Source organism: Eubalaena glacialis, chromosome 6 (assembly GCF_028564815.1).
Source record: "Eubalaena glacialis isolate mEubGla1 chromosome 6, mEubGla1.1.hap2.+ XY, whole genome shotgun sequence".
Taxonomy (NCBI): domain Eukaryota; kingdom Metazoa; phylum Chordata; class Mammalia; order Artiodactyla; family Balaenidae; genus Eubalaena; species Eubalaena glacialis.
Window position 1 is genome coordinate 7,127,892 of NC_083721.1, and position 144,179 is coordinate 7,272,070.

General features: G+C 41.8%; 1 protein-coding gene across 3 annotated transcripts; it reads right to left on the bottom strand.

The window, feature by feature from the left end:
- Positions 1-15,623: 15,623 nt before the first annotated feature.
- Positions 15,624-68,366, bottom strand: KCNJ15 (potassium inwardly rectifying channel subfamily J member 15). 3 transcript variants are annotated; one of them, XM_061193919.1, is made up of 5 exons: positions 68,304-68,366; positions 67,938-68,130; positions 32,277-32,409; positions 21,452-21,552; positions 15,624-19,159 (listed from the first exon to the last, which is right to left on the bottom strand). In XM_061193919.1, the coding sequence occupies exon 5, from the start codon at positions 19,138-19,140 to the stop codon at positions 18,013-18,015; it is 1,128 nt and encodes a 375-aa protein (XP_061049902.1). In that variant the 5' UTR covers positions 19,141-19,159; positions 21,452-21,552; positions 32,277-32,409; positions 67,938-68,130; positions 68,304-68,366; the 3' UTR covers positions 15,624-18,012. The 3 variants fall into 3 exon arrangements, with proteins under 3 accessions (XP_061049902.1, XP_061049900.1, XP_061049901.1); XM_061193917.1 differs by having other exon boundaries at positions 21,464-21,552; positions 67,938-68,338; XM_061193918.1 differs by having other exon boundaries at positions 32,277-32,414; positions 67,938-68,338.
- Positions 68,367-144,179: the final 75,813 nt, after the last annotated feature.

Genomic DNA, 144,179 nt, shown 5'->3' on the forward strand with positions numbered 1-144,179 from the left:
GATACAGAGAACAGATGGGTGGTGGCCGGAGGAGGGGATGAGGAGTTGAGAGAAATGGGTGAAGGGGATCGAAAGGTAAAAAGAAAAAAAAATGAAGTTAATGTAAAACAGACACAGAAAATTTGAATCATATTCAAAACATTTACTTTATATATATGTTTATATAGTAAAAAAGTGGAATTTATGAATGAATGAAGCGAAACCCTCCCTCAAAAACCTATTTAATCTCTAGCTACTCAACTCCCTCTCTGGTCTTCTTTATAGCAGAACTTCTTGAGAGTGTTGTCTATAATCATTGGTTCTATTTCCTAACCTTAATTTTCTACTCAACCCACACCACCCATCAATTGCTTCATCAAAACTGTTCTCTTGTGATCATCAGTGATTTCCATGACAGTGAATTCAAAGGAAACTTTTTAGTCCTCATTTTCTTGGCTTTTCAGCTGCATTTGAGACTGCTGACAGTGACCTTGGCTTCTGTGACATAATACTCTATTTTTTCTCCTCTTGATATTCAAGAAAATAAAAATAAAAATAAATAAAAGTCCTTTTTAAGTTAAAATAAAGCTGTAACTCAAACAGGGATGCCCTACTTCAACAGTCTGATGTCATGCCCAGATGAGAAAGAAGTTTACTCCTCCCCTGGCTCCTTATCTGTCTATTTCTAGAATGAGGAGAGCAAACTCAGCTGTGCTCCCTGAGGCTGGAGCACTTCACAGCCCAGCTATTGCAGCTCAGAGCAAGTGCTGTTGCACTGCCTGAGGTTGCCCCCCAAATATGGTGGGGGTGGGGGACCTAAATAGATACCTCTTCTCACTGCTGCTAATAGCTCCTAGGGCCTGGCAGGCTACTGTGACATGTTCAGCTTGACCACACTCTACAGCTGTCTGCAGTGGCTGCTCTCAATGGCTGCTGAAGCAACAAGTATGTTGTCTGGTTACTGAAACATCATCAGCCTAAGACTGTGTGGCTTGACTGAGTCTTCATCTCTGGCTCTTGCCCTGCCTCTTGGTGTAGATCTTACCATGGGATCAGCCAAGGGTGGGCCACACCAGAATTGGCTTGGACCCCAATATGATACATTTATAGGCATTTACACAACCATTTCCTCAGGCTGCAAGCCTATCACCAGCACAGCCCCAGGATGGAAGTTTCTGGCATCAGTAACCTAAAATCTAAATTTTAGATCTAAAATTCCCACCACTCCCACTACTTTCTTTTCTATGGTGAGTGCTATCTCATCCAATAAATTAAAGAAAAATATTCAGCAAGGTGCTTATTGTATAGGGCACATTATCATAGACACTATGGATACAGGAGAAAAGAAGGAAAATCCCAACCCTCATAGAACAAATATTTCCATTTCCAGTGTTATTGCCATTTTCTACCATTTGGGCTTAAATCAAGACCACCTTCATCTGTCCACTATGTTTTATACGAAGGGAAGAGTTTCTCTTTTTATTCTATCTTTCCTAGTCTATCCTATTTTATCCTAATCTTCTATGCAAACTCCCTGAGTGTGTAACAGCAATCAGCATGCTGTACCACACTGGGCAAACTGGGAGGTCAGCAAGAGGTGGTTACATCAGAGGAGGATGTTGAATCTTCACCTGCCTACACAACCAGGGCCTCTATTTCATGAGAATTAATTTCCTCTGCATCATGTATAATGCAGTGTGTAATTTACAGCAGTAAATGACCAGGAAGGCTTTTATGCTCACCTTGACATCTCAGTATGCAGCTTCATGTCAGCGGCCTGGCCCACTTAATTTGAATAGAATGGGTTGTGCTCCCTTCATTTGCTCATGAGACCAGGGAACATTGTAAGAAAGGAGCAGTTACATAATTACACTCCAACAGCCTGATCTATGATGGATCATTGAAGCCCCTCTTCCCGACCTTAGGTGCAACCCATCATTCTATTTCCCCTCAGCTACCAACAAACTTGTTCTGGGGTGATGGGGTGTGTGTAGTTTGAAATATGTCCACAAATTCTTTGACACTCTCTTGAAAAGCTGGAGCCTATTCTCCTCCTCTTGAGTAAGGGCTGGATTTAGTGACTTATTGCTAAAGAATAGGCGAAAAAAGCAAAAGTGACAGAGTGCAACGTCAGAGGCTAAGTCATAGAAGACATGGTGGATTCCTGTTTGATTTCTCTCTTGGATCAATGTGTCTGGAAGATGCTGGCTTCCATGTCATGAGAATGACCATGGAGAGGTCCATGTGGTGAAGACTGAAAACTCCAGCCAATAGCCAGTGAGAAATTGAGTCCTCCTATCAACAGTGGATCCTCCAGCCCCGATCAAGCCTTCAGATGACTGCAGCTCCTGGCGACACCTTGCTTGCACATCATAAAGACTTGGAGTCAGAATCACCTAACTAAGCTACTCCCGCATTCCTGACCATCAAAAGCACTGAGATAAGAAGTGCTTGTTATACACCACCACCTTTCAAGGTAATTTGTTATTCAACAGTAAGAAAGCTAATACAAGGTACCATTACATTCTCAAAAACTTCTAAGAATCTAGCCTAAAATCACCAGTTTTATTACTATCAGAGAATTACAATGACATGTTTTAAATCAGTAACTCAAAGTTTACAGCATGTGTTAGTCAGGATGCAGTTAGTTTTTTACAGTTAGCTACTGTAAAAAACAAGCTTCCCTCCACCCACAAATCCCAATGGCTGAACAGATAGAGGTTTAGTTCTTCTTTGTACTCTGTTGGCCAGAACCAATCACATGTCCCCAGCCTAGCTACAAAGGAAACTGGCTAACTTTGGGAGTCCAAGGAATATTGATCACTGCTGCGCTCACTGCCACATGGCCCTGTTTGAGTCTTCTAATTTCAAAACCAGAATAAATATAGTTTTAAAGAGATGTGTAATCTATGTTTGCTCTTTGTACAGCAGCCTGGGGATTAAAATGGGAGATATATTGACCATAATAAACCTTATTCTGTTATTGCTTCCTGCATAAAGTTGACACCACAAATTGTTTTTCTGGGAATCCCCAGGGTATGTCTCCCAGGCACCTGAGACAAACTTTATCAGACACCCACCATTTCCTTCTTTTTTCCTGCTGGGCAGCATCCATTGCTCCACTAACTGCCCATTCCACTATGAACAGAAGTGGGTCCATTAAGGTTTGACGAGTTCTGTGCTTCCTAGACAATGTTCCGTGAGGGGTGGGGGGGACAACTGTCTCTTTCCCTTTTGGGTCTTACTTTGTCCCCTGGAACCTCAAGATGACCTTTAAGTGAAAACAGCTCTTTAACAATAGCTCTTTGTTTCCATATCTCTGAAACAAAGATGGCGCTGGGGGTTCCCCCTGCCCCACCCGTGCGCACCTCCTGTGACACATTTCTTCCACCTTCTCTGGTCATCCATCCACTCCTAAGCATTCCATAGTAACTCCTTTATCACATGTCTTATGACATGTGATACATGGAGAATGGTGGGGATCCATGCTGGCGTGTGATGCCAAGATGCTGCAGTTCTGCTCCACTCTACAATGGCTACTAGGGGTACTCTGCCTGAATATTAGAGATGAGAAAATGTGGACCATTTCTTTAAAACTATATTGTATTTTCCAGACTTCCCCTGAGCCTATACTTATTGAACTTACCCATCTTTTCCTCACTTTACAAGAGATTTTCAAATACATTCCTTTAGCATATTATGACTGCACACCTCATGTGTGTGTAATTCCGGGCCCTAGAACTGCCTAAAAGTGTAAACTTTCACCCAAACCCACATTTTCTGGCATATGAATTTTCCAACCTTCCTCATTGTTTCCTTTCCCTAAATAAAAAAAGATTGATAAAAAAGTTATAAAATATTTCTCAGACTTCCAGGAAATTACATTAAACATCTTGATAAGTGAAGTGTAAAGAAGTTGAAATATGCAGATCAAATTCCCGTTAAAAAATGTGAATACTCATACAAATGAGGGGGAATGTGCTTTGCAGAACCATCGTTTTGGATTTTCTGAACCAAAAGCATTTGAAAAAAATAGTTGGAGACGTTCAGCAATTCCAAACTGTGGCTGGGCTCACCCGTCCCTAATTTCAAGGGAAATTAAACCCATGTGTTTCTCATTCATTTACACTCAGCTCACCAAAATACTATTTGGTAAGAGTGATGGGCCGACCAGGAAGCTGCCCAGCCTATTTTTCACTGTTGTCCTCAACTGGGAAGTGGGCTTGGCCAATGGCCGTCAGCTTCGCTGGCGGTTGATCCTCTACATGGAACCCACAAAGTCCTAATGGACTTGAAACTCACTGAGGTAGACTCATAGACATGTGAGGGCTTGGAGGGGTCAATCGTCCAGCTCCCTGCCTCAGGGTAGATGTACATTTAGAGCCCTTGCTACTCCAGTTTAGTTCTGCCTTCTTTGCTAATCCATCCTTTTCATCAACAACCTTGTCCTTCAGGAAGTGCCTCCTTCTAGCCTCCCTGAAAGGCTTGTATACTGTACTGGACACTGTTAATGCATCGCTCATAGATCCTTGGGCATCTTTTTTTGTAATTGAAATACAGTTCATTTACAGTACCATGTTGTGTTAGTTTCAGGTATACAGCAAAGTGATTCATATATATATATGTATATATATATACTGTAGGTCCTTGTTATTTATCTATTTTATATATAGTAGTATGTATCTGTTAATTTCAAACTCTTAATTTACCCCTTCCCCCTTTCCCCTTTGGTAACCATAAGTTTGTTTTCTATGTCTGTGAGTCTATTTCTGTTTTGTAAATAAGTTCATTTGTATCATTTTTTTAAAGATTCCACATGGAAGTGATATCATATGGTGTTCATCTTTCTTTGTCTGACTTATTTTACTTAGTATGATAATCTCTAGCTCCATTCACATTGCTGCAAATGGCATTATTTCATTCTTTTTTATGTCTGAGTAATAGTCCATTGTATATATATAGCACATCTTCTTTATCCATTCATCCGTTGATGGACATTTAGGTTGTTTCCATGTCTTGGCTATTGTAAATAGTGCTGCTGTGAACATTAGGGTGCATGTAACTTTTCAAATTAGAGTTTTTGTCTTTTCCAAATATATGCCCAGGAGCAGAATTGCCGGGTCATATGGTAACTCTATTTTTAGTGTTTTAAGGAAACTTCCATACTGTTTTCCATAGTGGCTACACCAATTTACATTCCTACCAACAGTGTAGGAGGAATACCCTCTCCAACATTTATTATTTGTAGACTTTTTACATTTCTCCATAGCCTCTCCAACATTTATTATTTGTAGACTTTTTATGATGGCCATTCTGACCAGTGTGAGATGATACCCCATTGTACTTTTGATTTGCATTTCTCTAATAATTTGTGATGCTGAGCATCTTTTCATGTGCCTGTTCATGGGACACCTTTTTCCAGCTTTCTGTCCCCACCTCCCAACTTGTGCAAGCTTTTCTGCCAGAAGCTCCCCCAGGGGTCCTGAAGCTTTCTTACCCTCAGCTTAGGGTAGGAATCATGTATTGTAAGGAATAATTATGTTACTTAAAAATTTTTTTTGATGCTCAGTCTGATATGGACACAGAATAACACAAGAGAGAAACATATGAAAACAAAAGAGATTTATTATACTTGCAGGTCCTAGAGGAGGGAGGCACAGCTTGGCATGCAGCAGCCACTGGGGCAGAGCATCCAGGGAGTGGGCTCAACCAGGCAGGTGGGAGAGAGTGAGGACCCCTGGGCCAGTGACTTTATGGGGGTCACGTGGACTATGCAAGCAAAAGGCAGGAGTGGGTTTCACTGGTGTGTTTGAAGGTCAACAGGTCACTGTCAGGGGAGGGAAAGAAGGGAAACTTGTGTCAGGGGACAGCCTGATCACTCTGGTGCACCTGGTCACCTGGGTGGTATGTTCACAGCCTGTTCGTGGGGATGTTGAGGCAACTGGAAAATAGGAAGTTTTAAAACTTTGCACTACCAATCAGAGTCTTCTTGGAGGATGGATGATGAACCCAGGTTATCAGCTGTCTCCCCACAGACCGGCTGGATGGAAATGTTTGATGGGCCAATAGGAGAGAATGTCAGAGTCACCCCTGCCTTCCACTTAGAGTCTCAATGAATTTCTGCAAGTTGCAGGGATATCTGAACAATAATCCTTCTCCTTGGGAGCCAGAGATCAAAATGGCAGCCCAAGTTCCCAGAAGCTCATAGCATTACTCTCTCATGGTGTGGACTCTCTGGTATGAGGAGACACTAGGGCAATGTGTGGGTCTGGCTCTGCTGGGACACAACACCACCACTGGGAGGACAGAGGAGGGTGGTAGGGAGCACCAGTCAGCATTCTTGGTAAACAGCTCAAAGAGTAGACACTGCTTGGATGCTGGGTTGGTTGGCAAAGGATAACACACTTTCAGGAAAACATAAGAAGAGCTGGCCCATGTTGTGGACAAAGGTTGATACAGGGCAAGTGCGGAATACATATCTGATGTTGAAACAATAACGTTCTCCATAAAGAACGGCAAAGTGGGAAGATTGTTGGACAGGGATTAGTGGTTCTGATTTTGGGGTCAGAACCTGTGACACTTGGAGCATGATAATTGCTCTGAGGAGAAGCCATAGAGCACAATGGTTAAGTGTGTGATGCTTGGGGTCTCCTCTGGGTTTCAACTGTGACCTTGGGCAAGTCCCTTAAATTTCCTGTGCTTTGGTTTTTTACATTTGTTGTTATAGGATAATAAGAGTACCTGCCTTTACACTGAGGATTAAGTGAGTAAATTCATGTGCAGCTGTGAGAACTGTGTCCAACACTCAACGTGTGCTTAATAAATGCCAGATATGATTGTTAATATCATTAACAGCCTCATGGATGGATAACACTGTAGAGGAAGTTGTGGGACATGACCCAGCTCTATACGAATGAGAGAGGTGATGCTAATCACTCATGGAAAGAGGATTTATAAAAAGCTCTTCAGCTCTATCTTATCTAAATTGGATAGTTTAGTTCAGGCTCCTTTAAGTGTGGACTCAGACCAGCAGCTTTCGTGTCACCTGGGAGCTTGTTACAAATGTGGAATCTCAGGACCCAGCCCAGATCTAATGAATCAGAATCTTCATTTTAACTAGCTCCCTGGTGATTAGAACGTACATCAGTGATCAGAGACAGACAGAGAGGACAGACGATATGAAGACCCAGGGAGAAGACCATGGGAAGATGGAGGCAGAGATTAGAGCGATGTGGCCACAAGCCAAGGAGCATCTGGGGCTACCAGAAGATGGAGGAGGCCAGGAAGGATCCTATCCTACAGGTTTCAGAGGGAGAACTGCCCTGCCTATGTTGACTTCAGACTTCTTGCCTCCAGAATTGTGAGACAATAAATTTCCTTTGTTCTAAACCACCAAATTTGTGTAATTTGTTACAGCAGCGCTAGGGAAAGAATACAAATAGCATGGCTCTTCCGGGAATCTGCTTTTATCTCCTAATACAATAAATGTTGCCAAATCGATATTAATGTGGAGACCACAACACTCTAAGGACCTGGCGTGGTAATCAGGCAATTGTTAATGTGTCTAATTTGGCTGGGTAAGAATTAAGTGAAGAAAGCAACCACTTTATCTGATGATGAACCACACACCTATGGCTGTGAGGATGGGCTTGCTTCCTGCCCTCCAACCTCTGCCTTGGAGAGCACTGAGGCTTGAGCTGTGGTTTCCAGCTCAGATTCCTACTCAGGGGAAATGAAGATGCTCTGGGCCATTGGCTCCTCACCCAATCCACCTTACCCCAGGTCCTGTTCTCCTTGAACCCTTCTTCCCAATATTTTACCCAGTTCCACTCCTGTCATGGTCAGCCTATTTATGCCTGAGTTCCAGCCTTAATTTTTTGCCCCAGAAATAAGGTTTTGTCTGTCTCACTTCTTCACTGACTTCTCTTAGGAACAGATTCTGCCCCTGATTTGGTTGCATTGGATTTGGGTCCTGAAACTTCACTCTCTTGATCTCCACTCCTTGTAGTGGGTTCATTCACCATGTCTCTCTCCTTGGCCCCTTCCTTTACCCATCTGCCCATGAAATGGGGAGATTTGCAGTCCTGTCTCCCCAAGCATCAGGACCCATCTGTCAGGACGTCCCTCTACAGTCAGCTTCCAGGGACTCCCTTGTGTGTTTGCCCTGTGTTTCTAGCTTTTCTTGGCACCTGGGTCCTGATCTTGCCTGCTTAGCCCTTGTCATTATTATAGCAGTGACTGTGTGTGCTGGGGCCACTCACTTGTCCCCACTAGGCCCCCTACACTCAGGATCAAATTCCAGCATGCTCTGTTGGTTCTGTAGTGTTTGCTCATCTCTATAAAGCTCTCTTTGTCTCTCCATTAGCCAAGATCTTAAAATGATTACCTCTCTTAGAGTTTCTCTGAAGAACCCAGTATAAATTCTTGCAAATCAGGTTTTCAGAGATCAGCAAAACAATCACTTGGAAACTTACCACTCCATCTGTATTGGCAGCACTCTGGCAAATCCCTTACTATTTGCATTGCTGCTCTTCAGTATAAATTCAGTACCCAGGGGTCAGGTCTATGGCAACATAGCAACTCAACCGTGGTTTGTTTTCACTTGACAAAAACACATGAGAGCTGAACAACAACTGCTTTGTTCCAAGAACATCAACCACCAAATCCACTAGGCTACTTTGGATGCTCTGTGGAATGGCCCATCCAGGAGTCAGGAGAGAGCTTGCGTAGGGAGACTGGCTTTCACTTTGGTCAGTCCCGGGTTTTACTCCTGGTTCTGTCACTTCCTAACTATGCGACTTTGGACAAGTTACTTAACTTTTCTGAGCCTCAGTTTTATCGTCTATAAAATAGGGATCCTGACAATGCTTACCTGTTTCAAGGAGATACAACTTGATCATAATGGATGTAAGGAATTTTGAACTAAACTGGGTACGTACACTTGGCCACCGAGACTTTCCTTTGGGATTGCTTAATTTTGGGTCACCCCTATGTCTATTTTTTGGCCAAATGTTCATCCCTACATAGATGAACAGCAGGGTTGTAGATTTTGTTTAAATCTTAGTGAGCAGCATTCATATTCCTCTGCTCTTTTCTTTCAGCTGATGGATTCATATCATTTCTACCTTCTGAATACCTATCCTGTGTGCTCAGCCCCTGAATAACAGACCCCTGGCAGCATGCAAGGCCCCCGTGTAATTCTTCTAGGCTCCCAGCCTCATCTTTTCCCTGGGTGATCTACTCTGCCATCACTTAGCTCTGATTTTGACCCATCACACGTAGAAATCAGTTCCATGCTGAGATTCCCATGTTGTAAATTTAGGGGATGGAACATTAGACCAGATGGGAGAGACCTGAACCACTGTACTTGCTTGCTGGGTCACACTGAGTGAGACACTGTACCTCAATGAGCAGTAGGGCCTTCTGTAAAGTATAGGAATTAAACATATCCTACTTCCTTTGTTGGGTATAAAATAGACCATTAACTGTTTTGAAGTTGCTTAAAGCATTAAGAACCCTACAAGTGTGTGTAGTGTTTGCTCTTTGCAAATCCAAAGTGTGACCAGAAGTCCTGGGACTTGCTTGCATGCACGCACGTGTGTGTGTGTGTTGCTTGTATGAGGAGAAAAGGCATGTTGCAACAGGACACGCTACAACATACTCCCCATGTAGCAGGTCAGCCAGATTCATGGTGGGGGTGGGAGTTAGGAAAAGCACACGTTGTTCTGTGTTGGTGTAGAACTGTGTGTCTGTTGTTTATAGCAGACTTATGGCAGATTTTTAAATCACATGCAGATCTTTAAACCATATGTAAACAGAGTTTTTGACAGACTCAATAGAGGCCAACCAAGAAAGATACAAAAAAAAAAAAGGCCCTAGGGACCAGTGAAACACATTTGGGACATTCAAATATACTACACGCTCAGCACTATAGTGGAAGTGTTAAATTCAAGTAAAGGGATAGAAAATTTTGGGAAAAAAACCTCAAACAAGCTAATAGTTTCTGGAAAGAATATGGACTTTTGCATGAAAAATTAAACCATAAAACTTGTTTATCTGACTTTTTTTTTAAACATCTTTATTGGAGTATAACTGCTTTAAAACAGTATGTTAGTTTCTGCTGTATAACAAAGTGAATCAGCTATACATATACATATATCCCCGTATCTCCTCCCTCTTGCATCTCCCTCCCACCCTCCCTATCCCACCCCTCTAGGTGGTCACAAAGCACTGAGCTGATCTCCCTGTGCTATGCAGCTGCTTCCCACTAGCTACCTATTTTACATTTGGTAGTACATATAAGTCCATGCCACTCTCTCACTTCGTCCCAGCTTACGCTTCCCCCTCCCTGTGTCCTCAAGTCCATTCTCTACATCTGCGTCTTTATTCCTGTCCTGCCCCTAGGTTCTTCAGAACCCTTTTTTTTTTTTTAAGATTTCATATATATGTGTTAGCATATGGTATTTGTTTTTCTCTTTCTGACTTACTTCACTCTGTATGACAGACTCTAGGTCCATCCACCTCACTACAAATAACTCAGTTTCGTTCCTTTTTATGGCTGAGTAACATTCCGTTGTATATATGTGCCACATCTTCTTTATCCATTCGTCTGTTGATGGACACTTAGGTTGCTTCCATGTCCTGGCTATTGTAAATAGAGCTGCAATGAACACTGTGATACATGACTCTTTACCCTGAGAAAACCATAATATCTGACTTTTTGAAGGCAGGTGAATGAAATCAAGGATTTCTGAGAAATTATGGCTGCCAGGATGCTCTGTTTCCTGCCCCAAACCAAAGCTTCCCATGCTGCTGTGACAAAGTCCCATATATTCACTGCCCCAAAGACATGGTTTGGTAGAGTCAAAGCTCTTTCATGTCTTGGACATGGACAGCTCAGTTCTCAGCCAAGGTCACCCCACAAGGGCAAGCAGATGCTGGGAGATAATGGAGTAGAAAATAATATGTGTCTGAGAAATTTCATGCAAATTAAAATTCATAAAATGTATCCCAACTGACGAGCCTCATTACTGGGTTTCAGATTACTGTGCACTTTCTGGAAAACATTTTGGCTTTTTTGCCAAAACAGCATCCTCCATTTTGACTTCCTACCATATGCACCAGCCTTTTATATTTCCACCTGTCACATTCTCAAAGAACCTAGTCTTGCCACCACTGAGAATATCGCAATGAATGAACCAAGATTCCAAAAGAGCAGGTTCCAAAAGAGACACCTGTAGAGGGTTTGGAGCTTTGGTGGCTACTTTGTTGTATGCCTGTATGTGGCATTCCCACAGGAGGACAATGACTGTTTCTTGGGTGCATATCTCTGCAGTGTGCATCTTAAATAGCTGTGTTGCTTTGCAGCCACACCCATACTGATGCCTTTAAGGCTTATATAATTATGTGTTTTATTTCTTTTCATCCATCAAAGTAAAAGAGCAATGGAATGCAAAGGACTTTGGTAAGGAATAAGCTGCTGAAAAGATGTTGTTAAACTGTTAACTTGATCTTTAATCATTGACTAAAATAAAATGAGCAAGTAGAGCATCATGGCACAAGAAAGAGAAGAAGCAGGAATTTCATTTTCTTTTCTTTGATTAGAAAAGAAACAAAATACATCCCTTTAGACATTGGTAGAAAATACCATCTCAACAAGGACCTAGTCATCCCCAGATTATTGTAGTTACCATCATTGGAAAAGGCTGTGTCAAATGAGTTTATCTCTGAGGTCTCTAAGAAAATATTAAAGCCCTGTCCATCAGAGCACAAGCTGTAGCATCATTACCTTTCCAGTAAAATGAGAAGAAACTCAAGACTGTAAAAGTAGCTTTATTGTATTTGCTATTGTTTCACAGATTAGAGTGATTCCACATATATAAAAAAAGAAAGGTGATGGAGATACATATGAAAGAAGAAATGGTTTGACAAATAGCAGAATGAATTCATAGAACATAAAAGGACCTATTTAAAGCTGATTGGTCATAGCACGATTGGGTTCAGTAGTGACCAAGTACACACACCTCAGTTAGTTTGAGATTTCTAACATGCACCAAGTAGTAGCTCAACCTTGAGAAACAGGAGTCACTACTATGCTAAGGTAAATTTAAGCCTAAGACTAGTTTAAAAATCAGAGGAAAACAAGGACACGCATCTTGCGGCATGGTGTAGTGATAAGATGGAGTGCTATATATAACAAGAGAGCAAGGCATGATGGAGATTTTGGTAAATGCACACTGCCAGTATTTACGAAAAGTAGAACTGTTTGCTTGTAAAATCTCATGTCATTTGGGATTTCCATCTTCATACCATTCCCGTGAATTTCATTAAGTGGTATTTTGGAGTGGGTCCTTTTGGAATGGAGATGACTGTTTACCAAAGCATTCTTTTTCATAACTTACAATGCTGTGATACTCTACAGAAATAATTCTTCAAAAATAGATCCAAGTTGGCTGTCATCCTGCCTTCCCCTCCTGACTGCTGTTGAATACTTTGTGTCAGCACACAAACACAGCTTCCTCTCATGATCTGGAAGTTTGTTTTTGTAAAAAGTCCCTGATACAGTCATACTTCCTGTAATGATTTGATTTAATGCAACATCCTTAGTCTTAAGATTTGATTGCAGATGAAAGAATATGGTTATATTATAGTAAATGAAAAAGAATCATTCCTTTGAATTCCTCTCCAATCACGTTCTTGGAAGTTCTTTACTTTTTCAGCAATATTAAGAGCATTTGCAATAATAACAATCATAGGAATAATAAGCTAAGAGGTCATATTTCTTAGCTCAGAATCAACAACTTCTGATTTTTTTTTGAGAATGGGTACTATGTAATCAATTGTAGTAGCTCCCTTGGAGTCTAATTTTGAGTAGGTTCTACCTCTAACTTTAATATTTTTGAGGGGTGAAATTGGATATCTTAAGTTGTTGGGAAGGCATGGATACTAGATAAGATTTGGCCTTGAGTAAAGATAAGCTCACAGTTAAGTACATCATAAGGCTGGAGCTGCTAAACAAAAAACTTGGTGATGGGCTTTTAGGTTGATGCCTTCATCTTTGGTTTTGCCCATCCCGTGCTGGTTAGGAATACAAAGCCATCAGACTGATTCTCCAACAGAGGTTGGGAGTCAGGGCTCCTGTACATCATGTGGAGGAAGAGTTAGAGCCCATTGTTGCTGGCCCTTCTGTGATAGGCTCAAAGAATGTGCATGGAATCTACCAAAGTCCCCTGTGTTTGGCTGAAATTTACTTTTATTAGTTATATGTCCTTTATCTACATATATGACATCTTTGGCATTTATACTCATATGCCAATTATGCCCTTCGACTTCCATAATCAATTCTTGTAATTTTATTAGGAATTAACCATCCACTCAAATCAACAGGTTTTTCTTGGTCTTCTATTTTTACTCACTAGCAATATACTAACTGAAAGATAAAAGTTCCTATCCTCAGTTTTTAGGCATCTAAATGTCCACAGATTACTAATTTGGATTGATTGATTATTTTTAACCCACAGGCTTATTTGACTTGCTAGAATAGATGGCAAAGATGAAGAATAATCAGCCAAGGACATGTCAAGTTGAAAAGAAAATTGAGTCTAACAGGAGAACTGACAGAAGATCAAGATGAAGTGACATGACTGGAGCTTTATTTCTGCCTCATGTTTTTTTTCCATTAAATATCTAGTAGAAAAACTTTGGGAAAAAGTGGGGCTTAATACATCAGTGTTTCTTAAAGGCTAGGAAAATTGCTACCCCTGGGAAGCCAGAAGGATATGATGACACAGTCTGTTGTAATGTGAGACTTAATGACCCATATTTCCCCTGCAATGAAGTTCTTTTCCACTGGTAGAAGTCTTTTTATGTGGAGGTCTAATTGATCAACTATTAGCTTTTATTTTTACACGTTTCTCACTGCCTTTCTTACTTTGAAGACAAAGATTTTGTTTCGGATTTCTTTAAAAACAATCAAAACAACACAACGACAATAAAAACAAAGTCTACCAACAAATAGTAATGCCTCAAGAAATTAAGCAGCTCCTTTATTCTTTAAAATTCCAGTTGAATTCTAATTATACCATTTCATTGCAAATTTATACTCTGGAGACTCAAACTCTGCTCATAAGGTACCTCACTCTGAGAGCAGAAACTGCTCATTGCTACCCAGAGACCCAAGGACTGGTTGGCAGCTCACCCTGATTACAGATAAACTGAAATTCATAAAAGGCAAAACGTGTGTAGTTAGTCAATTAGGAGTGAAATGTTAAATTTAGACCTTCAGGGGTAAGTCTTCCCAGGGGAAGAAAATTAAGGGCACCTTGGACCTATGCAGAGTCCAATGCTGGAATTCGAGTGTACACTACAGAACTTGGAAATCAAGACTTGAAATGCTAATACCTTTCATTTGAAAAAAAATCCCATCCCAGAAAATGATTATAAAATAACCTGCATTCAAAACTAGTTATTTCTAATATTTAACAGTAAAAGTCTAGCAAGAATGAAAGCCAAGATTGAGAGGCTGGAAGGCTTTGTTATGCCACATGGTTGGATGTCTGACCCTTTGACCACAGAGACCAAATACAGAACCAAGCCCGAGGATGAGGTGGTCCTTTACTCAGCTACCAATGCAAAGGCCTCGTGACTTCCTTGCTTTTCTTTTCTCTTTTCTTCTTTCTCCAGATGATGTCTGAGTACTGAGGATCCAAGCAAGGGAGAAAGAATCATATTGCAGTAGAAGTGTCCCTTTTTTAAAATTTTTAATCTGTCAATTTACATTTCGATGGGATTGAAATCAGTCAATTAAAACTGAAAATTTAATTCAAAGAAAAATCAGACAAAATAGTTTTTTAAATGCATCTAAATACCTGACCCACTCATTCATGGCATTTTTTACTTTTAACCTCTAACTTTAGGTTTCTGGAATCTCATCTCTGGGCTGTAATTTCCTGTTAAGTGGGAAAGAGAAACAAAGATGGCTTGCTGTGAGGATCAATGAGTGAATCTTTGCTATGCTGTCTGGAGCCATTGGCTACTGGGTGCCATGTCAGTACAATGTATTTTATCACTTAAATAAGACATGGCTTGCAGATTACACTGATTTGCTGCTCATTACGTTGTGGTTTCTCAAATGGAACACGACATTTTTGAATGGCTGCACTGAGAAGGTCTCATGCATTGGAAATATTTCAAAATGCAAAAAACATTTTTGGGTCAAAATCCTCTGTTAGCTTAACAATTGTTAGTTGGGTGTTGAGCATGAATCTGTTTCAGTCAGATTCATGCCCAGATGTAATCAAATAAAATTTTGCCTGAATCCTTTTGTTAGCATGTTAACACGAGAGCATTTTGTACAGAGTAATAATAAGTGTGCTTAGAAAATGCTAGAGTTTCAAACCAGAAGCAACTTTAGAGCTATTTATGGAATATTTTGTTATAATATGATTTATTGACTTGTACAAGTATTGGGTTTTAAGACACTACATATTTATTTTGTGTGTAGTGCAATAGATCAGGTGATCGAGTCTTCCAAATTTGGCTGAAATAGGCATGCGAAATGAACATACAGTAAGATTTCTCAATCTTATGCTACATCATTGTACCATATACAATAGAAGTATGCAAGATTCTTAATTTTGATCACATTCAAATTAGCACTGATGTAAATACTGTGAAAAAACGTAAGAGTGCAAGAGAAAAACTGTAAACATGCCAGGGCATTATTTTCCTGTCAATTTTACCACGTTATACAATAAAAAAAAGCTTTAATAACTAAAACGACTAATATCTAACTACATTAATGTGATTTTAAAAAATTAATTAATTAATTAATTTTTGGCTGTGTTGCGTCTTCGTTGCTGCGCGTGGGCTTTCTCTAGCTGCGGTGAGCAGGGGCTACTCTTCTCTGCAGTGCGTGGGCTTCTCATTGCGGTGGCTTCACTTTGTTGTGGAGCACGGGCTCTAGGCGTGCGGGCTTCAGTAGTTGTGGCTTAGTTGCTCCGCAGCATGTGTGATCTTCCCGGACTAGGGCTCGAACCTGTGTGCCCTGCATTGGCAGGTGGGTTCTTAACCACTGCGCCACCAAGGAAGTCCTCATGTGATTTTTTAAAAAGAGAATGAAGATCTAAAACAACCTGCCATAAAATGATCAACAGAAAAAGAAAAAGAAAAAACTTCCTGAATAATTGAAGACAATAACTTCCTGTGCACGGAGATTGTATTTTAAACTTTTAAAGCTTCAACCCCATGATTTTTACAGCTGCATTAAAGGTTCAGTTCTGGGTCAGAGGTTTTAGCCACATTTTCTGTTTAACGGAAGGAGACTTGAAATGTGGGAACATCATGATATGACACCATTTCACAGATAATCTGAATCCAGATTACTTGCCCCAGTGTTCCCATTCTTATGGAACAAAATATACATGAGCACCCTTGTCCAGGACTTGCTCTTTTAATCACAAATGTCTTCATGGATAATTTCCACAATTGTGGTGGAAGAGCCAGGACGAGCACGCCTCTGTGTGTGTGCGTGCATGTGGTGTGCGCGCTCGCAGGTCAGGTCAGTGTATCCATATATGTGGGCTCATGTGTACGTCCATGCCGTGTCTACACACTCAAAGTCACATTCTTCTTGAGTGAATGTACAAATCTGTCCTGGTTTGAATGAAATGAGAATTCACCTTTTTCACATTTAGCCAATCCTAGCCCATTTATTCTCTGCCCCAAATAAACGCTCTAAATTCTGCCAAAATCCAAACATTACCTGTGTCACACTGAGTTGTATGAGATTTATTTCATTACTGAGGGCATCCTTTACATGTTATCAGAGTATCAAATTTTGTTCATGCGTCAAGGAATCGTCTGTGTTTGAATTCCTTATCCTCAGCTCCACTAGTTCCTAGGAGTCCCATCCAACCTCACGGACTGGACTTCAATATAGGAGCACATTTCCGATTGTTATGGAGCTGAATGTTTCTTTTGTGTTCACTGTAATCAACAAGCATGTACTTAGCTTGAGAGAGACAACCATTACTCTCAACAGTGTCATTCTGTTCTTGAAATACCTGTGGCAGTTCCTTTGCTGACAAGGTATTTTAATAAGGAATGAAATCACTGAAAGGAATATTTGTCCATAATAAAGAACTGGGGACCTGGGACCCACAGAGTCCCCTGGCTTCAGAAAGTTACTTTGAAAACATTGTCCAGAGTGAAGTTTTAAAACTTTCATCTTTACATGAATGACTTGTGGGGGTCCTGTTAAGATACAGCCTCTGATTCTCTAAGTCCAGGTGGGGCTAAATTACTAATAAGCTCCTGGATGCTGTTGATACTGCTGGTCTGTGAACCCATTTTGAATAGAAAGGGGCTAGTACATTCCAACAAAAACAAATTAGTGTGAACAATCACATCAGCTCCATCTGTACATGTATTCACAACGATGCATTCCTGATGTCACTCTGTACAATTACATTCACCGAAAAAGGTAAAAACAGAATTATTATATTTTGTGAGTACAGAGTCCCTTTGCCCCTTTTTATGTATTACCAGACAGCCTTCATTATAAATACCTTTTTCTCTGCTTGAAAAAATGAGTGTGTTTTAGAGCAATGATATAAGTGGATACTGAGCCACGTTTCAGCTCTCGGCCATCTCGTCTTTGATACTTGGATTGAATAAATACATTTTATTATAGCTGACATCCTTGTATGGAAATGCATTTCCTTTCAATATCAGCATTGCGAAATATCTGTCCATCCAGATTGTTTCAAGTAGCCTCCACCAAGTTCTTGGAAATGCAGCCCCCTTTTAGAAAATTTGAATTTGGGGAGTTTGCTTCACACAAAGCATTTAAAAAAGGAACCCTCCCAGAGGTGGAATGCTTGTTTAGACACCAGATCAAAGGAACAGGTCTGTACATCTGTGCGGTTTTTCAGAGTGCGTCCACACATTTTTGTTTTCCCGGTGGCCTCTGGGTTTGAAGGGAGCTCAGCTGCGGAAGCAGCTCAGAGTTAAGTCGAGGCGACACCACTGCCGTCAGACGTTGCTCTGTTGCAACAAAAGCGTTCTCAGCTCTCTTTCCCTCTGATCTTCCTGCCTGTACTTCTCCTCAAGTTTCTGCTTCTCAGAATCCGTGCAGTAAAAGGTGCAATCTGGGCTCTTCCGGATCTGTTCGAACTGACTGAAATCAGCCACATACTTGCCGGTTTTTGAGAGAGAAACCACAGGCACAAACTCAAAACCCCAGTAGATCTCCTCTGGGATGTAAGACGTGCGGCTCTGGCAAACAGCGCTGGTGGACTCCACCGTGGCATTGAGGAGAACCACCAGCTCAAACTCCTTCTCCTTAAGGTTTTGGGGGGTGAGATCTCTCAGGGGGCTCGTCTCATCCAGCACGTGGTAGAATGTCATGGGCAAGATGAGGAAGGGGCTCTCGGAAGAGGAGTCCACGTGGAATTTGACGGTGGCCTGGTTGAGGAGGATTCGCTCCCCCTCCTTGGTGACGTGGGTCTGGAGGAGCTTTCCCGAGAGCTGGCACTGAATCAGGAGACTCTTCCTCATGTTGGCCACCTGGATCACCAAGCACAGCTTCCCATTCTGCTTGGTGATGACGGCACAGTGGCTGAACTTGATGGTCTCCGCCCGCTTTTTGGGTCTCGCGATTTTGGCCAGGAAGGTGCCCGTGATGAAGATCTCAATCAAGGTGGTGATGACCAGCTGAGCCACCAAGAGGAAGATGGCATGAGGGCATTCCTCCGTGATGGAACGGACTCCATAGCCGATGGTTGTCTGGGATTCCAGGGAAAAGAGAAATGCCCCCGTGAGGGAGTCTACTTTCATGATGCAGGGGGTGTGATTTGAAGTGTGCTCACTGGGTTCTAAGTCCCCATGAATGAAGGCAATGGCATAGTAGATCACACCAAAAAGGAACCAGGTCATCACGAACGTGGCAGCAAACAGGGTGAGCTTGTATCTCCACTTCATGTCGATGACGGTGGTCCACAAGTCTTGGAGGTAGAGCAGGTATATGCCATCCACTTTGTCGATTCTCACGTTGCTGTGTCCACTCTTGGACATGACTCGGGGTCTGCTGGTCTTGAGGCCAGCTCCAGCAGTGTGCTTCACCAGGGGAGCACTGGCCATGCTGATGTTAATCGGGTCCATGGTCAGGCTTTGGGACCACCTAAGGAAATGACAAAGAAAGACGTTCCGTTGTTGTCACATGAGGTAGAATGCCCAGAAGACAGAAACAGGATAATCATGTGAGATAAATACGAATGTACATGGACGTTTACAAGAAAGGATAATTCTGAGGGCAAGATTAATCAATGTGTACTTGAGGATGGCAGTAGGATGGAGTGAGGAGCACAGACTGGAGACAAGGAAACCTGGGTTAAATGTTGACTCTCCAACTTATTTGCTGTGAGACCTGGGGTAAGCTATTTAACCTTTCTGGACCTCAAATCTCTAATATGTAAAATATGGAAATAAAGTCTGCTTCTCAGGGTTCTTGTGATAGTTGAATGAGATAATGGCTATAAAGTGCCAAAACAGAGCTTCACACTCAAAAAAATGATGCTAATCTTCTCTTTGTGATATCACACTCGCAAGAATCCACCCCACGGAGTATTATGAATATTTATGTATATTCAGCTCTTATGGATTTCCAAGTATAGAAAATTTAAAAATAAGTTGACTGAGCATAGGGCCAGTACTGATATAATTAAAATGCACCATCCATAAGATACTTCTTGATACAGTGATGGGAAATGTTAATACAAATTTTAAAACCTTGTGTAGTATTCATAAACGTTTTTAAAAAGCTACCATTTGCATGACATTCCCTGTAGTAGCAATTCATTTTCCCCCTAGTCCAATGAATAATTGGGAATCCAAGACCTGTCCTAGTTCTTGATTACAGTGGAAAAGAGCAAGTTATCAAACAACCAAAAACAAACATAGAGTGAATAATTAAGCTTTATTAACGGCTTGATCAATATGTTGGTTATTCTTAGAAAAGTGTTATCAATATAGAATATTAGGTGTGACAGTTACGTATGGCGCAAAAATTCGGCCTTACTTCTTTTGAGCTAAGTAGAACCAGCATAGGAATCTCTTTTAAAGAGCTAATGAACAAGTAAATAAGTACAGGCATCCAACATTGTAGCAGAACAGACTTACCTAGAAGAAGCATTAGGCTCCCACACTGAGCCCTGGGCAATGCTCTGCCCTCCGTTTACAGATACGGACAAGCTGGGTGTAAGGCCACGCAGCATCTTATAGTACTTGCCTGGTGACTGAGATAAATTACCCTTACATTCCTTGAAAAACATAATGTGAGTGATTATAGGGCAATTCTACCTGGTTGGTATGTTTTTTCCACCTCATCGGCATTTTAAGAATAATAATAAAAAAATTTCTCCCCTTAAAAAGGAACTGGTATATGGTGGTCTGTGATTCATGCAATAATGTTTGCTGTTGGAGCAGTGTTATCTCAGTAGAAGTTTCTAAAGTAATCCTTTGGGCACATCCCTTCAAGGAATCTGAAACTGTATCTATTATAGGATAACACCTGTTGAGGATGCAGTAAATCTGTTGGGCTTTTTAATTTTCCTGTTATGTTATTAAGAGTGTGTCATTTACTGACTGCCCCTTGAAATGATTTTTTTTTTCTCAGAAAGGAGAGTCGCTGTTTCATTTTCTTTGCAAAGAAGGGCCCTAAGTTATTCAGAATTTATTTTACTTGTTGAAGCCTATTCCATTTATTTGGGGATCAATTTAGATGAAAAGTACAGGATATAATTTAGCGTGGGCTTTATCAGACACTTTATGCAGCACTTCTCAGTAACCAAGAGGAAAGCGACCACAATGAAAGTTTGAAAAGGTCAATGCCATGCTGGCATGCCCAAATGCGTAGTCAAGCTCAGAACGCTTTGCCAAGACAAATGTAGCTTATGGACAAGTAATTGCATGCACTTAAAAAAAAAAAAAAGAAACTGGTAGGGGAAAGTGCATGCCATTCAACCCACTGAAATAAAAACAGAAGCTTAAGTTTTCTTGTGTGAATGATGAAGAAGTGTCCTGCAGCACAAGCTAAGCTCCCAGCTCAGCCTTCCACCAGATTCTGGGAAACTTGGCCCTGTCTCTACGAAGGCAATGCCATGAAGCTTCTGTTTTAACCTCTGTTTCAAAGGGGCAATGGGCCAGGCTTGCGATGAGCTGAATCTTTCCCCTCTTTCTGCTGAAAGCTCTTGTGCTGCATTTTTGCACAACTATTGTTGGAATCAGTGACACCAATGGCTATCAGAGGATGGGGGGCATATATGGGGGAACAAAACTTAGAGTCTCTGGGTGGGGTGGGGGTCTTGGGATTAGCATCTCTCTGTGGAAAAGAGCGGCTGGTGGACAGCACTCAAAGGTTAAACACACACTCCCTCCCTCTCAACATTCCTGTGCCCTCAGAACTGGGTGCTACCTGGTCACTCACTCGGCAGGTCAAATGGCGGCTTCTTCAAAGCAGGTGTATCGTCCTCGCTCCCCTTCGCCCACCTGGCTACCATGGGATTCTTCTACTTCCTGAAAGAAAGAGGGACACATGGAGTTCACAGCTGTTTACTAAGAAACTGACCCAGTGAAACTGACCCTTACTGATTCCCCCAAGTGCTAGGGCCCCAGCATTCACCTTCCAACCCCTGGTGATCTGGCATGGTGCCCAGAATAGATCCAAGCTCAAGGAGTGTTTTAGGAATGAAATTGAAACCCCAATCACAGCCCTCACTGTAGAATTCCCACCCTCTGGAGGGAGCTCGGTAGTAAAACACCCTGGAAAGAGTGGGTTAACTCACCCCCACTGAAGCCCACTATCAACTGACCAGCAAACCGGGAGGCAGGAAGGGGAAGTGCAGAGGAAGTAAACAGTGAGAATTGGAAGGGAAGAGTCTAGAATATTTTTACCGCCTGTGGAAATGCATTATTGCTGTTGAGTCATAGAACATTAGATTCAAAAAGAATGTCCAAACCAAGGCATTTGACACACGTTTTTCAAACGAGGAGACCTGGGAGGTTGCAGTGACTTGTCTTCATCACACAGATGGCCCATAGCAGAAAGAACGAGGTCCAAAGTCTTTGGAAGCTAGACTGGAGTTCTTGTCAGTACACAAATCCCTCTTAAACCTCCAAAGTTTAATGCAATCTGTTCTAACTCCACTAGATTCTTTTGCATGCTACTTTTCTGAAATACTTCTTCCTAAACTATACATATATATCTCCCCACATTTTTATCTGTCTTATACACAGAAGCTTACGTACACTTCACACTTCTTTTCTGATCTACTAATTATTGTAAATAATTACAATAATTACTCTTTTATCATTTAGGTAGTCCCAATTATCAGTCTGTATAGCCTTTTATATACTGGATTCTCCCAGTGTGTTCACAGTATGTTTGGCAAACGACATCTACATCATTGCTCTATTAAGATCCAGCATCTCCTTCTTTGCACCCATTTCTTTTTACCTGTATGCTTTATCTTTTACACTTTATTATATGCTCTTAATTTATAGTATTTCATTCCTCAGCAGACTTCTTTAATGCAATTTACTTCCTTGCACACTCTTCTTTTATATAATTTTATGTTACTGCTTTAGATTTTTTTCCCTTAGATTCTGCAATCTACCTGGTTTCACTTCTAAAATATTAAGGGACCATAACCATTTCCCAAAAGTAAAGGATGGAAAGAATAATAAAAGATATTCTCTTCTAATTTTCCCTCTCCTAATCCCACAAAGAAACAATATTCCGTGTGAACCATTAGTAGTTTCTTATAGTCTCTGGAAATTGTATTTATTTCTCCAGTTTTCATCATATGATTCCAACATGTGGGTTGGGATTGTAATTCTTAGAATGGTGATATCTTTACTGAAGTGAAGTCCTTGGAACTACTGAATGGAGAGGTCAATATTACACTCTCCTATTTCAGGCCAGTAACATATACATGGAATGAAGTCACTTAGTGCTTAGGCTGTGTGTAGCATTTGTTTTCTGGAGATAAAGGGGGAAAAAAACACATTTTGGAAACAGAACTAAACAGTAGCCACATTGAAAAAGATACTTATCTATATGAAGAACCACACTTCTAGTGCTGGGAACAAAACAATGAGAATGGAAAAAATGGAAAGGAAGTTCCCATCACCATCGTCGGTGGAAGGGGAAGAATTCTATCCAAGAAAGGGGATCTGGTAAGAATGGAAGACCAAAGAAATTAACTACTGTGAGCTGGAGCACACTGTCCTGTCAGAGAGAAATCAACCTGTAAATGGACAGAAAGTCCCTGACCAGTTAGGAGAAATACATACGCAAATACTAAGCAAGAACAGAGTCACGATAGAGCCAGAAATGGTCCAAAGTGGGAAAGATCCAGATAATAAAATGACAATAATAAAATAAAGATTCAGATAAGTGACAATAATACTAAAGCTTCAGATCACTAATAACAATAATCATCATCATAAATAGATAACGCTAGAGCCATGTACCAGCCACTATTCTAGGTGCTTTCCATGTGTGAATGTAATTAACCCTCACAGCATCCCCATGAGGAAGAAATGGAGCCACAGAGAGGTTGTGTGACTCACCCAAGTTCTCAACAGCTGGCACCTAGCAGTGTGTGAAGCTGTTGTATCTACACTCTCAACCACTCTGACAAGGGTGCTCAGACTTTAGCTGCATCAGAACCATCTGGAAGGCTTGGAGTTTCTGACTCGGTAGGTTTAGGGTGGAGTCCAAGAATTAGCATGTCTAAAAATTCCCAGGTGATGCTGCTGTTGCAGGAACACACATTGAGAACCACCACACTGGGATATAGATGTTGAATCATATCAGCAGCTTAATGGCTTCCCCCCCACCTTGATAAATCTCCGATTCCCCACTTGCCCTTAGCATTTCTAAAATAACGCTATTGCACACAGACATGGAGAACATCCGTTTATTACTTTTCAGAATCTTCACCGTCCTTACAGATAAATGAATGCCAATGATCCAGTGGCCCAAGGCTAAGTATTAATTTTTTAAAGCAGCAATATATGGAGAATCTGATCAAAACTGTAACACATTATTTATATTTATCATATAAATATCATATAAGTATTATGTGTTATAGGATATGTACAAATTACATATTATTTAACTTATATAACATTTACAGTAAACACAGATATTATGATATATTATTCATATTATATTAAATATATAATATAAATAATGCTAGTAGATATATTAGCCAAAATTAAGCACAGATAAGTCTCTCATTTCCACAATAGACTTTCACCCACCATTCTTCTAGCCAACCTGTGTTTACAGGATATCTAATTCTCAACAATGTGATAATACAGCTAACTTTCATGTGATGCTTGGCTGGGAAAAAAATAAATATGCTTTAAGAATGATTTTTTTCCCATCCTAGTTAGTACAAAACTGAGACCTTCTAAAAACGTATAGCTCTGTTGAGTCAAATTTTGGAAGTTTTCAGTTCACCCATGCTGGGAAGAACTTCTGTGTTCCATGGTGGCCTAACAAAGTATATGAACCTGTGGAAAAATAATTTAAAAATGGGGAGGCAGTGGCTCCCTAAACCTGGAATTTCTCAACCAGGCCTCAAGTGATGTCATTCTACATACCTTCAAATGGGCAGTGAGACATGGAAGAATGAAATCCAAATCCAACCATAACTCTGGACTTCCAGACTAAAATTAGAATTTGAGGGACTTTGACTTGAAAACTCTGGCAAAACAGTTCCCTGTTTGTAAGAAAAGTTGCTTCTAAAGCTTTGTTGGATGTCAAATATTTTTGACAAAACAATCTTTTAATGGTCTCTCTTTTTGCTATGAATCTGAAATACCTGGCTGAAATTTCACTTTAAGGGTACATGGGATTAAATATTAAGTAGGAAAAAAGTGCTTGACAAGAATCTAGTTGGGGTTCACTGAACTCAAAAGGTTTAAAAATAATGGAAAATAAACTCAGTGAGGCTTAGCTATCCTTTCTTTGGATCCTGTGACTGTGGCCGCACATACACATGCACTGGGGCCTTTGGCACTGGCCTCGTGCCATCTTCTACCTGCTCTTCAAAGCAGCCTAGGACTCGCTTCAATGGCTGGGCTCCCTGTTCTGAATCCACTTCTTGACTTCATCAGTGTCAGCTGAGGACACAGATGGCTTTGCCCAGGTGGCCTCAGAACTGGACATGTTCATTAAAGAGAACAAGGTGGCCAAAGTTGACTCTCAGCAGATTCCAAAGGGTGGCCCTTTGGTTTTATCTGCTGGGGAAATTACTCTTTCCTTCTGCAAACCCATTTTTTCTCTCGGACCATTGAGGACTGAGGTTGGCTGGAAGGAGTGGCAGCTTTTGGGAGGCTGTGGAGTTGGACATTCTTCTTTGTGAGGAACAAGAGGCTCTGAGGGGAAGCACCAGTCAAGGTTATGGCAAATTCACAATCTAGTTTCCTCTATCCTAATGACCTGTATTTTGAAGACATGAACTTGGAACCTCATTGGTAGAGCCGTGGTCAGTTTTGGTTGTCGTGGCTGATTGTTGCTTCCACCTACTAACTGCCCCTCTCTGTGGGGTCCATCCATGAGATTCCTTCCCTGGGTTTGTCCCTGCAGGGAAGTATATTCTCACCCTTTTGTGTCAGATGTGGTCATGTGACTGCTTCGGCCAATGGCCTGTGAGCTGCAGTGACTCAAGCCTCACCTGAACAGAGGCATAAGAATGACACGGTTCTGTCACTGCTCTCCAGTGAGGCTCACATTGGGCTGCTCCTTCCTCTGGATGGCAGTGGGAGATAGGGGGGAGGTGGGGGACACTTGAAGCTGAGCTACAGCTGAACCAAAGGTGACTTGCAACCCAGGTGAGAAAAAAAACTCTTGTTGCCTGGTTGAATTCTTGGACTTGTTTGTTACTAAGGCAAAACCTAGTGAAAGTCTGACCGCAGTGATGCTCTTACTACACATTTTTGTATCTTAGGATTAAATATCTGACCTAAAAGGTACTGTATTTAAAGAGAACCTGTAAAGTCTTGAAATATCCCTCAAGGTAAACTTCAAATGTTAGTTTATGGCTAAACACTGAATAGAAAAATAAATACAAATCTCACAGGATTTCAGTGGGAAGAAAGACTTGCCTGATCCCTAAGGACAGCATAGAAAAAGTGAATAATTCTTCTCATTCAATTACTTCTAAATCAGTACTTAAATTTATCATGGCAAGACAACTTTTCAGGGCAAGATATAAGGGACTCAGATTCTGTCACTCTTATTTCTGTGGAGCAAGAAGCCCTTGGTTAAGGTTCTGGTGGCCTCATAATCTGTGTTGATAAACACATAGGGGATTATGTCATTAATTAAACATTATGTCATTAAAAAGGACTAGGCCCTTTTCAGTGCAATTACAGACAGTATTTTATTGAATCCTTCTCTTTACCTTGTGAAGAAAGAGTTTTCTTGATTTTCTAAATGAGGAAACTAAGCTTAGAGAGATTAGATAATTTACACATGTTCATAAAGTTAATACACAGAGGACCTCGTTGGCAAAGCAAATCTGTCTCCTATCTAACCACTTGGCACCTCTGTCCTCACAACTAACTCAAGAACATCAGTCCTAATGATGCAGTGCAACGCATCGTAAAATAAGTTCCTGCTCATTACATGCTAGTAGCCCTTATAGAATAAACAGCTTTGATTTATTGCTTATCCTGTTCCAGATCTTACATAAGGTGCCGTATATTAATTTAACTCTCACTTAGATCCTGAGAGAGTTAATATGATTATTCCTGTCTTCCAGGTAAGGAAACTGATATAGCACAAGGTCTGTTTGAGTCTGTAATCCTCGCTTCTCGTCTCTATAACATGAATTCACCAACTTCAGCGAGTGTCAGAATCATGTGGAGGTCTTGAAATACAGATGGCTGGGCTCCAGAGTCTCTGATTCAGTAGCTCTAGAGTAGAGCCTGGGAACCTGCATTTCTAATGAGTTCCCAGGTGATGCTGAGGCTACCGGTCTTGAGACCACACCTTGAGATCATGATCTACACTCTTCACCACTTAGAGTTATATAGAATCTGTGGGAAATTCACCAACAGGTAAACTGGGTTGCCTAAAAGTTCAGCCTCATTACTTTCAAGCCAAGGAGTGGGCCCTTCGGTGTGAGAAGGAAGAGAAAATCAATGGGGCTGAATGTACAAATATGGTAGCTGTCGGGTGGAGTTTTCAGTTAGCCAGGAAAGGTGTCCCAGGGGATAAAAGTTCAGGTGAATTGTCTTGAAGGGAAAAATGAGAATTTGGGAGAAAAGGAAAGCAATTGGTTTAAAATTGCTCTAAGTTTTCTTCCTTGGATGATGGGTATCATCCTACAGTTGCTTTCGGGGTTCACTGGCTAAGAACATCAGAGGCCGGAAGAAAGATCCTGGATTTTAGGGCTGAGGGAGCTGAAGCTAATAGAAGAACCTTAGCAGTTCTCTTGCTCAGGCTTCCCCTAAGTGTGTGGTATAGGTATTCCACAAATAAAGCAATTTGTGGTCAGGTAATTTGGGGAAGCTTTGCCTACAGAACCTCCAAGCACCCCACTGTCCCCACCCACTGGAGACTCACACAGCACATTTGTATATTACAGGGTCTGAGAAGTTCTACAGCAAAGAAACATGCTTAACTCTGTAAATCTGGCCTTTATCTGACATGTGGGAACACTCCAAGGAGTGCTGATCTGGTTTAAACTTTGCACTTTATATCTGGGGAAAAAGAGGATCACAAAGGTTGAGTGATTTATTCAAAGTCACTGAGCCAGTGGCAGGAGTAGGGATGGAAACAAGGCTTTATGAGTCCATTTGATGGGCAGATATCTTTCTCTGTGGTCATGAAATAACCTTGAGATGAACTATCCATCTCCCTGGACCCTGAAGACAGGACAGCATATAATAAAAGGCTTGCAGCTCCAGCATCACTTAATAATGTTAATCAGAAAGTGAGAGAGTGGCATGGACACATATACACTACCAAACGTAAAATAGATAGCTAGTGGGAAGCAGCCACATAGCACAGGGAGATCAGCTCGGTGCTTTGTGACCACCTAGAGGGGTGGGATAGGGAGGGTGGGAGGGAGGGAGACGCAAGAGGGAAGAGATATGGGAACATATGTATATGTATAACTGATTCACTTTGTTATAAAGCAGAAACTAACACACCATTGTAAAGCAATTATACTCCAATAAAGATGTTAAAAAAAAAAAAAAAAGAAAAGAAATCCCAGCTCTTGGGTCCCACACTCGAGCCACTGAATCAGAACCAGTGTCTTAAAAACACCCAACTTCCTAAAGGATTATGTGGCTGGAGGTTGTAAGTGATGGCTTGGAGAACTGGCAAAGTCTTTCTTTTGCCTTATTATACATTGGAAAAGCAACAAGTACTGCTTTAAAGACAAATCCCACATTTTACATTGCATGTGAGCATCTAATGATCCAATTTGCCTCTGTGGTCAAATATTTAGCCTTTTTCCTATGTTTCCATTTCATTATTATTGTTTCAAATTCCATAAGTAACTAAAAAAATCCTTTGGTTTGCATAGTTATACCCTTTACTCCTCAATGTAGATTCATTAAAAAATTTTTTCATTCCATAGAACATCAAGTTTTCTCTGGGCAAAGACAAGTTTAAACAGATACTGGGTTCACTAGGAGACTCATTTCCCATTTTCCATGGCAAAGAATCCGAGCACTGGAATAAGGTATCATTTGCTGAATATTTTTGTAAAGACAGTTCAATTTCAGGCCCTTTATTTGGGAGAGAGTTGGCTAACCCAAATAAAACATTTTACATCTGTCTGTTGTTACGAGTGACCAACTTCAGCTGAACATCATTACTTAATAACAGCTAACTTTCCTATAGAGTAAGAATGCACAGCAGCTAAAAAGCAAATGGAAATTTCCTTTGGTTTACCACCCTTGGTCTCTCCGTGCTCCAACATGTGAAGAACTTGGGTAATAAGCATATACTCCCCTCTAATCACAGCATGGCTTGGACATGCATTGTTGTAAGATGACTGGTAAAACAGGAAAATTTATGTCTGAGTGGAGAAAAAAAACAGGGCGGATTGGACTGAGTTAGCCTCCCTAATGCACTGTCCCCAATTTTCTCTTTAGGGAAGAGATTTAACTAGCTCATGGAATCTTACTTACTATTCTAGTCTGGATTAGTTCAGATGTAACACAGAGAAGATGGCTCCACATTGTTCCCTTTAGATAAGGAGATGAAAATGTAGAGCATTTGGGTTTGTCTGATCATAACCCGGAAGCTGGAAATAATTCAGAACGGAAGGGATCTATTTTTGCAGATGGTACTTGTAGAGAAACAAGTATTTTATTTAGTATATCCTATTTAATGAAACTTCAAACTGGGCAGAGAGCACTAAAAGGCGAAGAAAAAAACGGAAAGCAAGCAAGCAAGTTTGTGTTCTCAAACCCGCATCTCTGTCCTTCAAAAGTTGCTTGAGGCTAGATCACTGCATTTTTACATTGCATCATTATATAATTTGCAACACTCAGATTGATTTTTCCCTAAATAAGTCTCTCATTCACTAAGACATTGAACCCACCGCCTTTAACCACTCACATCTATCTTTCTTTGTCTCACATTTATAATATTTTTTACTATGATGAAGGCATAGAAACACAGAAAGCATATCACATTATAAATATACATACCGACTTCAGGCCGGTTTGTTTTCTGGCTTCATGCTGACTACTTTTTCTTCTGCTAAAAATAAATTTGGAATTGTTGGTCTCGATCAATTGATGATTAATGGGCTTTGGTGTGATTCACCTGGATGCGAGGGTGAAATTCTCCTCCTTGGTGATTTCTATGCTCCTTATTTTCATGATTGGAATCTCATCCCAGACAAAGGAAATTATGACTTTTGCTTGATTTGGAACCAAAATATTTAACAACGGGATGAGTGTCAAAAGTTTTGAAATTCAGTTTCACTGTCAGTCTAAACTTTGACCACATTTCTCTGATACAGAAACTGGATTATCACAGGATCTCGGGGGACACAGTTAACACCAAAATTCTTGGATGGTGGTAAATGTACTTTAAGGACTGGTAATATTTCTTTGTTGTCTGCTTGTCCCAAAGTTGAAAACACAGGTGTTTGTGATCACTGGGTGATAATAAGAAAATTTCAACTTCAAAATACCTTCACATTTAATCAAAGTCTGAGACCTTTGGCAGCTAACTAATCTCCATCAGTAAACAGTGTAAGAAAACACTTTCTAACAATCTGTAGTTAATTCGTTGGGGGATACTGGCCCAATTTTGGTGTTTTTAGGGTTGCCAGGTAAAATACAAGATGTTGAGTTAAAACTGAATTTCAGGTGGACAACAAATAATTTTTAGTTGAAGTATGTCCCATGCAATACTTGATCTATACTTATTCTCAAAATCAGTCACTGTTTATTTGAAATCCATATATATGTACCATATAGATATAGTACAAAGGAGTCCTATATTTTTATTTGCTAAATCTGGCATCCCTAGGGAAGAGCAGATCAATGCTCAACAGTAGCTCAGAAGGTCAAAAAACTCAAAGACAAGGTTCAATATACAGACAACTTTCTTAGAAGAACAACAACCCAGATTTTCCTAGTACTAGGACTCCTGGAAACAATTCTAACCATTATGGGATGAAAGCTTTTTCACGCATGGTACATCAGAGGGTGTCAGGAAGTCTAGTAAGTCTAGTAAGCTGGTCTCATTTTTAATATTTTAGCTCAGGGATTCTTTTTTTAAATTTATTTTATTAAAGTATAGTTGATTTACAATGTTATGGTAATTTCTGCTGTTCAGCAAAGTGATTCACACACGCGTATATATATACATTGTATACGTGTATATATATACACGTGTATATATATATATACATTCTTTTTCATATTCTTTTCAATTATGGTTTATTACAGGATACTGAATGCAGTTTACTGCACTATACAGTAGGACCTCACTGTTTATATATTCTATATATAATAGTTTGCATCCGCTAATCCCAAACTCCCACTCCATCCCTCCCCCACCCCCTTCCCACTTGGCAACCACAAGTCTGTTCTCTGTGTAGCTCAGGGATTTTTAACCATCTTTGTGTTACAGCTCTTTATGGCAGACAGGTAAGACCTAGGATTGCTTTCTCAGAATGTGTTTAAATAGATTAAAAATAAAATAAATATGACTACAAAAGACAACAATAATATTAAAATGCACTCATTAAAATATTTTAAAAACAAAATAGTGCTCTGTTTTCAAGTATTAATTAAGAAGAGCTAGCATCTTGAAAGGGTGGTGAGCAGAAATGGTATTTCAAGATCTCTGAAGCAACTACATGTTGAAATACTGTGACTTCTACTATGACAAAGTCACAGTTGGGGCTAAAATGATGGTGGTGTGTTACACATTCATAGAAAAAAAAAAAAGTCTAAGAGGTGATTGAGAATAAACAATTCTTCTTCCCCCACCCCTGCCCACCATCCTAGGACATGGACACTCCTGAATCTACCCTGAATCTCTCCAGGCTCCGTGCACCTGGGTGTAAACCCTGCTGTGAGTGAGGCTTCTACATACAGTAATTCTGATAACGTCACAGAAGTCGGGCCAACCTACTGAATCCTTCTTGATTGATTTCCCTACAAACACTCCCTTGCCATTGATAACAAAGATGCTGTTACTTCTGGAAGAATAGTTGAGATATTTCACAGAATTGCAGTTAACTCCCTTTCCACTAGGACATCACTGGGGGCACTAGTGTTGGCAGTGATCATTCCGTTGGTGTTCACGTCATTGGAGCAACGATACCCATGGGGAGACAGTCCAACACGCCCTCCTCTGGACATGATGGTACAGTTTCTTACATGGAAACAAAGGAGGAAAGAGCAGCTCAGGTACACACGTAATTCTCTGTCTTCACAGCCTCAAGGGCTGCATTTCTCAGAACTGTGAAGCTGGATTTTTACAGTTAATACACTATTCGGTTGCATGCAACTTTGTATTACTATGATTTCATCATATCTCTTACCAGGAAAAAAGGAAGCATACTCATCTACAGAGTAATGCAGACAATAGTTCCCTTTATAAGTCCTCCAGCAGCCTCTACTGCTGACAGGACAAATCCTCATCCCCTTTGCAAAGCAAAAGGCCCTTCTGAGCCCTGGCTCTCGTACCCTCTTCAGCTTTGTCGCCTCCAGGAGTTAGCCTGGTGTGTACTTACCTTTTCCCGACTGCTCAATGTGTTCATGGCTCCATGACCAGCAGCTGCTCCTTCCTGAGGGTGCTCGTCCTGCTCTTTCCTTCTCCGTCAAATTCCACCTGTTCTTCAAAGGGCAGGTTGAATATTACCTCCTCTGTACTTAAAAAAAAAAAAAAAAAATTAAACACTTCTTCAGAGGCAGCGTAGTGTAAAGGTTAAGAGTACAGTGTTCTGCTTCTGTTACTAGTTGCTGTGTGACTTTCAACAACTTACTTAACCCCTCTGAGATTCAGTTTCATCCTCTGCAAACTAGTGCTAATAATCATGCCCATGCATAGGGTGGTGTGAGGTTAAAACATATAAAGCACCGTAAAACTCTGCCTGTTCACACTAATAATTATATAAGAGTTAGCTGTTACCGTTATGTGTTTACAATAAACAAAACACACAAAATATGACTTACCCAAAGGAAATTTACCACAGATGACAGAAAGTTCTTAGAAGTCAATACATTATTGTTTTCCCCCCAAACAGTGACATTTGTAAGTAAACAATTCAAAAAGAAATTAAAAGGTAAAAAAACTTGAAGATATTTCAACAATTATTCATTCATTTGTACACCAAGAGTTTACTGAGCACCTACTATGTGCTGCAGTGTGCAGGGGCCTGCAGATCCAGCAGGGAGAAAGACTGGCTTGGTCCTCACTTTCATGTAGTTTACAGTAGAGCAGGGAAGAGAGGTATTTAATAAATCATTAGAATAGAACATGGGGTGTACAACATGTCCTAGCCTGGGGTTCCAGGAAGACTTCCTTGGGGAGGTGGCCCTAAGGTGGAGACATAAAGAAGGATGAGCACTTGGCAGGTAAGGAGGCAGCCTGGGAGAGGGATGAGTGTTCTGGGCACAGGGCTACATGGCATTTGCAAAGGCCTGGAGCTTGCCTTCCAGGAAGTGAGGAAGGGTGTTGAGTTGGGGAGCGTGGAGGGGGTGGAACAGGAGCTTAGGGCCGAGCCACACCATGCAGGGCTCTGTGGGGCCCTTGAGGACCATCAGCACCATCTTAGCTGAACGAGCAGCATCTTGGGGTTTCAATCAAGGAAGAGGTAGGATCAGACTTGCCTTTTAAAGTCATCTTCTGTGACATGACACGGGGAATGGATTGGAAAGAGGCAAACGTAGATGCTGGAAGTCGGGTTATCAGGTGCTTTCAGTAATCCAAGCTAAAATTAGGGATGCACGGACAAGGACTGAGGCTGAGGCTGGAGGTGGCTACGCTTTGGATTGCAATCAGAGGAGAGGAGCCAGGGGCTCTGAGTTTCACGTTCCAGATGGAGTCAGTAGGCGGCTCTGACAGGTGGGTGGGGCGTGGGTGGAGAGGCAGACGGGGTCTCAGAGATGACTCCTGACTTTCTGGCATGAAAAAGAGATGGATTGGAGGTGGGTATGTTACTGATTCCAAGGACACTGGAACTTCCTCTGTAGCTAAAAACCACTCATCCGTTATCAGACACCCACGTTGTTAGAATGTCTTAATGTTATATCAGTGTGGAGCTCGCTCTGGTACATAATCCCAATACTGAAACAGGATCCAGCCTTGGGGGTGAGATTCGAGGGAATGCACTAGGGCTGCCTCAGACGTGATCTGGGGTCTGTCCTGGTGGGTCTGACGTTCAAAAGAGAGGGCTGGGCAGGAGGGATGCCTTTACTGTTCAAGTCTACAAATAGAAAGTGAAATATGTAAGTGAATGAGATTCTCCTAGACGTAGGGTGTGGGAGAAGCGGTCCCAGACTGAGTCGTGGGCAGCCCCAGAGCCAGGCAGAGCAGGAGACACTGGCAAATGAGAGCAAGAAGAAGCCAGGGGTCCAAGAAACACAGCTTTTCACTGATCAGATAATCAGAGGTTTTAAAAGACACGTCAACATTCTGTATCCACAAGCATGCAGAGACGAATGGCTTCATACATGGCCTCAGATAGAGTAATTTGGCCAAGCTGTTTTGGAGGCAATTTGACAATGTATAACGAAAGTTTAAAACTATTTATTATTCATAATCTTTGACCCAGTAAATGTACGTCTAAGAACCAATAAGAATATGCATCAGGATTATGTGTAAGAGGGTTCTCTGCGTTAGTTATAATATTAAAACCTCCAAACCAACCTGGATCATCAATAATATAGAAATGATTTAAAATGTACAAAATATTTATAAGCTGAAATATTTATGTGGTCTTTAAGTCATGGCAAAGTGCTAAAATGTTAAATCTTAAAAAGGCATTATGGGGGGCTTCCCTGGCGGTCCAGTGTTTTAAGACTCCGCGCTTCCACTGCAGGGGGCGCGGGTTCGATCCCTGGTCAGGGAACTAAGATCCCACATGCTGCGTGGCATGGCCAACCCCCCAAAAAAAGGCATTATGTAAAGCTGAAAAGACAGGATAAGTGCTCTGCTTTTCTCTTACTAGATAAGATTAAAATGAAATGTCCCTAAAATGTTAATAGCAGTTATCTCTTCAAAGGAAAACAAAATTAGTAAGGTTTTTTAAAACCAGACTTTCCATTTTTATGCAGTTAATCTGAAAATTCAATTTCTCTAGCACAGACCTTTCCCAAACATTCCAGATTTTACTGTAAATGAGAAGTACTTACTGTGCTCTGCTGAGAAACTTTCCACACACTGTCGTGGCCAAACCATATGAAATAACTTACTATCAGAGTCGTTTCGATTGTACAAACCCAAGAGCCTACTGTTCAGTAAGTGTTCAGGGTTATTATTTCATGTCAATTTAAATTATTTCATTTAACTGACTGAGTTAGAAGAGTTTGCACTTCACCCAAGAGGAACGCTGATAAAGCAGGTTTCCTGCCCAATGCCTTTGCTCAGGGAGGTCCCTTTACCCCAAATTCCTTCTCTGTGCCCTGTGCCTGGCAAACTCCTATTCATCCCTTAAGGCCCAACTCAAATGTCACCTCCTTCATCTTCCAGAGGAATCTCCTCTTACTCCTCTCTTCTGCCTTTTGCAAGTTGTCCACACTGCTTGCACTGTAAGACTTATGTATTGCTGTAATGATTTGTTGTGAAGCTTCTTTTTCTCCTTAAACCAGGCTCTGTGGGGTGATCAATTTGTCTTTTAACCCCAATGCCAACACAAGGCCTGCTACATGGTAAGAAAGAAACAGGGCGGTCAGAGATGCTGTTCACATGAACTCAGAGCCATCCAGATTTAGTAACTAATGTAACTCATTTAAATGATGTTCTAGGTCAGAGGGGAAGTTGGTCCAAAGCTAGGTGCGTCAGAGAGGATACCAAATACGTTACTGACTTGAATGACTAAACTAAAAAACAAAGATTTAGACTTCCTATTTTGATTCATAGCCCAAAGAACATCCTACAACATCTTACTTTGAAGAGAAAAATGGGTTTTACATTTCTCAACCTGATGAAATCGATAAACACTAAATATAAATGCATATGCTGGGGATATGGCTTTACCTATGGGTGGCATACATATATTCAATTTAGCCCAACAAATTACTTTCTATGTGTGTTTTGTGTTCCCTTAGGCCTTAAGAACCCTGACCATCATATATAACGTGTTGTAAGATTCCTTTCAGCTTTCTATTTGCTTCCTTAGAGCAGGGGTCTCCAAAGTATTGTACCCCAATAACCTAAGAGGGTACAATAAGAAAGTAATAGAATTATTCACATTTAGCTTCTGCTTCATCCTTTTAAATGTTTGTATTTTGTGCATATTTTTAAATGTACATCATATATTAGTAAAGGACAAAAAATTTATATATGATGCACTTATGTCCCAAAGTGTTCTTGTGTGTGTGTGTGTGTGTGTGTGTGTGTTTGTGCACGTGCAGAGAGGGACTGTACATTTTTTAATCCACTGCTCTAGACCAGTGTTTATTAAACTTTAATGTGCAGACAGGTTCCCTGGGGATTGTGTTAAAATGCAGATTCTGATTTAGAAGATCTGGACTGAGGTCTGAGAATCTGCATTTCTAGCAAACTCCCAGGTGATGTGATGCTGAGGCTGGAGGTGGCTACACTTTGGATTGCAATCAGCCTTTTGCAGCCCTGGTTCTTCATCTGAACCACACAGCATGGAACACAGAAGATGGTTCCAATAACTGTTTATTGGTGACTCCCACAGATAGCCGTAACTAGCACTGCTCGAGAGCAGAGGAGAGAAGGTAACTCATTCCAAGCAAAGGAAGCTGTGGGGACATGAAGCCTGACTTCTCTCACAGAGAAAGGGGCCTCCAAGGAGCGTGCTGGCACGTGGCTTTACCTGTGCAAGAAAGTTCAAGGGCACTAGACGACTTCATTAAAAAAAAAAAAAAAGCAAAAAAAACCCCACTGTTTATAAATCACCGTACAGTCTTACAAAACAGTCCTGGAGTCAGCAATTCTTTTCCAGTGTTTGGCTTCTATCTGGGAACTTCCTTTACGAGAAGCATAGCTGGAAACCAAGGTCTTGACCACTTCTAATGGTCAAAGATCTTGGGGTGCTAACGTTAAGTGGCAGAGCGCTAAGTCAGGAGTTTCTGACTAATAATGGCAAAATCCATACACCCTCACCCTAATGGGACCCTGATGTTGGGAGTCAGTGGGTTACAAATGCTCTCCGTCCAAAAGAAGAGAAGAAAAAAAACACATACATATAGCCCCCAATGAATATTTGTGAGTGAATACACACACACACACACACACACATTTTTGACAAATAAAATGATTCTCTTAATTTGCAAAGTCTACCCAACAATTCATGTTTGTGTGTCCCATAGAACTTTCGAAAGACAACTTTGGTCTAATTTGAACCATATGCCTTAGCTTAATTTCTGAGCTGGTTTAGTATGCAATAGTGGTTACAAATGCGTTTTTGAATATCTAACAGCTTTTCCACTGTGTAACTGGTGTCAACAAAAAGTGACATATAGTTGAATTAGAAAGACGCTTCTTCTGACTCTAGGTCCACTCTCCACACAAACGTAGCGCAGCCCAACAGGACTCAGCCTCTAACCACCTCAACACCTAAGGGCACATGTTCAAGATTAACAAAGAAAATGGAGACAAAAGGACGGAAGAGGAAATTCCAAGAGGCCTTTAAGTTGTCCGCTTGAGATGAGCTGGCCCCTGAATTTAGACTTCTTGGCCGATTCTTAATGTTTTATCCTGGATCTGTCTTCAGCGCTATTTTCAGGTGAGAGATCCAATTTTTGGGGGGTGAAATTGGGAACGGGACCATGGTTGAAAGACCTGGGCACGACCCTCTTGTTTGTTCTGTGTGCCACCTTTTGTTTCCTCTTGATCATTGGTGATAAAGGTCATGAAATGAAAAAGGCCAAAACACCCCTCTTTGGGTTGTGGGGAGAGACAAGGTGTATATCTTGTATCACAAAGCCAGACTTCGGGGAACAGAATGGATGGCTATGGAGAAGAGCTTTAAGAAGGAAGGAAATGATGCTTTGCCTCCATGCCTTTGGTGGCTGTGTGATGACTCTTCAACCCAGGGGAATAGTTCTCGGCCACCACTCTGCTCCATCAGCGCAGCCCGTGGGCAGGTGGGCACATTCTTCACCCACTTGACACTTCCATAGCATTTCAGACTGTTGCTACAGTCTTCTCCCAACTTCTCCCCACTTTTCTGGCCCTTTTTCAGTTTTATTTTAGACTCCTCCTCTCCCATCAGCTCCTTAAAATGGTATTTTTCCCGTGGCCCCATACTCCAAATCATTTTCTTCTCACTAAACACACTCCCGTATCCACTCCCATGGCTTGAGATGCCACCTTTATTGTTCAGGAAGCCCAGACCTTGCAACTCCATCCCAGGTCTCCCTCTCCCCTGCAAGAACGTCACTGCAAGTCAAGGAATGATTCTGTTGTCTCATTTGATTGACCACAGCTTAGCTTCATTATCCACTGTCTAGGTCAGCTCCCCTCCTCCTGTAGACCCTCAGGCACTGAAGGATACTGAATTACCCCTAGTTTATCTCGATATCCCTTGAAGCTGTCTCCTCTCCCTTCCCACTTCTACTTCCTTGGTTTAGATGCACATCCTTCCTTCAGTGACTCCAGCAAGTTGTCCTCCCTCTAAAGCATCCCCCATAGGGCAGCCTCTGTGATCTCCCTAAATACTCCTCAGCTGCCCAGCCCAGTGACGCCCCCATTATCTACAAACCAAAGCCTCAGCTCCTGACCTTGTGAACATGGTATGTGAGACCTTCAGGAACTGGTCCCGCCTACATTTTAGCCTTGACACCAGCCATTCTGCAGCCTGCTCCGTGATGAATGACTTTCAGTGGCCCAAATGGGTTGGTCCTCTATTGATTGATTCAATGCATTGAAATATACCAAGCCATCTGCTGGAAGCCCTCTTCCTTTCTTTCCCTGCTTTCTCATATCTATTTTTTGAGACATGGCCCATTCTAGGTAGGTGCTTTCTCTGCTTGTTCTCATGGGTTCGGTGCTTTCCCTGTGGTTCTATCTCCCAGAATATTTATCTCAGTCTAGTGGAATTGTTTACTTGTATATATCTAATTGCAATAATAATTATCAAACTAACAGCTACCAGTAGTGGAGAACATAGGTGATCAGCATCGTGTTGGTAGTTCATATACTTGAACTCCAAACTTCAGAGGAACACTGGTCAAAACAAGTAAATGGAGGCTCAGATAAGTTAGAGAGTGTGCCTAAGGTCACACACCTAGTCAGCAGTGGTGACAACATTTAGATCCTAGTATGTCTGACTCAAAAGCCAGCTCTCTATCCATCATACCCCACTGCCTCTCATTGGAATGTGAGCTACCATATATTATCTGGTTTATGCTGGTGCCTAGGTTCTAGCAGGGGCTTCATGTTTGTGAATGTATGAATAAGTGAATGCATGAATGGAAGCAAAGGGAGCTTGGACTCTTCCAGTTTTGGAAAAGCAGTCTGGGGTCTCCAAAGAAAATCTCCTACATACTGGTTGTATTGATGAGCTAAGTTGAGGGAAAATCACTTTGACTCAGTCTCCTGTAGCACACGCAGCTGCTTACCAATGGAAGACATGGATGGTATCATGCCTACAAACTCAGTGTTCCCTGGGGGTACATTGTGCTGCGCTGCCTACAACCCTCACTCCAAACTGCTCCTGGTCCTATGTCATTTATTTCTGTGAGTGTCTCCACTGTCACTCAACCCAGATGCTGGAGTCTGCTTCCCCTCCCCCTTCCTTCATGACCACAGCCACATGTCATCCAGATTTATCTCCCGAATAACTTTTGTTTCCACCCCCTGCTCCCCTGCCCTTTTATGGCTTCACCCTGCTCACTGCATCCCTGGCCCCTCCTTACCCCTCTCCACTCTGACCCCTTTTCAGAGCCAATCTCTCTAACCACAAATATAACCTTTCAAAAATTAGAACTTGTCCGTGTCGGTTCCCTGTGCCAACCCTCAAATCGTTCTTCAGTTCTCACATGATAAAGTCTATACACTGTTTACCCAACGTCCAAGACTTCTGGCTACCATGTTGGTCACATCTCTGGATGTTCTCTCCACCATCCACGCTTCAACAATGCCAAGCAGCTTCCACTTCTCCACACACTACATGCTGCCTCACACTTTTCTACCTGCTTTTGCCCCCAATGTCTCCCCTGCCTGAAAACCCCATCCTAGAACCAGATCCCTCAATTGTCCCCGTGGTTCTTCCCCTGGCTCACTCCTCCCCTGCATCTTCATTTAAGATCCTGCCTCTCCTTTACCATTATAAACGGTAATATCAATACACTCACCACAGTATGATTTTCTCTTCATGTTTCTTCTTCCCTTATAGATGGCTAGTTCTCTGAGGGCAGGGATTAGGCCATGTTCATCTTTGTACCCACAGTAACACAGCCCCTGGCATATAGTAGATGCTCAAACAAAAAAATAATAACTCATACTCATGACTCTATAAATGAGTCATCGAATAAATGAATAAATGGATTAATATTCAATCCATAAATTAAAGAATGAATAAATGTCAAAGACATGGCCAAAAACATGTGAGCAGTTTCAACGCATTTATCATGACATGTGAAGTTTTCTAAACGGCTTTTTTTGAAATGATTTATATTTGCACGTTGTTGTATTTTTGTGGGAAATGAGTTTCCGTGGTGTTGAAATCCTCTGGATTAGGAAACACTTCCTTTTATCTCTCTTGACTCAGACTCTCCCGGAAGCTGGGCTAACCCTTTCAGCTCACTCAGCTGATGACTCTTACGCTATGGTTCACCAGTGTCCTCAAAGTACGTGGATGTTCAGAGATGGCTTTCTCCCCGAGAACGGTTTACTTCTTAGGGTATGATTAATTGCTTCAAGGATTAGAGGTTTCCCCTGGAGAAGCACAATTACTTTCACATGTGCATTTGTTCTTCACTTGTTAGCCCCACCCCAATCAGCCTGGAAATTATTGCAGGGCCCTATTCGTCTTCATTTATTTGGTGGCCATTTTAGCAGCTTTCTCAGCAATATCTTTAAGAGGCCCAAAGACAACTTGAAGACCATGGCAAGTTCAAGAGGGAAGGAGGAAGTCTCATGGATCTGAAGGGTGGGCAGGTGTTTCTTCTAATCCCCCCACCCCCAGTTCTTCCCATCAGCCATCAAACCATCCCATCTGATCTCTAGGATTTGCTTATTAAAATCAAAGGTGCTAAGTATTATTTTGGACAGACCATTACCACCTTCTAGTCATGAGAGAATGGACCTAGTTTCTAATAAGTTCTTCTTATGACCATTTAAAATAAACTATGGAATGGATGGTTGAGGGAAATTGTAGAACTCACACATAGCTCAGGACTGAAAACGATGACATGAGTCTTTGAACTCCAGTGGGACACCCTCCACCGTGGGCAGGCACTGAACTATGGCACTACTCCTTTGAAGCTGACACTATTTCCCAATGACTCCTAATCACCAACATATTACTCATTCACTCATTCACTCACTCACTCATTCATTGATTCAGCAAACATTTAACACTATTGTAAGAGAAATGTGGTCTTTGCAATACATAAAGGTGAATGATGCATGGTCCTTGCCCTCAAACATACACCGATGACATGTACATAAATTGTTATTGCACCAGGAAGAATAGAGCCTTTTATGCCTAAACACTCTCTCATGGACACTTCCATATTGCTATCATAAAACTTATGATATTTGTTGGTTCATCTGTTTCTCTTATCCCGCAAGATGGGCAGCTATGTAAAGACAGGGACCTTATCTTATTCTAACACTCTGTATTGTCCTTATCTAACACAGAGTCTTCCCTGCTGATATGAATGAATGTAATATATGAAAATGTACTAACAATTTCCAGGAAAAGGATTGATTCTTTCCAGTGGGAAGAATCACAGAAGTCTTCATGCATTTTCTGTAGGAAGAAGAATAGAGCAAAGAGAGCTGCTTTCAAGGGGAATTGCTCAGGCAAAAGTATGGGGTGGTGGTAAAGTACTTTGCTAAGTACACTCATTTGATTGGATCAAAGGGTATATCACTGATTCTCAACTATGGCTGCATGTAAGAAGCACCTGGGGAAATTTTAAAATGCCCTAATACCTTGGCTCCACTATAGGTCAGTTGAATCAGAATCTCTCAAGGAGGTGGCTGAGGGGGAGACATATGAGTAGGAGACTGAGTTTGGGTACTTTTTCCAAGCTCCCCATTTGCTTCTAATGTGTATCCATGGTTGACCATCACTGTAGTACCTGTAGAAAGGTAGTACGAGGCCAGATTGGAAGCTATACTAGCAAGAGATTTGAAAAGGCCATGGAGAGATAGCTTCAAGACGGCAGAGGAGTAAGACATGGAGATCACCTTCCTCCCCACAGATACATCAGAAATACATCTACATGAGGAACACCTCCTACAGAACACCTACTGAACGCTGGCAGAAGACGTCAGACCTCCCCAAAGGCAAGAAACTCTCCACGTACCTGGGTAGGGCAAAAGAAAAAAGAAAAAACAGAGACAAAAGAATAGGGACGGGACCTGCACCAGTGGGAGGGAGTCGTGAAGAAGGAAAGGTTTCCACACACTAGGAAGCCCCTTCGCGGGTGGAGACTGCGGGTGGCGGAGGGGGAAGCTTCGGAGCCACGGAGGAGAGCGCAGCCACAGGGGTGCGGAGGGCAAAGCGGAGAGATTCCCGCACGGAGGATCAGTGCCGACCAGCGCTCACCAGCCCGAGAGGCTTGTCTGCTCAGCCGCCGGGGCGGGCGGGGGCTGGGAGCTGAGGCGCGGGCTTCGGTCGGATCGCAGGGAGAGGACTGGGGTTGGCGGCGTGAACACAGCCTGAAGGGGGCTAGTGCGCCACAGCTAGCCGGGAGGGAGTCCGGGAAAAAGTCTGCAGCTGCCGAACAGGCAAGAGACTTTTTCTTGCCTCTCTGTTTCCTGGTGCGCGAGCAGAGGGGATTCAGAGCGCCGCCTAAACGAGCTCCAGAGACGGGCGCGAGCCGCGGCTATCATCGCGGACCCCAGAGAAGGGCATGGGACACTAAGGCTGCTGCCACCGCCACCAAGAAGCCTGTGTGCGAGCACAGGTCACTCTCCACACCGCCCCTCCCGGGAGCCGGTGCAGCCCGCCACTGCCAGGCTCCCGTGATCCAGGGACAACTTCCCCGGGAGAGCGCACGGCGCGCCTCGGGCTGGTGCAACGTCATGACGCCTCTGCCGCCGCAGGCTCGCCCCGCCTCCTCCGTACCGCTCCCTCCCCCCGGCCTGAGGGAGCCAGAGCCCCCGAATCAGCTGCTCCTTTAACCCCGTTCTGTCTGGGCGGGGAACAGACGCCCTCAGGCGACCTACACGCAGAGGCGGGTCCAAATCCAAAGCTGAACCCCAGGAGCTGTGTGAACAAAGAAGAGAAAGGGAAATCTCTCCCAGCAGCCTCAGAAGCAGCGGATTAAAGCTCCACAATCAACTTGATGTACCTGAATCTCTGGAATACCTGAATAGACAAAGAATCATCCCAAAATTGAGGCAGTGGACTTTGGGAGCAACTGTAGACTTGGGGTTTGCTTTCTGCATCTAATTTGTTTCTGGTTTTATGTTTATCTTAGTTTAATATTGACAGGTTATTATCATTGGTAGATTTGTTTACTGATTTCGTTGCTCTCTTCCTTATATATATATATATATATATATTTTTTTTTTTCCTTTTTCTCCTTTTGTGACTGTGTATGTGCATGCTCCTTTGTGTGATTTTGTCTGTATAGCTTTCCTTTACCATTTGTCCTAGGGTTCTGTCTGTCCGTTTTTTTTTTTTTTAATATAGTTTTTACTGCTTGTTATCATTGGTGGATTTGTTTTTTGGTTTCGTTGCTCTCTTCTTTCTTTCTTTCTTTTTTTTATTACTTTTTTATTTTTTAAAATTTTAATAACATTTTTTATTTTAATAACTTTATTTTATATTATTTTATTTTTCTTTCTTGCTTTCTTTTTTTCCCTCCTTTTCTTCTGAACCATGTGGCTGACAGGGTCTTGGTGCTCCGGCTGGGGGGCAGCCCTGAGCCTCTGCGGTGGGAGAGCCGAGTTCAGGACATTGGTCCACCAGAGACCTCCCAGCTCCATGTAATATCAAATGGCAAACTCTCTCAGAGATCTCCATCACAACGTGAAGACCAAGCTCCACTCAACAACCAGCAAGGTACAGTGCTGGACACCCTACGCCAAACAACTAGCAAGACAGGAACACAACCCCACCCATTAGCAGAGAGGCTGCCTAAAATCATAATAAAGTCACGGACACCCCAAAACACACCACCAGATGCAGTCCTGCCCACCAGAAAGACAAGATCCAGCCTCATCCACCAGAACACAGGCACCAGTCCCCTCCATCAGGAACCCTACAGAAACCACTGAACCAACCTTACCAATGGGGGCAGACACCAAAAACAATGGGAACTACGAACCTGCAGCCTGTAAAAAGGAGACCCCAAACACAGTAAGGTAAGCAAAGTGAGAAGACAGAGAAATACACAGCAGATGAAGGAGCAAGGTAAAAACCCACCAGACCAAACAAATGAGGAGGAAATAGGCAGTCTACTTGAAAAAGAATTCAGAGTAATGATAGTAAAGATGATCCAATATCTTGCAAATAGAATGGAAAAAATACAAGAAACGTTTAACAAGCACCTAGAAGAGCTAACAAACGATGAACAACACAATAAATGAACTTAAAAATTGTCTAGAAGGAATCAATAGCAGAATAAGTGAGGCAGAAGAACTGATAAGTGACCTGGAAGATAAAATAGTGGAAAAAACTACGACAGAGCAGAATAAAGAAAAAAGAAAGAAAAGAATTGAGGACAGTCTCAGAGACCTCTGGGACAACATTATATGCACCAACATTCGAATTATGGGGGTCCCAGAAGAAGAAGAGGAAAAAAAAGGGACTGAGAAAATATTTGAAGAGATTATAGTTGAAAACTTCCCTAATATGGGAAAGGAAAGAGTCAATCAAGTCCAGGAAGCACAGAGAGTCCCATACAGGATAAATCCAAGGAGAAACATGCCAAAACACATGTTAATCAAACTATCAAAAATTAAATACAAAGAAACAATATTAAAAGCAGCAAGGGAAAAGCAACAAATAACATACAGGGGAATCTCCATAAGGTTAACAGCTGATCTTTCAGCAGAAACTCTGCAAGCCAGAAGGGAGTGGCAGGACATATTTAAAGTGATGAAAGGGAAAAAACTACAACCAAGATTACTCTACCCAGCAAGGATCTCATTCAGATTTGATGGAGAAATTAAAACCTTTACAGACAAGCAAAAGCTAAGAGAATTCAGCACCACCAAACTGGCTTTACAACAAATGCTAAAGGAACTTCTCTAGGCAGGAAACACAAGAGAAGGAAAACACCTACAATAACAAACCCAAAACAATTAAGAAAATGGTAATAGGAACACATATATCGATAACTACCTTAAATGTAAATGGATTAAATGCTCCAACCAAAAGACATAGACTGACTGAATGGATACAAAAACAAGACCCATATATATGCTGTCTACAAGAGAACCACTTCAGACCTAGGGACACCTACAGACTGAAAGTGAGGGGATGGAAAAATATATTCCATGCAAATGGAAATCAAAAGAAAGCTGGAGTAGCAATTCTCATATCAGAAAAAATAGACTTTAAAATAAAGACTATTACAAGAGACAGAGAAGGACACTACATAATGATCAAGGGATCAATCCAAGAAGAATATATAACAATTGAAAATATTTATGCACCCAACATAGGAGCACCTCAATACATAAGGCAAATGATAACAGCCATAAAAGGGGAAATCAACAGTAACACAATCATAGTAAGGGACTTTAATACCCCGCTATCAACAATGGACAGATCATCCAAAATGAAAATAAATAAGGAAAGACAAGCTTTAAATGATACATTGAACAAGATGGACTTAATTGATATTTATAGGACATTCCATCCAAAAACAACAGAATACACTTTCTTCTCAAGTGCTCATGGAACGTTCTCCAGGATAGATCATATCTTGGGTCACAAATCAAGCCTTGGTAAATTTAAGAAAATTGAAATCATACCAAGTATCTTTCCAACCAAAATGCTATGAGACTAGATATCAATTACAGGAGAAAAAATCTGTGAAAAATACAAACACCTGGAGGTTAAACAGTATACTACTAAATAACCAAGAGGTCACTGAAGAAATCAGAGAGGAAATCAAAAAATACCTAGAAACAAATGACAGTGAAAACACGACGACCCAAAACCTATGGGATGCAGCAAAAGCAATTCTAAGAGGGAAGTTTATAGCAATACAATCTTACCTCAAGAAACAAGAAACATCTCAAATAAACAATGTAACCTTACACCTAAAGCCATTAGAGAAAGAAGAACAAAGGAACCCCCAAAGTTAGCAGAAGGAAAGAAATCATAAAGATTGGATCAGAAATAAATGAAAAAGAAATGAAGGAAACAGTAGCAAAGATCAATAAAACTAAAAGCTGATTCTTTGAGAAGATAACCAAAATTGATAAACCACTAGCCAGACTCATCAAGAAAAAAAAGGGAGAAGACTCAAATCAATAGAATTAGAAATGAAAAGGAAGTAACAGCTGACACTGCAGAAATACAAAGGATCATGAGACATTACTACAAGCAACTATATGCCAATAAAATGGACAACTTGGAAGAACTGGACAAATTCTTAGAAAAGCACACCTCCCAAGACTGAACCAGGAAGAAACACAAAATATAAACAGACCAATCACATGCACTGAAATTGAAACTGTGATTAAAAATCTTCCAACAAACAAAAGCCCAGGACCAGATGGCTCCACACGCAAATTCTGTCAAACATTTAGCGAAGAACTAACAGTTATCCTTCTCAAACTCTTCCAAAATATAGCAGAGGGAGTGATACTCCCAAACTCATTCTATGAGGCCACCATCACCCTGATACCAAAACCAGACAAAGATGTCACAAAAAAAGAAAACTACAGACCAATATCACTGATGAATATAGATGCAAAAATCCTCAACAAAATACTAGCAAACAGAATCCAATAGCACATTAAAAGGATCATACACCATGATCAAGTGGAGTTTATCCCAGGAATGAAAGGATTCTTCAATATATGCAAATCAATCAATGTGATACACCATAGTAACAAATTGAAGGATAAAAACCATATGATAATCTCAATAGATGCAGAAAAAGCTTTTGACAAAATTCAACACCCATGTATGATGAAAACTCTCCAGAAAGTAGGCATAGAGGGAGCTTACCTCAACATAATAAAGGCTATATATGACAAACCCACAGCCAACATCGTTTTCAATGGTGAAAAACTGAAACCATTTCCTCTAAGATCAGGAACAAGACAAGGTTGCCCACTCTCACCACTATTATTCAACATAGTTTTGGAAGTTTTAGCCACAGCAATCAGAGACAAAAAAGAAATAAAAGGAATCCAAATCAGAAAAGAAGAAGTAAAACTGTTACTGTTTGCAGATGACATGATACTATACATAGAGAATCCTAAAGATGCTACCAGAAAACTACCAGAGCTAATCAATGAATTTGGTAAAGCAGCAGGATACAAAATTAATGCACAGAAATCTCTTGCATTCCTATACACTAATGATGAAAAATCTGAAAGAGAAATTATGGAAACACTCCATTTACCATTGCAACAAAAAGAATAAAATACCTAGGAATAAACCTACCTAAGGAGACAAAAGACCTGTATGCAGAAAACTATAAGACACTGATGAAAGAAATTAAAGATGATACAAAGAGATGGAGAGATATACCATGTTCTTGGATTGGAAGAATCAACATTGTGAAAATGACTCTGCTACCCAAAGCAATCTACAGATTCAGTGCAATCCCTATCAAACTACCAATGGCATTTTCCACAGAACTAGAACAAAAAAATTTCACAATTTGTATGGAAACACAAAAGACCCCGAATAGCCAAAGCAATCTTGAGAAAGAAAAACGGAGCTGGAGGAATCAGGCTCCCTGATTTCAGATTATACTACAAAGCTACAGTAATCAAGACAGTATGGTACTGGCACAAAAACAGAAATATACATCAATGGAACAGGATAGAAAGCTCAGAGATAAACCCACACACAGATGGTCACCTTATCTTTGATAAAGGAGGCAAGAATATACAATGGAGAAAAGACAGGCTTTTCAATAAGTGGTGCTGGGAAAAATGAACAGCTACATGTAAAAGAATGAAATTAGAACACTCTCTGACACCATACATAAAAATAAACCCAAAATTGGTTAAAGACCTAAATGTAAAGCCAGACACTATAAAACTCTCAGAGGAAAACATAGGCAGAACACTCTATGACATACATCACAGCAAGATCCTTTTTGACCCACCTCCTAGAGAAATGGAAATAAAAACAAAAATAAACAAATGGGACCTAATGAAATTTAAAACTTTTGCACAGCAATGGAAACCATAAACAAGATGAAAAGACAACCCTCAGAATGGGAGAAAATATTTGCAAACAAAGCAACTGACAAAGGACTAGTCTCCAAAATATACAGGCAGCTCATGCAGCTCAATATCAAAAAAACAAACAACCCAATCCAAAAATGGGCAGAACACCTAAATAGGCATTTCTCCAAAGAAGATATACAGATTGCCAACAAACACATGAAAGGATGCTTAACATCACTGATCATTAGAGAAACGCAAATCAAAACTACAATGAGGTATCACCTCACACCGGTCAGAATGGCCATCATCAAAAAATCTACAAACAATAAATGCTGGAGAGGGTGTGCACTGTTGGTGGGAATGTAAATTGATACAGCCACTATGGAGAACAGTATGGAGGTTCCTTAGAAAACTAAAAATGGAACTACCATATGACCCAGCAATCCCATTACTGCGCATATACTCTGAGAAAACCATAATTCAAAAAGAGTCATGTACCACAATGTTCATTGCAGCACTATTTACAATAGCCAGGACATGGAAGCAACCTAAGTGTCCATCGACAGATGAATGGATAAAGAAGATGTGGCACATATATACAATGGAATATTACTTAGCCATAAAAAGAAACAAAATTGAGTTATTTGGAGTGAGGTGGATGGACCTAGAGTCTGTCATACAGAGTGAAGTAAGTCAGAAAGAGAAAAACAAATACTGTATGCTAACACATATATATGGAATCTAAAAGTAAAATGGTTCTGAAGAACCTAGGGGCAGGATGCAGACGTAGAGATGCAGACATAGAGAATGGACTTGAGGACACAGGGAAGGGGAAAGGTAAGCTGGGATGAAGTGAGAGAGTGGCATGGACACATATACACTACCAAATGTAAAATAGATAGCTAGTGGGAAGCAGCCACATAGCACAGGGAGATCAGCTCGGTGCTTTGTGTCCACCTAGAGGGGTGGGATTGGGAGGGTGGGAGAGAGACGCAAGAGGGAGGAGATAGGGGGATATATGCTTATGGATAGCTGATTCACTTTGTTATACATCAGAAACTAACACACCATTGTAAAGCAATTATACTCCAATAAAGATGTTTAAAAAATAAAATAAAATAAAAGGCTATGGAGATCAAACTGGAAAGTTTGGTCTTTCAACAGGCCAAAAGAAGCCAGGCTCATCTGGCTAGATAGATTGAGAAGGAGGGAACAGCTGTAAAGAGATTATTTAGGAGGCTGCTGTATTCATTAAGCAACACATGAACTTAAGGACATCAACACCTACGTTCACCAACAGGTAAACCTCACACACCTCTTAGATGTGAAGTGGGGGGTGGAGAGCAAGAGCTGAAATGACTCTGGGCTTTGGTGCCTGGATGAAGAGGACGCCTTGCCTGAAAAGCAGAGGGCATTGACCGTAACACGATGAGGTTGGCTCCGGCTCTGACGGTAGGAGTCCATCTCTATGAAATAAATTGGGGGCTGGCAATGGAGATTTGGGGATCACTGCCCAAGAAGTAGAAGTTGACCACCTATGAGTCAATGAGATTTGCAAGAAAGAAAAAATACAGAGAGAAGAAGGCAGCTGAGGGCAGAGTCTTGGGGACTGCCTGTACTGAAGAGAGAGAGAACTTTCTAGCAAAGCAGCTTGAGGAGGAGCAGCCAGCAGAAGGCACAGCTCTGTAGACTCACCAGAGTGGACAACTAAGGAGGCACGATTTCGAGAGCAAGGACATGATCCAGAGGTCAGAGATTTGAGGGTGAACAAGGGGACACTGTTGCTCCCAGGGGCATAAGTCTTAGACTGGAGGGAGACAAATGATTCCCTAAGAGAGCAAAGGTTACATTCATCACACATGTATGTGTCAAGCACCTACTATTTTCCAGACTCTTCTAGACACTGGGATTCAAGAGTACAGGCAAGATGCTTGTTCCATGAAGCTTCTGCTCCAGTTGTGGGGCAGAGGAAAAAAGATAAGTTATAAAAAATTTTTGAGCAGTTGAGGATGAAACTTGAGGAACTCTGTCCTTGGTCTGGGAACTGATGTCTCGGTCCTTTGGTGTAAGAGGAACAAGGCTGAAAAATGTCAAACAAACCTATGCTGGCTCCTGAGAAGCACAGAGGCGAAGTGATAAGAGTTGAAGAAAGAAGTTCAACCACTCATTGAGGAGGGAAGAGGTGGGCTGTTCTGAGTTAGGTATTGGCAAGACTGCCCACAGTAAAAGGTGTCGGGGACTCGGGATGACAAATACCACATTAGAAACGTAAACATTTGAAAACCACAGAATGGAAATGCTCAAGGTCACAGCAGCCTCATCAGCTTATGGAATCCAGATAGTAATTGAGCACATTAAGAAGCCTACTAACTCTGCTATCTTGTTTCAGGAGAGCTGTAATTTGGTATAACTAGCTATCAATTAGTCCTGTTTTCCTCATCTGTAAAATGAGAGGGTTGGACAAAATGACCTCAAAGTTCTCTCCCAGCATGGTCAGTGCTGAACCTGAGGGCACACGTGAAATTCTGAGTTAATTTGCTTCCTTAACATCTACATCTAATGTCTAACTATTAGCGTTCAGAAATGCAGCTGCAGAACAATCAGGACTCTGTGCATGCAAAACTCTTAGTTTTATGGATCATCTTGATTTTAAAATAAATTGCCCTGTGAAAATGTACAACTTAATACTGGTGGGAGAAATCTCAAGTGTCGTGGGTTACTGAGCAGAGTAATTGGTAAGTCATTGATATGACATTGATAAGACAGACTAGAAAATGATTAGAGATGAGTGGGTTCTAATATTTGCAACCTGGGAAATTGCTTTGTGAATGATGGGAGAAAAGGGAGAGATATTGGTCAAAGGGTTTCAGGGGATGGGGGGAAGGGAAGGAGCTTTTCAAATATTAGGATAAGAGTAGGTAGGGATATTAGATACAGTTATGCAAACGTGACTTCTCTCACAGAGCTAAGATTAATTTAGAGTAATATCTGTAGGACCTTTTAAAAATTTTTTTATTTTATTGATGTATAGTTGATTTACAATGTTGTGTTAATTTCTGCTGTACAGTAAAGTGATTCGGTTATACATATATATATACATATATACATTCTTTTTCATAGTCTTTTCCATTATGGTTTATCACAGGATAATAAATATAGTTCCTTGTGCTATATGTAAGACCTTTTTTTATCCCTCTCAAAATATGTGAATAAGAGTTAACCAGGCCTTGGGTAGATTCTGAAAACCTAAGATAAAATGTGATCACTGGGGTGCTAGCGAGCTACCATCATTTAATATTTGAAAAATCGTATCACTTTCCATATGCACTGTGACTTGTGAATAATAATATACATGATCTTGAAAGAAATGAACCTAAGTATATGTGCTTTTTCAAAAAGCTGCGTTTTTATACATCTTGTCATTGAAATGAAGGTCTTTAAGGGTCAAAACTCAGCACTAACTCTTCAAGATATTTGCTTGTAAATTTCATCTGGATTAATAGCTAATTGCTATTTACAGAAGCATGTTCAATATATTACTATTGAAAGGAGGTTTTGGCCTAACGAACTGCATTTTAGTTTTTTGGTTTTTTTAAAAAATTATTTATTTATTTATGGCTGTGTTGGGTCTTTGTTTCTGTGCGAGGGCTTTCTCTAGTTGCGGCAAGTGGGGGCCACTCTTCATCGCGGTGCGCGGGCCTCTCACTATCGCGGCCTCTCTTGTTGCGGAGCACAGGCTCCAGACGCGCAGGCTCAGTAGTTGTGGCTCACAGGCCTAGTTGCTCCGCGGCATGTGGGATCCTCCCAGACCAGGGCTCGAACCCGTGTCCCCTGCATTGGCAGGCAGATTCTCAACCACTGCGCCACCAGGGAAGCCCCTGCATTTTAGTTTTATACCAAGCCCTTTGTTTATGCAAATAAATTCGGGTTTCAGTCTTACAGTATAAGGTACAAGTCTTAATTGCTTGTTTTTCTGACCAAGTGAATATTCTATTTTATTTACAATGTCATTGAGCAGTGCTTAGTCGTTTTTAAGCACTGGAGTTTTCTTCAAATCAATAAGATATATAGGAGTTGAAATGGAAAAGAGTGGAGAGTAGACAAGAAAATCATGCCTGAGGTCAAGATGAATCACTTTGGTTGGACCTTCCAGAAATTCCCTGGGCCTTTGAGGTTTGGGTGTTTTATTTTCCCCCTCCTTCTCTACCACCCAGGGTGAACAGCAGGAAGCGCTCTGGGGGTCTTACCTGGAGTCCAGGGGCTGGGGCCCAGCTCAGCTGAAGATCCCAGCCAACTGGGGAAGTGATGAAGGAGGCTGGCTCTGCAGGGAGGAGGCTCGAGGTGCTGGGAGACTGGTTTGCAACCCGCACCTATAGGCTCTGTGCTCACGTGACAGCCGAGAGAGTGGGCCAGATGTGCCCTCCACCCGGAGGTGGAAACTGGGCATCGAGCAGGAGCCTCTGTCCCTACCCCAGCAGCCCTCACACACCTCCAAGGATAGAGCCCTTGGGCCACGAGTGCTTTCTAGCACAAGACTTGGTTTTTATGCATGAAAGACCGTCCCCTTGCATCATAAGATAATTATATCTGATATAGCTCCAGATTTTTCTTAAAGCTATTTGACAAAAAAAACCTGCCAAGCAGAATTACCACAGAAGCCTGGGAGGCAGCACAGTGTTTTCTTATTCTTCAGAGGTCCTAGGGGACACTGGAAGGTCTTTCTCTCTCCTGAATTCTATCCAAAGGGCACTGGGACCTTGGGAAATTATCTGGGGAAGCCTCACATTTTAGAAACTCTCAATGCCATCCTGGGGCTTCACACTTTCCCTCGTGGGTCTGATCGTGGCACTAAGTCACAGGTTTTGTGATTTGTTTTTAAAATGTCAGGTAATTAAGCAGCCCCTTGTGGTGGATAATTATCACAAACAAATGGGAACCCACTAGAAACTTCCCGTAACTTTGGCTGGATCTCGTGCACCTTCGTTTGCGATGACCTCTCCATTCATTTCTACAGACGTTTCTTCCCTGCACAATCTGTTCCCATAATGACCTCAGGACAAGATGTGGACAATCTGCACATCGTAACAATGACCAGGTCCGGCAGCCAGGGCCTGGGTGATTCTATAGTGTAAGCAGCATAGTACATGGGCTCACCACATTCTGATTAGAAAAATACTAACATGCCACTCAGCCCAGTTCCCAGAGATTTTCCTTATAGGACCGACCTTAGGAATGAGAGTTCGGAGAAGGAACTATTGACAAATGTCAATGGTTTAGGAAAAGTAGGAGTCTGCTATTTTTCTTTTCTTATTTTTTTTGGCCACACTGCATGGCATGCAGGATCTTAGTTCCCCGACCAGGGATTGAACCCTTGGCCCCTGCAGTGGTAGCGCAGAGTCTTAGCCACTGGACCGCCAGGGAAGTCCCAGGAATCCTCTATCTTTTTAAAACATGCAAATGTTTAACTGATTTTCTATTTCTTTCCATTCACTCCTCTCATCAGTTTCCAAACTATAAGACAGTTCAGTTATTTGGCATCCCCCTGAGTTGGGGTTCATCTTTTCCTCTTGGGTTCCTCCTGGGATAAGAGGAGCCCTGGTGAGGGGTCTCAAGCACCGTCAGAAGAACCAGCTTCTCTATGTGCTGCAAAACCCCAGGCAAGTCATATGATCCCCGGGCTTCAGTGTCCTCATCTGTAATGGGAGAGAGGGTCACACTCACTTCTCTGAAACCCCTTTAAGCTTTAACTTTCTATGAAGTGTAATTTCAAGAAAAAGCACAGAGAGCCCAGACTCCAAATTTCAGCTTATTTAAGCAGATATGGCAGTTTTATAAGAACATCTGTCTTGGAAGATGCCCCGTCCAGTTTTGTCACTGAGAAGATTTAGAAAGATGGAAGTTCCTGCAGCTAAGACTCCTGTTGCTTTTGGTGATTTCTGGTACCTCGGGGGACTTGGCTCCATGAGATGAGTGATGCTGTCACTCGGAAATATCTTTGGCTCTTCAAGAAATTGTGCTAGAGACCTACCTGCTACATTTAAAATTCTTTATAAGACATGTGGCATGTATGGAAGTACTTGTGACCCAGGTGATAAAATAGTTACACACTCCCTTTAACATTAACTTGCTTATAAATCTTTTTACCCTGTTACTATAAAGCAAAGAACAAGGAGTCAAGTGTTGTCTTGGTCTTCTCATAAATATACAGGGAGAATGAGCTATCAAGTCATGAAAAGACATTAAGAAAACTTCGGTGTATATTACTAGGTGAAAGAAGCCAATCTGAAAAGGCTACTTACTGCATGATTCCAGCTACGTGCCGTTCTGGAAAAGGCAAAACTGTGGTGGCAGATAAAGATCAATGGTCACCAGGGATTAAGGAGGAAGGGAAGGATGAATAGGGAAACACTGAGGGTTTTTTGGGCAGTGAAACTACTCTGTATGGAATTATAATGATGGATACATGTCATTACATATTCGTCCAAACCCATAGAATGTTCGACACCAAGAGTGAGTCCATACGGTAAACTATGGACTTTTGATGTCAGTGTAGGTTCACTCTTGGTAAGAAAACTCTAGCATCTGGTGAGTGATGTGGCTAATGTGGGAGTCTGTGCATGTGTGGTGGCAGACGGTGTATGAGAAACCTCTGTACCTTCCTCTCAATTTTGTCGTAAACCTAAAACTGCTCTAAAAAAAGTATTGAAAAATAATACATATATACACTTTGAATATTTATATTATTTTTGACTTTATTTTTATATATTTCATATATTTATATATATTTTTATACACATATATACATATACACTCTACATATACATATACTCTCTCTCTATATATATAGAGAGAATACTGCTGCTCTGGTCGAATTTGCAGGTTTTTGTCATATTCCCTTGGTTTTGACAAAATGAGATGAATCATGTATTTATTTAATATTATTCCAGGCTCAACTTTGTCTTGAGCATTTGGGTGATAGGGAAGCAATGTGATAGAGTGTAAAAGTATAGGGTTGGAGCCACACACAGACTTGGGTTCAAATCTCAGATCTTTTGGTTATGACACTGGGGGGCAAGTTACTTAAAGTCTGAAGGCTGGTGCCAGGGCCAACCTAATGGGGTCACCCTGCTGATGAAGTAAGATGCCTTGTGAAAGGTAATTGGGCTGGTGACTTTGAACAAGACGTTTAGTCTCCTTGATTTTCAGCTTCCTTCTTTTGAAAAAGAGAGATAATAAAGCTCGCCTGGCATTAGACTGGGATTGCAAACAGTGAGCTGAATGCACCCAACTCCAGGTGCAAAGTGGGACTCTGCAGAGGGTAGCTAGCTGGTTTTCACTTGGTCAAGTGTGATGTGCCCTCCACCATCCAGGAGCTGGTAATATGATGGGGGAAATAGGCAACACCTGTACCTAACGAAGGTCCAAATTGGGACACAATATATGATTAGTTCTTAGGGGCACAGACACATTCTAGGTTTAACTCAGCCTCGAGAAAATGAAATTCAGAAAGCGCAGAAGTGGTAAGGGAAGGGAAAACCCAAGCCTAACAGGCCTTGAAGGGTCTCAAAGGATGGATAACGAGACTCTGATAGGAAAAGGAAAGAAATGAGGGCTTTTAGGGAAGAGACCTTGCAGGCAAAGGCAACAAGGTGGGATGAATCCAGAAGCAACAGAGCAGGGGGCCTGAGTGGGCAGGGACAGAGCATGGGTAACTGAGGTCAGGTGATGGAGAAACTTGACGATAAGCAGGTCCTGGTACGGGTAACTGCAGGACACCACAGTAGATGCCTACGACTACTGGGTTCCATGGAACTAGTTAAGACTGCTACTAATTGCAAACATCCCCAGCTCCCAAGGGCACCTGGTGTTCTCTTGGTGCCAAATTGATTCTGTCTCCTCTTCTCTGAATTTGGGAGACTTGTGGTTTCTTTCCACACCAGCCTGTTCAGTATGTAGTCAATTTATAGTTTACAGGGATTTCTCCCACACCCATATATGCTTTCCACTGAAGTACTTTTTCCTAGACCCACCCAAATTCCAGAGCATGGTTCAATGGTATGCCAAGTTCATAGTCTTTCTCTCTGTCACTCTTCTCTCCTTATAAGACCTAGGAGAAAGTTACCTTTTAATGCCTCTATGTATTTTTAACAGAAAAGAATGAAGGACCAAAAAAAAAAAAAAAAATTACAAGGGTAATTTCTGATTCAATTTGCATCGAGAACTACAGTCATTTCTAGAGGGAAACCCAGTAAGCTAGTCCTGCCAAAACTAAACTCTCCTTCCTCAAAGTTTGAGTAGCTACAGGGGTATAATCCCTTTTAGAAATTAAAAATATTTAAAAAGCTGCTTGCAGATTTTGTAAGGGTGGTAACCTAGACTCTGGAATTGTGAGTTTCTTTATAAAGTAATTTCTAAAAAGCAGAATTGTATAAAAAGGGAATTAGGTCCTCAGGGAAGAAAGGAGGGTTGCTTTGGGTCATATTGAGAATGTTTGTTCCCTGCTGATTCATAGAACTAGGAGTGACTTCCCCACACTTTTACAAAAATCTGCTCATCGAGCACTCCTGTTTTATTCTTGCGGGTAGGAATTTCTTCAAGTTTACAGATGAGAATCTAAAAGTTAGATAACTTTTGGAGGATCACACAGCACAGAAGTGAAGACTCCAATCCAGGGATTCCACTCCCAAGTTTAACTTTTTTTTTTCACCAGCTGCCTTAAAGAAAAGCCTTGCATTGCCCTTGGGAGTGGGGGTGATGGTGAGGAATCAGTGGGGGAGGGTGGCGACCAGGAGTGGGGAGAGAAAGAACCAACCTCTGTTGATTGCTTCTCATACACTCTACAGTACACACTTAGGCTCTGATGGTCGGTGCATCTCACCCAAGGGAGTCTGCACACCTGAAATTCACATCTAGGAATGTCAGCTCCCAAGTCCAAAGTCTTTTCCTGAGACCAACCTGCCCCTCTTCACAGACGACCCTCTGTTTGTCAAGTTTCCACTGTTACCTACCTTGAGGCTTTTCTCATTCCTCTCCCAACTATTTTTCTCTAGGGCTTCAGGAACTCTTACCAAACATATTCTGAAAAAAAAAAAATCGACATTTTCTTACGCCCCTTCCCCACATTTTATGATTTTTATGTCCTCTTTTACATCTTCATGTTTATCCTTTTGCTGTTCATTGTAGTTATCAACTATACTTCAATAATAAGTTGAAAAAAAGAACTCATCAGATATTCATATTCTCTTATACAGAAGTTTCCAAAAGACTAGTCATTTGAGTTTTGCTAAGAAATTAAGACTGTGACTTTTTTTTAAATCCACCTACATATTTTTCAAAACTACTGTAATATAGCATTTTAGGTTTTGCTGAAGTTTTGCTTAATCCCATTACAACACCGAAAAAGTAGAAGATAGTCCCAGCAAAACAAACTTGAAACTGTAGATTCAAAGCCAACAACGAATTGTTCTGAAGGAACTGGCCCAGCCTGCTCTCTCTCTCCATCGTTAAGACTATCTGTCAGATCCTGTCTGTGTTCAAAAGGTCTCCGATCTTATAAAACAATAAACTTGAAAAGTCTTGCTTTAATCATGTCAGTAACTAGCAAATTTGGACGCTGCATTATCGTTCCCTTTTTATTGGAAACACATTCAAGAATGGGCTTGTGGACTTCCCTGGTGGTGCAGTGGTTAAGAATCCGCCTGCCAATGGAGGGGACATGGGTACGAGCCCTGGTCCGGGAAGATCCCACATACTGCGGAGCAACTAAGCCCGTGCGCCACAACTACTGAGCCTGCACTCTAGAGCCCATGAGCCATAACTACTGAGCCTGTGTGCCACAGTTACTGCAGCTCGTGCGTCTAGAGTCCATCCATGCTCCGCAACAAGAGAAGCCACCGCATTGAGAAGCCTGTGCACCGCAATGAAGAGTAGCCCCCGCTCACCGCAACTAGAGAAAGCCCGCATGCAGCAACAAAGACCAAACGCAGCCAAAAATAAATAAATAAATTTATTAAAAAAAAAAAAAAAAGAATGGGCTTGTAGTTTATCTAGAGTGTCTCAGAAAACTAAAGCACATAACTTGCAAAGACCAGATATACATCCAGTTCCCAGGGGCCTGAGTTGCTGGAATCTTCCTTTGGGAATACATGTAACCACCCTCCGAGCTAAGCACAGACTGTTAAAATCATGATAGATGTTAATCTATGGAATAACTTGACTGACTTTAAAGAAGAAAGGGAGTAGATTAACCATACTTAAAACAGGCAATAGAGGAAAAGAAACTCATGCCACTAACACGATTAGAAGTAGCCATCCTCCCGGCCTCTAAGACTCTGATTGGCCAGCCAAACGATAATCTCTCAATTCCTCTGACTTTTTATCTGGAGCGTAAATTGGGACGGGGCTACCAAGCCCTCCTCCAACATCTTTTCTTGCTGGCACCTTTAGACTCTCTGCTGCTTCTCTTCTTCAGCTTCCAAACACGCTTCTCAGTTCTCTGACGTGTGAGTCAGGGCAGGTATTAGTAGCAGTGTCTTCAGAGAGTTCCTTCTGCCTTTTGCTACTGGGTCAGAAGACTCTTTGGTTATCCATCTGTTTCCCTGATTATCCATTCTCTTTCTGCTTGGTGGACTTTCCCTCTTCCTTCTCCCACCCCCAGTTATATCCCCCAGGGTCTTTTAGTCATCCTCTTTTATTTCTCTTTATTCTCTCTCAGCATCCTCTACCTTACTCCCTCGACCAGTCCTGGCCCCATTTCTTTACCTGTGGCCCCTCTTAGATTCAATCTGTGTTTCCAATGTCCCCTGGTTCACCTCCCATAGAGAACTGCTCAGAACTGACTCGTCCAAAACACAACTCACATTGTTCTCCCTACATCCAGCTACTTCTCCTGATGTTTGGTTCCAAACAATGGTGCCCTCATTCTCCCACCTGTGTGTCTTGACACTCCCTCACTCCTGCCTAATTAGAGCGAGCCCAGAGGTCCTACCTTCTTAGTGCATCTCGTGTGTGTGTCTCTCTTTCCCTCTCTGCTGCCCCTGCTCTGCTCCAACTCCCCAGTCCCTTTGCCCAGCCTCTCAAAATACCCTTCTGACAAGTCACATGATCTTCACTGCTGGGCTGATATTCAAAAATGCAGCTCAAGCTAAACCTTCAGTGACTCCTCATTGCTTATCAAACCCCAAACAGCCCTTCCCAACGAGCCTACCCTTAAGGCTCATCTCCCAGGGAGCAAAACTTCAGGGTGTGGCCTCTAGAGACCAATGGCCTCACTTCAAAGCCCAGGATCACACCGTCTGAAACCTGTGACTGTAAGCAAGTTACTGAACCTCTGCTCTCTGCTTTCCTCATCTCTAAAACAAGGCTAATAAGAAAGCCTCCCAGATAGGCAGTGGTTGTGAGGATTAAGACACAGCTGGAATGATCTGGCCTTTGGTGAGCACTCAGCAGTGTCCACCATCATCAGCATCATCTAGATTCTTGTCATCACTCCCCGACTCCTTCTCTGCAGCACACTTAACCCTCTGCCCACTGCAAGCCTCCCTGCCCTTTCCTTCAGGTGTACCTTTGTGCCTGCCATTCTCCTAACCTCTGATGGCTTCTCCTCCCCATCCTGATTTTTGAAGTCTTATTCATTCTCCAAGGTTCTCTCCAAGACCTTTCCCAACTGTCCCAAACAGATCTGATCTTTCCCTCTTTGACTCTCCTAAGACTTTTGTTAAGGTCTCATGTAATGCTCATCATATTCTGCCGGGCACCACAGCCGTTCATGTGTTTTGAGTATTTCTTACTATTTTTCCACCTGCATCCCCATCCACACCTCCTCCCAACGGTGGGATGGAGGTTCCTTGAGATTAAAGACTAAGTCTTCTCCTCCTGCATCTTCTGAGACACAGCCTTCCAGCCTCTTGCAGAGCAAGCTGCCGGCACATGTGTACCAGGTAGAGAGAACTGAGGGTCAGAGCCTAACTAGCCAAATTCCTGACGGGAGTTGATTAAGAAACTCATTAAATATACATTTTGACCAATATAGCACTAGGAAGTCACAAACCGTTTCTTCGGATATTGAATACAAAACAAAGTGCTATGCAAAAAAAGGCTAGTTAAGAGACCATTCCCAGGATATTGGACTAGACAAGTTAAAATCCATAATTGTAAAATGTATGTTTAACTATACAACCCTCGTGCAGCCTCAGACTCTGAAACACCATGTACTGGCATCCACTACTCCTAGTCGGAATGAAATGCATTTGATTGTAATCACAGAAAAGTGGCTCTTATAAGTTTTAGTCCTATAATATTTCATCTTTAAAATGGGCAAATCTTAGAAAATTCTCTTCATCTTAAAATTTAAAACACATTGTGAGCCAAATACCCTCATTGCCGCAGGTATGCTAACACAGACTGTATCTAAACATAGCATTTGAGGGAGACTGAAATGACGTGAATTCCCTTGTCTCCTGGATGGGTCACGCCATGGATCAAATCACTCTTTCCTCCTTAAGACTGCAGTGAATTCTTTCATTCCTTTCTTTCCTTTATTTTCTTCTCCAGGATCAAACATTCAGGCCACACCAAACCCTGCTGGCTCTGCATTTACTTTTTCTGTTTTATTTCCATTTCCTTCTTTCCAAAATACTCTGCGTGTTTCTTATTTTCCCTCCGTGGGGTTCACACAACTACTACATTGTAGGTACTTGGTGGCCTGTTTCTTCTCACTCATACAAATATGTCTCCCTCCTTAAGAGCCCCCTTTAAGTGATTCTAACAGCCAATCTATCACTTTGTAATGGTCATCAAGGGAGAAAATGCACTAGTCAGGAGTTTTCAGATACATGTATTTTCAAAACACTTCACATACAAAGTCCTATGCTCTATGTTTGCAGGATGGGATGGATGTAGGTCATGGTTCAACTGAAGATGTAATTACAGCAGAAATTTTGCCTCGGTGTCAATGCATGTTGATTCAACAAGCATTGCCTAAGGAATTATTTGGGCCAAGCTCTGGGAGCACAGAGGAAGAATCAGGTAAAATCTCCATTGACATTGACCTTACAACCCAGTAGGGGAGAGAGACAAGTAGACAGGCGATTGCAAAGTAGGACCAAGTGGGATGAACCAGCTACATCCTGATGGAGAAAGTTTATAACCTCACTTACAGACAATTAAATTATAGAAATAGTGAGAAAAAGAAAAAAAGAAAAAGATCTCGAGAGGCAGAATTAACATTGTCTTTTAAAAGAATTATAAAATATGGTGCACATAAAACTAGATTCAAGGAGTGCCTAATTGATTTCCAGGGTCAAATATGAAGCATATTTTAAAACATACATTGAATTCTAAAGTCACAAACAAGATTCCACTGCTGTGGGTCAGGGTACATTAATTTGTGGTTTTTAAAAATAGATTAAAACTCATATAAGTAAATGATTTCATCAAATTACTTCTTTGAGGCTTACTCTTACTTTTCTTTTCCATCTACTTTTAATTAGTATTGTATTTGTGTGAGGGTATGTGGATGTGTCTTTGTAAATTCACTTGAATCCTTTTGGGAATAAGATGTACATAAAGAAACAAAGAGGCAAAAAGGAAATAAATTATTTGCAGCTGACTGTGGGTGGCCACTTTGCAATCCCAAAGGCTGGCCAGTCACCTATAGGTCCCAAAAGTACAACTCACAGCCAAGTGGAGTATAAAACTCGTAACATGTTCTTTTCTTGGAGTATGTGAAAACTTTCCAATCAGAGCCTGCAAAAGTGTCCTCCATGGGGTTGCATGAAGTATTAGTCAGGGGAGTGAATAATAGTTACAAGGAGGCGGAAGGAGGCGGCAGACAGTTTTGTAGTCCAACATGGTTTAAACAACTTGGGATTCAAAGTTAAAGGATGTCTTTGCTGCTGGATTTCTTAGACTTTTTAATATGGTAATGATAACTGGGACATTCCAAGAGGGAATTCTAGACTATGACAGATTTCCCAAACCTATCAGAGTATAGACCTTCTTATTTCCTGTAGGGCAAGAATTACACAGAACTCTCCTCAGGACCACTTGCTGGCCAGCAGAACTTCCCAGGAGAGATGCTGCTTTACTGTCAGACTTGATTGTGTTTTGGGATGCTCCCTTCAGCCTTCTGGCTAGGGGATTGCTCCTGCCCCTAGACCCCTAAGACAAGAAGTAGAGGGCCAGCTTCCAAGGGGTCTTCCCCCAGTTCCCAAGAGATTGAGTCATGAAGGCACTGGAGTGGAGCCCTCAGTCCCCTCACCTCCCCATGCCAGTAGGGATCAGGTGGGTGGTGGTGCTAAGTGGTGAAACCCTGAGTGTTCCTTGATCAGATTATCATGACATCCGTGTGGACAATAATTGAGTCACATGAATATGATATCCACCTCCTTTGTTAAAGGGTGATGCTAAGCTCATTGTCACCATGGCAACACTGTTTGGAGGGCAATTTTTTGTACACTTAATCTTTACTATGGACCTTAAGTGTAAATTACAGATTTGAAATTTACTAAACAAGACAAGATGTTGAAAATAAGGCAGCATTGTATTGTGACATTGTTGGCATTGGAATATTTCCTCTGTACCTACACAGTTAGTGTCATTATTAACGTTATGGCTAAATACACATCCACGCTGCCTTTGTTAGTTGCATATATATGTCTGCATGTGATGTAGCTCACTATTGGTTTATACATAAATTCTTTCCATGGACTTTTGAAAATAGGACGAGGACAGGGCAGGTTCTCATTCCTTAGTATTTAGAGAATTCTTGATAAAGGAGCCAGGCGCTCCTGGGCTCATATGTAATATTTTTAACTTGTAGCAGGTATGTGGGGATAGGATTGGTAGGAAAAGTAGAGATGATGTCAAATTTCATGATATTTCAAAGCAAATGATAAGCTTCTCAAATGTATTCTTGGAAGGTAGGGCTAGACAAAGGGGTAACTCAGGAAGTAAGAAAGCCAGATTCATTCGGGGAGCCAACCTTGCATTCTTTGGCAGGAGACTAGGATGAGCAAGATACCAATCTGCAATATTTGAAGACATAAATATCACTGAGTGAGAGCATTATTTGGCCTGGTAGGCATGAGTTTAGCCAGCATTCATACTGAGAAATGACACTGATAACTGCGATTGGAACTGGAAACAGCACTCATAGAAATAGAAGAGGCTGTCCCTTGCCAGACGCATAGATATTTCGCTGGGCAAGGCCTCAAGCCTATTAAAAGAGAAGTGTGCTCTTGATGCCTTTAATATCTTTCTAGGTTCTAGGCCCACGACTAACGCGAAGTTCTTCGCTTTTTAACTTGAGGACTTTTCAAATCGAAAAAGTGTACCATGAATTTCAGTTCCCACATACTCTGCTGTAGGAGTTCTGATAGCATCTTACCATTAGCATCTTACCACTGGGTAGTTATGACCTAACGTTTTGACCACAGTACAATGAGAAATGTTCTAGGTATCACCCACATCAGTCTTCCATATATCACCAATCATTAGATGTGTATAAGCACAACTATTTGATATTTTCACTTATCAGTTTTCAGAGTTACTTAGAGGGCAGCCAACAGCTAAAATTTACATAAATTAATTCAACCATTCCTTCAGGAAACAAGTATTGGGCCTTTATTACGTAGGACACAGAGTGGATTTGTCATGAAGTTAATGAAATGCAAGCTTCAGGGCTCCTCCCTTGCACCAACCTTCTCCAAAGCTTTGTACCTAATTTTATAGTCATAATTTTGCATTCCTTTTCCTTAAAGAGGGCTCTCAAAATTGTATAATCTTCAAGCTCCATAAAATCTTGATCGGCCTCTGGTCCCGGCACTGGAGAAAACTCACAAGAAGTTCATAGTTATCAGCCCCACAGCAGGGCAACTTCGGCTGAAACAGGATGTGGATTGAAACCCAAACCCAAACCTGGGCCCTGAGAACTGGATCCTTTTCTACAGTGTTCCTCCTCTGAGCCACTTCTTTTGTATTCATTCCGATGGCCCTGACAATGACTGAGGGTTAGTGTGATTTGTAATCCCAGGGTCACAGTCAGGCCATGGATGTCATTTCCCTGAACTCGGAACCCTGAATGGGAGCCTAAGTAGCCAATGCAGCCATGTGGCTACAGATCAGCCCACCATAGAAGGAACTGCTTGCTTTGTTTAATGTGGATCAATACACTTCTAGATTGCTCTGAATCTGAGCTGTAGGGTCATGCGGAAGAACAAAACAAAACTGTGCTTATTCTATTGCTAATTCCTTTCAACGGCCCCTCTGGGTCCTCAGCCCCCAGGTAACACAGGCATGCTCTTCTACTTCACTGTTTCCTATGGATAGGTGCGTTCCTACAGACAAGTGTGTTTTGGTACCACAAATCAACACCTTGTCCTTCTCGTGTATCTTCTGATTCTGTGAGCCTGGTCAGGCAACCCTAGTTCATCTTCAGATCATGACTGAAATATCTGGAATTCTGTGTTATAGAATTTTAGGTGTGGGAGCACAGACTACTCTGGAATTAGGCCAGGTGTGAATTTCTAAAGTCCAATTGGATTACAGTGACTGTTGGCTTATGAATCCTTTCACCAGATAAGTCACGGTACCAAATGAAGGGAAGGCAGGTATACAGACCCCCTCACAAGCTCTGACCTTTGTTTATGAGAAAAGCAGAAATGTTTTTGGTTAAAAAGCCCTGGGAATACAGTGGGAATTTCTACGTGGACTCAGCTGCATTGTGAGCAGAGGTGCCCACATCACTGTCTGCATTGGCCCAAGGAGCATTTTGCAGGGAGGGCAGATTTTCAGATTCCTCTTTCTTGCTTTGTCTTTTACCAGGAACGTCTATGTGCTCATTTTGTTTTTTCCCCCTTTGATCTTAACAAAGTAATGCTTAGCAAATAAAACTTCTTTCCCAGAACCTTTGCTTTTAGACTTTAAGTTATTTTCTCTCCTCTCAATTCTCCATTTCAAGGTGGGGAAGTGGGCTGCCCTTAGTTCCTTTAGCTGTGGGAAGGTTCGGCACTTCTGGAGCTGCTCCTTCTGGCCACACAGTGCTTTCTCTGTCTGTAAAACTGGCAGCAGGAGGCCACCTGAGCGGCAGCAAAGAGCCAGGTGTTTGGGGTCAGATCTGCCCCCTTCCATGGCACTGCATCCTTGAGGGGCACAGAGCAAGCCCCCCACACACCCGCCTTGGATCGCTTTGCTCCTCTGCTCTCCCCATACCCAGCCCGGCCACTCCAGTTGCACCCAAGCCCCACTCCCAAGGTGTGTCTACAAGATGAAGGTGAAGGGCAGGAGAGAGGAGAATGAAGAATCACCTCTGTCTGACATGCGTCTTTCACTTACCCATTAATAAGCAATACACTCTTCTTTGCAAGCATGGAAGCTAACATTAACTCTGGCCATAGCTTTCTGACTATTTTTGGAGCAGAATTCTTTTTACTTGAAAGAAGAATTGAAACAGCACAATTGGAGATACCTGATTTACTCTGGCGTGAAGTGCTTGAATGGTTGCAGGGGAGAAGACGGTAGCTGAATTCCTTACAGAGTAAAGGCTGAAGGGCATGACTAGGGAGCTTTATATGCCTTAAACAAGCCTTCCCAGGGGCTGGTCATCAGCAGCTCTAGCACGCTTACGGTTCATTCTGCGGACTCCTGTGCTGGTCCTAAGATTCTGATGCGTCCACCAGGCAAATACTCTCCACAAACATCTCTGGACTCTGAAGCAGAGTCAGGAAGGAAGTCAGTGGGCTGCCCCGTGTCTCTGACAGATGAGAGGGGGTGTGGCAGGAAAAGAGATTTCAAATGCTTGACATTTAGTGATTAAGTCCGAAAATGTTTGTCTTTGATGCCTAAAGCCACACATTGGTGGCTCTTCTTGTACAAAGCACGTTGTCATTCAGGTACATAATTACACACACACACACACACACCCAAACGAGAAAGTTCAGCCTTTTTAAGATTTCCTTCACACAAGGGCAGAGTGAGAGTAGGAGGATCCAGCAGACCTGCTTCTGTCAGCTCTCCAGGACCGCGGGCGTGGGAAGCCTGGGGTCTCGCTCTGTCTCCTTCCCCCCAGACACGGGCTGTCTGCACTGGTTCTAAGTGTCAGGAGAGGAAATCGGGGAAATAGCACTTTCCGTAAAATGACCACAACGGTTGATGGGAAGAAGGAGTGATGAGAGGGCGGGAGGAGTTTTTAAAAATGTGTTTTCCTTAAGCAACCAGAATCGCCAAATTCAGCTAAGTCTATTTCTAGAAAACCCCCAAACTACTTAGGCATTTATTTAATTCAGTGAGGACCTGTCAGCCCCGTTATTTGATTAGCGTTTCTGAGATATGACTGGCGATTTGGTGAAACTCTTCTACTCTCCAGACGTTTGCAAAACTTGTCATACGACCTCTGGGTTGCTCCATGCCTGGCCATTTACTGTATTTATCACTAGGGAAGGAAGAAAACTGCTAAAAAAAAAAAAAACCTGGGGAAGACAGTGCTGAGGGGAGATGTGTGTAAGGTAAGCGCTTGGTTGTCATAAAATGATGGCATTTAAAAATGCATGATAGTTGTATTTGACTCTTCTCTTTTGATTTTTAGGACAATTTTAAATTGAAAGAATTTATCACCTAAGCCTATTGTAGATCATTACATATTTGTTTTAACATTTATGAGAGAGGACAGAATGGAATAGGATCTAGGATTAGCAGTTGTGTGTGTGTGAGTGTGATTTTGAGGTTTCAAAAAAAGAACTTCAAGAATCACTTGTAATTTTTTTTTTCAAAATCCTTCCTTTAGATAAACAAACAAAAAAAAGATTAAGATATTTTCTGATAAGACAAAGTAAATCTAAAGATTTGAATTGAGTAGGACTAATTTTGGTCTTTAATTTTGCCAAGTTGAACATCGCATTTGTTGTAAGTTTCCTAACCTGTGACTTAAAGAAATCATGAGGTCAAGAGACTTCTGTTGAACAGCATATTCTTATTTCCTTCAGGCAACTAAATGCGGAAGTGCAGAGAGGAGATAAAAAACTAGCTTCACAGGAACAATGTGGAAATTTCACCCAGTATAACATTGATTAGCTGAGAACCGTCTAGACCCCCATGAATTATACACAGGTTATAAAACGCATTAGCCATGGGTTGTGAACCAGGTTCCTAATGTTTCCAAAGTCAGAATTGTTTACATTCCTTATACCTACCGCGGAAAACTCACATTACTTTTTTCTTATAAGGATAGGTAACAGATTTTAAAATATTCCGGCGAGGTTTCGCCTTACGCCAACCTAAACTGATTTCTCCACCGACTAAGGAAAATAACTGCTGAAGAACGACGTGAAAAAACCATGTAATCACTAAAAATCAATAACAAACTTGCTCTCACAGACACTAGGAGAAAGAAACACTTGCAAACAGAGTAATTCTTCTCCCTCCATCTAGATCACTTACACCCACAGCAAACAAGACAACATCTGGATATTGTTTTACAGGCATGAATAAAGCTTTTTTTTTTTTTTTTTTTTGCCCCATCATTAAGTAAAAACCCATTTTCCACAGGCAAACAGCACTTGTAAATTCCCCCAGATAAGCCTGGAACTCTTGAAGGATTTAAGTCAGTTTCAAAAGAATCACAACATTTTCATTACCTTTCGAAGGAAAGTTTTTCAGAAATCCCTCCAGCGAGCAGCATGGTCCAGAATTGACCTAAGCCTGTGCCTCTTACCTGCGAGGACTGGTGAATGCAGGCGCCTGGCTAGATGTGAGGTTACGAAAAGGCGAGGAGATGAGCCTTTCACGCAGGTCGCCTTGGGAAGCCTAGGTCTTCAGGTTCTCGCAGAATGAAGAAAACGCTCTGGCTGTGCACAGTCGGTCAAAAACAAGTTGGTACAAGTCGGAGTAGGATTTACCTGAAGGAACTGAAGAGAGAAAGAAAGAGATTGGGAGAGATTGGGCGGAGGGAGGGAGGAACGGGAAAGGAGGGAGGGAGGGAGGGAGGGAGGGAAGGAGAGAAAGTGAGAGAGAGAGAGAGAGAGGAATCTGAGAAAGGAGACCATGATGTCAGCAGTGTGTCTTAAGGGAATCTACAGACCAGCAAAATATTCTGATGGACACCCAGTTCTGAGTTCTCCAAACACCTGCATAAAAAAAAAAAACCAATGCCCTTTTAAAGAATGCCAGTTAATCTTTAAGAAACTTTGGCCACTCTTATCACAGCCTTTTTAAATGTCCCTTTGCGGAAATAAACTATAAATAAATAACCAGATTATACTTTCTAACAAGCTCTCCTTCACCTCCTGTTCTCTCCTCCTCTCCCCTCTCCCCGCTCCAGGTGAATATTAACAAAAATCCTTCCTCCTGGGAAAATCGGGATGAACCCATATAAATAATACATATATCAAATATACGTATAAGCAAACATCGCAGAGGGACACTCTATGTTTTTAATTCAATCTCCTTCTGGCTGTATTGATTTGTTCCTATAGCCTTTGTTTTCCCTGATCAAAAAACATAAAAAGGTGGATAGATATGGGTAAAATCGAGTTCTTCCACAGCATGGAAATTGGGAATGAGATTCCGTGTTGGAATCATCCCAGCATTGGTCCACAGAATCTAGCACTTTTATGAGAAATGGTCCGAATTCTGGAATGCATTTGTGTGTCCTTCCTACACCAAGCAGTTTCTTGCAGCCATCATGCCAAGGGACGCCAGTCCACAGCCCTTGCCAGTCACCAGCTGTCCTGTGGCCAGAGTAGACCCTGGTAAACCCTAAGGGAGAAGATGCCCACAGGCACTTTCCCTAATGAGATCCCCTGCACTGGTCCAGAGGCAACACCTTGGTGGGAAGCAAAGACTCTCTGTCACCATGGAGATGATGACACACTCACACAGTCCCTTACACAGACACCTGGGCAGGGCCAGGGTGCTGCAGCTGCTTCACATTGGAGGGAACAGGGAGTGAGTTGATTTGTTGGAAGAAAATGATATGTCTGCTTTCCTGAGTTTTGGGTTCCACACTCCTGTGCATCCCCTCTCCTTGACCCTGGGTTCAGCTGCAGCTGTTCTGGGGCCTTGAACTAATTGAAGGCAGGAAAGCCTGAGGAGTTATTCTGCTTTTGGGGGGGAAGGTCTGAGACCTCCCCATTTTCTCCTACTTCCTCCCTTGATTCCAAGCCCAGGTATAAATCATTCCCTGCCCCTGATTCCCCAGTGAGAACATGCACCAGTCCCCATCCTTTTGTCCTTTTCTTTCCCATGAAGCAATGGTTTCCTCTTCTGCTGGGAAGAGTGAAGTGGCCCCTGAGAGAAGACCCTGGGCTCCCAGAGGCTCAGGACTTGAAGAAGCCATGTAGGTCCAGACCTCTTCAAGCTGGTGGTCTTCCTCCAGATCCATAGAATCAGATAGATCTCATGCGAAGGAAGGTATTATAAAAGTCCCATATAAAACAGGTAAACACAGAGATGGAGGAAAAAAAAAAGGGGAAATGCAGCATTCAAGATCTGACCATATCCCACCCCAGATGATTTGCACAAGCTGTTCCCTCTGCCTGGAATGTTTTTCTTCAGATCTTCATTCACCTGCTCAACCCCTCATCACCATTCAGATTTAGCCCAAATGGCACCTCTTCATCTCCCGTGGTTCCAATCCAACTCTGTACCTCAACTTTCCCTCTCACTTTGTATGTCACTTAGCACTGTCTAAATTGTCCTCTTTATCATTTACTGTCTGTGCTCCTTTTCAGAGCTTTACCACACCTGTCTGGTTTGCTACATGTTCCTGGAGGGACACCTGACACATAATAGACCCTTAAAAAATTGTCAAGAAGATCGATGAACGATTATAAATGGATGGTATGGCTTGTTACATGTGAACTTTAATTCTTATTTTTAATGCATATTTCCCGTTTCAGCTTTTATTAGTAAACTAACATTTGAATGTTCTTTCTCAATTTATAAAGCTCTTTCAGAAATGTGATTAATTGGATGCTCAGACCCAAAGGCATAATTAGTTGCATTTTAAGGGTGAGGAAGTGGAAGCCAGAGAGGCTGAGTGATTTTCTCAAAGTCACAGAGCTCGAAAGAGGTGGGCTGAGGCTCAAAACAGCTCTTCTCACACTCAGTCCATGCATTTTTCATTAGGCTCCATTTTTCTCAGATTGGTCTATTGTGGGCATACATGTGCATGTGTAGATTCCTTTGAGTATCAAGCAACACACTGCATGAATTATAATCGCAGACTAACCGCCTGGCAAGCTGCAGTTCTTGCAGGGCCGTACACAGCAGAGCTCGAGTTCATTCATCACACAGTCTTTACAAATGATGAAAGAAGAAAGTGAGTCCAAAGTAGTATGAACACACGAAATAATTTAAATGTTAAGACAATACTCTCAGAGAAGACCATAATTCAAAAGGGCACATGCACCCCAATGTTCACTGCAGCACTATTTACAATAGCCAGGTCATGGGAGTAACCTAAATGCCTGTCGGCAGACGAATAGATAAAGACATTGTGGTACATATATACAATGGAATATTACTCAGCCATAAAAAGGAACAAAGCTGGGTCCTTTGTAGAGTCGTGGATGGACGTAGAGACTGTCATACAGAGTGAAGTAAGTCAGAAAGAGGAAAACAAATGTCGAATATTAATGCATATATGTGGAATCTAGAAAAATGGTAGAGATGAACCAGTGTGCAAGGCAGAAATAGAGACATAGATGTAGAGAACAAACATATGGACACCAAGGGGAGACGCGGGGGCAGGGTGGTGGTGGGATGAATTGGGAGATTGGGATTGACATGTATACACTAATATGTATAAAATAGATTAATAAGAACCTGCTGTATAAAAATAAATAAATTAAATTAAATTTAAAAAAACAATAAAGGAGGCAACTTTCACACACACACACACACACAAAAAGACAATACTCTTCTCACTTTGGTAATGTTAACCTGTTTTTGTTCTTTTTCATTTGAGGATATATCGATAATCAGATGGTGGTGTAGATCTGACAGAATTCACAAAAGAAGGTAAGGCATTATAAACACATAATTAAAGAGCTGAGAGGTGAGTGGGAGAATTCTAGAATCAGCATCCATGAGATTTCTGCCACAGGGGACAGATTTTATGCTGCATGTTTTAATAACTGGATGATCCAGTAAGTATTTCTGGACATTTCTGAGGGTAAATGAGGGGACTAAGGCAAACTATTAATCTTGACAAAACATTTTTTGTCACCCCATCTCCCTCCCATCCAGTGAGCAAAAGTTTTTTCACAATCTGGGTCTAAGGAGTAGATTCTGCAATCTATCGTATAAAATTTCTTCAAAGAACACGGCTAATTATTTTGTAATGGAAGATGGTCAGTGTTATTGATCTTTTAGCCTAATATAAAAAAATAACATGAATCACTGCTCAGTAAATCATATTTCTCTCTTTCTTCCCACTTAACTGAAAGCAAGACTCTTGTGTCAAATTTGAAAAGAATATACATCTAAAGTCTGGATTTTTAATCAAAGTTCTAAAAAGATGTTTGAAAACTGGGCAGAAGAGATCACAAGAACCAGCTTTTTTGAAAGAACCATTTCCTGAGAATAATTTCCTACAAAGAAAAAAAAAAAGAACAGGCTGTTTTGCTTCTAATTTTCATCTTGGCTTGAATCGAGACATTAAAAACCTTGAAGTGTGATGAGAGGAAAAAATACACATTTTTACCTTTGACTACATCTATTTAGGTTGGGTTAGATATGGAACTATTTATGGAGGGTTATGTCAGTTTTTAAAGCTTCTCGAAACCTCTGATGGCCCCAGCCACTTAAAGCATCCTCCACGGGCTAGCCAAGATTTGGGCAGTTGCCTCCAGTTTGCCTCCACAATCCCCATCAGAGGTTTGTAAAATGTCCTCTTGGAAGGTAAGTGAGCCGTGGAGGATGAAGGATGTCCATTTCAATCATTTCAAGACTCTGCAGGCCAGAGGCGGGGACCTGCTTGCCTTTGGCCTTTCCAGCGAGAAGCTTGTCTTAGAAAACCATCAAGTTGGAATCCTGTCTTGAAGTAGGCACTCTAGAAGCAGATGTTGAGACAAGGTTGCACATGCAATTTATTAAAGAAGGATTCCTCTGAGTGGGGGAAGCCAGTTGGGGGAAGGGAAGAAGTCAAGTGAGGGTGAGATTTCAGGCCAAGGCCAGTTCCCTGCCTGATTCTGGAGGGAGTTCTGGAGTAAAAGTAGTAAGGGTACTGGGTACTGGGTGATTAGGTAATGGGGGTTTCATGCTCTTGCCCCAGTCAGCTTTTGCTAAGAGTAGGAGTGGCAGGGCATGCAGTCTCCCAAGTGCTCTGGCTTTTCTGAATCTGCAAAGAAAAGGCTCCCATGGTCCAAGGGCAGGCTTACGCAGATGGCAGTAGGAGCTCCATGCCATCAGAAGTAATACACACAGAAGTGTAGGAACGGGCACCCATGAGCAGTGAAGGAGATCCAAGAGGATCTGGGCAGGCAACCAACCACATTGGCTAAAATCGCTAATCCTGTGAATGCTGGAAAGATTCTCTTCCACTGGTACAGCTACTCCCCCTTACCATGGCCCCCTCACTCCCTCACCATCTCCCGCCCTCCTCCTCCACTACAGCAAGTTCCCAACCAAAATAAAATTGGGGATCTCAGCACTAACTCTGGAATTTGATTTAAGAGGCACATAGCCTTACTGTGCCCATGGTCAGTTACTCAAAGTGCCAGGAGGACCCCAGCAGGGCCTTCTATTACTAATAGAAGCCTTTATTATGGATATCACGTTGATTTAATTTGATTCGTAACTACATTGGGTGCCTTCTCTTTGCCACAATCTCTGCACTGGAGTAAATTACATTTCAGCAGAAGGATGGGCATAGCTGACTGCAGTGCAGTGTCATAAGTGCTATATGATCAAAATACTCTAGAAGCCCATAGGAAGGGCAATGAACTCTGCCTGGGAGTTCGAAGGTCAGCTTCCAGAAGAGGGAACAGTTAAGTTCAACTGGCAAGATTTCCATAGGTGGAGCCAAAGAAGAGTTGTGCACATTCCAGGAAAAAGAAACAGAACAAATAATGGTGAAGAGTAAAAGAGCCAAGAGAGCTGAAGCTTAACAATGGTGGAGCCTGACAGCGAAGCTCTACCCTTAGACTCCCAGAGTTTAGACGGCATGAACCAAGAAAAATACTTCGGGGCTTCCCTGGTGGCGCAGTGGTTGAGAATCTGCCTGCCAATGCAGGGGACACGGCTTCGAGCCCTGGTCTGGGAAGATCCCACATGCCGCGGAGTGACTGGGCCCGTGAGCCACAATTGCTGAGCTTGCGCGTCTGGAGCCTGTGCTCCGCAACAAGAGAGGCCGCGATAGTGAGAGGCCCGCGCACCGCGATGAAGAGTGGCCCCCGCTTGCCGCAACTGGAGAAAGCCCTCGCACAGAAACAAAGACCCAACACAGCCATAAATAAATAAATAAATAAACTACATTCCTCAAAAAAAAAAAAGAAAAATACTTCGGTTACATTACTATTAAGGGGGTTTCATTAAGTAGGAAAGAATATAGGTCAAATTTGCCTTAGTATGGCCGCATGGGATGGAAAGTTACACTACTTTGAAGAACATCAGAACACTAAAAGCCACATTTTGTTTTTTAACATTAACATTTTTTGAATATCATTCATTTTTAAACTGAGAAATCAGAACCCAAATGTGTTCTCTCTCATGTCTGCCTTCCATTCAGACTTTTAAGTCACCAAGCAGAAATTAGCTTGCCTGCAAATTTCATTTCATCAAGGCAACTCACCAGCTCTCCACGCCACCCCCATATGTATAAGTGGCTCCTCTCTCCCCTCAGCAACCTCGCCTCTCCCACCTGACAGCTTTCTCCCACTCAGCATCTCCTCGGCATGGCTGGGCTCTGAGGGAGAAGGAAACTTTCATGAATGGCTATGTTCCAGAAAGCGAGCAATAAGAAGAATCACAAAGGCTTAGTTAGAGCTTGAAGGAGCCTAGAAATCACCCCGTTCAGTTTCGTAATGTTTCTATTTAAGACACTGAAAACCAGAGAGTGACTTTCACAGCGTCTACAGAGCCTGGAACCCAAAAATCTGTGTCGACATCTCATGAAAGGTTCTCGTACACTTTACTGTGCTCTGCTAAGCTAGTCCCTACGTTGACACATGTGTGTACCCATATCGTTTTCAAGTGCCGGAAACCTATGTAAAAGTTTGTATTGATGTAAAAAGAGCTGTGAGTATCAGTGTGGGGCTTTCAGGATGTGACAGCAAGCTACCTGACTGTCTCGCTCTCTCCCCCAGATTTGGCTGATGGACTTCAGCCAATGAAGTTTTAGTAGAACAGTAAAATTAATTACTCCAAAACCTCAGGCATGAGAAACCCTCTTAGTGGATACTACGCCAGATTAGGTGAGAAACAGAACACTATCCCCAGGCATTTAACACAAAGTAGAAGCACAGCCATCCTTTGCTTTTGGTGCTTGAGTGGCTGATCATTGAAGGTACTTGGAACATCTCTGAAGACTCCGAGGGCTCACTCCCAGGACATTATCATTTTGCCTGGTGAAGATGCTGATGGGTTCTAGCATTCCCTCCCTCTTCGCTCACCCTTCCCATAGCAAGTCATGTGGTCAAAACATCACCCCTGCTGTGTTAACTTCTTCCCGCTGTCAGTTTGCCTCAACCCAGAACTCAAAGGCCACTTAATGTTTTTCCTGACTGAAGGTTCAGATATGTAAGTGTGTGCCCCTCTCCTGTTAGACAGAATCATGACCACAGATGCCTAGTTTTAGGGCATTATTTAGGGTGAGGAATGTGGCTGTTCTGTGTTCTGTGAAAGATCTGAGAAATTTTAAAATTATCAACAACAAATTCTGACCAGGAGCTTAAGAAGCCAACTATTTAAGTCACAGGGGCCACCACTGAACACATAAGGCCAGGTAACTATCTTCCCAGGATCCTAATAGAAAAGCTGGCCTTATGGGTGAGCTGGCATTTAAAAGTTTCCCAGCCCTGGGGCTTCCCTGGTGGCACAGTGGTTGAGAATCTGCCTGCCAATGCAGGGGACATGGGTTCGAGCCCTGGTCTGGGAAGATCCCACGTGCCGCGGAGCAACTAGGCCCGTGAGCCACAACTACTGAGCCTGCGCGTCTGGAGCTTGTGTTCCGCAATAAGAGAGGCCGTGACAGTGAGAGGCCCGCGCACTGTGATGAAGAGTGGCCCCCGCTTGCCGCAACTAGAGAAAGCCCTCGCACAGAAACGAAGACCCAACACAGCCAAAAATAAATAAATAAATAAATAAATAAATAAATAAATTTAAAAAAAGAAGTAGGGATGGTCATGGCTGGGCCACCCAGCCTCACGTTCTAAAAAAAAAAAAAAAAAAAAGTTTCCCAGCCCTTGTGGCAAGGCCAGTTATTCCTGTTGGGCTGAAGGAAGATCTCTTGCAAAGAACAGGTGAATGCCCCTGCCTGAATTAGTTAAAAGTGCATATGCTCTTGAACTTGTTTCCACCTATTGGTTTCTAAACCGGGTCCTGGAGGACAAAGCCCTCAGGATCCAGCTGGCAGGTCATCTGCCTGTGGACTCTTCCAGCAGGTCCCCAAGTACCTGTCTCCTCTTGCCCCTCGGGGTTCCCAGGGCATCTCCTGCTGGAGGTTTCTCCATCTTTCCACCACTATTCCCAACTAAAAAGAATTCCTCCTCTGGAAAACATTGAGGCTGTTTTAGGGCTTTCTCACATTCTTCTTCAATGGGATGGCACAAAAATTATCCCCAAATGGAAGAGTAACTTAATAGAAGTGTTACCTCCAAGTGATTCCTCTGTAGGGTGATGAGCCGGCCTGGCTTTCCTGTGACTGCCCCAGCGTTAGCTCTGAAAGTCTTGTGTCCTGGGACATCACTTGGTCCTAGACAAACTGTGATGGTTGGTCACCCTACTTCTCTGTCTCCAACTCTTTTGTAGGCAACTGTCACATTTTAACACTTAAAACATTTTTGTTTAATTTTTAAGTGTGAATATAGGCATGGTTTCCTAATTTGTTAGCACCAACAGGACATTTGTTAGGGCATATGTAAAATCCGATTTTGTCAAATGGAAAGAAGTATACTTAAAAAGTCAGATGCAGGAAATGCTCAACACTCTGTACAGAGGCTGGTCACCTTCCTTTAAACCTCCCCTAAAGTTTGTTGGCGATTTCAGGTCCCCACCCACAGCGTGGCTTGGGAGTCGGTGAGTTGCAAAGCACCACTGACATTAATCCAATGGTGATCCAGCTTCCTCTTGCCTCGTTCAAATTGGACATTGTTGCTTAGCTGTTGTTGGTGCAACCTTACGCTGAATGTTAAATATACACATTTTGTTCCTGGTTCACTTCAGACCCACCTTATTAAGTGACCTGTTCTGTGGCAATTTCCATCAATGAAAGGAATATGATAATGACTGTTTTTCGCTGTTAACAACATGGCTGGTAAATAAGAATGCAACACCTACAGGGTAGTTTCCATCTCCAGGCTACTCCAGCCAGAATGAGCCCACCTTCCTTACAAAGCCTAACCGTATCATTCATCTGGCCACGTGTTACCTGCTGGCTTGAATTAAGCCACCTCTTCTATTTCTGTCTTATTGTTGTTAACTCTGAATCAACTCTACGGGTGATCTTCTAGGCCAGACAGTGAGATGTCTGTGGCCATGGACCCCATCTCCATCACGTGGCCAAGTACAGTATTTGACACACGGTAGATTGAGGCTGAGTTCAAAACTCAGAGTCACATTTAGACTATTTAAAATACAATAGAGTGGATATATGTATATGTATAACTGACTCACTTTGCTGTACACCTGAAACTAACACAGCATTGTAAATCAACTATACTCCAATAAAAATTTAAAATAAAATAAAATATAATAGGACAGAAAATGCTATTATCACCCCAAATAATTTCTGTGAATAATTGAGGAACACAAAAGTAGTGAAATATTTTACCTTTTCTCTTGGTGTTCATATTTTAGCGCTTTGTCTTTGGTTAGAGATAAGCTACATACTTCAGCTTTAAAAAATCATCCAGTTGATGGAATAGTTTTCTTCTTGGGTTGGAGATATCAAAGTATAGGCAACATGTTTGATTTTATCTGCTGGACACAGGCATTATCCTTCATCACCAAGTTCCATCAAACTGTCTCCTCCTTACAGGTTTCATTGTTCTGACATTTCTTGCCATAACATTTTGGATCCTGAGCACACGTAAAGCCTCTTTCCCACTTTTCCCAAGTTCAGTCCCTGGCCTCTGGCATAGCCCATTGGATGCACCTTGTATGTCTTCTGGGTCTTTATTTGGTTTAGCATTTAGTGATATTATTATACTGTAAATCTTTCATTTATAACTTCCTGAATCACTTCTCTATGAATCCATAGTTTCTATCTCTGATAACCACAAAGAAGAAAGTAATTAAAACCCTGATTCTCCATCAGTACCTCTATTCCTACATGGTGTAAATGCAGGAGAGCCCAGGAGAATTCTCAGGACTTATTTTAGGTATTTATTATTAGCAGAACCGGGTAAACAACTAGAATTTTACTTTGGGATCCTTCCCACTGCAAAATTGTACCTTTTTGCCAAACCTTCTAGTTAGTGTGGGAAAACTGAGCAATGCAAATTGGCTAAATTCATACAATGAAGATCCCAGCCGAGTTGTCATAAACTCTAAAGGACTTCATCCTGAAGAAGTAGTCTGGGTATGGAAAGACGGTGATGGGCACTCAAAATCTCAGCTCCAAACCCCATTGAATCCTGAGCTCCCTCAGCCAAGTGCAGGTACTAATTGAGCAAACACTGCCTGGAGAAGTTGTAGCTTTACCCAAGGCTACACAAATTGGTTAAAGAAAAAAATGGCCTCAAAGGGAAAGCTGTCCACAGTCATTCTTGTTCTAGCATCGTGCTTCAACTTATCAAGTGCGCTTGTAGAGATTGCTGAGTCACCAGCAGAACAAAGAGATGATAAAGAATGCCAATAAAAGGATACTTGTTTCCTTATTGTTCTCCTTGATGGTCCAACCTGAAGAATAGAAGCTGGAGTTGTAGGAGGCCAGGTTGGGCTCCTGAAACCAAAGTGATACGGATTCGACTTCCTTGATGTTTGACACCTACGCAGACTGGAAAAGGAGTGACTGGATTTTCTTTACTCCTCCTTTAAGAAATATTCCTAAGGTTTTTGTACCTTCTTGCATTTATTTTTTATCACATGCTGAAGAATAGTTTCTGTACCTGTCATTTGCTCTGTCCCACCAGCTTGGGTTTTCCATTGTGGTCACCCGAACCCAGAGTGAGTATTGACTTATGACTCACTCTTCTTCAAACGACTTTCATTGGTGAACTTCTCCTAATCCCTGCAAATTTGCCTTCGCTCACTTCTCTTCTGAAATCTGTGTGTACTTAACAAGCAGCAGTAATTGCAAAAGCACAGGGTTCTGGTTTATCAGTCAGTAAGTACCGCTTATCACCCAGTGAAGCATGCACACCAAAAAGAGTGCTTGGATTATCAGCTTAGACTCATGGCAATCTCTTGGCAAACATTGTTATGTTTTGTTTTTCAAATTGCTTATGGTATATCTTATCTTACTAGTCAACTCTCACTTTATCCTTGACTCAGAACACAGAATTGTTATACTACTTCTTTCTGGCAAGCAGTACAGTATAATGGGGGTAAAAGTATAGGTTTAGTCTCAGATAGGCATGGATTTAATTCTAGAATGGCTACGGACTAACACAAATGCATGACCTGGGGCAAGTTCATTGATGAACTGGCTTTTGCACTAGTGAACTTAGGAAAACAAGTATACCTTCCAGGGTTCTAATGCAGCATAGATGAGAGTGAGTGGAGAAAGTGTCTGGCCCCATGAGGGGTTCTATCAGAGGGCTTTAGGGAGTGGAGTTCCACGGTGAAGGTGGCCAGTGTCTAGACACTCTTCCTGCCCACTGTGGTCTGCCACTGTGACAAGATGTTCACTTGTCTTGTCTCAACTCTCATCCAAGAATGGTCATATGAAAATTGCTGTTCTGACACTGAGATTCTCCTCACTTCTTCTGGGTTTGAATTGTAAGACAGGTAAACTGGGTATTCCTGTTCCTTTAAGATCTGCTGTTTTCACTAGTCCTTCTGCAGAGGCCCTGAGCTGGCTTAAAATACCTTAAATGATTTGCATTCCCTGGAAGCCCTGCTGCTTCTTCCAAGGAGAGCCTGTAGGTAGGAGAGCTTTCTGAGTCCTACTCTATTTCTTTTATCACAAACCACTTGAGTAGTCAAATAGTTTAGATTACTTGAATAAACAGAACTTAATTAGATTGTTCCTAGGAAATGGAGTTTTCTCATGCCAATTTTCCTGAAGTGCATTGCATTGCAGTGATAAGCTATAAGTTTTATGCCACTTAGTTAAGCATTGTTTCTTGACTTTTACAGGACCTTAGTATTCCCAGCAATGGAGAATGAAAATCTATCTCCTATCTTGGTTATAGAACCTAAAATAATATTTGCTATTGCTCAGACACCCCTTCTGTTTCTCATTTGCTGTTGAAGTGCTTACAGCACCCAACCCTGAATCAAGTACAGATATAACTAATTTGCTGATGTGTGCAAGTCTGAAGGGGCAAAGATAAGGGGGTGGGAAGTATTATGTATGGCCTTGGCTGTTCCTTGTGATGTAATGTGCTCTTACTGGCAACAAGTATACAATGCAAACTTCCACCCGAATTGTAGGACTCTGTAGGAATCGCCAAGGGCAGGTGACGGAAAGCTTCTTTCCAGTTGTACATGCTAAACTATGTGTGTGTTTATGAGGAACCTGGGAAAACATGGAACGCAGGCACAAGATGAAATCAACATGACAACCGTAACACCACCCTTCCACCAGAAGGCTCACTGTACAAGTGGCCTTGGAGAACATGTAGGTACACAGAGTAGCAAAGATTTCTTTTAACTCCGGTGTTTTATTAAACCTATCTATCTATCCATTTACCCATCCAGCCAGCCAGCCATCTGCCCTTCGTTTTCTGGTTTTATGATGTAAACTTTGCCTTTTTATTGAAACTGAAGCTCAGGATAACTTTCAGCTTTAAAGGTCTCCTGTCAGAAAGGCTATGTTCAAGTTTGGTTCTCAGACATGTATTTATATTATTGTGAATGGCAAATCCCAAATGTTAAAATCTGTGGAGTAGGACTGGTACTACCAATCTGATAGGTATGTAGGTAAATACATGCCCCTTTAATTAACACACACACACACACACACACACACACACATGCACACATACACACACACCCCCCCCCCATACAGGCCAGGTAGCAAGTATTATGGTCATAATGTAGGGCACAGGAAACATAATTTAACTCCTAAAGATTATGTTGAAATTCTGCTTGCTTTGTAATATACTTATTCTTTATTTTTTAAAGTTGAGATCAAGCATTGGAGAGACTCATACTTTGCCTATATGCTTAACACTAGTTTTAACCAAGATTTTAAAAACACTCCCTTCAGGTCACTGTAACTCATCTCTTGACCCCCAGCAGATAGTAGGGAATATGGAAATATCTTCACTCCTCACATGAGCTGCTGTGACTTTAAAGGAAATCAAAGGCAGCCCTGGAATTTTTATTTTTGGTCTGCATCCTGCAGACCAAAACTTCCTGCAAAAGTTTGTCTTCCTTGAATGCCGACAGCAAACAATACTCCTGGATCTCATTGAACTTGACAACACAAGGAAACTCTAGTGAGATCATTGCTTCAAGAAAAATTAAGACTTCGTATTAGTGGGTTTTATTCTTATTCCATATGACAAGGAATTGAGACTCTGACACACAATTCATTTTAGTTTTAATAATAACAACTGCCATTTGTTGAAGAAATGCCAAGGGTCAAGAACTTGATTTAGGTGTTTTATATCCACCACCCTGTTTAACTATTATTGAATATCAAGTTATTTTTTATAATTTCACATTTGCTATCATATTAACAAATCTATCTGTGAGACAGGGATTATTCTTCCCACTTTGTAGGTGAGAAAATTAAGTCTTAAATTAAGTCACTTGCCCAAGATCAAATAGTTAGCAATTTGAGTTGCAGAGATTCAAATCTCGGTCTCCCTTCCAAGTACGCATTCTGAATCACTGTATTTTACAGTCACTCATGAATTCACAACTCATGTGGGTCTTCTCAGGCTTAACTGAGCTGCAGTAATGGATTACACCATGAAGGAGTAAAAAAAATGAACACATGATGTTTGATCCAAGTTCTATTTGATTTCCAGCTGTAGACACATTTCACCTTTCCAAAAAATGTTTATAAAAGGAATTATTCATAAGGTGACCTCAAAGCCTACTTTCAGATGCAGCCTTATCTGAAACTTATCTGAAAGCCTCATCTGAGGAGGTTCTCAGATGAAGGGATTGTGGGGTGGCTAGTAGCCTTCCTCATTTCCTTCCTGTAGTATTTAAGCGTCAAGGTGATAATGAAGCAGAACAGTGGTCCCCGACCCTGACTGCACAATAAATCACTCAGAGAGACTTTTTAAATGGCCAAGAGATTCTAATTTAGTTGGCCTAGGGTGAGGTCTTGACATCAGTATTGTGTTTAAGAAAGTGAGATGGTTTAAATGAAACCAAGTTTGAGAATAGGGGGGTGGACACAGAGAGAGAACATTGGGAACAGAACCAGGAGGAGGTAAACTCAGCTTTCAATCCAGGTCTCCAGTCCTCCATCTCTCCCCACTGAACCTCTCTCTCTGACTTCATCCTGTTGTCAGACCGTGTGATGACGGTGCCTGTAGAAATCTCCTGTGGTCAGGAGGGGACTGGGCCTGTTCTTGTATGTCATGGATGAGTCACCAACCCCCAAAAGAGCATCTTAGACCCACAGTGTCCATGTGGTCATCGACCTCAGGATGTGTCCAATTCCCTTAGCTGGTCCTTTGGTCTGCTGCCAGTCAACAACTCTGGTGACTTTGATTAGCTCATCTCAGGAAGAAAAGAGGCTGTTCTTAGTCCAGAGTACCTACTGGTTCCCGTTAGTTCTACAGAATAAATACCTTATAAGTAACAAGACAATCCCCCACTGTCTCATTAGCTGCTAGTGCTATTGCCCTGAGGGCCTGGGGCGAGACATAGCTTTCCAGGGGTCAGTGACTTTAAGTCATTTGGAACTCAGGGGTGTGCAGGGACTGGGGTGGAACCAGAGATCAAGATCTTACTGCTGGGGACTTAGTTCTGCCTAGAAGGAGCCGTTGGAGTCCAGGGACCTCTGGGTGTCCCCTCCTGCTAGGAGAGTGGACAGTTCTAGAGACAATCTCTGACCCACCCCAGATCTGATGGAGGCAGCGTTGGGTGAAGGAGAGGCACACCTGTGAGGAAGTTGGTTTGGTCACCACCGGATGAGGAAAGACAATAGCTCTACATGCAGGCCCTAGACCCAGGTTAGGTTGGGTTTCTGTGCCAAGCATGGAATGTGGACTCATCTCTGCTTCCTGGTATTTTTAAAGTCTCAACTAAAGGACCAAAGCCTACCCCTCTTTCCCCACTTGTATGCAACTCGTATACAAGGATTGCTTGTTATTGGGCCTGAGGAGAACAAAGGAGGTACAATCTGGTTTATATTACATATTGATCCCTCCTCAAAACACGTCTAATCTGGTGTTTCTTTCCCTCTTCCATGGTCTGGTGGGTGAGAAACCAGTTTAACCACAAAGAGCTTAGCAAGCCCTGACTTCAGACTATACTACAAAGCTACAGTAATCAAGAGAGTATGGTACTGGCACAAAAATAGAAATATAGATCAATGGAACAGGATAGAAAGCCCAGAGAAAAACCCATGCACATGTGGTCACCTTATCTTTAATAAAGGAGGCAAGAATATACAATGGAGAAAAGACAGCCTCTTCAATAAGTGGTGCTGGGAAAACTGGACAGCTACATGTAAAAGAATGAAATTGGAACACTCCTTAACACCATACACAAAAATAAACTCCAAATAGATTAAAGACCTAAATGTAAGGCCAGACGCTATAAAACTCTTAGAGGAAAACATAGGCAGAACTCTCTATGCCATAAATCACAGCAAGATCCTTTTTGACTCACCTCCTAGAGAAATGGAAATAAGAACAAAAATTAACAAATGAGACCTAATGAAACTGAAAAGCTTTTGCACAGCAAAGGAAACCATAAACAAGATGAAAAGACAACCCTCAGAATGGGAGAAAATATTTGCAAAGGAAGCAACTGACAAAGGATTAATCTCCAAAATATACAAGCAGCTCATGCAGCTCAATATCAAAAAAACAAAAAACCCAATCCAAAAATGGGCAGAAGACCTAAACAGACATTTTTCCAAAGAAGATATACAGATAGCCAACAAACACATGAAAGGATGCTCAACATCACTAATCACTAGAGAAATGCAAATCAAAACTACAGTGAGGTATCACCTCACACAAGTCAGAATGGCCATCATCAAAATATCTACAAACAGTAAATGCTGGAGAGGATGTGGAGAAAAGGGAACCCTCTTGCACTGTTGGTGGGAATGTAAATTGATACAGCCACTATGGAGAACAGTATGGAGGTTCCTTAGAAAACTAAAAATAGAACTACCATATGACCCAGCAATCCCACTATTGGGCATATACCCTGAGAAAACCATAATTCAAAAAGAGTCATGTACCAAAATGTCCATTGCAGCTCTATTTACAATAGCCAAGACATGGAAGCAACCTAAGTGTCCATCAACAGATGAATGGATAAAGAAGATGTGGCACATATATACAATGGAATGTTACTCAGCCATAAAAAGGAACGAAACTGAGTTATTTGTAGTGAGGTGGATGGACCTAGAGTCTGTCATACAGAGTGAAGTAAGTCCGAAAGTGGAAAACAAATACCGTATGCTAACACATATATATGGGATATTAAAAAAAAACAAAAAAAAAGAAAAATGGTTCTGATGAACCTAGGGGCAGGACAGGAACAAAGGTGCAGACGTAGAGAATGGACTTGAGGACACGGGGAGGGGGAAGGGTAAGCTGGGACGAAGTGAGAGAGTGGCATGGACTTATATATACTACCAAAAGTAAAATAGATAGCTAGTGGGAAGCAGCCGCATAGCACAGGCAGATCAGCTCAGTGCTTTGTGACCACCTAGAGGGGTGGGATAGGGAGGGTGGGAGGGAGACGCAAGAGGGAGGAGATATGGGGATATATGTATATGTATAGCTGATTCACTTTGTTATACAGCAGAAATTAACACACCATTATAAAGCAATTATACTCCAATAAAGATGTTAAAAATAAATAAATAAATAAAATATTAAAAAAAAAAGGAAGAAAAAAGAAAAGGCAGTGCCCTGGTATATTTCCTAAGTGGGTCAAGCTTTGTATAATGTAAAAATTAAATAAATAAGGACTCAAGCTTGGGATTCACTTAGCAAGTCTTTATTCAATTAACAAATAGACAGCAATATAAATGGAACTAAAATTATCTCAGGCAGCTTATGTCCAATTCAGAAACACAATGGAACCAAACAGTTTGTTCTTAGGAATAAGTATTTTTTGGCAAAAACAGTCTAGCACAAGGACCAGCAAACTACAACCCACAGGTCAAATACAGCCCACCACTTGTTTTTGTAAATAAAGTTTTACTGCAACATAGCCACGTCCATTTGTTTACAAATTGTTTATGTCTGCTTTCAGGCCAAAAAGGCAGAATTGCAGAGTGGTGACAAAAAAAAAGTGTGAGAAGTATAGTCCACAAAACTGAAAATATTTACTGTTTGGTCTTTTTCAGAGGAAGTTTGCCAACCTGTGATCCAGCAGATGAAGCAATAGAAAATGTATCATCTAAAACCACCTTCCTAGTCACAGTGAGTAGAAGTCTCCAGAAAAAAGAGGTTCTTTCCAACAAGTAATTATTGAGCACCAGTTAAGTGCAAGGTTTGTCTTGTGAATATCAGAGAATAAAAGGATGTGCATTTTATAAACCTGCCCTTAAGAAAATTATAGTCCAGTAGGAAAAGTCAGAAAGGAGAATTTATTTCTTTACAAAGAAAATATTTCTAAAATGTTATAGCTTGAAAAACCATACAAATTCTGAACCTTTTCAAAAGTCCTCATCTCAATAATTGTACAGACAAGAGCCAGAGATGTTCAATGTTTCTGAATTAGACAAGCTACGTGAGATGATTTTAGTTGCATTCCTATGGTCGGCCATTTGTTATTTGAACAAACACTTGCTAAGTGACTCTCAAGCTCGAGTCCTTATTTATTTCATTTTTAAACTGGGCTGAGGTCACACAGCCGGGTGGAGAGGCAGGGAAGTGAATCTCTACTGTTTGTTTCCTCCTCATATACTGCACCATTTGGCTTGATAATTTTGATTACCAGGCACCAGGGCCAGGCACTCTTCTATTGGTGTGGAGACAGCAGTAAACAATACAGACCTCCGCCCTGTCCAATTTTTCTTTGCCTTGAATTTATAAGTAAGCATATACACACACAGTTCGTCAGGTGAGGATGGAGAAAAAGAAAGCAGGTGTGGGTGATGGGAAATAAAGAGGGGTCAGGAGGCCAAGAAGGTGCCACTGATGAGGCTACTTTGGGACAGAGCCCCGTAGAAACAGAGAAGTTGGGCAAACAGATAGACAGAAAGTCTTAGAGGGGACGGCCCAGAGGAGGACAGTCTGGGTGCGTACTAGGAGAAGAGCCAGGATGCCCAGGTGGTAGGAGAGGCGTGGGGATGAGGGATTGGGGAGGAAATCTTGTAGAACCTTGCAGACCTTTGTATGAATTGGAAATGAAGCCACTCAGGCATTTTATTTATTTATGTATTTTAAGTTTTATACAATTTTTAAAGGTTACTTTCCATTTAGTTATTACAAAATATTGGCTCTATTCCCTGTGTTGTACAATACGTTCTTGAGCCTATCTTATACCCCATAGTTTGTACCTGCCACTCCCCCACCCCTATCTTGCCCCTCTCCCCTTCCCTCTCCCCACTGGTAATCACTAGTTTGTTCTCTGTATCTGTCAGTCTACTTCTTTTATGTTATATTCACTAGCTTGTTGTATTTTTTAGATTCTACATATAAGTGATATCATTCAGTATTTATCTTTCTGTCCGACTTATTTCACTTAGAGTAATGCCCTCCAAGTCCATCCTTGTTGCTGCAAATGGCAAAATTTCATTCTTTTTTTATGGCTGAGTAATATTCCATTGTATATATGTACCATATCTTCTTTATCCATCCCTCTGTTGATGGACCCATAGGTTGTTTCCATGTTTTGGCTATTGTAAATAGTGCTGCTATGAACATAAGGGTGCATGTATCTTTTCGAATTAGTGTTTGTGTTTTTTTCAGATATATGCCCAGGAGTGGAATTGCTGGATCATAGAGCGACTCTAGTTTTAGCCTTTTGAGATACCTCCATACAGTCTTCCATAGTGGCTGCACCAATCTGCATTCCCACCAACAGTGCACAGGGGTTCCCTTTTCTCTACTTGGGCTTTTGAAATGATTTAAATGTTGGATGAGGCCCTCTCTCTTTAAACCCCTAGTGCTGGGTTTTTGTTCGCTTAGGCTTCAAAGGGGGTACACATGGGTGTGTGCGCAGGAGAAGGGGTCTTTTCCACACGCAGCCCCATGTGAAATACTGGTGCTCAGGTAACCCCAGATCACTGTCAGTGTGGCAGAAACAAGCATCAGAGAAGCAGCAGTGAGAACAGCACGTATATAGGAACAACTTTGAGTCCATCTGGGATGCACATAACCACCATCTCGCTCGCTCTCTGATTACATTTTCTGTTTGGGTAAATAACCAAGACGGAGTGTGGAAAATGCACCATCCAAGTCTTGGCTGCACAAAACAAAATGACCAGTGGACACAGTGTGGGGCAGAGGTGACGAGAGCCCCAAAGGGCAGCTGTGGCTTCAGGTACCCCTGTGCCTCTTAAGGATAATTAATCCCTCCCTGGACAGAAGAAAGTGGTTTACACACACCAACACTGGGCCTTTGTAGACAAAGGAAAAGAGGGAGCAAGTCATCCTTGAAAAGTTTAGACTAAAAAGTGGAATAATCCACGGAGGGTGGAAATCCCATATTGCTCCAAGAGTATGTTTTGCCCAAATGTATTTAGGTAGTGGCCTCAACTCTACACGCTGTCACGGATTTGCTGTTCATAGTGGAGAGCTTGATTCTGGACGGCGAGCTTATTTGCACAAGAAGATGAAAATTCACTGAGCTGCCTCGGGCCTCTGCCATCCACCCAGGGCTGGCCTTTTCATGGAGGCCATGGGCGCCTGCCCCCAATGGTGCTGTGAACACCAATACCCCAACCTTCAGGGAGACATCTGGAACAAAAGCGATACCCCGCTGCATTGGAAGGTGACCTGGCTGCCTTGCACTTGGGGAAATTGCAAACCTGAAAATTCTCAGCAAGAAAAGCATATCTTACCAAAGCACAAACCAGACACTTGGCACCTACGCTCTGTGACGCAGGGCTCCCCGACTGGCAGGAAAACCACAGTAAAGAACTGATTACGCTGCTAGAACAGATTTCACGGGCTGTCCTAGGCTATTTTTATTTTATAATAAGGTACAATATGTTCCGTGATGCTCCCTACCCTGGACAGTTTTTAAAAATCGTATTTGCCTACTCATTAATCCTAGTATATCACCAACTATCCAAAATTTGAACAAATTAACTAGATTTGGGTGTGTCTATTAAATTCAACAGCAGTAGTAATACACATGTGTAATTTTTATCATAAGCAGAACAGTGATGGCTGGTACCACCTGTTGACTACGGAAATCTTTCACGAGAGATGGGCATTTTGAAAGACCGAGCTCCAGGAAGACTCTTGAATTTTACAGATCAAAAATGCCTGCCTTTTTAAATCTTTTTTTCCTTTTAAGAGAAGTCAACTGTGAAAACAATGTTTGGTCAAATGTTATTTGGTCAAGAAATGGACTAACTCCTCATAATAGAACATTCCAAGAATTTTCCCCATAAGAAAATAAATATTCCTGTTTTAACTTAGACTCCATAAAAATTAAAACTGTTTTGGAAGAAGGAATGGCTTCCCTGAAACATAATGGGTATTCAACAACTCAGATGCATTTTGAGAGCAACTTTCCATCCATCTCTAAAAGGATAACAGACGATCAGTGTAAGATTACTCATAAAGCCCAGACCGAGCGTGAAGACTCAAGCTCAAGAAAAACTTCCTTGCTAGTGCTTAACTTGTTATCATCACCACATTTGCTTTTTCAGTACTTCCTAGCTCCTTTGTAACCATTTTTAATCAGGCAAACTGGACAGAGTGTATCAAATCCAATCATTAGGTCCTCTAAGGAAAGACTAGACGTGATGAAATTTGAGTGTTCCCCATTGTTTTTTTTCTTTGCAGACTTTGAAAAATCTAAGGGTCATGAGAGGGTTAGCCATCTGCAGTGTCATGGTGGGAGTCTGCGCTTCCTGATGGTCCTTAAAAAGGACAAGCCATCGCTGTAATACAGTGTACTTTGTTATGGGGGTCCTTGGAGATACAAGGGTGGGGAGAGATAGAAGTGACCAGTAAATTTAAGTAATATATCTAACTACTCATAACAAGGAGAAAGAATAGGAAATATACCCCAGGAATAAAAGCTCTGTAAGGAACTGCAGTAAAAATAATGCTCATATATGCAAATTTACACCTCATAAGAAAACACACATAAACCAAGAGTCTTGTTCTAATTTTTTAATGGCAATTTTGCTGACAAGATCAGGAGACTTGGGCCAAACATCTGCATCAAATGATAAAAGTCACAGCAAAGATGTCCTTTTTCCACTGTAGGGAAGTCACAGCAAAGCAGACACACAGAAATGCTTTCTGCTTTCACTTAAAGCTCAGATGAGGGTCCAAGCAGAGTTCCCCATGCTGGGAGTGGAAGTGCTTCTATTTTCCTTGTAACTCTAATTTCTATTTTAAGATAAGGTTGAAGGAGCTGACCTTTTTCATATCTTTGGTTTGCTCGTTGGCCTGCAAAGATTGCGCATATCTATGCTGTGCTTTGTTCACTATTTAACACTAACTAACACTAATAACACTATTATTTTTATTTAGCTTTTATAGGGTACCAGAAATGTGGTTGAAGTTAAGTACCTTTTCTGCCTTGCCAGCTACAATGGAAATTATTTTTTTGAAGGTTTTTAAAAGAAAAAAAGGGAGAAAAGGGAAAAATAAAAATAAATCAGGACCCCAGAAGAGGTTTTTTCAGAACTCATGCGTTCGGATTCTCTGCCACAGGAGTCCTGTGGGTTGCCTGTGGATTCTCGGGGGAGGCAGGATGCCTTCACTGTAATGCCACCCTTGGTGGCTATTACATTTGATATACTTTCTGGGTGGGTGGCTTTGTGACCTTGGGCTGATCAGATAACAAGCTTGTGGGAACTGAGCAATGTTACAAATATCAAAGTTGTAAAGTAAATGTCACATCAAAAATTGTTCTGGTTGCAATCTTGGTAGTAAGGGTGAACATGCCTCTACAAACATCTGGCTCCCTGAAATACCAAAAACAAAAACAAAACAGCTAGATCTGAATTCTTTTCCATCAGCTCCTGTGAATAGGTCTTTTCTCCCGTGACAGTGAGCCAGCTTTTCCAGTTCAGTGGAAAATGGCTTGTTTCTGCAGGTTGACCCTCATCCAGAAACATCCCAGATGTTCCCTGTCACTTCTGCAAATCTATTTGTAGGGTTTTAACTTTCAGACCTTCCCAAGTCACTTGCCTCCCATTTACAGGATCATGTCTAACCAGGGAACAACCTCTGAGAACAAAAATGTTTTGTGAGGGAAGGACAGGTAAAAGATGTAGAGAACTGAAAGGGAGAAACATTTTTCTCTGTGGTCTTTCTTTTCCACACCAATCCCTGGACATAGAGTATTGGAACTATACTCAATATCTGGTAATAACCAATAATGGAAGAGAATGTAAAAACAAAGAATATATATATATAAAAGAATATATATAAGAATATATATAATATATATATAAACTGAATCGCTTTTCTGTACACCAGAAATTAACACAACATTGTAAATCAACTATATTTCAATTAAAAAAAAGTTATGGGCAAAAGGAAATAACAACACAATTGCAGAATAGAAATATTAGCACAGTCTTAATCATCTATCTTCAGAAAAATGACATACTTATTCTAGAGAAAATCATCTCTGGCGGTCATCAAAGATCCAAGTGTTTTATCTTCACATGTCTCTTTGTTGTCCGTAAAAGTTAACAACTTCCAGAGTACTTCACAGACCGATAGACACTGATGGCTTTTTTAACTACTTAGTAGTTCTAAGTACTCCATATCTTAGTAATTTTGATGTTCCACATTTCAGACAAAACGTTAAACTTTTATATTGTTCATAGATTAAAAGTACAATCACAGAAAACAAGGAGAACAAATTGCCCTCACTAGGCTCCCATTTACACTCCCTTGGGTAGCAATGGGGTATCTACACCTTCTTCTCTGGGAATAATTAATAAAGCTCCAATTCTAGCTCAGCTTTTTGAGCAAAAGGAGAGAAAGTTTAGTCAAAACCTGAAGCAGTTTGTTGAAAGATTTTCCAACAAACAAAGGTAAAAAGAAAAGGGAGGAAATGTCTTATATGCTTTAAGGAAGGCCCCAAAGAAGCGTTTTTGTGTCCAAAACCTATGAAATCTACTGACACTGTGCATGGACTATATTGATTTTTCTCAAGAGTTAAGATCTCAGTTGAAATCCCAGCATTTCATGATTTTATCAGGAAACTACCTTCGTGGGTTTCTGGACATCACAGGCTGTTGGAGCATGGCGAAAGTGATCTAGCCACACAACTAACCTGTCTGACAGGTATTGCCTCTACCTGTATGTCTTACTCATGAGTCACAAAACACCTCTGTTGCCAGGTTTGTATTTCATTTTGTTCTTACTTTTGTCTGACTCAGGATGCTGAACGAGTTTTAAAATTCAGAAATATAAAATGTTGTAAAAAGCATGTGCTCATTTTTCAGATTCCCCGAATAACAGATATCTTTATACATAAACTCATATTTATTGAAATGTTTATATAGGCAAAAAGAACCCTAGAATAATGCCAATGCCAGCATTCAAGCTGTGTCTCTACAGCTATAAGAATATCGGACATTGAAGGGGTTGTGATAGTTTCAGTGCCTGGTTGGTCCACTCAGAAAGGGCTCCCCGTTGTGAAGCTCTCTTTAATAAATTGGAGGGGATCTTTAAACCCAGCCTTGGTTGGTCCTTCAAACAGATCACAAATTCATAAAGTCCTTTAATTTCCATCATTACATCTTGCTAGAAAAAAGTTGTTTATTTGTTTCTGTTTGGTCTATAAGGAACCCAGGACTGCAGTAACGAATCATTTTACTATGTGTAGAACTTTTATTCAAAATATGATTCATATATATATACACATATATATATGAATATATATTAAAATGTAATATATCTGACAATAACAGCATAAAGGAGGTGGGAGGGGACAAAGACATGTTGGGGTAAAGTGATGACATCAGATGGTAACTTGAATCTACAAGAACAAATAAAGAGTACCAGAAATGAAAAATGAGAAGACTGAGATAAACAAGTCTTTAGATACATATTTTCTCTCCCTTCTTATCTCAGCTTCCTTAAATGATATAAAGTTACCTAAAGTGGTAACTAAAGCAATGTATTGTTGGGTTTATTATATACGTATATGTATATTTGTATACATATATAGACAGATGTATGTGCATATATATATTTATACACATATATATGTGAGAGAGAGAGCATGTATTACAATAATACCACAAAACAGGGATGAGGACTGTATAGAGCTACATAAGAGTAAAGTTTCTATATCTCACTGGTTGGTATTAATTTAGCACGAGTCTGAAGTCAATTCTGATAAATTAAGGTGTATAGTATAAGCCCTAGAAAATATCTTCTCATAAGCCACTAAAAAAGTAACTCAAAAAATTATTAGAGGAATTAAAGTATTACACTGTAAATATTCACTTAACGCAAAAGAAAGTAGTAAAGGAGAACAGAGGAACAAAATGTGACATGAGCTATATAGAAAGCAAAAAGCAAAACAGAAGGTGCAAATCCAACCATATCAGTAACAATACTAAATGTGAAGAGATTAAATAGTCCGATCAAAAAGCAGACATTGTTAGACTGGCTTAAAAAAACCATGATTCAATTATATGTTGTCCCTGGGTCATAAACTTTAGATTCAAAGATATAAAGAGGTTGAAAATTTAAAAAAGGAAAAAGATATGCCATGCAAATAGCAATCATAAGGGAGCTACTAATATCAGGCAAAATAAACTTTAAGGCCAAAGAAATGATACTGGAAATAAGCAGGACATTTTATAATGATCAAAGGGTCAATCTATCAGAAAAATATAATAATTATAAACATTTTGCACCTAACAAATCTGATTAGGCCTATAAAAATAAAAATATTGAATGACTAATTTTAAAACTTCCCACAGAGAAAAGCCCTGACCCAGATAACTTCACTAGTGCACTAGTGCATTTACCAAACATTAAAAAAAAAAATAGAGACTCTTCAGAAATTATTTGAAAAAATAGAAGAGGAGGAAACAATTTCCAAATCATTTTGCGCGGCCATTGTTACAAAGACACAAAAATCAAACAAATACATCATAAGAAAACTCTCAAAACTACAAACCAATGTCTTTTATGAACATAGACACAAAAAATCCCCATCAAGATAATAGTCAGCTGAATCCAGCAACATATAAGAAGGATTATTCACTATGACCGAGTGGGAAATATCCCAAGAATGTAAGGCTGGTTTAACATCTAACAATCAATCACTCTTATATACCATATCAATAAAATAAAGGACAAAAACTACATGATTATCTCGCTAGAGCATAAAAACATTTGACAAAAGCCAACACCCATTCATGATAAAAACACTCAATAAACTAGGAATAGAAGGAAATTTTTTCAACTTCATAAAGGGTAGCTATAAAAAGCTCGCAGATAGGGGGCTTCCCTGGTGGCGCAGTGGTTGAGAATCTGCCTGCCAATGCAGGTGACACGGGTTCGAGCCCTGGTCCGGGAAGATCCCACATGCCGCGGAGCAAATGGGCCCGTGAGCCACAATTACTGAGCCTGCGCGTCTGGAGCCTGTGCTCCGCAACAAGAGAGGCCGCGATAGTGAGAGGCCCGCGCACCGCGATGAAGAGTGGCCCCCGCTTGCCACAACTAGAGAAAGCCCTCGCACAGAAACGAAGATCCAACACAGCCATAAATAAATAAATGAATGAATGAATGAATAAAATTAAAAAAAAGAAAAAAGCTCGCAGATAACAACACACTTAATAACGAAAAATTGAATGTTTCTTCTCCAAGATAAGGCAAAATACAAACAGGTCCACTCTCATCACTTCTATTTGACATTATACTGGAGGGCATAGCTTTGGAAATTAGGCAGACAAAATCCCTGGTCAGGGAACTAGATCCTGCATGCATGCCACAACTAAGAAGCCCACAAGCTGCAACTAAGTAGTCCGCATGCTGCAACTAAGAGTCCGCATGCCACAACTAAAGATCCCATGTGCTGCAACTAAGACCCGGCACAGCCAAAACAAACAAACAAACAAACAAATAAATAAATATTTTTTAAAAAGACAAACGAAATACATAAAACCATCCAGATTGTAAAGGAAGAAAGAAAATCATCTCTATATATGGCATGCTGTTGTATATAGAAAATCCTAAGGAATCCACTAAAAAAAATTAAAATAAGTCAGTTCTGCAAGATTGTAGGATACAAGGTCAATTTAAAAAATCAGTTTTGTATTGCTATATGCTAGCAATCTGAAAATGAAATTAAGAAAACAATTCCATTTACAATAGCATCCAAAAAGAATAAAAACTTAGGAATAAATTTAACAAAAGTAGTATAAGACTTGTACACTGAAAACTTTAAGACTTTTTTGAAAGGAATTAAAGAAGACCAAAATAAATGGCAAGACATTCCATGTTCTTGGATTGAAAGACTTGATATTGTTAAAATGGTGCTATCCCTCAAACCGATCTACAGATTCAACACAATATCTATCAAAATCCCAGCTGGTTGTTTTCCAGAAATTAACAAGGTGATTCCAAAATTCATATGGAAAGTCAAAAGACCCAGAAGAGCCAAAACAATGTTTTTTCTTTTTCGTTTATTTTATTTATTATTTTTTTGGCTGTGTTGGGTCTTAGTTGCAGCACACGGGATCTTTCGTTGCAGTGCAGGCTCTTCGTTGTGGAGCACGGGCTTCTCTCTAGTTGTGGCGTGCGGGTTTTCTCTCTCTAGTTGTGGCGTGTGAGCTCCAGAGTGCGTGGGCTCTGTAGTTGTGGCCCACGTGCTCAGTAGTTGTGGCACACAGGCTTAGTTGCCCTGCTGCATGTGGGATCTTAGTTCCCTGACCAGGGATCGAACCCACGTCCCCTGCATTGGAAGGCAGATTCTTTACCACTGGACCACCAGGGAAGTCCCTAAAACAATCTTGAATAAGAACAAAGTTGAAGAACTCACACTTCTTAATTTCAAAACTTATTACAAGACTATAGACACTGTCGTACTAGCATAAGGACAGACATAGATCAATAGAACAGAACTGAGAGTCCAAAAATCAGCCCTCATATTTATGGTCAATTAATTTCAACAAGGATGTCAAGACAATTCCACGGGGACATAGTCTTTTCAACAAATGGTGGTGTAACAATTGAATATCCACATGCAGAAGAATGAAGTTGGATGCCTTCCTTACACTACACAAAAATTAACTCAAAATAGATCATAGACCTAAATGTAAGAGCTAAAACTATAAAACTCTTGAGAGAAAACATAGAAGGAAACCTTTGTCACCTAAAATTAGGCAACGCCTCAGATATGAAATTTTAAAAATGCAAGTGACAAAAGAAAAAAATAGATTAATTGGAACTTATCAAAATTAAAAACTTTTGTGCCTCAAATGATACCATCAAAGACTTCCCTAGTGGTGCAGTGGTTAAGAATCTGCCTGCCAATGCAGGGGACACAGGTTTGAGTCCTGGTCTGGGAAGATCCTACATGCTGTGGAGCAACTAAGCCCGTGTGCCACAACTACTGAGCCCACGTGCCACAACTACTGAAGCCAGCGTGCCTAGAGCCCGTGCTCCACAACAAGAGAAGCTACTGCAGTGAGAAGCCTGTGCACCGCAACGAAGAGTAGCCACCGCTCGCCGCAACTAGAGAAAACCCGTGCGCAATAACAAAGACCCAATGCAGCCAAAAATAAATAAATAAATTAATTAATTAAAAAAAATGATACCATCAAGAAAGTGAAAAGACAACCCACAGAATGAGAGAAAAATATTTGCAAATTATATATCTGATAAGGAACTTGTGTCTATATAAAGAATTTTTAACAACTCAGTAATAAAAATATACATAACTGAATTAAAAATGGATGATTGATCTGAATAGACATTTCTTCTAAGAACTGTTTAATAAATACATGAAAAGATGCTCAGCATCATTAGCCATTGGGGAAATGCAAATCAAAACCACAATGAGATACTACTTCACACCCACTAGGATAATAATAATGAAAGACAGATAGTGATAAATTATAAGGATGTGGAGAAATTGAAATGTTCATACATTAGTGGTGGTAATGTAAAATGGTTGAGCTACTTTGGCAGTTCTTCAAACTGTGAAACACGGAGTTATATGATCTAGTAATTCTTTTCCTGGATATATACCCAAGAGAAATGAAAACATACATTCACACAAAAACTTATACATGAATATTCATAGCAGCACAATTCAAAATAGCCCCGAAGTGGAAATAACCCAAATGCCCATCTACTGATGAATGCATAAATAAGACAGTTTATTTACATACCGTATTATTCATCAATGAAAAGGAATGAAGTACTGAAACATGCCACGATATGGATGAACCCTGAAAACGTTATGCTAAGTGAACAAAGCCAGACACAAAAGGTCACATATTGTATAATTCCATTTATATGAAATATACAGAATAGGCATATCTATAGAGATAGAGAGTAGATTAGTGGTTGCCTAGGGCTTGGGGAGGGGGTAGGGGAAGGGCGGGGAGATTATGACTAAAGTGTATGGGCCTTCTTTTTGAGGTGATGAAAATGTAAAATTGGTTGTAGTGATTGCACAATTCTATGAACAAACAGAAACCATTAAATTGGACACTCCAAATGTGTGAATTGTTTGATATGTGAATTACATCTCAATAAAGGTGTTAAAAATTTAACAGACTTATGAGCCAGTCATGTAGTATAAGGTTTTAGTCTCTTTAGAAAAATCATTTAGTACAGTAACGTTCATTAATGTTGTCACTTTTGATATTTTGGGCCACATCATTTGCTGCTGCAGCGGGGTGTGGGCGGGAGGCATCCCTCTGTCTTGTGCATTGTAGGGTGTTTAGCTGCATCCTTGGCCTCTACTCCCCAAATGCAGTAGCATCCCTTCCCCTGGGTATAACCATCCAAATGGTCTCTAGATATTGACATATGTTCCTTGGGGGAGGGGGGAAAAATAGCTCCTGGTTGAGAACCACCATATACAGTGTTTAATAGCAGTAATTGGACAACATCTGAAGACTTCAGCTTTTAACACTTTATATTTCTAGAAGCTTAACCATTTGCCCCTTATTACTCACAGTAAAACTAAAGAATAGATTATTTTTGTTACTTTCAGCTTATATCCTGGAGCTCAAGGGAAACCCAGTTAGGAAAATGGTCTAAGCGCAATTATAACTTTCCACGGATTAGGGCCTGCACTATGTTTCTATTTAGTTAGCATAATTGGTATTGTAACTTTAGTGAGTGTCAAAAAATATTAAATTTGCTTGCTACCCATTTAATAAACAGTCCCCCTAAATATTTAGAAAATATTTAGAAATAAGAAAATATTTAGAAAAGTAAAAATGCCTGCATCTTTTACCAATATTGGATTGGTAATAGAACGAATACTATTAATGCTTATGCAAAGTAAGAAAAAAAAAAGGATTCTATGGGGATTTAAGTAAAAATATTTCTCTCGAATTTACTCATTTTTGGTAAATTAGTCAGCGAGCTTCTCAATCTATATTCAAGGAGCTCAACAAAAACTCCAGTGATTGATTGGAAAACACAAAATTTGATTTCCAAGTAAAGCAAGAAGGCCTGTGATTTATTCTACCACTATTAACACAAAAGCTAAAATGTAATGAGTGAGAAAAATTAACTATATTGAAACCCCAGGACAGAGCAGAATCAGAACTGTGAATCTTAGGGAAAAAATGAGAAAAATGTGACAAGTCGAGAAGGTGTTGAATCAGTCAATGATAAAAGGGAACATATCACTTTCTCTCACAAAGAGTTTTGGCAATAAAAAAAAACAAAAACAAAAAAGAAACAACAAGGAAGGCCACCATCCAACGCAATGAGAAGATATCTAGGTTTTACACACACAGACTCATGAACACATTATCACTGAATAGTAATACTCACTGTCATATATTCATTTCTTTTTTAAAAATTTTCTATTGGAGTATAGATGATTTACAATGTTGTGTTAATTTCTGTTGTACAGTAAAGTGAATCAGTTGTGCATATACATATATCCACTCTTTTTTTTTTTTTAGATTCTTTTCCCATATAGGCAATTACATAGTACTGAGTAGAGTTCCCTGTGCTATACAGTAGGTCCTTATTGGTTATCTATTTCATATATAGTAGTGTGTATATGTCAATCCCAATCTCCCAATTTATCCCTCCTCTGCACCATAAAGAGATAAAGATACGGAAAGAGAGATAAAGAGATGGAAAATATGCAAGAATAAATAACTTTAACATATTTCTTATAGATGTCCCAGAAGTACAATAGGAAAAATGAGGAAGAAACAACACTCAAGGAGATAATTACTGAGAATTTTGGAGGGCTGTTCAAAGACAGGATACTCAGATTCAAAAGGTATACTGAGTCCTGAGTAGGAAGATATGAATTTAAATCCACATCTGGGCACATTGTAGTGAATCCACAGAATATTAAAACAAAGATGACATATTAAAAAGTATCAGAGAGAAAGGTCAAGTACAAGGGAACAATGATTAGCATAAAACAGAGTTATCAAAAGCAATAATAGAGATTAGAAGATAAGGAAATAATATAAAGTGCTGAGGGCAAAATATTAATATAGAATTTTACATACAACTGAGCTATTATTCGAGAGTAAGGATGAAATAACAACATTTTGATTTATGCAAAACCTAAGAACCGCAAACTTAATTGAATACACATATAACTACAACTGATTTAGGGACCATTAAAAAATTTGCAACTAAATATAAAACATAAAAAGTGAGGTTCAATTAAACTAATAGATAACTATAGCCTATAAGGTGAGAGGGAGTGACTGGCCTTCAAGCAAACTCATATGTTTGTATAGTTCATGAGAATGGCTGAGATACTTGTTAATATTAGACTCAAGTTACATATGCATACTAAATATTTAAGCATCACCAGTTAAAGAACAGAAGCACAATATATAACTTAGGAAAGACTGGGAAAAGAGAATTTATAAAAAAACAATTCCTAAAAGAAAATAAAGCAGGAGAGGAGAAGAAAAGAAGCAAAAAATACATAGTATATATAAAACTGAAAATAATATGGTACAAATTAATTTTCTTAGTGACTGATTACAATGGACTGTGTTTGTTAATTAAAAGACTGGAATTTTCAAATTGGATTTTTTAAAAATCCAGTTATATGTTGTTTAAGTTTTTAAAAAGTAAGCAAAGACAGAAGAAAACTGATATCATTATTATTAATATTAGAAAAATAGGCTTTAAGGTAAAAAAACAAAACAAAAAAACATTATTAGAGATAAAAAGGGTCACCACATCATAAAAGAGGAATAATTCAATAAAAATATATAAAAATTCTGAAATTATGTGTCTCTAACTATGTAGCCTAAAAATGAATGCAGCAAAGATGAGAAAATTATCAGGTAAAATTTTTAAATCTACAATAAGAATTGAAAAATTTAACACATCTATCTCAGAAGAACAGATCAAATAGAAAAAGTATTAGGTGTGTAGAACTTTTAAGTGAGAAAACTGAAAACCTTGATCTAGTTAGCATTTATGGAACCCCTATCTCATCACTGGAGAACACACATTGTTTTTAATGCACCCATGGAACACACAAAAATTGACCTCTTAATAAGCCACAAAGCAAATCTTTAAAATATCAAAATACTTATGTATCATGGGGCCATGTTCTTTTGGCACAGTATTCCAAAAAATAGAAAATGACAATTTAAAGTTAATTTAAAACATGTGTTTTAAAACAGTTTGAAAGTTTAAAAACACTTCTAATAAGCATAGGTCATAGAACAGGTCAAAATGGAAGACTGTTAGAAATAAATGGAAAGAAAAATACCATACCCTCAAACGTAACAGTATTTAAGAGAAAATATATAGGAATATATATCATATTCATTAGGGGAGGAAAAAAAAGAAAGTCAAAATTAATGAGCTAAGCAGTCAGTGTGAAAAGTTAGAAAAAGATCAGACCTAACTACAAAGAAAGTAGTACAGGGAAACAAAAACGAAAGCCCAAATAATGAAATAATAATTGAAGAAAGAATAATCAATATCAACTCAGTGAAAAGAATATTTTCAACACCAAAATACCCCCCAAACCTCCCCCCATTACATTCATAATGTAATGAATAATTTACAGTATTCAATGTAAATTGAATAAATGTCTTTATGAAAACTTATTATATTTTTCTTCTATTTCACATTTTGCCCCTGACTCTTGAAAATTTCTTTATACTGGAATGACCTTAATTTTTGAGCCATTTGTTGGAAGTGACTGCATTATACCCTGAAGTCTCCTATTTTGATTGAACATTCTCAGTACACTTCTAAAAACAAAGAAGTTTTTACATAAAATAACATTTTTATAACATGCACATAAATTAATTAGAAGTTATATTTTATTCTTTTTAAAATACCCATGAGTTTAAAAACTAATGGGAAAAACTGTTTATCTCACCATGCCAAGTGTTTGGAAAGAATTTCGATGTGTTTAGTGACCTCTCCTGTGGGGCAGGTCTAGAATTTAGACTCTGCTCTCTTCTCTGACAACAATTTGACATGTGCTCCAAGGTGCATGTCAAAGAATCTCTCTTATTTTAGGACTTTTCTTTCACCATTGAAGCAACCACAAGAGCTGAATGGCATCTTGTTATTACCATCCAAGGCACTTTTACAGTCAATCTTTTCTCTTGCTACTATTCTATTTTCCCTTTGCAATATTATCAGTAATTTTATTTGAAAATAAACTCATAATAACTAGCATGGTAAGAAAACTTTTTACAATGCCGCATGTTATAAATTAGTAAATGAAAGGTACACACAAAATCTTCAACTCAACTTATGCTCATGTGGAATCCTTTAGACCCACAGGTCAGTTGAAAGAGGTGATTTGTGTTATTTTGAAGAATAACCTGTGTTCATATACTAGTTCTATTTCTTACTAGTTAGTGAGTTGCTCTGCAAGTCAGGGTCCTCATCTGTAAAGGCAAAATAATAATGATATATTCCCTAAGGGATTCCTGTGGGTGAAATCATGGACATGGAATAATATTCTACTCACATTCCCTTCCTTCCATAAAGTAGCAGTAGCAGCAGCAGCAGTACTAAATAAATAAATAAAATGAATAAATACAAATCTTCCCTTTACTTGCGATGGGGTTACATCCCAATAAACCCCATGTAAATTGAAAATATTGTAAATTGAAAACGCATTTAATACACCTAGCCCACCAAACATCCTAGCTTAGCCCAGTCTAACTTCAATGTACTAAGAACACTTACAATAGCCTACAGTTGGGCAAAATCATCTACCACAAAGCCTATTTTATAAAGAGTGGATGGACCTAGAGTCTGTCATACAGAGTGAAGTAAGTCAGAAAGAGAAAAACGAATACCGTATGCTAACACATATATATGGACTCTAAAAAAAAAAAAAAAAGGTTCTGAAGAACCTAGGGGCAGGACAGGAATAAAGACGCAGATGTAGAGAATGGACTTGAGGACACAGGGAGGGAGAAGTGTAAGCTGGGACGAAGTGAGAGAGTGGCATGGACATATATACACTACCAAATGTAAAATATATAGCTAGTGGGAAGCAGCTGCATAGCACAGGGAGATCAGCTCGGTGCTTTGTGACCACCTAGAGGGGTGGGATACGGAGGGTGGGAGGGAGATGCAAGAGGGAGGAGATATGGGGGTATATGTATATGTATAGCTGATTAACTTTGTGATACAGCAGAAACTAACACACCATTGTAAAGCAATTATACTCCAATAAAGATGTTTAAAAATAAATAAATAAATAAATTTGGGGAAAAACAAAGTGTTGAATATCTCATGTAATTTACTGAATACTGTCTTGAAAGGGAAAAACAGAACGGTTGTCTGGGTACAGAATGGATGTCAGTGTTATTGGTTTTTTACCTACGTGATTGTGTGGCTGCCTCGGAGCTGCCCAGCATCATAACAGAGTTTCATACCCCATATCACTAGCCCTGGAAAAGGTCAAAATTCAAAATTTGAAGCATGGTTTTACTGAATGCATATTATCTTCACACCACTGTAAAGTCAAAAACTGTTAAGTTCAACTATCATAAGTTGGGGACCATCTGTAATACTAAAAATAATAATAGCAACAATATAATTGTTGTTATGTTTATGAGAATATTATGTACAAGGTACTAGGCTAAGCAGTTCCCGTGTACTAACTCATTAACTCATCCTCTAAATAACCACTTTGAGTGGTACTATTATTATTATCCGCATTTTACAGATGGAGAAACCGAGGGCTAGAGAGGTTAAATTAGATGTCAGCTTCTAGGGGACAGGCCTAAAGCTGCATGCAGCCCTTCTATCCACATCTCCTGGGCCATATCTCAGAAATATGGCCTTACTTAACTACAAAGACGGCTGAGAAATGTAGTCTGCCAGGAAAGCGAAATGGGTTTAGTGTACATTTGGCCAGTCTCTGCAAAAGTATAATTATACAACTTGCTTTTTTCACTTGATATTACGCATTTAAAATTTTACCCATACTGGTACATGTAGAATGAGTCCATTCATTTTTTTTTTTTTTTTAAGAATTTCACTTTTTAAAAATTTATTTATTTATTTATTTATTTATTTATGGCTGTGTTGGGTCTTCGTTTCTGTGCGAGGGCTTTCTCTAGTTGCGGCAAGTGGGGGCCACTCTTCATCATGGTGCGCGGGCCTCTCACTATCGCGGCCTCTCTTGTTGCGGAGCACAGGCTCCAGACGCGCAGGCTCAGTAGTTGTGGCTCACGGGCTTAGTTGCTCCGTGGCATGTGGGATCTTCCCGGACCAGGGCTCGAACCGGTGTCCCCTGCATTGGCAGGCAGATTCTCAACCACTGCGCCACCAGGGAAGCCCCCATTCATTTTACTTTGATATATTATTCCATTGTGTGGCTTTACCACAATTTATTTATGCATTCTACCATTGATAGGCCTGTGGATTGTTTCCAGTTTGGGGTTATTGCAAACAGTGCTGCAATGAACACAATTGAATTGGTCTCCTTGGACATACAGAAAGTTTCTATATTGTATATACTAATAAGGAGAATGTCCAGGCCTTATGGTCCATCGGTCTGCAACTTTACCAGATATTGCCAAATTGCTCTCCAATGCATGTGAGACAATTTGCATACCCAGCAGAAGGGGCTTGGACTATTTCCCCACATGCTTCTTACATGTTTTAAATTTTGCCCAGCTCATGGGTATAAGGAAACATCTCAAACTTAATTAATTGTTAAATATACATTGAGAGGAAACATATCGCAACATAAATGGTGATTTTCAAGATGGATGATTTGGGTGATGTTTCTTTAGAAGTTCTGTATTTCCCAGTTTTTCTATAATATTTTTATAAACAAAATAAGTATTAATTTTCAGTGAAAAGAGAAACTTGTTCATATACAGGTATGAAATGTGAAATCATCAGTCAAGAAACGTTCAAGATATGCACAAGTGTACAATGCCCGCCCTCTCTAGCTTTCTAAAGGTATATCTTTCTAGGTCACCTCAAAACTTAATAGATAAAAGCTAAACTCACTGGGAATTATGTGCTTAATATGTACAAGGCACTTTCACATGTGTAAGCCTTTCACCTCCTGTGGGGGAGATTTTATTATCCCAGGTTGAAGATTAGGAAAAGGAAGCTCAGCAAAGTCTTGTGACTATCTCAGGATTCCACCGACAGAGCAGCTGAGCTGGGACTGACCTCAGAGTATCTGAATATAAGGGTTGAGCTCTTTCCAAGAGCTGCCAGGCCCTTAATCCTGCAGAAATGGCTTCCATTCATAACTGAAGGTGGCCAAGGGCTGGACATTTTGCTGCAAAACAAGGGCAAAGCCAGATATAAGGTCCATGGTAACAGCTAGGTCCTCTCACTTCACCATCACTCCAGCTTTATGCTCCAACATCATGGGCTTCTGATGATATTTAGTGTAGTCTCCTCATTCCCAACCCCAAACTTGTTGCCTGGATTTGTAGAAGATTTTGCCACACCGTTTTGACCCTGAACGTGTCCTAGAGCAGTGCCGGCACACAGAGTGATGCTTCACACTCTGGTCCCTTGGGGCTACCTGCCCAACTCAGGTCCTTTGACCCCAAGTTAAGACACAAGAGAGTTCAGGGTTAGTTATTTTCTAATTATCACCCAGGTTTTGATTGTTTCCTAAACGTGTATGGTCTAGAAGAACAATAGCTAAACATCGCTTCCAGATAAAATTCGGTTCTCCCCAGGGCTGCCTTCTTCCAGCCGCGTGCACGCACGTGCTCAAGCACACACAGGCACACACACACACACAGCCTGGGTGAGAAGTCCAGCACTACTTGGCAGGCAGACTAAACGGGCATGACTTCCTGGGAACGAGTCTTTCCAGCAAACCGAAGAGCGTTTCAAGTGGAGAAACCTCTCAGGTGGAGAACAGCACATTCAGTTGTGCCCTTGGGCACATATCTAATGCCACTGAGTCCGGGTATTGTTTCCTAATATTTTCCTAACAGTAAGCACACAGCTGCATATTAGATTCTTAAGCCTAATCTCTGTTGCTTAACGTCTTGCTGCCAAATCTGTTCCAGCAATGCCCTGGAGCGGCGAGCACCCCCCTCCTCCTTCCCTATCAGGAGGTTGAGCAGCGACCCTGCAGCGCCAGACGACATCCATCATGGCGCCCGTACAGATGTGATGTTGAAGGAGCCGGTGGCTTCATCAAGTGGTCCCACTGGAAAGACTATGAATGAAGAGGGTTCCATATTCCCAGACATGAGTGAGGATCATGGGAAGTAAATAAGGTTCCTTAAGATAAGTGGGAAATTTCACCTCCTATTGAGGGCTAATAATCATATTCTTTTTGATTTCCTCTGAGGCGACAAGCAGAAAATTCAATTTTTTTGTATAAACAAATTTTAAAAATGTGAAATCATAGCATCCTAAGGAGGTTTGCTGTTGTCACTATTATTGTCCTCTTAGTTGAAGATTGTTCTATGGGAAAAGTGAATCTTCAATCATTCTGTTTGTGAATTTTAACCTTTTCCTGGGCAAGACCTAGAGGCAAGGTTGAAATATCCCTCCAGAGACATGGGTATAATTTATTTCTAAGTTCAGACACAATAGTGCAACTTTTTAAGAAGCGTTTAATAAAAGTCTCACTAAGGAGGAGAAATCTGGTAAAACTTCACTCTGAAAGACCATCCAGGGCTCGCCTGTCAACTCCCTAGCTTGGTGTAAGCATCCAGGTTGAGCTTTAATTTTTTGTGGCCCTGCTGTGATTAGCTGGCTTTACTAGCTCCCCATGCATTGCTGAGGATGGGCTTGGATCCTTTGTGGGGCTGCGGGGGAGTGACGAGAGGTGCTTGTTCAGCTTCTCAGAGCGAAGTGGAAGACCAGGTGCAGAACTAGGCCTGCTGCCCCCAGCCTCCAAGGGCACAGAGCAGCATAGCTGAGACAAACCCAGTGGGAGAGAGGAGGTGTTCAGGGCTGAACTGTGTCCCCCCCAAAGATGTTGAAGTCCCCAGGACCTTTGAGCGTGACCTTATTAGGAGATAGAGTCTTTACAAAGGAAATCAAGTTAAAGTGGGGTGATTTGGGTGCACCCTAATCCAATATGACTGGCGTCCTTAGAAAAAGGGGAAACTTGGACACAGAGACAGATGGGCACAGACGGATGATGATGTGAAGACACAAAATGAAGATGGCCGTCTAGCCAAGGCATGTCTGAAGCTACCAGAAGCTGGGAGAAAGGCCTGGAACAGAATCCCCCTCACAGCCTCAGAAGGAACTAACCCTGTTGACACTTCTTACATCCAGAACTGTTGAGACAATAAATTTCCATTGTTTAAGTCAATCAATTTTAATACTTTGTTATGGTAGCCCCAGGAAACTAATATAGGTGTCCAGTGGCTTCTTCCACCAAAGGGCTCTGCTGTGGTAGGTGCCCTCAGAGCCTACTTAAAAACAGCTGGTACCCAGAACTCTCTGCTGGGGCTCGTGCCTAAATGAAGGACAGAACTTCAAGGTAGGTGGAAGGCTTTGATTTGTGCCGTGTAAACCACTTCCTACGGGAACAGAAGGGGACTCAAAGGCCCAGATATTTGTTTTTCTCTTTTCACAGTGCATTTATACAAAGTACGCAATTATTATACCCTCTTGGAGAAAGCAGTTAATAAATGACTACTCCAGGAAAAACAGGACTGGTTCAGTGTCCTGTCCAGATTCCTCTTTGTATACTTTAGTGATAGTCACTGAATTACCCCCAGAGATCATTAATTATCTCCTCTGCAATCAAGAAAGGATTCATAATTGCATTCATTTTCAAGATGTACATTATTGTTTCTCAAATTCTAATGTTCATGGGATTCTCCTGGAGGGTTTGCTAAAAATCAGATTCCCCGAACCCACCACAGAGCTACAGAATCAGAATCTCTCGGGGTAGGACTCAGAAATCTCCAATTAATCATTCCCCCTTTCCCCCCTACCCCACCCTAGGATACTGTTACAGACAACTTGATCAACCTTCTTTGGGAAACTCTGTTGGAAATGATCAATTAAAGTGTATGGTTTTATCTCTGTGGTATCTGAATTTGGAGAAGCAATACAACCTCTGTAGGTCGAAGCCAAAGGAATGAAGATCTAACTGTGGAATGTTGGGCTACGGTGAGTTGGAACGTGGAGACACTTCCACGAATAGCTCCTCGACTAGGCTGGGCTCATTCCTACAGTAAATGGTAAGTTACTGGGTCGGGGAGTTGTGTCTCCATCTTTCAGTTCACGTGTCTTTCTTATGCCCAAGGGGACCGGGTGGTTTCCTACAATGGTGATTGTCCGTCTAGATCAGGTGGCACAGTGGGAAGCCAGGACACACAGTGAAGTGAGTCATGGTGTACTGATGGATTTAATTCCACTTAGAAACACCACGCCTGTGCCTGGAGAAAAAATGACTTTATTACATGCAATATAAAATAACAACCAGAGGAGTATGTGGAAAGAAACTTCTATGTCCAGCATTGGTGCCTATTTCTGAATGATTCTATTGCTCATCGTCTGCCACATGGTGACTCATCTTCTCACAGGCCAGCAAGTGGCAACAGATGATCAAACTGCACGGGAAATGTAGTGGAGAAAATTTGAAAGTGAAAAACTAAGACCCATTGATTTTTATTTTTTTCTGAGTTGATAACTTTTTGTTTAGTATGGGAAAAACTACCACTGAATCTTTTCCAATGACCTAGAGTATTTTAAAGATGCTGTCTAAAATTGGGCAAAAATTCTTAGGCGTGTGGTAAGTAGAAGTGTTTAAGTGGTATAAAACTAAAATTTCAAGAGTACAGGGAAATAGCATCTTCCACTTATGTAGAGCTATGGTATTTTATTTATTTTATTTTTATATTCTTCATATATGTATCTATTTTATAAAATTATATTTTATGTTACATATTATATTTATTTATCTATAATATATTTTACATTTATATGATACATATTTTGTATTAAATATCCATGTATATGATATATGGATATATTTTGGATATATGGATATATATGGATATATTTTAGAGTAGACTGGAAAGTTCAAATAAATGTTTTAAAATAACTCTTAATTTCAAAGAAATATTATGTTTGCATTGGGTATCCTAGAAAGCCAGGCACTCAGATATTACAATATAAAAATATGATTACATGAAGCAAAAATCACAGGACAAATACAAATAGATCATAAATACAATTTTGTGGAAAAAGAAAATTATATATATATGCATATATATATATATATATATATATATATATATATATATACATCAGAAAACAGTTATCTTTTTTTTTTTTTTTAACAGTTATCTTTGATGGTAGAATTGGGTGATTTTTATTTTCTTCTACAGACCATATTGTTATTTTTCATATGTTCCACAAAGAACATGTGTATTACTTACATAATCAGAAAAGTATATATAATTCACTGTCAAATTTTCCATGCAGTTTCCTATTTACTTTACTTAATTACATTTGTAAATCTATTTTCTAGATGATGTTACAAGCTCCTGGTAAAACCGTAAACAAGAGTTTTTCAGGATTCAATAACTCCTATTGCCAGGGGAACACCATTTCCCATCTTCAGATCTGTTTTTATGTTCCTACTAATGATCTGGCTCTCCAATTCTCTTTGCATTATTCCCAGCAAACACTCCTCTGGCTAAAAGAGCATTCATGTATGCATGGCTCTTTCATCATATAGTGAGTAATTGATGTTAATTCCAAGGAGCTTTCTGAGACGGTTAGTGTTTTGAAATAACAAAGTGTTTGATCTCTTTTAAGCTTTCTACATCGCAGGACAAAACTGCAGAGTTCAAGGGTATGTCTCTCTTGGCAAAGTTTAAAATGTGAGCTCACCCAAAGAGTAAAGAGTAGTTAGTAAATTGGAACCCAAACATTCTGGTGCCTGTTCGTCTTGTCGGGTGCCAGGTCCTCAGGTCCTGATTCTTGGCACCCAGGGAATTTGCTAGAGGCAGTGGCCATGGCCATATTTGACTGAGGTGTTATAAAGAAGGCAGCACCAGGGACAGCCCCTTACTCTAGGAAAGATGGTTAAAATCAACTGGAAAAACAAATTCCTTTTTACCTCCTCCTGAGACTTTCATTAAGAGTGTTTATTCTTGGCTGATGGGGGTTAAGGGAAAACGTATTTCAGATGTTGGTGCAAGGCCGGATGCTGAGATGCTGGCTTTCAGCTTGTGGTGAAATTATATAATGTGCACTTGGGTAAGAGCTGCTTAATCCCTCCTAGTTAGGGATCTTGCTAACTGAAAACAGCTTCCTTATTGATTTTTGTAACACTTTGGTAGTTCTTGCTTAACATTTTCTCTCTCAAAATTCACTTAAGACAATTGTTTTTAACAATTCTTTATAGCAGTATGATGAGGGAGATGATTATTTTATCCCATTTGGAGGAGGTGAATCCAAGCACAAAAAGGGAAGTGAGTTTCCAGGAGGTAAGGCATGGATGAACTTGACAACTTAGAGAACAGATCACCCTTCTCTCACCAGGCAGTGATTCGTACCACAGCACACCCATCCCATCCCGACATGGCCAGATCTGAGTGTTTGCACACTGGCCTGAAAGTTGCTGTAATGTCAGCCTTGCCATTGTAATCCAGGACCAATCCTGTCCCAAAATCAGAGTCTGCCAAGATCGGAGAGGAAGCCTGCTACCTACCACTGGGTATCTCTGTTCTGTGAGAGGTTTCATGTAGGGTGCATGATATACATCATTTCTTCAATCCTTTCAACTTGACTTTGAGGTTGACATTACAGGTGCACAAACCAAGCCTCAAAGAGGTTAAGAGAGAAGCCCATAGTCATGTTTGTAGGTGGTAGTAGTGGAATTCAACCTAGGGTTGTTTTGAAGCCTGAGCTACTTTCCACATACCATGCTACCTTTTTTTTTAAAAAAAAAAAACTTGCCTTTTAAATATTAGAAATAAAAGGAAGCTGAGAGAAGGATAAACTGACAAGAGAGGAGCTAATTGCCAAGACGGATAGGTTTTCTTTCATATAAAGATTAAATTCTGATGGTTCCTTTTTGTCCTTTCAAAGTTAAAAGCCTTAAACAAGAGTGTGGATGAATTAGTCCTACCTGTGACCAAACTATGCCCATACAGGATCAGACTAAAGATCAAAGCAGTGGGAATCATTTTCTCACCTGTACACAAGGTGGCCCAATCCATGCCTCATGTTGCAGAGTTATCTTGAGACCAAGCCTGAATCAGAGATTTGTTGATTACCAAGTGCCAGAGTTATTATCACCATCACTATTGTTTTTACAAAGTCTGGTCTTTACGTAGGTGCAGTGAGAAAGGCAGCCAAGATTTTTTCCACACCACTTAAAAGTGAAGGAAACCATTAATTTGGTTCATCTGGGCATGTAGTCCTAAACGATCAAGACTCAAAATATACAGTCTGGATTTTTTCAGTTGATCAAATATGCAAGTAATTAACTTTTCTTTATCTTAGAGCCAAAATAACTAGAATGAGGTTGAACAGAAGAAAATTCAGTGGTTCTGAGTTACTCGACAAGCCATAGTCCTCCATGAGGGACAGAGAATGTGGCAGTAGGCACCCCATGTACCCCTTACGGCCATATCCTACACAAATACCTTGACAAACAGAGCCATGCACATCTTTCACTTTTCAGCATCCTGTGTAGAATTCACACATGGGACACATAATATGTTTAATATGCCTGGATTCTGGGAGCCAGGGTTGGGTATGGGAGGGGCATACCAGTCTCAGTGGGATTGTAGAATAAAGACAAAGGAAGAGGGATGTGTGGGGGACTCTGAAAGGTGGGTGGAGGGAAAGAGTCCTATGCAAAGGTAAAATCTAGAATCAAGAAGAGACAAGGCTAAGCTGGGGGTTTTCAAATTACCCAGAAACTCCATGGGAATTGAGGCACCAATACCAGTTTTAATGGGTTGAATAATGTCTCCCCAAAAGTGCGTGTCAAAATGGAACCAAATAAAAATGTGACCTTATTTGGAAACAGGGTCTTTGCAGATGTAATTAAGGATCAAGATGAGATCATACTGGATTAGCACTGGCCCTAAATCCAAAGACTGACATCCTTAAAGAGGAGACAAGACAGAGAGACATACAGAGAAGTCCATACAAAGATGGAGGCAGAGATGAACGTGAGGCAGCTAAGAGCCTAGGAACAGCAAGGAGTGCTTGCTGACACCTTGATTTTAGAGTTCTGGCCTATAGGATTATAAGAGAACACATTTTGGTTGTTTCAAGCTGCCAGTGGGCATTTAGAAACAGAGCTTTTCACAGAAGCCAGTGGGGACCTGGGAGCTAGACACTATTCAAGCACTGAACCAGTTTAGACATTATAATGGCGTGGAAGAAGGCTGAAGGGAGAATTTGAAGATGGAATTGATTGGATGATGGTCACACATTCCAAGTAGTAATACGTGTTCAGTACTCTGTGATATGTCCTTGGAGGAACATTTCAGACACTGGGAGGCTCAAAGCAGATTTAGACCACCATAGGGTGCTAGTATGATTTTATATGTTGTGTTTTCTCACTATGAAAAATTCCCACCCAGAAAACGAGGAAAAATCTAGCATGAGGCATCGCTTGGCTATAATGGCAGGAAGTGGATACGGCTGAGGAATTACTGGTAATTCTGACAACTTTTGACAAAAGTAAAGCCATAAAGCCCCTTGACCCCCTAAACATTTTAGTATTTCCTGACCATAGTACAATGACCAAAATTGAAATTTAATACTGACATAATGTTTGTCTAATCCTTTGTCCGTATTCGAATTTTGTCAATTTTTCAAATACTATCATCTCTATTTTTTTTCCTCTGGCCCAGGATCTAATCCAGGATTGTTCATTGCATTTAAATGTCATGTTCCTTGAGGCTCTTTAATCTGAAACAATTCTTCAATTCCTTTCTTAGTCTTTCATGACTTTTATTGTTTTGAAGCATATAGGCCAATAATTTTGTAGAATGTCCCTAACTTCAGGTTTGTCTGGTATTTCTTCATGATTAGATTCCAGTTATGCATTTTTGGCAGAAAAACTAAAGAAATATTGTTGTGTTCTTTTCAGTGCATCATATCCGGAGGCACATGAGGTTGGCCTGTCCCAATATTATTCCTGTTAACTTTTATTACTTGATCAAGAGGGTTTGTACTACATATATCCTAAGTTATTGTTTCTCTCTGCTTAGAAATCAAGAAGAAAGTTACCAATGTGTGTGGAGACATAAACTCCATATATCAGAACTGCAACCTCTACGAGAAGGTAGCCTAAGACATGGGCAAAAAATTAGAGAGAACCACTTCCTACTATCACAAGGAGACCTGCTTCTATGAGAAGAAAGCTCAAGAAAGCGGGTGGAGGCTATGGCCATGGAGAGAAAGCTCAAGGAGCTAAGGAAAGAGAGTGACCACAACAGGCAGATGCTGGCCAAGGTCAAGTCCAGCTTCCAGCCTTTCCCAAGGGGCCCTTGTTCCCCTGCTGCTCTACCCACAGTCCACAGAGGCCCGGAGGTGTCAGGGGATCCCTTGAGTCATCAGGCCTCCTGGGAAGGAGGAGGGTCATGCCATGAGGGCTCAGGGACCTGGGGTCACTTGCAGGTTCGACTCAGCTCACAGCAGCTGTGACACCAACAACCAGGACACAACATCTGCATGTGTTTTCCCTTTTTAAAGTAATTTTATTTTTCTCTTTATTTTTAGCTACTATAACTTAATTGATTATTCTCTTTCAGGTAGATAAAGCATTATAATTTGGAAGATTTTTTTTGGTCAAATTTTCATTTACATCTGCATGTATTTCTGTTGAAGTAATTTTGATTTGTCCTTCTTTAGTTAAGCTACTATTCCTAAACTGATGCCACAATTACCCTTATTAGTATAGCATTATACATTTATGGTAGTATTATTTAAATATAGACTCCGTTGTATAATTCTCATGAATAAATAATATCTCCATTGGACCCTTCAGGATTATATAAGTATTTTATTTTGATTTAAATTAAATGCCCACTATGACTTAAATCATTCTTTAAGTTTGACATGGATAGAAAAGTTTAACACAATACAGACCATTTCTCTATACTCTGCCTATTTTTACAAATCTGAAGAGGTAACTTAATATTTGCTTTAATAAACTTTGGTTGGTTTAAAAACAATGCAAAAAAAACCTTAAATAAAACAACACCACATTCAAACTACAGAAGATTTGTTAGTTTACTCCTAAATTCATAGTTTAGTCCTAAATTCATAAAATTAGTATAGTCCTAAATATACAGATTGGAAGACTTAAGATTTTGCAATAATTTCTTACTGTTTAGTAATTTTTTCTTAACTTTTGTTGTTTCGTTCAAGATAGTGTTTGTTTTTTAACATCTCTAAAGTTTATGAAGTCAAAATTAAAAAGTTTTCTCTTGATTGCAAGCACACACACACACACACACACACACACACCACAGTACAGATAGTTACTGGGCCTATTTGGTTGTTTGGTGAGTAACTGAAATGTAAAAATTGAGTTTCAAATTTTTTAGAATGTTTTAAAATAAATAATGAAAAGAAAATTTGTGTTTATATAATTTGTATATAGAGAAAAGATTCCTAAATCATATACAAAGAAATGAGAGTTACCTGATGCTTCAGTAAGGTTCCAACTAGAAACACTTCATCCAAATGGTGCAGATGGAGGGACTGAGATGAAGGTGGTTACCTGGGCTGTGGGAGGATGAGGGAAAGAGCAAGGATGGGGACTCCCAGGTGGCAGCAATAGGGATGCTGTCCCCACCCCTGGGCCTGGAGGGAAGCGGGACAAGTGGTGTCATCTGAGCTCAGTGAGGGTCTGTCATGGGACCGGAAATAACTCTCAGCACCCTGTGTCCTGTCCTTCCATTTACTGCTGGAGCAACAGACAGCCACCCAGGGGGCCTGGTAGTGCAGGCAGGAGGTGGCCTCGGGGTACAGCACAGCCCAGAAGAGGGCCCGGTAGAATCTGGAGAATGACCAGCACAACTGACTCTATTTGATCCAAAGTGTGTGTATGTTTGTTTTATTCATTCACATCCATTTATTTAGTAAATACCTATGGAGTTACTCTGACCTTTGACAATGTTCAGGTATTGGGGATGCAGTGATGACAAAAGCAGCCAAGGGGGGCTTGTGGACCCCAGAGGTTACATTCTAGTCAGGGGAGAGTTCAGATAATAAAGAAAAAGAGACAAAGGATGGTAATATTTGCTCTGCAGATGATTCCACCAGGGTGACGGGTAACCAGGGTGACAGGCTAACACCAGGAGGTGACATTTACACTGATATTTTAAAAGGTAAGGGGAGTTAGCCTGGGAGAGTCATGGGGCAGAATATTCCAGGCAGAGAGGACAGGAGTCTAAAGGCCTGAGAACTGGGTTTCTGGACCGGGAAACAGGGCAAAGATGATGGGGAAGGGGCGAGGTGGGCAGGGAGCAGCCCACTGCACAGACATCTCTTTAATGCAGTGTAGTGACCCCAGGGGAGGGTGCAGACCTGGAGGGAGAGGGTTGGAAGGTGAGGACAATGTGTGATGTGTGCTTTACACAGATCTCAGTGGCCGTGGAAAGAGTGGAAGGTGGGGTGTGGGGAGGGGGCAGGGTTGGGGGCAAAGCCCTCACAGGGGTCTCCGTAGAACACTGGGGGTTGGCACTGGGGTGGTCGAAACAGAGATGGAGGACGACAGATGGGGCTGTGTTCAGGCGGCTGGGGGGCCAGAGAGGAGGAAAAAGAAACAGCTCAGACCTTTTCTAATCACTCTGTGTATCTTTGCTCTACTTCAGGTAACTCTTGTAAAGTCTCTTGAGAGGAAATCCCAACGAATTCAGCAAAGCGTAGCTGTATTACATCCCATGAAAGCCTGCTTCTCTAAGGAGTAGAGCGTGGAGTACGCAGGTCCATTAGGACTCCACGTGGTCTCTGCTGTTCCTGAGGGCCCTCGTGATCAGAAGGTCTCACCTCCCAGGTGCTCCTACAACAGGGGTCCCAATGGCAGGAACAGGAGGGGCTGGAGTGTAGGGAGAGGATTCCCAAGTGTGATGCACTTCCTATACCTAAGCTGAGCTGTCAGGACGCTACTCGTGGGGAGACCGAGATGAAGACTAGGTTTACTGCAGCAGAGCACAGGCTGCGGAAGAGACAGACTCAGGGTCTAGAAGTGCTCGTGAAGGTGACGGGGACAGTCATTGTTGGCGTCTTGCCCAGCTCTCTAACTGTCCTCGCAGCGGGCTGGGGGTTAGGTGGGAAGTCTGGGAGGGCTCTCTGAAGGAGGTGGCCCCTGAGCTGATTACTGAAGGATGAGTAGGAATTATCTCCAGTGCTTTTCACACATTTAGGGGCATATGACTCACTAGCAGATTGTGTCACAAAGCAGATTCCAATTCATTAGGTCTTGGGTCGGCCTGAGTCCCTGCCCTGCCACTCATGGTGTCGACAGGGACAGGACATGGAACAGCAAGGAATTTCAGATGGTTACGGGGGAGGAGTGGGGGGAGTTGGAGGGGGAAGGGGCATTTCTGGCAGAAAGCACAGCACAGGCGAAAACACAAGGGCACAGAACAGCCTGGTCTAGGTGGGCAATGCAATTAGCTTTCTGCGGCTCAGAAACTCAAAGCTAGGAGGACAGAACAGGAAAGCCAGAAAGTTGGACAGATGTAGAAGTTGTGCACACACTCTGTTCCCACTTATCCTGTCCAGGGCTCCTCTCAAAGACGTGGGGACGCTCTCCCTACAACAATGCCCATTTCAGAGGTGCACTAGGAACCACAGACTTAAGGTCCCCTGTGAGAGGCCAGCCATAGAGGACCCGCTCTGTCCAGACACAGACACAGCTTTGCACGATAGAACACTCTTTATCCTGAAGATGTCAATGGCTTCAGACCACAAATACAAGCTCATTTGTCCCATGAGTGGGGTGTCTGACTGCTCAATTATCTGTGCAGCTAGTAGGCACATCAAATGCAAACACATATTATGTGTCAGTATTTGGTGACACATATATATATTGACCCCCTTTGGCAAGGTGAAAGGATATGTATTTTGCTGTGTCCACTTCAACTGAGGGTTTAGAGATATGTATATTTAACATGTGTTTTTTTAAAGCATCACAATGCTTTCCCCTTTCAACCTACAAAATTCTCAACTGACAGCTACCCCAGGTACAGGTTTCAAAGACAGCTGCCAAAAAGATTGCATGTTTTTTTTCAAGGTTAAACTGGTTATACTTCTATTTTTTCATTCATTCATTCATTCACCTAACAGTGATTTACTAAGGAACTTCTACACCAGGCACCAGGCACTTTTGGAGGATATCGGTATGAACAAGATAGACAAGATCCCAGCTTGAAAAAGTTGAACTTGACCAAAAGGCACTGGTGACTGAGGCCCCTGTGGAGGGCAGAGGTCCCCTGCCTAGATCCCTGGGGTAGCCAGGGTGAGGGTCGGGGGATGCTCGCCTTCAGTACAGCATAGTCAGAAAAATTTATAATTACAGAGTTTATTAGGACATATTACAGAGCTAAAAGGATCACATCATTAAAAGAACAATAAAATAAAAAAGAGATTAACGCAAAACCACAGAAGGCAAAGCCACGCATTAGCCTGCTTCTTACGATACTCACGACGGGGTGGAAATCTCCAACTCACCCTCTGCCCCGTGCAAGTATTTTTCTCAAGAAGAACCTAATGGGATCTTCCGTTTTGAGCCTGTGGCCACCACCTCATCAGCTGTATGCAGCTGGAGAGGCAGCTTTGCAGAGGACAGAGGCAGAGGATTGGCTTTGGGCAAATAACTTAATCCCAAGAAATTTCAGTTTACTTATCTGAGAGACAAGAATAATCATTGTCTTTGCAGGATTGCCACTGAGGAAGAAGTCATACTTGTGTTGTGACCAGTAAGTCAATTCTTAAAGAAGGGAAACTCTTAGCACCAGGCTGAGCCATAGTGGAGCCTGGGGCAAAAGGAAAAATCAGTAATAACATTTCTCTTTATCTAAAATGTTGTTTTTTTGTTCACCATGGATTTTTCTGCTTTAATTTTGATTTTTAAAAAATATTGCATTCAAATATTATCTGATTACTGGGTTTTGGGCAGTCAAATTATTTTATTATCATAAAATTAAATATATATTATTATATATTATATATATAACTTACCATTTTAACTATTTTTAAGTATAAAATTCAGGGGCATTAAGTACATTCCCAAGGTTGTACAACTATCACCACTATTCATCGTCAGGACTTTTTTTATCGTCTCAGACTTGAACACTAACTCCCTGTCCTGTACTTATTCTTCTGCAACTTGATATTTTGCTCAGTCATCTGTGCTGGAGATTTAGTCCTGTTGATGGACGTAGTTCTAGTTCGTTCGTTTGAAAGATTCAGGAGCCCTCTAGTACATGAAGATCCCCACTGATCCATCCCCTGCCGGCCAGATGGGCCGTTTGTCTACCTGCCTGTCCGGTGCCTGATCTCCCTCCTGTCTCCAATGGGAGGAATGTGAGAAAGGATCTCCTGTGGGGACACCCAGAGCCCTGGGCGTGGAGGCCCTGGTCAGGCACGACAGACCGACCAGTGTGCGGTTACCCTGGACCTCGCTCCTCATGGATTTGAGGTGCGCACAGGAGAGCATCGCTGAAACTGAAGATTAAAAACTTGAACGCACGTGCGATCAGAGCAAAGAGAACTAAGACAGAAAGATGAGGAGGAGGAGGTCGGGATACGCTGTGTGGGTCACGGGGATTCAAGGGGTTACAGTGCTGGGGCCCCATGTAACCCGAGCTTTTTGGGCCGAGCGGAAAGGGGACTAGACCAGGACCTAATGGTTCTTCCAGAAGAAGCAGAGACCTGCTGGAGACTTGCTGTCAGAGAGCTTCCCATGGGATCCACACAGGAGACCCTGAGGAGGCCACTGCCTTGCACACAGGGCCCTCCCGAGGGGATGTAGGCTCCCCATCGCCCCACCCGCAGGTCCTGCCTCCCAGGGCAGCTATTCTGCCTGTGCTGCTCACCCACTCCCTCCAAGGCAGGAACCGTCTCTCCTGCACCGTGCAGTCCCCCGGGATTGCATGACCAGCGCTCAGCAGGCTCTGGTTAGACCTGCGGGTGCAAGTGGCCTCCTCGGTGGGTGAACCAGGTGATGTGCTGCTGTGGCCTCTCCATCCAGGTGAGGATGAGGATCCTTGGGAGAAGCCGCCACGTGATGGAGATCAGCTCCCCGGGGGGACTAATCCTGCCCCTCTTCAGCGCCCCCTTCTTGGCTAATCCAGAGTCATCAAGCATCTTAATGTCAGGCCACATGCATTCTGCAGTCACAGGTAAGTCCCTTTTTAAAGACAGGCTCTGCCAAGCCTTCTGACATGTCCCCCATCCCGTCCCAAAGCCTAAACTAGGATTTCACCATCTGGTCCTGAGTGATGTCCTGTGAAAACCCCACCTCCCCTCTTGGCCACCCAGGGCCCACCTGCTGTCCAGTTATTGCCAGAATCTGCATGAGTCACCCAGGAAAGACCTTCTTCCCAAGCAGCTGGTCTGGGGGACTGCACACCTTCCCTCCCTGCCTCATGGCAATGGCCTTCTCCTCACCAGCCCACCCCTGTCCCAGCCAGCATGGAAATCAGAGGACTGATCACAGGACAGGAACTTGTACCTGGTTCCCACAGCCAGTTATTAAGAACAGGGGACTAGGTGTTAATTTCACCAGCCGCTCCCACCTGGAAGATGTCATGTCCTGGTTTCAGGGCTGAACGATGCCAAAGGATGTTTGGATAAGGGACTTGTTATTTATTGTCTCTAAGCTGTGACAGTGAGGAAGCCAGGAAGTGATGGCAGGAGATGGAGGGGGTGGGGTTTTTAGTAAGGACGATGCTGCCAATGAAATGATAAACCCACTTTTCACGTCGCCTTGAGCTCAGGAATAGGGAGACAAGTGCAGAAAGCCTGGGCTCCCCTGGTGATATTCGGGTCGCTCTAAAGATGAGAATGCTCACAGAACGAGGTGAAATGATAGGACCCTGAGCACTGACACCCCCAGTTTGGTTCCTGTGGGACTGGGGCCAACAGGTGACAAGGGGGCTCAGGATCCTGTGTTGAGAGCTTCAGAGAGAAAAAGTGCTGGCCTGCAGCTGGGTTGTCCCAGGTGCTCTGGGGACCATGACACCATCTCTGGTGCCACAGCTCCTGGCTGGTGGCGGCTGCGGGCATCTGATCCCGAAGGGCCGGGATGGGTTCAGAGTGAAGAGCAGGTGGAGGACGAGGAGCGGGTTTCCATGGCAACACATGGACGGAGATCAGACACTGAAGAAGGTTCTGTCCTCGAAGCCCAGGTGAGCAGCAGCTCAAGGTGACAGAGGACATCAGGCCCACGTCACCTGTGTGTACACCGTCTGGGCGCCCACCTCCCTGTCTACACGCAGAGGGGACCACCCTCACGCCGATCCTGTGAGGTCTGTGTAGGGTCTCCAGTCTCCAGGTGAGAAACAGGTCAGATTCAGTAGCTGGTGAGGCCAGAGCAGGATGTGAACCCGAGTCTGCGAAGAGCAACGTCTCTGCCCCTTCCCTTCTCTGATCTGCCCGCTCCGTCTTTGTCTCCAGTTGCTTCCCGCCTCCCCTCCCTCCCCTTCCTGCCTCTTTCCTCCCCTTTCCCACCTCCATCACTCCTTCCCTCCCTCACCTCCTCTTCCCACCTCAATCCAGCTCATCTGCCCGACATCCATCCCAACCCCACCCAGGTTGAACACGTGATGGGCGCCAGGCACTTGGAGACACATGGAGAAGTTCTCCCCACCCGGGAGCACTTGCAAATATGCTCATGAAATTACAGGGAAAAGGGTTGCGTTCAGTGTTTTCCACTGAGAAAGCAGGTGAGCTGGATATTTTACTCATCTCTCCTTGGTTGGTTTCCATTTCTAAGCAATGTTCAATAATCATTTCAAGTAAACCCTGCTGATGCGTGATTCAGGGAGAGGAGCTTCGGGGTGGGGAGAGACTGCTGGGCAGCTGAGGACCTGCCAGGAACCATCAGGAAGGACAGGGGAGTGGAGGGGAGGGGAGAAAAGTCAGCATTCCCAGCGGGAACTCAGGCTTTCCCGGATGCTCCCGTGATATTTCAGGGAAGCAGAATCTTCTTCATTGAGAAATCGCTCCCTAGTTTTGGGTTCATTGTGAACTTAAATCCTCTCTGAGCCATTATTTATTCACTGTCAATCATTATGAGCTTTAACTATGAACTGGGATTTTCCAGTTTAAAGAATAAGAAAGAAATGGGTCAAGTTCTCTGTCATCAACAGGGATGGAGAGATTTTGGTGGAAGAGTGAAAATATCACCTCTCTCACTGACCAAAAACTGATAATACTATTACCAACCTAAAACATTGCATCTCTTCTTTATTGTTTTAAAATTTCTGATGACTCCTTTTAAAAAATATTCCTAAAGTCAGATATCTAAGGGTAGGTCAGATATCACAGATAATAATATTTTGGGGAACCCTGCAAGGAGTGTTTGGGAAACAAACCAAGGGTCCCCGGGCATAGCCTGAGGCAGGTTCTCTTGTTCTCACCTGTCCTCCCTCAAGGGTGTGTCTTCTAAGGCCCCGCCTGTGCCCACAGGCACCTGCTCTGTTCATACCTTCCTGTGAGCCTGGTTGGAGGATGCACTGGCTTTGGGAACAGGTCTGACACCTGCCCCCTCCCTGGACCAGAGCTTGACCTTCACCTCTGAGTCAAGAAGGTGAGGTAGCTCCCTGCCAGACTCTCTGGATTTAAATTCCAACTCTACCACTTACTGACTCTGAGTTCTGGGGGAATTTATCTACTCTGTGAGCCTCAATCTTTTCATCTGTTAAATGGGGGAATTCTTCTTACCTACCTCATAGTGTAGTTGTGGGGATTCTCTTAATAATACTGATAAAGCTCATAGCACAGTGCCAGCACATAGAAAGTGCTTGAGAAATGCTAGCTCTTATTATTTGTACAGCCATGTGTGTGTGGGGGGAGCGGGGGGGTGGTGTTAGTGTGACAAAGTCCCTGCCATTTCAAACATCCTGAAACGGGAATGTTTAAAATGCCTCTTTTGTAGGGAGTCTGCATGTCCACGTGGTCCAAAGTCTCACACCCAACAGGGAGGTAAGGGATCAGAAGGAATGTGTGATGACAGCTCATGTCCAGTCCTAAAGCTGTGCCAATAAAGAGGTCCCCGTCCAGATGCACTCAGGACTCTGCCGTTCCCCAAATCTGGGCTTCCAGGGGGAACTTGCTGCCTCCTGTTCTCCATTTGGCATCTAATTAGACCTGGGATTGCTCAGAAGGGCTTGAGGCTGCAGGAGGTCCCCTTGTCAGGAGACATGAGACCTGGGAGGGTGTGAGTCCAGAGAGGACCCCTAGCCACAAAGGACAGGACAGTGAAGGGTGGTGGCCTTTCCCGCTGACCCTTTGTTTCCCTGCATCCAGGATCCAGAGGAGTAAAGGCTGTAAGAATGAGGATGAGCAGGTTGTTTTTCTTTGTTTTTGTTTGTAAATAAAATGCATGTTGGAAACGATTTGTCAAGATAATCTCGAGCGGCTTCACCATCCCTAGCTCTTAAATGCTACACACGGATCTTTTTGAAAGTCTGGCATGTGTCTGGACATAAGGGCAGCCCCTACAAAAATCACCACAGAAGAAAACATGACGCTCCTGGGAATATTCAAGAGGTAAAGGCAGGAGTAGGCATTTCTCTGACTACTAGAGCATTTTCACATGTGACACATGGGAAAGTCATGACAAAGCATTCGGAAGGCACTACACCTGTGGTCCAGGTTTCTGCAGCCCCAGAGACAATGATAGAGGCATAAATTCCTGAGCAAAGGCCAAGAAATCCCAAGAACCACAATTCACTCATTCTGTGTGGTCCTTGCCTTCTAACCGCAATAGGTGGGTTCCATCTGGGACGAATCCAGTGTGGATTTCTGATGGGTGTGGGTGGTGCCCAAGCCTCCTCCCTGCTCTGAAATAATGCTAGGAGGTCTTAAGCCCTGACAGATAGCCCACAACTAATGGAAAATGCAAACTGATGTATTTAGATATGGCTATACATATGACAATTTTTGGTAACAAATGCAGCTTCATCGTTTTCTCTATTGAGATACAACTGACATATAACATTGTGTAAGTTTAAGATGTACAATATGTTGATTTGATACATTTATATATTGCAATATGATTACCACGATAGTCTTAGCTAACACCCCTATCACATGACATAATTATCATTTCTTTTTTGCAGTGACAACAATTAAGATCTAGTCTCTTAGCAGCTTTGAACTTTATAATACCGTATTGTTGACTGTAATCTTTAGGCTGTGCACTGGAGCTCCAGGACTTATTCATCTACTAGTTGCAAGTTGTTACCCTTAAACACCATCTCCCGAATTCTCCCACCCCACCACCACCCCCCAGCCCCTGGTAACCACCGTCCTACTCTCCTTTTCGATGAGTTCAGCTTTTGTAGATTCCATATATAAATGGTATCATACAGGATTTGTCTTTCTCATTTTTATGACATCTGTGTCTTACATGAAGATGAACTTTCACGTCCTGAGCAGGCCTTACTTGGAAAGCAAGGAGAGGTCAGAAGTGGGGAGAAACCAGCCAGGGTTTGACAGTGCTTGACCTTGATCACGTTCTTTGAGATCAGTTAGAATGACACATATTACATGCGATGGGGATCTGCATTACACTGAGTTCCATCCGTGAAGGGCCCTTGGATATGGGTGCCGAGAGCAACTGTGGAGAGAGAAATTAGTTCAACCCTCTGTGCTCCAGGCCCATTTACACTTGAGGAAAAGAGGTCAGAGAAAAAATGCACCTGTTCATTGAGTTAGGAGAGGCCCTGGAGAAGAACCAAGGGTCCTGAATGGCCCCAGGTGTCCCCTGCTCAGCCTATGCCTTCTGAATTGCTGTTGGGCAGTGACTCCACCTATGTCTCTTGGGAGGGGTCCTCACATTTGTGTGCTGTGTTCCCCTCTAGCCGCTGGTGGAGCCAAGGGACAGTATTATGTGAGAAAAAACATTTCTGTGGTTGAAGCTACCGAGTCTGTAATGTTTTGTTATGGCAGCCTTCCAGTGACCAGGATGGGCCTCCATCGCCATCAGGGCAGGACTGGCATCAGCCCGGGTCCTTGGTCTCCTCAGCACGAGTCACACACACACCCCACACGTGTCACCTCAAAACACACCTACATCAGGGATCATCCAGGGCCACAGCTAGTGTCCTCACAGCTTTGGTGGGGACGGGGGGCGGAGGGAGAGAAATGGGTTACTACAGAGGACTTTATTTATTTATAAATTTGTTTATTTAATTTTTGGCTGTGTTGGGTCTTCATTGCTGCGCGCGGGCTTTCTCTAGTTGGGGCGAGCGGGGGCTACTCTTCGTTGCGGTGCGCGGGCTTCTCATTGCGGTGGCTTCTCTTGTTGTGGAGCATGGGCTCTAGGCGCGTGGGCTTCAGTAGTTGTGGCACGTGGGCTCAGTAGTTCTGGAACACGGGCTTAGTTGCTCCACGGCATGTGGGATCTTCCCGGACCAGGGCTCGAACCCGTGTCCCCTGCATTAGCAGGCGGATTCTTAACGACTGCGTCACAAGGGAAGCCCCAGAGGACTTTAGTACATTCTGAAATGTTCATTCTTTTTAGGGCAAAGTTTAAAAGTCGTTACAGTTTGAATTTTAGTTAAAACTTCACTCTGCAGAATCCACTGCTGGCGTTAAGGTTCAAGTCCAAAAGGACTCCCAGTCTTTTTTTTTTTTTTCTTTAATCTTTTTCTTTTTTATTGAGATACAACACTTTCACTGTAGGTGTTCAAATCTTTGGGGTACCATTCAGGGACCTTTAACATACGTCTCCAGCATGTGACACCTCCCCAAGCAATATGCAGAACTTTCCAGGCCCCAGCAGGCCCCCTGGTCAATAGCAACCCCCATCAATAATCCCCAAGCTGGAGATGGCTGCTGTCCCGACCCCCAGCCCCACGTGTTACTGAACTTCCTGCAGGTGGATTCACACAGTACACGCGCTGGGATCTTCTTCTTTCACTTGACACTGTGTCTGTGACGTGTCCTCTCCTGGAACAACTGTTTGTTTGTTTACTGTGTACCGTCCCATTATGTGAATATAGCACAGTTGATTCAACTTGTCCTACAACAGATGACCATTTGGGTTAGTTCATGTTTGGGACTATTATACGTAAAAATGATTATGGACATTCTCACGAGTGTCTGTTGGTGGCTCGAGCCCTCATCTCACCTGAGTGTACACACACCCAGGAACCGCTGGTCATGGAGACATGTGTTTTTACCTGTAGGGGATACAGCAGAACAGTTTCCAAGGTGGTATCACTCTGCCCTTCAGCCACAGACGTCTGAGAGCCCCAGCTGTCCCACCATTGTCACACTGGTCAGTCTCTGGAATTTTAGCCATTCTAATAGGTGCACGAGGTAATTTACTATGGGTTCGGTTTGCATGTTCCTCTTGGCTAATATCTTTGGGCACCTTTTCATATGCTTAGTGGGCTCTTGGATTTCTTCTATTACAGGATCTGCAGATTTTTCTGAAAGGGGCTGATAGTAAACCTCTTTGGTTTATAGGCCACACAGTCTCTGCCCCAACTCATCAGTCTCACTGCTGTAGAGAAAAGCAGCCCTTGACCACATGGGAGTGAACGGGTGTGGCTTTCTTCCAATAAAACTATTTATAAACCAGGCTGGGATGGGGGGGGATTTGACCTGATGGACCTTCCTTTGCGGACCCTGCTCTACTGTAAAGCACCGGCTCAGGACTTTTGCCCATTTTTTAATTGGTTCGCTTGTCTTTTTCTTAGTGATTTGTGCAGGTTCTCTGTAAGTTCTGGATCCCAGTCTTGTGTTGTTAATCATCTATCATGTTCTGGAAATTAGAAGAAATGATGGTACTGTGTTGGACCACTGCTCCAGCCTTGCCCTCGAGGTTTCTACCACAAGGCCCCTGGGGGATGAGATGACCGTGGTCACAGGAATCCTCCCCTGACACGTGGACCCGGGAGGGCCATCCTCTGCCAGAGTCACCCCGAGGGGCACACCTGACGCACAGCAGCCCAAGCCCGGGCCCCTCTGCTCCTCTTGCTGCGACTCTCCGAGCCCGGACGGGCTGCGTGAAAAATGGCCCTGACTTGTTCAACTGGACACATTTTTCCAAAAGGAACACAAACTCAGTGTGGATAATGAATGTATGTGCCACCAGGAATTATTTTCTCATTTGAAGGTAATTTTCCAGTTCTTCAGACCGCAGATGTTCAGCATGAGGGAGGGGGTGGGACGCCTTTTCCGTTGTGAGCCAGACCTTCTCAGGCTGGGCCTCAGCTGATGCTGCGATTGGAGGGAAATTGCCCACCTTCTGGGTTGCTTCACTAGCAAAATGACCATTGTCTTTGCCCTGCAAAACCTTTTTCACAGGTCAGCTCCCCAGGGGAGCCGCGCCAGGTACCAGGTACGAGGGCACGACAGGGGCAGAGCGTTGCTTTGCCTGTGGGATCTCAATTGAACAAACATTATCATCTCATTTCGCAGCAAGAAAACTAAACTCAGAGAGGTTAAATGACTTGACCAAGATCAGAGTTTCAATAACTGAGCAGCCCAAATGCTTTACTTCAAAGCCCAGCCCTTCCCCACTGGACTGTACTCAGATCTCCCCTTACAAAGATCGGGCTGGAGGGGCTGTTTTGGGAAATGTGGTCATTTCCGCCCAAGATAAATGAGACCTTGAGGTCTAAAGGGGGAGTCAAAGGACTCATCGCTCAGGGTCCCCAGCAAGCTAGCTGCAACGCTGGGATGAGAGACCAGATTTTCTAAGTCCAAAGCTTTCCTCACATATTATTTTTCTTATTTAAATAATTTTGATTTTATGACATCAACCACAATGTAAGCTGCATAAAAACAGCAATTTATTTTGTCTTTTTCTCCACTGTATCTAGTGTCTATAACAGCATTCATGATTGAGACGCTCCATTTCTTGAACGAATGGACCATAAAAAAATAAGTAGTAAGTGGTTTGTTTTCGTCCTGCAAGAAAGTTTTGATGCTGTTCCTCCCTCTGGCTCCCTTTCAGGTCTCCACTCAGACAGAGAGGGTGGCTGGATGCCCAAACAACAGCCAGCACCCAAGGCCAAAGGGAAACTCACATTACCAGGCCTCTTTTCCTTATATTTTACTAAAATTGTAAGCATGCAGTCGTTCATTTCCTTGACAGATTCTCTCATTATGGAGATATATAGAAATATGGAGAGTTCTGCTTGTTTCATCCAAAGTGGCTTTAGATGGCCAACTATTCTTCCTTTCATTTTACCCATTCCAAACATACAGCTCCTTAGGAATGTAGGAAAGCTGTTCACAGCCCCTAAATGTGGGATTTATCAACTCATGTATTGTTTATTCTTGTGCAATTAGCAACATCATTTCTGAAAAAAGGACTGAATAAACCTATTTATGTCATTTTCCGAGCAGTGATTCTGCTTCTTTATGCCTGCTCTCATTTCATACCAAACTTGGTTTATGGGAAGTTTAGGTAAACAAAGCTCTTATGAGTAATTAGTATTTAATTAGGCTAAGTTTCCTGTGTGAGTCAAGGCTTCTTTTTCCAACCTCTGGGACAAATTATGTATGTCAGGCCTCTGTTTACAGAACAAGCCCAGGACTGACTCCCCTGGGCATTTCCCAAGTTGTTAGTAGCTAGACCTCTAGATTAAGCTACTAAATATTTTTCTTGGCTCTTGCTGCTGGTGAAAGGGCGAGACTGGTCACCCAGTGATCTAGGTCCTTCTTCTCTGTGTTTGTCTTGTAGGAGGTTCCACAGCCCACCAGCATCCCCACCAAGAAGCTTCATCCTGACAGAGGGAAGGTCACAACACTGCCCTCTGGGAAAAAAGGTCATGACACTGTCCTTCCCACCATCAGCCTATTTCAAGTGAAGAATCTGGAGTGAGAGCCTCTCTGCTGACAAGAGTTTGTGCCTAATGTGTTTTTCCCAAACTTATATTACAAAAATTTCAAACATATAGAAAAGTTTTAAAAAGAGTTTAATAATATTCATATACCCACCACTTAGATTCAACAATTGTTAACATTTTTCTGAACCCTTTGAAAGTGAGTTGCACTTTAAATATTTCTGGGTATATCTCCTAAGAATAAGGAAATTCTCCAATAAAACCAAAGTAACATTATTACAAAGATTTACTTATTCCATTTAAGTTGTCAAAATTGTTGGAATAAAGTTGCCCATGATATTTCCTTACTAGCCTTTTAAAGTCTGTAGGACAAACATAAAGCCAGGAACAAATTAGATGCAGAAAGCAAACCCCAAGTCTACAGTTGCTCCCAAAGTCCACTGCCTCAATTTTGGGCTGATTCGTTGTCTGTTCAGGTATTCCACAGATGCAGGCACATCAAGTTGATTGTGGAGATTTAATCCGCTGCTCCTGAGGCTGCTGGGAGGGATTTCCCTTTCTCTTCTTTGTTCGCACAGCTCCCGGGGTTCAGCTTTGGATGTGGCCCCGCCTCTGCGTGTAGGTCGCCTGAGGGTGTCTGTTCCTGCCCAGACAGGACGGGGTTAAAGGAGCAGCTGATTCGGGGGCTCTGGCTCAGTCAGGCCAGGGGGAGGGATGCGGGGCGAGCCTGCGGCAGCAGAGGCCGGCATGACGTTGCACCAGCCTGAGGCGCTCCCTGTGTTCTCCCGGGGAAGTTGTCCCCGGATCACGGGAGCCTGGCCGTGGCGGGCTGCACAGGCTCCCGGGAGGGGCGGTGTGGAGAGTGACCTGTGCTCGCACACAGGCTTCTTGGTGGCGGCAGCAGCAGCCTTAGCGTCTCATGCCCGTCTCTGGGGTCCGCGCTGATGGCCGCCGCTCACGCCCGTCTTTGGAGCTCATTTAGGCGGCGCTCTTAATCCCCTCTCCTCGCGCACCAGGAAACAAAGAGGCAAGAAAAAGTCTCTTGTCTCTTCGGCAGCTCCAGACTTTTTCCCGGACTCCCTCCCGGCTAGCCAAGGCGCACTAGCCCCCTTCAGGCTGTGTTCACACCACCAACCCCAGTCGTCTCCCTGCGATCCGACCGAAGCCCGAGCCTCAGCTCCCAGCCCCCGCCCGCCCCGGCTGGTGAGCAGACAAGCCTCTCGGGCTGGTGAGTGACGGTTGACACCTATCCTCTGTGCGGGAATCTCTCCGCTTTGCCCTCCGCACCCCTGTTGCTGTGCTCTCCTCCGTGGCTCTGAAGCTTCCCCCACCCCGCCACACCCCCCCCGCCACACCCCCCCCCCGCCCCCCCTGCCCCATCTCCACCAGTGAAGGGGCTTCCTAGTGTGTGGACACCTTTCCTCCCTCACAGCTCCCTCCACGAGGTGCAGGTCCCATCCCTATTCTTTTGCCTCTGTTTTTTCTTTTTTCTTTTGCCCTACCCACGTACATCAGGAGTTTCTTGCCTTTGGGGAGGTTTGAGCTCTTCTGCCAGCATTCAGTAGGTGTTCTGTAGGGGTTGTTCCACATGTAGATGTATTTCTGATGTATTTGTGGGAAGGAAGGTGATCTCCACGTCTTACTCCTCCGCCATTGCAGCTCTATTTACAATAGCCAGGACATGGAAGCAATCTAAGTGTCCGTTGACAAATGAATGGATAAAGAAGATATGGCACATATATACAATGGAATATTACTCAGCCATAAAAAGAAACGAAATTGAGTTATTTGTAGTGAGGTGGATGGATCTAGAGTCTGTCATACAGAGTGAAGTAAGTCAGAAGGAGAAAAACAAATACCGTATGCTAGCACATATATATGGAATCTAAAAAAAAAAAATGGTTCTGATGAACCTAAGGGCAGGACAGGAATAAAGATGCAGATGTAGATAATGGACTTGAGGACATGGGGAGGGGGCAGGGTAAGCTGGGACGAAGTGAGAGAGTGGCATGGACTTATAAATACTACCAAGTGTAAAATAGGTAGCTAGTGGGAGGCAGCCACATAGCACAGGGAGATCAGCTCAGTGCTTTGTGACCACCTAGGGAGGTGGGATAAGGAGGGTGGGAGGGAGAAGCAAGAGGGAGGAGATATGGGGATATATGTATATTTATAGCTGATTCACTTTGTTATAAAGCAGAAACTAACACACCATTGTAAAGCAATTATAATCCAATAAAGATGTTAAAAATAAATAAATAAATAAATAAATAAAAATAAAGTCTGTGGGGTCTGTAGTAATGTATCTCATCCTTGATGTGATAATTTATATTTTCTCTCTCTTTTTTTGTGTGTGGATAAACCTAGTTAGAGGTTTATTTAATTTCATAGATTTTTACCAAAGAATCAGCTGTGGAATTCATTTGTTTTTTTAAGTTTTATATTTCAATGAGTTCTACTTTTATGTCTATTATTCCATCTTTCTGTTTTAGTTTTTTTTTTTTTCTTTTCTAGCATCTTAAGGTAGAAGTTTAGATTTTTTTTAGCTCTATCCTCCAAATTTGGGTATGTGTGTTTTAATTTTTATTTAGTTCTAAATGTTCTTTGTTTTTTATTAAATAGAATTGATGTACAATATTATGTTAGTGTACTACATAGTGATTTGACATTTGCATGTTATAAAATGATCACCACGATAAGTCTAGTAACAATCTGTTCCCATACAAAGTTATTACATTATTATTGACCATATTCCTTATGTTGTATATTACAACCCCATGGCTTATTTATTTTATAATTGGAGGTTTGTACCTCTCACTCCCCTTCAGCTATTTCACACACATCCCCCGCCCCTCTGGCAACCACCCATTTGTTCTCTGTCTCTATGAGTCTGTTTTTGTTTTATTTTGTTTGCTTGTTTAGTTCTAAATATTTTTAATCCCTCTTGTGATTTCTTCTTTGACCCATGTGTTATTAAGAAATATGTGGTTTAACTTTCAAATATTTGAGGATTTTCTATATATTTCACTATATCCTTGTCAAGACTTATTATTGTCAGCGCTTTCTCTTTTTAGTTTAGCCATTGTAGTGAGTGTGAAGTGGTTTCTCATTGTGGCTTTGATTTGCATTTCCTGAAAGACTAATGATGGTGAGCATGGTTTAAGTGCTCATTGATCATTTGTAGTCTTTTTGCCTGAAATGTCTATTGAAATCTTTTGTCCGTTTTTAATTGTTATTTGTCGTTCTACTGTTGATTTGCAGACATTCTTTACATATTCTGAATACAAGTTCTTTATCAGATATATGATTTGCAAATACTTTCTTCCATTCTGTGGGTTATCTTTTCTTGATATTGTCCTTTGAAGCACAAATATTTTTAATATTGATGAAGTCCAATTTATCTTTATTTATTTTGTCCCTTGTGTTTCTTTGGTGCTGTATCTAAAAAAACTATTGCTAATTCATAGTCACAAAGATTTCTTATATTTTTTTCCAAAGAGTTTTATAATTTTAGCTCATACATTTAGGTCTAGGATACATTTTGAGCTAATTTGGTGTATGGTGTAGGGAAAGGGTCTACCTACATTAATTCGTATGTAGATATCCAGTAGTTCTAGCACCCTTTGTTGAAGCCATGCATCATTATTGTCAAGAAAAAAGAAAACTCTTCTAATACATAAACTTTCTAATTTTATGAAGTCGTAGGATATTACCTCTAGAATACTGCTTACAGATAACTTAGTCTAAGTGACCTCAAACAGGTCAATTAATTTACTCAAGATCATCCATGCACCAATTCTAGTCCCAGCTCATGCACTCAGGATCTGCACCAACCCTAATCCTTAGTGTGATGGTATTTGGAGATGGGGCCTTTGGGAGGTAATTAGATCATGATGGTGAAACCCTCCTAATGGAATTATTGCTCTTAAAAGAAGAAACAACAGAGAGCTTGCTTCCTCTCTCTGCTCTCTGCCATGTGAAAACACAACAAGAAGACAACCATCTGTAAATCTGGAAGAGGGTCCTCACCAAGAACCCAGCTATGCTGGCACCCTGATCCTGGACTTTTAGCTCCTAGAATGATGAGAAATAAATGTTTGTTGTTTAAGCCACTCAGTCTGTGGTAATTTGTTAGAGCAGCCCAAACTAAGATACCAACTATGTAAAAAATGGCTTTGCTTTTCTTGAAGCTTGTTTCCTTATCTGTAAAATGAGACAACCACATCTAACCAGGGTTTGGGGGAGGATGAACGAGATGACATATATCAAGTCCTGTGTACACTGATGCGCTCTGTCTACGGAGCATATTCTGGCATGACACAAGGGTTTGAGATGTTGCCATGAGCTGGATGATACCTCCATTCACTATTTAAGCTCAAGAGGTCTCCTCCTTGAAGCATCCCCATTAGAAGCCCTCTAAAATATGCAGGATTCCAATCTTGGCTAAATAAAGCCTGAAGCTTCCTAAGACATACTCCCTAAGCCATTCTCTCATTGGCAAATAACCCTGAAACACGCAGCTTTAACCCTTCCTCTGCTCTTCCCCCTGGAAGGCAGCCCCAGTCATTCTGGGTAACATCTCTTCTGTCCCTCCATTCAGGCCATCATCTAGCTCTTCTGTCTGCTGCTTTACTCTCTGCTACTCTCCTCTCTGTCCGTCTCCCCCTCCCTACTCATTACCGTTTAGACTAGGACCCAATCATTATCCACTTAGACTATTGCAATAACCCCTCAGCTGATAGCCTCATCCTCAGATCCCCTAAATTTCTAACCTCTTGATACACTGCCACCAGAGTAACCAACAAAAAGCACATATACAGTATGATCCTGATAGCTTCCGCTCTCAGAAGACACGATTCTCCATCTCTATCAGTGGGGATCATGAATGGAGCCATCAATCTGAGAGAAAGAGAACTTGACAAGTCTATCAGGAACTCCTTTTTATTTCAGTCCAAATCCAAGCTTCTTCGTATGTCTCTCAGGGCCCTTTAAGACCTGGTCCCTGCGAATGCTACAGCTCCATCTCTTAACACTCTTCGTGGAATTTCATGCTCTTCTCGTATTGAACTGGATGGACTCTCCGAATTTGCCTGTCAATGTCCTGCCTCTGAACCCTCCCTCATCATTTTCCCTCCACCTATATCATCTTTGCTTCTCACCTTCATGCACATAACACTTACACATCAACTATCTCAACTCAGGGGTTTCTGCTTTCAGAAGGCCTTTCTTGGGGCCTCAGCAGACTTAAGTGTCCTCTCATGTCTGCCCACAGTCTCTGTGACCCCTCTGCGCAGGTCCTTATGATAGTGCATTTCAGTTGTCTCTTGACTGGTCCAACTCCCTTGTCAGACAACAAACTTCTTGTGTTACTGTTCACTGTAGCCTTAGGCTCAGCACATCCCTGATCTCTGAGTGGGACTCCTTGTATCTATGGGAATAGGTGGGAGACCCTTGGTTTGGGAATGAGCAGGGGAGAATGCAGACATGTTCATATATGTCTGATGAACTGTTGTGAGGGGCAACAGGCGACCTACAGGAGAGATCAAAGGGTCTCCTGGGAGAAAACTCAAGCAGTAGGAGAGTCTCCAGCTATGAGAATTTTGTTTCATGCTATTGTTTGATGAGCTGGTGGCCTTCCACTTCCCCAAAAATCTCAGATAAGAGGTCAGGGGTGGCTGGTACGAGAGAAGGACTACACTGGAAGGAAAACTGGGGGATGGAAAGTACTATGCAGTCCCCATGCCCTCTGAGGATGAAGGTTTTCCTGCTAGGTTATACTGTTCCTCCACACACCACACACACATGCGCAACCCTCCCTTCTAGCTCATTCTTAGCCAGGTCTCCTAATCCCTCAAAGCCCCGTTTTCTTCGCTTCAGATGACCCGCATGGAGCCTAGGACAGAGTAAGTGCTCATTAAACAACATCACTGTTCTATTAGTATTATCTCCCTTTGAGGAGCCAGAGACATTAATTCTCCCATGACGAGATTCACTGTTTAACGTGCAACAGTGAAAGCAGGTGGTTAACGTGCACACACAGGTATGTCTGACCACTTGGTGTAGCTGTGGAGAAAGGAGAAGCGAGACCACAGCAGGGAAGGATGCTTTGCAGCAGTATAAGCCGAGACTGTTCCCTCCCCAGGCGGAGGCAGCTGCTGTCATAAAGTGTCTCCTTATCCAGGGCAGTAGAGAACTTAATCCCCATTGATGTCTTTGTGACAGCCTTTGGGAGAAGGCAGTGGTTGCTGCCGCTTCTGCTCTCCCAGGACACAACTCCCCCTCTCTATCGTTACGGGTTATAAATGGAGCCGTCAATCTGAGCGTGAATACTTGGCAAAGCTGTCAGCAGTTACACACTTAGCAAGCTCTGAGAACAAGAAATAGTGCGATGGAGATGCCAGAAATGGCATTCCATTTCCCCCTCAGCACTCTTGTCATTGTATTAGCCAATTAAAATGCAGTTCCTGGCTGAAAGCGTGATTCTTGTCATCACTTTTCACATTTTAATCTATTTCACAGAAAATCTTCCTTAAAGTACCTTAAGGAATTTCATTATAAGAAAATTAAAAAAAAAAAAAATTTAAGCCATGCTGTAGAGGGAGAAATAACACTACGCACCCTTCGGGCAATGAAAACAAAATCATTGCCCACATTTTTATTTTCCAGTGGCACTTTGCTTTATTGCTTTGTTATTGTTTGCGGTCAGAAATACTAACCTTACTTAAAATTTAAGGCAACTTTTCTGTCTATTCAGAAATACAAGGAAGAATTCAAAACGACTTAAGTGTAATATTCTAATGATTTTCTTATGGTTTGTTTGATTCAGCCATCAAACAGTCAAAGGAGATTATAATTTTTAATTAAAGGGTCATGCAGTCTTTTGGTTAAAGTATAACTTTGCTCATATGAACTTAATAACTATAAATGCTGATTAGTATTTCCTGGTTTATTTATTAATGATAACATAAATGGTTACTTTTATATATGAGACATAACATTATTTGAATGAGTTCCTACCGATAATCCATAAGTTCTACTTGAATGAAAACACAGAAGTCCATGCCCAATGATATTATGTGAAAGGAGTAACAACAATACTGATAGTTAATATTTAGTGAACATATATCATACTCTGCCTTGTGCTATATACTTTGCATTTATTACTTGTTTTTCATTTATTTCTCACAGCAACCCTATCAGATGTGTAGTATGTATGATTGTTAAACCTTTTATAGATAAGAGAAGAAAAGCCTATAAAGTTTAAGAAACCTGCCAAAAATCACAAGTGAAAATATTAAAGTGTACTGAGTGCCTATGTAACGTGCTAGTCATTGTGTTAAGCATTTAACTAATTCCTGCCTGTTTCTCTCCATCCCTCCTTCCTCGATCCCTCATCCTCTCCTTTCCTCCCTCCCTTCCTTCTTTCCTTCCTACAACTAGATATTTATCAAGTGACTGCTACATGCCAGGCATGTTTTCTGGCACTGGATGTTATTAGACTGATGAACAAGACAGGCAACGTTTTTGCTCTCATGATATTTATTCTCTTATAGAGGGAGTCAGGAATATGTTAAATTAATATCAATAAAGCAGATGGTAACACGTGCTATGAAGTAACATATAGCAGAGCTATTGGGTGGCTACTTTGGGTGTATTAGACCTGGCTAGGCTTTCTAAATCAGTGGTATTTGAATGACAGGAAGAAACCATTGTGGGATAGTCAGGGGAAAAGGAATTTCAGGCAGGGGAAGCCATGTTTAATCCTCTTAGTAACTCTATAAGAATTATTATTCTCATTCAAAAGAAAAATGGATGCTCAAATATAGTGAAATAACCAGTCACGATCATGAAATCAGTATGCTGCCATGCTGGCCTCAGTCACAGAGGTGTCTAATTCTACTGTGTTGCTTTTGCCATTTAATTGATTTGAGGGTCACACATACACACACACACTACATGTATAAAGTGTATACAGAAAGAGGCAAGGCACAAGGATTCAGTTGTGTGTGTGTGCTTGGGTGCCTATGTTTACTTGTATCTATATCAGCTACCATCAGATGCTTAGTTCTGTGACACCATTATTAAAAAACTTAAAAACATTTTTCACCTCGCATATACCGAAACCCTTGACCGGCCTTTAAAATCTGCTTCTTAGAGAAAACATCATGCATAGACAAAGCTAAAAAATGTCAGTGTGGTTGGAGCTATTAATCAAATGAATAGGACTTGTAAAGGAACAGCAAGTTAGCAGCAAAAGAATTTATTTACAAATATCTACCTCAAATTTATAAGTAATAACTTATGTTACAAGTGAAAAATAATGTAGTGCTAGATCACTTGCTTAAATAGTATTTGTTTCCTGAGAGAAAAATGTACAAATCCTTAGTAAGAGAAGAAGGAATTCACTTTTCTTTGATTAAAAACAAAGCAAAAGACCTTTGGTAAGCTCCTGGAGTTCAGGAAAGTATGGAAGGTTGGTCTTAAGGCATGGGGTATAAAATTAGGCAATTAAGAGCATTCTGGGTGGCCATTCTAGGACAAAATCATCACAATGGCATGGACAATGTATTGTATGAAGCAGTACTTATTTTATTACATTTGTGATTTTTTTTTTCATTAGAAGATATTGTCTGCCTGCAGGAACAAGGCATTTTACATGGAACTCTGCCTATTGTTTGGTTTTGTTCCGCAAAATCTTTCTCGTCCTTCTATTTCTCTTTCAACTTATACTAAAAATCTGTAAGAAGAGAAAACAGCAAAGATGTGCTGGTTCTCCTTCGTGAAAGATTTTTTTTAATACACAGAAAAATTTTCCAAAATATTCCTGATGGAATCCAATCAGATTTGTCATCTGCATTTAACGTTTACACTTCTGAAGTTTGAGAAGATCAGAGTAGTGCATATATAGAAGCAAATACACCCCAAATGACCTTACTAGTTTGTTTTATTATGATAATAATAATTATGTATTTTTTGGAACAGTTTAGGTTCGTAGCAAAATTGAAGGGAAAATATAGAGGTATCCCGTGTGTCTCCTGTCCCCACACTTGCATAATGCCCCCCATTATCAACATCCCCTGCCAGAGTTTTGCTATAATTTGTTTTTTTTGACCACTCCTGAGGCATGTGGGATCTTAGTTCCCCAACCAGGGATCGAACCCCATCTCTTGCAGTGGAAGCACGAAGTCTTAACCACTGGACTGCCAGGTAAGTCCCATGTTATAACTGATGAAACTACACTGACACATCATAATCACCCAAAATCCATAGTGTTTACCTTATGCTTCACTCTTGGTTTTGTGCATTCCATGGCTTTGGACAAGTGTATAATGACATGTAACCACCATTACAGTATCACACAGAATAGTTTCACTGTCCTAAAAATTCTCTGTGTTCCAACTACTCATCCTTTATCCTCCCCACCTCAGCCCCTGCCAAGTTGTTTTAAGAATTAGCCAGTACTGCGCGGGGCAGTCCTTCTCCAATCAATAAGTTCCCAGATGCCAGAGCATCAAGAATACAGAAAATAAGAAAATATAGTAATATGTAATTTAGCAACAAAATAAAATGAAAGTGTATTCGTTTTCTATTGCTGTATACCAAATTACCACAGACTTAGTGATTTAAAACAACAAAAGTGTATTATCTCTCATGGCCATGGGTCAGGAGTCCAGGCACAGAGCAGTGGGTCATCTGTTCAAAGTCTCATTAGGCTGAAATCAACCAATTAGCCAGGGCTGGAATCTCAGCTGAGCCCCGGGGTCTTCTTCCAAATTCACTGGTCGTTGGCAGAATTAAGTTCTTTGCATTGTAGGACTGAGGTTCCCATTTTCTTGCTGGCTGTTGGTCTTTTTTTCAGCATCTACAGGCCACCCTCAGGTCCTGGCTATGTGGACCCCTCAATGGACATTTCAAACGTGGCTGCCTGCTTCTTCCAGTAGCGTGTTTCTCTCTCACTTTTGTCTCAGACCTCAAGAACCTGATTATGTCAGGCCCACCCAAGACAATAGATTTTTCATTAACTCTACTCTTCACGGACCTTAACTGCATCTGCAAAAATCCCCTTTATCATCTATGGTAACATAGTCACAGAAGTGATATCCTCTTATATCCACAGGTTCTGTCCACAATCAAAAAAGGAGATTATGCCAGGATGTGGGTCATCTTAGAATTCTACCTGCCGTGGAAGAAAAGTATTCCTTTGGAGACAATTAAAGAAAAGCTGTCAGAAAGATTTTCTTCTTTTCATTTGGGATGTTTTCTGTATTTTAAATGGATTTATTGAAAACTGGAATTTATGGTTTCTCAGCAGAGGGGTGTGGGTTTTCCCTCTGAAAGGTTGCCTGACTCCTATGACTCATTATTGGGCCTAGTCCTAGGACCACCTCAATGCAAATATCCCAGAGGGTTGGTGAGGCTTTGTTCATATGAGCATCAAAATTCAGCAACAGCCAAAATGTTCTCCCATTAAGGGAGTTGGGTACTACTATGGACTGAATGTCTGTGTCCCCCCAAAATTCATAGGTTGGAACCTAAATCTCCAATGTGATGGTATTTGGAGGTGGGGACTTTGGGAGGCAATTACATCATGAAAGTGGAATCCTTGTGAATGAGATTCACGCTTTATAAGAAGATAGGAGAGAGAGAGAGAGAATATGAATCTCAGCCACGTGAGGACACAGTGAGAAGAGAACAAGGAAGCGGGCCTTCACGAGACACTAGATCTCCCAGCACCTTGCTCTTGGACTTTTCAACCTCCAGAAGTATGTGAAATAAATATTTTTTGTTTAAGCCACCCAGTCTGTGGTATCCTGTTATAGCAGCCTGAATGGACTAAGGCAGGTACTGTTAATGGAACAGACATCAGACGGCACGTGGAAGATGACAAGGAGGATGCTGAGGGTCTGGGTAATGGGGGTCCTTTCCCCCTCTCTCTGGGGTTCCCAGACATGCATTTTCAAACTCCTTCAATTACCCAAACCCTGGGCTTTGATGGTCGGTCATCACAGATTTTCAGGCTGTCTGCTGCTAAGAATAGTTTAAAGGTGGTAGGAAAGGAAAGATGGGAGGAATGGGGAGTGTTCCGTACCCGTTCACATTTATTGTGCAGAAGATTTAGAGCTTTAATCTTTCTCAGCTTTGCTTCCAGAACTCCAGGGCCTCACTGTGACTGTTGTATTCAAAGCATGAAATGTTATTTCAGGCCGTTTCTGAAATCTCCTATAAAAAATATTGAATGAGGTAGAGAAAAGCTGTGTTTACTTTTTCAACACGCCTGAATGTTCCTTCCCTAATGGCACTGTCCCCCTCGCTCCATCCTTGAGCCCATCTGAGAGGCCATTTCATGACTAATCTCAAATAATCTGGGAAAAATAGGTCGATGCTGGACCCAATCGAGAGGTCTAGGAGGGTTGAATTCAATTCCAAAAGTTTTTGTCTTTGTTGTTGTTTTGGTTCAGCTGTTATCAGACTAAACGAGTGGTTCTCAATCAGGGGCAATTTTACGTTTTGGGTGTCACAGCTAGAGAGGCACTCCTGGCATTTGGTGGAGACCAGGGATGCTGCTAACATCCTACAGTGCACAGGACGCCTCCCCCCAACCCACCCCAAGGCAAAGAATTCTCTAGTCCAAGATTTTAATAGTGTGGAGGTTGAGAAAGCTTGGATTAAACCAAACCCTTGGGCCTGTCAGTGCTGTGTCACTTCCACCAAAGCAAGATCATCTTGGGAGGCCAGGACATGGGGAGGCCGAGTTTCTAGAGTTGTGGTCACTTCTGCCCCTCCCCATTTTCCTCCCACAAAGAGGTGAGATGCCCCCTAATCCCTAATGTCCTGTATCTGTGGGCCTGCCCTGTAGAAAACTGAAGATCCTGGATCTAGAAGCCCAGCCTTTGTAGGAGCTCCAGGCAGGACCGGGATGGAGCTGAGCTCTGCACCAGGGGGTGCCGTTGCCCACTCTCACCCCTGGGTGCCCTGACCTCTAGGGGGAGGTGGGAGGGACACGTAGCCCAGGGCTTTAGTTGATTATCATCTTATTCAGGACTTCATTTCCTGTCACGTAGGTAAATCCTGAATAAATGGTATGTGTTCCTGATTTTTACTTTCAGGAGAAAAGGTAAAGATCAGTCAAATGAACTGATATAAAGGATTCTGTAAAAGGAGAGAAAATATCCTTCCAGGTTATGACAGAAGCAAGTCAATACAGAAGACCAAAGCTTGAATCTAATGTGCTCACAAACAACCCTATTTTGTACATTTGTGTTAAGTAAGTTCCAGAAAGAAACAAGAGAAGTAGAAAATATTTGAATTTGGGGGATGGGAGGAGGTTTGAGGTGCTAAACCCCAAGTCCCCAATATCTCTGGTCACTCATATCTCTGGGTAAGGGCAGCTTAACTTGTTCTCCTTGCTCTGTGACCTTGGGTGTGGTGTAGTGGCTTTGGAGCCAGACACACTGGGTGTGATGACTTATCCTCTGTGTGTCCTTGGGCTTGTTACTTAACATTTCTGTGCCTTGGTTTCCTTATCTGTCAATTGAGATAATAACACTGCCTGTGCATAGGGTTGTTGAGAGAATGAAGTGAATAAATATTTGTAGGGTGCTTAGAACAAAGTCTGGCCTTTAGCTAATGGTGCCTAAGTGTCTGTTGACTAATTTTAAGGTTTTTTTTCCAGCTGCAATGCCCTGTGAATCTATGACCCTTTCTTGTCGCTGACCTGGAGGCAGTGCCTCATTCAGAACCAGCAGGTACAGCACCATGATAGCCACTCTGCTGGGCTTTGTAAGCAGCACACACCTTTAAGGGATTTTCTACAGCAAGGGAGAAACACGGAGGTCTTCGATTCAGCTAAGCTTCGCCAGAAATTCAATTCACTGGACTCTGGTCCAACGGCATCATTCTCGCTGAGATTCTCCTTTGAGGCTTTCACTGTTCCCACTAGATGGCACGTCACCTTCTCGTGTGTCTGCTTCTCCCTGCTTCTCTTGGATATAGATCATGGCTCTTGTTTTGTTTTGGAGAGAAGACTGGTGTTGGAGAAGGTTCTAGAAGGAGCATGGAGACTGAAATCTAACAGCCTCATTTAGCCCTGGGGAGGGGAGGGACTTGTTCAAGGTTGGGGCAGCCTGGAGCAGCACAAAAGGTCTCCTCCACTCCCAGGCCAGTTAAACTCTGGACCGCACAGAAATGGCAGGCTGAGGGGGACCAGCCACTGGCCTGCTTCCTTCCTGGTGAGGAAGAAAGTGGCCCTCTGGCAACCCCTGAGGAAACAATGGGCAATGGGGGGAAATACATTCTCTTCCCCTCCCCCATCGCATTCTCCACGCAGAGGTGCTGCCAGGACTGGGGGTGACAGAGTCCACCCTCCCAACCACACAAAACCTAGATCGACCAGGCTCCCTTAGAAATATTCAGCGCCTGGCCCTTCCTCCTATGTCTTCTGGTCTCGTAGCCTCCTCAGCTGGTGGGAGGACACAGGTGAGTGTCAAAGGGGGAGAATGATGGATGTCGCTTCCCCCTGCTGTCCTGGCACAGCTATTAACAATGTCCCTTCTACTCTCAAAGGTGCCCAAGTTTGAAGGATGAGTTATATGACCGACACTTAGCATCTCCTGGAATTCAGCAGCTGGGAGGCATATTTGTGTGTCTTGGAGGATGGACATTAGGGACATCAGTTGTGGCTCTGGGCCCCCTGCCCTTGTTTCCCTGACCAGTGCTGGCACAGCCAGCAGTGGGCACACACTCAGCAGGTACAGTGGGCTACCCCAGAGCTGGCACTGCAGTTCAGGGAATAATGGCCAAGCCTCCACGTGAAGTAGAGAAAGGCACTTGGGTTCTGCTTCCAGGCAGACATGGGGAAGAATCCTGAGAGATCTTTGCAGTGTTTGGAGGAAGACTAGGGATAAGGTACACAACACGCCTTGCAGATTCGATTGCTCAGCACGGCACTAGATTTACTACATGGCAGCCTGGATTAATATCCTCGCACCATTAATACCATGATACCATTAATATCATTGCATTGCAAGTACCATGGCTGAATCTGGCTAAACTTTGAGATTTTGGCGGAACTTCAGGGCGTCCCTCTATGGGGAGCCACATAAACCAGTGCCTGCAGTCTTTGGTCTAGCAAGAGGGGGGCTTCAATGAACTCTTGGAGTGGTCTCTATCCAAGTGGGACATCTCACTGCACGGATGTAAAGCAAGCACCTCTTCCCAAAGGCCCACTTACACCTCTTGCTTTCATGGGACCCAGGAGGCTCTATAGAGTGAAAGGCTTTAAGCACCTTTTACTTTTCGGATTTACCTGCCTGAGGGATGGCCAATGCTCACAACAACCCACTGCAGGAGGGACAAACAGGAGCGGAGGGAGGGTTTGAGACAGAGCGATCCAGGAAGGAGGGAGGAACCAGACGAGCTTCCCCAAACCCCGCGCCAAGCCCTAAGAACTGGAACCAAGTGATGGTTTTTCCCAGCCAGATCTAAAGTAGCCCTGTCCTCAGTTATAAGAAATTAACAGGTATTTTTGTTAAAGGTTTACTTTACCCACCTCCGCAGCTAGACCCAAGCTCCATCAGGGCGACACCTTGTCTTTTTCATCGCACAGGCTCCCTCACCTAGTGCCGTGCCTGGTACCCAGCAGGCAGTGATGAGCCCTATGGGGTACCTGGGTAGACCCTGCATGTGGGGCGGGACTGACCCCTGTCCTCCTGCCTCCTGGCTGGGTGTGTGGGCTCCAGGAGAGTGGCTGTGGGGAAAGAGTTCAAAGGACAGGGTCCCACTGGGCAGACATAACTCAAAAGGCATGTGTAGGGCTGGGACAGCATGGGGGGTGAGGAGAGAGGTCCCGGATGGCCCAGGGGAGGAGCTGCCCTTTGGGAGCTGTCAACTCTGTGTAACCAAATCTGTCTAGACCAGCTGCAGTGACAACAAGGACTGGAGGTGACCGGGAGTATCAGAGTTGTGGATTCTGAAAAAGGATGGGCTTTCCTGTAACCAGGCATCAAGGTGTACCTATTAATAGAACACGTAATGTGTATTAATGTAATATGCAGAGTGTTGACCATGTAATACGGAGGGTGTCAATAGTGTAATATGCAACGTGTATCGTTGAGATATGGAATGCGTGTTAGCATAACGTGTAATGTGTTATTAATACAATGCACAATGTGCTTTCATGTAATGTGAAATGTATTAATCCTGTAATATATAATGGGTTATCAATGGAACATGTGATGTGTATTAATGTAATGTGTAGTATCTATTAATATGATATGCAATGCATACTAATGTACTATGCAATGTAAATACTGGAATATGTAGCATGTGTTAGTGTGATGTGCAAAGTGTAATAATATCATACATAATGTGCACTGATGTCATATGGAATGGGTTACTCATGGGATGGGGAATGTAAGTTGGATGCAGTTAGAATAACTGTGAGGACATGGTGCCCAGATGGCCTGTCCTGACACAGGTCTTTTCTTCTCAGAGGCTGGCTGGCAACACAGTGACAGGTACGAGGTCTCAGGGAAAGACCTAAACTTTCCGTAGCCAAAGGGAAAGTCCACAGGAAATGAGACGGAGCCAACCACGCACGTGCATGTACACACACACACACACACACACATACGCACACACCACTGTATTTTCAAGGAACAATAACTTGTAACTTTGCTCTCTAAATCTTTGATACAAATTAAAGGCTTTCAAAATGATGAATACTTCAAGGGACCTTTCAAAAGAATAGAGCTTCCAGCTGTCTTCTGAGAGCAAAGGGAGGCTATAAATAGATAGATGGATGAGACATTGACAGATGATGATAGATAGATAGATAGATAGATGATGGATAGATTTTACTAACTACGTGTCTGTTATACACATGTGTGATCCTATGCTTTCTCTTCATCAAGGTTCTCATCATTAGATCCTCAGCACTACTGATACTTTGGGGTGGATAATTCTTTAATGTGTGGCTGTGCTGTGCATTGTAGGGCATTTAGCAACATCTCTGATCTCTACTCACTAGATGCCAATAGTGCCTCTCCAGTTGTGACAACCAGAAGTGTCTAGAGAGTGCCAGTTGATGCTTACTAAATGCAAAATCATGGCCAGTTGAGAAGCCTTGCTCTGCCATCTCAGGGAGGGCATGGCAACGTGTTTAGGGGCACAGAGCCCAGAACTAGATGGTCTTGGTTCAAATCCTGACTCGCCATGTAGTAGCTTGTGACCTCAGGCAAAGTGACCTCTCCACGCCTCCACATACTCATCTGTAAAACAGGGAAATGGGGATGACAACATTAGCACCAACACGGGGTCTTTGCCCTGAGAACCAGGTGAGTTAAGATGCATTAAGCATTTGCTACAGACCGTGGAACAAAGTAAGAACCCAGCTCTTGTTATTCTAACTCCCCAAAGAAACAGAATGGCAATGTGAGGAAAGGGTGTTCTGTATCCATAAACCATAAAGAACATGAGAATGAGAAAATCTGGACATGTATCTTGATTCTTAGCCAGAAACCCCTTGTGACTGTAATCTGTTGGAGTTCACATGAAATAACATCTTCCTTGAATTAGAATTGGATTGATGAAAACACAAAGTATTTCCATAACAAGAAGGTACCTAACAGATGGATGTGTAGTGCTTGGCAAAAAGCAGATTAGATTTATGTTTAATCTTTTCATCATTTTTCACAATTATTGGGGTGAGTTTTCTTTCAGGGTCTATCTTTACCCAGAACTCCCAATTCCTGCTGGCTAAGGGTCTCCATCACCCTCTGCTGGAGCCTGTGAAACAGTCTAACAGTGAAAGAAACCATCCTCAGCCACAGGATGGCTTCACCATTTCGTTTTTGTGGGAAAATTGGAAAATCCTAATCATGTAAGGTCGTGGGTTCAGTTTCAGGATCACAACTTTCTTCTTCTAATCATTTCACACTCCTGATTTTGCAAAGGACACACTCAGTATTTGGTGGACCTCAGAGACAAGGAAAGTATCCACATGCCTGCCAGGGTGACCAGAGAGTCACAGAATCCTGGCCTCCGTGAGATGCCCAGGGATCCCCTTGGTGCCGATGTAACATCCACCCCAGTGAGGGCCTGACGAACAGAAAGATGCCCTGTGGCTGCCTTGACTTTAGGGAGGGGAGGTGACACAAGTGCAAAGGATTGCTTTCCCTCAGTGGAGCCTTTACTTTTCTGGGGGTACAAGATTCCAACTCTCTAATGATAGGAGCAAGTGGGATATTGCAGGCTTTGTGCATGTGTGTGTGCATGTCTGTTTGTGTGTGTGTGTCTCTGTGTGTGTATGTGTGTGTGATTTTTAAAAAATCCAGGTTCCCCAATTAGTTGGTAAGAAGTTCGACTTTTCCTCGAATATACAGTTCCTGGGAAGAATGAGTTGCTCACAGAAGGTCAATGTCACCATCTGGACTCCAGCTGACTTGGCAAATGAAACATGTAAAGAACGCTGGTCTTTAATACAATCGATCGCTTCTGGCAAGCAGATGAAAATGAATTAAAAGGAGCCAAATTTTATAATTGTCGGTAAATCTGGTGATGATCAACTTTGAAACCTTTGTGGTCCCTTTCTTTCCATGGATCACCATTTGTTATATTCTGCTTCCCATGTTTTTGGAAACATAACCAGATGGAAACCAGGTGGCAGCCGTCAGGCAGGTGAGAAACAGATGGCCCAAGAGGGAAAGA

Bases quoted from the DNA above. Each gene is read 5' to 3' on its own strand.
- KCNJ15 (XM_061193919.1), bottom strand. From the start codon at position 19,140: ATGGACCCGATTAACATCAGCATGGCCAGTGCTCCCCTGGTGAAGCAC.